The sequence below is a fragment of the Tiliqua scincoides genome, chromosome 5 (assembly GCF_035046505.1).
Source record: "Tiliqua scincoides isolate rTilSci1 chromosome 5, rTilSci1.hap2, whole genome shotgun sequence".
NCBI classification, from domain to species: Eukaryota; Metazoa; Chordata; class Lepidosauria; order Squamata; family Scincidae; genus Tiliqua; species Tiliqua scincoides.
Genome location: NC_089825.1, coordinates 48,742,979 through 48,863,507, shown reverse-complemented (window position 1 = coordinate 48,863,507; position 120,529 = coordinate 48,742,979). Strand labels below are relative to the sequence as shown.

The following is a 120,529-nucleotide window of genomic DNA, read 5'->3' as shown; positions in this document are numbered from 1 at the left end:
CTCCAAAAGATAAACTGTTTATGAAGGTCTTACATTGCAGCAGCTGCACAGTTCACTGGAAAGATTGTGTAAGCAAGCTTGGGTTAATGTATTTCAGGAGCTCCTTGGGTTTGACCTTCCAAAGCTATTTGATACTGATCTGCAGTACAATTTTCCTCCTGAAACCCAGACTAACAGTGAAATCTTAGTCGTGTCCACTCAGACGTAAGGCCTCTTCCATACTTAAAGCATACCCCAAATGCTTTTAGTCCTTGACTAATATTCCCACAAATCCCTTTTCAAAACTAGCCTGGCCACAATGCCTTATCAAAATTCTTGAAACACATTATGATTGTGGAAAACCAGATGCAAACAGCACGAAAGCTGTGCACAGACAGCCAATACCTAACTACGTAACTATGGATACACAGAAACACCAAACTATGTGGGTATTTAAAAAGGGATGGATTGTGGCAGGTACAGGAAGTATTGGGCACCAGAGTGAAATCTACATGGCATAGTCACCCTCGTCAATGCTATAGTCATGCCAGACTTTGGTTTTGAGAGTGACAAATTTGTGGGGCAATCCAGAACATCCCCTGACAGTGGTGGACCTTCATGCTATAAGGCAAATGCCGCAGGTGTGAAGTCTTGTGCACCTTTAAGACCCCATGGAAGCCTCTCCGAAGCTCCTGACAGGGTCAGCAACTATGCTTCTGGTTTTTCAGAAGCACAGTTTAAAGCATCAGGGAACCTCAGAGAGGCTTCCCCAATGTGTTCAGGAGTTGCGCAAGGCTCTGTGAGCTCCAGAAAGTGGGGGGAGGGGAAGATTTGCACACAAGGGGTGGAGACATCCCGGGGGGGGGTGCCATCACGGACCATTGCCCTGGGGCGTGGGGTTGGGGAGGTTCACCACTGTCCCCTGAACCTGGACAGGATCATTCCCACCTTCAGATCTGGGATCTCTGTAATTGTCTTGCACAGCCCCCAGTCTAAAATGACTCACTTAAAGATAGCCCCACATAGGACAATATAATTTCTCTGATTAAGCGGACTGGGTTCAGTCAACTCTGGGATCTGACAAGTCTTTGCTTCAGGAGGTAGCTCTTGGAGCAAGCCCAACTTGCCCGCTGCCCAACACTGCCCCTGACTTGTTACTGCTGCCTTTGACATGTGTGTATGCCCTTCTAAAAAAGCCAAAAACACTGCTCCTTATCTCCTCACATTGCTCAGGTTAAGGAGAAAAATATCCCCTTACCCTGACTTGCCCTCCAGCCACCTCCTAACCTGCACAGGCCAAGGCTAGGCCAAGGTTAGGATTAAGCTGCCCAAGTAGTAGAACTCACTTGTAATTCTAACTTGGTAGAAGGAAAAAAAGTTTTTTAATAAACTGGCATCAACATTTTATCATTACAAGACAAACACAAAGCCTCAATTTATTTAAGCCTTAAAACTGCATAGATATGAGGACATACTTCCGTTGTAACATATGCAGTCTTAACACAGCCAAAATGTGTCTTTTTCTAATTCCACTTTTTTCCAGTGGCTTGTTTCCAATCAGACAACCTACAGCAGTGAATTGCTTTTGATAAACATGGTATTTCTGGACAGCTTTCACTGAAAAAACATCAATAGTAGATCAACTAGTTTAGAAAAATAACTTGGGTTTGTAATTCTATTAATGTGGTTAGAATGCTCAGGACCACCCAAATGAGGGCATGTCAAATCAATGCATCATCCATCCTGATATGGAGAAAGGGTGAGACTGAAAGGAGAAGGCTTCATTAATCATGAAGATCACAAGATCACAAGTGGTGAAAGAGAACTCCTTTCTCCATTACAGGAGATTTCCACTTCCACTGGTTTTCACCAAGCTTTGTATCAAGATGGTTTCAGCTTCACTGAATGTGGATCTAAGACAAACATCAATAACAAATGGTATAGCTGCAGTTAAAAAGTATTAAAAAAAACATGGGGGAGAGAATGGACCTGGTATTCACAAACAGCAAATGGTCAGCAAAACTGTTAGTATGTAACAGTAGCTGTAACTGCAGTTATCATGACTGAATCCTCCCCCACATTTAAAAAAAATCCATGCATGTAGAAAACTAGATGCCAGAGAGAAGGGTCTAGAGCAAAGGTTCTCACTGACATGCTAGTTTTCTATGTGCAGAGATTTTTTTTACATGAAGAAGCAGGTGATTCCCCTGTGCAATCGAAAATGATGGAGTCTAGGAATAGTTTTGCTACATAATTTTTTCATGTTATGCAGGCTTCATGTTGTGCAGATACTGCCAACATTTTGCTGAAGGATCTAATCACTTCCCAGGATCACCCCATGTGGTACAATCATCCACCCCACCATGATGATCCCTGAGAATTAGGCAGTCATCCTGCTTGCTAGTAAATGATACATAAAAGCAATCAAATGTAAGTGTAGATCCCAAACCATTAGGAACACAAGGAAAAGGAAATACATGTCAGACACTTCTTTTTGGTTTACTGAATTTGGTTTTATATCTAGCTATTCTTCAGTGATCAACCATTCATATTCTAACTCACAAAGAAATCATCCTTACTTTTATTTCTGTAAGGTACTAGGGGAGCAGATCTTAAACTTTGGTCCCAGTGGTAAAGACCTGGCGTGTCCCATCCATGAGGCAAGCTAATGAGGGTGCATCAGCAGCGGACTGTGGAAAGGCTAGAGGGTGGTGGATCTGGGGTGTTCTTCACCCCAAGCTTGCCACTTCCTCCCTCCTGTCTGCTGTGGTTGTAAGACACATCAATCCACTTTCTACCTGCTAAAAGGGAAGGAGGCCACAAACCATCCACCCTCCTTACTGTGCTCCTCACGCGGTTTCTTCAAATATGAAAGCGTGGGACTTCTGTTTTTATACACAAGAACTGCCTGAATGAGCTCCTTCATTCATACATACCCTGTAAATCAGTTGTTCTCACACATTTAGCACCAGGACCCACTTTTTAGAATGAGAATCTGTCAGGGCCCACCAGAAGTGATGTCATGACCAGAAGTGACATCATCAAGCAGGAACATTTTTAAAATCCTAGGTTGCAATCCTACCCACACTTACCAGGAGTAAGTCCCATTTAGTATCATTGTTGAAAGAATTTATATAGTAGCTTGTATATTCCCCAAATGCAGTCACATAGTAGTCTAATATATTAAAAATAAAATATTGAAATGAATGGGGACCCACCTGAAATTGGCTCACGGCCCACAGTTTGAGAAACACTGCTGTAAATGAAACTGGAGTCTCACACTTCTGGGTTTGTGAAAACAGTTCAAGGAGCACGATAAGGGCTCTTTTTGAAGCACAGAGGCAGCAGTGGTGGATCTGAGGCAGCATCAGGTGGCGTTCCAAGACACACTGCCCTTATCAAAACTTATTGCCTTTCTAACTGTGCCACCACTGATTTGCTCCCTCCCTGCAAACCCAGAGGACCTTGTATTGTGGTGTAAGGGCACTATCTGACACCGCAGGCAAATATAGGCTCACCTGGGCCAAGAAAATAAGAGAGTCCTTCGCTAGGCAGAGCAATTAGCTAGTTGCACTGTGCTTTATCATTTGTGGAGGCCTTGTTTAAATCCAAGTGCCTGTATTTGTCTATTTGTTCTTTTCCCATTCCCCTTCTTGTAATAAACTCTTGTTATGTTATGCAAGTTACTTGCCTGTCTCTTTCTGACTAGAGCCAAGAGCTATTGGCCCCATCCCCTAATAGACTATTCAGGGTTAACACCACAAAGGGGGTGACGTATGGGTGCAGAAGTGTGTGGTCAGATAGATGAATGGCTTCCGGATTATTCTTCTAGCAGCTGGCTCCCAGGCTGAGGACCCCCAGCAGTTGGGCTTCCATCAAGTGGGAGGTGAGGTGAAAAACAGTGCCCCCTTTTTTATTTGTTCCCTTCCTACTTACAGCAATGACTCCTTTTGCTTTGTAGTAAGACATGAAAGGATGCTTGAGAGGTCACATGTATGTGCTATGTGCCTTGCTTCTTCTCCATATCACCACACAGTGGGCCTTGGTGGCCTCATCCAGGTCACCACAGACCCAAAGCAGTTTATACTCCTTCTGAAGAGATATATGTCTAATATATTATTATTTCCTAAACATGAACATAACCTAGTCAAAGTATGGGTGCATGTCCTTTCCTGAAAAGAAGCCTCATTGGACACAATGGGGTTTACTTTTGAGTAGACATGCATAGAATTGTGCTGCCTGTTTCAACAGGGCTAAGCACAGACTTAACTTTCCCACAGAAACAAGTGAGAACTGAAACCAGTGAGAATATTGCCATCCCTGGTGACCACAGGGTGGTAGAAAAGGAACATGAAAAAATAGACAAGTACCATGAACTGTGTCTAGAAACCACCCGATTGGGGATGCAACACACTAAAGTGCTGCCAATAATTGTAGGTGCACTAGGAACCATCTCCTCAAATTTTGACAACTATTTGCAACAACTGAACGCACCAGCAATTACACTCACTGAGCTGCAAAGAGCTGCTATTATTGGAACTGTGTCAATTATCCGTCAATACCTGCGATGATCCTAGGCCTCTTGTTGGGACCCGACCTTTGCTGGCAGTACCAGTGATAGTGTGATTTTTATTTGTGTGTTCTGCTTCCAGTTATCACTGTGATTATTCTTAACTTGAATAAAAATGTTATATATAACATTAAAATGTTACACACACACACACAGTATTTCCCAAGAAATACACAGCCCTTTCACCAGCTCCACATCCACACAAGTTTGCAAGTACCAGATCACATATTGTACTAAATTTTAAGCATTTCACAATCAAAGGAGGCAAAAAGCCATAATTCCCCAAACAGACAAAGCTCTATTAGACTATACCAGTCATGTATTAAAAAAACAAAAACACAACCTTTAGGTATCATCATTTCAGATGTATACAATTATGGTTGCCTTTTATAATTTAATTTTAAAACTAGGCAAAACAACACAAAACCCACATACACACGAAAAAGAAAAGTTATAAAATGATCTTTTAGAAGTTTTAACATGAAACATTTAAAAAATGCTTTAGGCCCTTACAAAAGGCCACCTTGCTCAGATGGCTTTTGACATCTGCAAAGACAGTTTTTATGTTTTACCTGGTAACTATTCAATGCTCAACTACAAAACCCAGTAATTATGAAACTGTGAAATCTAACAAAATATTAGGTTTGAAAAAGAGAACAGAAATTATACTCTGATCTTCCCAATATGGCTGAATAGGTCATCTAAAGCATGTATGACCACAGGTTAAGAGATAATACTCAACAATTATTTTATGCAATACTTCCATCTGCCAGAATACATGTGCATGGCACATATCAGCTGATAGAAACTGCAACCCAGCATGTTTTTGTCTACCTGGAAAAGAATATAAACATATAGAACAATTGTTAAAACAATTTGTATTTAGGCAGAACAATTTGTATTTAGGTTGGAATCTAAATTCTTTCAGCAGACAGACCATTAAAATCCCTTGTTTGCTCTGTTACTTTTTGCAAAAAAATTGCATTCTTTAATTCATCCCCTGCAAACCTATAGGACAAGGAGCATCAAGTCAAATTCAATTGCACTTGATTTAAATAAATGTGTGGAAGGGAGAAAAGGGTCTTCTTACCTCGATAAGTTCTCCTTTTGCACTCTTGCTTTTTTCTACACTGTTTTTCTTCCTCAGGAAGTCATAGACATAAACTTAAGTCCTGGAATATGAAGAGAAAAAAAATCATGCACACACAGCTTCAGCCCATATGTCTGAAGTTCCCTCTTTCCTTAGGTTCAGTATATTCAAAACTGGAATCCTGAAACTGATTTTGACTTGCATCATTTGGGAAACCTCTTATTTTCTCTTTATCACTCCCACTTCGAACAACGTTATCTTTTAATTCTATAGTAAATCATTATGAACTCAGAACAGTTAACCTACAATTCATCAGTTCTAAAACATTCCATAAGGCTAAATGCCTTCCAATCACCAATGTCTTTCTTATCTACATGGAGCACTACTGCGTGGGAAATACTAAGCTGTTACAAGAACATAAAAAATTATTCTTAGAATTAAAATGACTCTATTAAAAAAAAAAGTCAGTTCCTTCAGGGATAGTTTATTTTTCCCTGATGAAAGCACAAACAGAATGGTGATCAATGAATGGTGAACTGGAGATTCTAAACACTATACTAACCTAGCTTTGTGGAGGTCCATCCAGGCAATCTGTCCTCTCTCAGGATTCTCCACAAGCATCAGGCGTTCCAGCTGAGTGAGGCCAGCCACTCTAGTTGGAAATGAACTGAGAGTCACTCCTCCCAAGACATTCCCTGCATGGTATATTCTTGGAAGAATGCATTCTCCCAGACTGAAGTCTTGGACTCTTACGTAAACAGAATCAGAGCTCTGGATTTTCCTAAACAGACATCCAAGATTGATTTAAAAACGTGACTAGTAATGGAAGTCCTGGTTTTCATTTCAGATTCTACAGTATGTACTCAGCTGAGTAATTTCCAGGACTTTGAATCTGGAATCAAATGCCTTCTTGACCACAGATTCATTCAATCATATCAAATCTCAGTTTCCCAACTGCACAAGTGGATTATTATTGGCCAACAAGTCAGGTTTATGGGAAGGGTTCTTGAATTACGTAAAAGCTGCTAAATAGCATGATAACGGGGGGGGGGGAGTAAGAGATTGGAATTACAATCTGGGGCAGGAGGGAGGTGTAGCAGGGGAGGGAATGGGGCAGGAGGAGAGCAGCACCAGTGGAGCTCAGCTCCACCAGATCCAGAGCCCCATGTTGGGCTGCGCGGTCCGACACAGGACTCTCGATTCTGCGCTGGTTCCAGAGCTGCCGCAGAATTGAGTAGCCCCATTGCAGGGCTACTTCCCTTACTCGGGGGAAGGCGACAAAAGTCCCCTTCTCCAAAGGAGGTAGCAGCAACTGCCTGGGGCATGTTGGATGCTGTGGCAGCCATTTTGGCGCTGCGGCAGCCCTGCACTCCAGGCAGCTCAGGATTGGGCTGCCCATTATGCAGCTCATTTCATTCTAAATACTTGGAGTGGGCTGCAAAAGTTAAAAGCACATGTATAAAAATTGAAGAAATGAAATTTTTTAAACAGATTTCAAATAAATGTGCAAAGTAGAGTGGTAACTTGTGCATGCTTACTCAAAATTAATTCCCAATGTATCCAGTAGCCATAATGTAATATGAGCTACATACTGTTGCTTATACAGCCTTTGGGAAAGATGACATATTAGACCAGTGACTTTCAACCCTTTTTCATCTCCCGGCACACTGATAAGGTGCTAAAATTTTCAGAGACAACATCAGTTTTTTGACAATTGACAAGGCACACCACGCTGTCACTTACATCCCCAGTTGCCCTACTAATAAATTACCCTTCCCCAAACTCCCACAGCACACCTGTGGACCATTCACGGCACACCAATATGCCACGAAACACTGGTTGAAAAAATCACTGGAGACATCACTTTATGTCCCTAGGCAAATTTCTCAGTTTCCCTCTTCTTCTCAGTTAAGGTCCTTTGGAAAAGTTTCAAAGACAGGACCTGAACACTCCTGCTGATGATGTCACCTCTTCCGCTGTAGGAGAAATCCCAGCACTCTGCTCTCCAGCCCACTTACCCTCCATCCTAGTTGTTGCTTACTGTCGAAGGCAAAGGAAAAAAATCAGAGTTGGAAAATTTAGGGGAGGCAATCGTAACTACAGTATTTCACAAATGTATTGATTTAAATCCAAGAAAGTCAATTTTTTAGGCTGTAGCTCAGTGTTGAGGCACATGTCTTGCATACAAAGGGTTCTAGGTTCAATCTGTGGCATCTACAATTGAGTGGACCTTTGGTAGCTGGAAATAACATCCCTGAGACCTTGGAGAGCAGCTACCCATCATAGGACACATTGCCAGACTAGATAAACCAAATGTTCGAACTCAGTACTTGTAAAAGCTCTACAACTATATTTGGTGGACTGAACGCATGCAGGAAAGGTTTTGTCCGTTTTGTGTCTGAACAGTGCCTTGTTTTTTAAGAGCTTAAGAAATTGTAAGAACATAAGAAGAGCCCCACTGGATCAGGCCAAAGGCCCATCTAGTCCAGCTTCCTGTATCTCACAGTGGCCCACCAAATGCTCTAGGGAGCACCCAAGACAACAGACACAACCTACGTCCTGGTGCCCTCCCCTGCATCTGGCAATCAGAGGCAGCCTGCCTCTAAAACCAAGAACTTGCACATACCTACTATGACTTGTAAACTGTAATGAACTTCTCCAGAAATTTGTCCAATCCCCTCTTAAAGGCAACCAGGCAAGATGCCATCAGTACTTCTTGTAGCAAAGAGTTCCACAGACTAATTACACGCTAGACTAATTAGACTAATTTCTTCTGTCTGTCCTAACTCTCCCAACACCCAACTTTCGTGGATGTCCCCTGGCTCTGGGGACATTATTCATTATTATGAGGCCTAGAGTACAAAGCACTGACTTTACAACATGTTCTCTTTTGTGTGTTCTGTTTGAGACTTCAGTGTTGTTTTCACAAACAGCAAAATGAAGCAGAAAAAGTATGCCTGGAATATCTCACTTCAGACTGTAAACAGGAGCTCATGTGATTGAATGCTCCACCATACAAAATAATTCCTTTCTAATATAGAGAACTAGGAGCCTAGCCTTCTCCCTGATGCACTGATTTAGTATATGTGGGCATGCGCATTCCATCATATGAGCCCCCATGTCCAGTCTGAAGTGGTATAGTCCAAACAGAGGCTGACTACTTCATCTGATGTTCATGAGATCTAGTCCATAGATGTTATCTTGTGACAACAGATCTCTCCTATGTCTATCTAGGGCTGTAAGTTTTCATTAATATCATTCATTCTTTGAGGTTGGTCTTCAGGGTATCTTTATATCTAAAGATGGCTTGCTGTACAAGCTGTTGGCACTTAATACTGCCAATACAAATGTTTCTACTTGATAGTTGTGTTCCTATATTTCAAAACTTTATGCTTTTTATATCTGATGTTTAGAAAAGATATGAAACTAGAGGATGCTATGCAAACCAGACACTTGCCAAAATAATGTTGTTAGTATCAAAAAAGAAAGTTGGAAAGGTTTATATTCGCAATCAGATCTAGCTATAATAAACTGGACAGGAGCACTGGAAAACCTGGTAAGAGTAAATGAACACATTGAAAATGTTTGCTCCTAATGAATTGTGATTAAGTTGTTGGACATCTTCAGTTATTTTTCGATCCCAGAGATTTTCAACCTTTTTCATCTCATGGCACACTGACAAGGCACTAAAAAGTTCAAGGCACACCACCAGGTTTTTTACAAGGTTTTACAATTGAGGGCACACCATGCTGCCAGTGGGAGCTCACATCTCCCATTAACCCTATTAATAAATGACCTTCCCCCAAATTCCTGTGGCACACCTGTGGACCACTCACGGCACACCAGTGTGCCACGGCACAGTGGTTGAAAATGGCTGCTCTATCCTTTAGGTTTCCTTGTGTGCACAAAGAAGTGTAGCTTATATATTATGCAAGCTTGCCATGCTGTTGAACACACTTGGCAGAAGAAGACTGCCATTTATAAAACCTCACTTAAGAATGTAAGATCCCAGAGGTAATTTGAACCCAGAGGTGAACCCAGAGGTAATTTGTAGCCATTATAACCAAGCAGAAGTGGAAAAAACATTGCATGGAGAAAATGGCTAATTATTACATAGCTCTAGTTCTTCATTAACCCCTATTTCATATTCTGATTTGTTTTCAAATTCCAGTTAGAACATAACAGCAATCTCAGTTTGTTCCACACTAGGACCCGACCTTTAAAACATTCACATGAGGGACAAGCACATGAGCCCAAGGCTTGTGAACACCAAATAAAGTCACCATTGAGAGCCCAGTTCCATCCCCTGCCTGGCTATAGCATGCAGCAGCACCAAAAACGCTGCTGTTAGTATTGTGCTGTGAATTAAGCATTGAGGAGACGTCTAAGATCTTCAGGGCGCAATCCCAAAAAAAAGGGCATGGGCTGGTACAAGTCCCGTGTCAGCCCAGCAGTGTTGCGAAAGTGCTGTAATACACTTTCGCGCCACCAAAAGAGCAGGGAGGCTGGCCCAAGCCCCACTGCGCCAGCACAAAGATAAGACCACACTAGCCGAGTTAGGCTGGCACAGGAGTCTGGGGGGCATGGGGAGGGTTGTAAGGAGGTGTTTCAGGGGGGAGGGGGTGGGCAGGCCTGTGAGTGGGCTGCGGGTGAGTGGGGCCAGGATCCAGTACTTGTGCCAGATTCTATCCCCAGTCCTCTGCAGCCTGGAGCAGCTCTGGGCTGCTCAGATCTGTGCCACCTCCTGAAGTGGTGCAGATTTCAGTAACCCCATTGGGGCTCCTGCGGCTTTACCCAGGGTAAGGGGTAATTCCCAGGGCTGAATTCCCAATTCTCAGCTTTTGCCCTGGGCTGAGCCGCTGCCAGCCCCAACCCCATGTTGGATATGGGGTATGCCAGCCAGCCTCCCCGTTCCAGCATGGATTAGGACTGGGCTGTCAGCCTCTTAAAAAGGGCTAACTGCTGCACTTCTTTTGATACTCAAGGAAGCAAGGAAATTGAATTAGTATCAGACGTGGTGGAAGAATTTTGGAGGTTTGAGCAGATGGATCAAAACCCAACATTTATACAAATTCAGGAATTTCTTGAGTTTGGTTGTAAGGAAAATGGGTGAATAATGCGAGGACAAGGTTCCTAAGAAATAGGCTGCAAGAAATAATTATAGATCATTAAATGAGGAGTGAAGAGGAAAGCAAGAAAACAAGGAAGAAGGTTCTCTGTTACATTAATAATAAAGTGTTTGTTATTAGCTTACAGTAGTTGCAGTGGCGTCTGGTACCTGCATCTGGTACTATGGCAACTATGGCATCTGGTACCTGCAGGCACAAAACATTTTAACACACCCCATACTCTCCAAAATTTTAACGCCCCTACGTGACATCTTAAGAAGTGTGGCCTACATGGCCTCCAGAAGTGTCTTTCAGAAGCCTCTAAGACACCCCCTTAAGGACTGGTACCCAGAGCAATGTACCTCTTGCCCTTCTTAGGTATGCCACTCAATATTTGTATAATTCATCAATACAAAGAATAATATTTTTATTCAGTTCCTCAGTTTCCTCAATAATATCCCTCAGGCTGATATTTAAATTTCCCTTTAAGGATCACCTAACCCCTTTAAATTATGTTTAGCATTGAGAAGTTAAATGTTAGATTTTATTGATATTGATAGGGAAAGTATATTTAACCACACTCTTGCTTGCCTGCCTGCAGCCTCAGTCCTACTAAAGTTAGTCATCATAACTATATCCCATCAAAGTTGTCACAGCAAGTTAATTGCAAGTAACTTAAAAGACGTTGCTTTCAGTGGAGAATCACATCTAAATGTTGCTGGATGAGAGCCCATACATTTAGCCAAACTGAACTGTGCTATGCAGATGTTCCCTTGTGTGTTTCTGCCGCAAAGGGATGTAATAAATTATCCACACTGCTGTTTGAAATATCTGTACCTAATGGAGCACAAAGGCTAATATACCGTTTAAGCCATATGGAGCACAGATACTTTGTCTATTACATGAATTAAAATAACACAGGATGAGACATAAGTAAATACAGGACAGCCAACTGTGCTGCAGTTACACAGATGGGATAGATATTATAGTGCTAACAGTCGATATATGATTCAAGTCTTATCCCTGTCAAGAAAAAAGGGGCCAAACACAAGGCCGGCCCATCTATGAGGCCAACTGAAATGGCAATAGAATGGCATGGGGCATCCACCTCCACTCACTCATGTGCCTTCAGTGATTCACTTCCTAGAGTGGAAAAGGAAGGGAGGGACAGAGCAGAAGTGTGAAGGGTAGGGCAGTAGTGGGCAAGAGAGTTGGAGGATCAGACGCTGCACATCAGCAGGTAAAGGGGGGGCAGCACTTGGCACACCACATCAGGTGCCAGGAGGTCTTGGGCCAGCCCTAGCAAAACATAACGGTATATTCTTTGCTCCAGGCTTCCATGTTCTAGTGGAATAGTACTGACAAGGAATAACCAAAGGTGGGCCAATAGCTCCGTTCTGCACCAGGAGTTTCCATCAAACCTTTGTTTTGAACTCTGATCCCACCTGCATGCACGGACACCACTTTTTCACTTTGCACTGAGAACTCAAGAATTTCTTAAAACCCCTCTTCATCAGTGTACATGAATTAGAAGGTTTGGCTTCATTCTCCTCTTATTATCAGAGCCCAAACGTAATTTCTCAGTTCAAATTTATACCTTTGTTTCCACAAATTGATAAAATTAACTCTTTTGATGCAATAAAGCCATCTGGGTAGCAGAGTTTCCCCAACTTTCTGCAGGTTACTCAGGACGCAATCTTAACCAACTTTCCAACACTGGCATAGCTGTGCCAGCGGGGCATGTGCTGCATCCTGCAGCTGGGGGGCAGTCATGGAGGTCTGCTCAAGATAAGGCAATGTTTGTTCCCTTACCTCGGAGTTGCATTGCCCTTATTTCAGGGCTGGAAAGTTGGTTAGGATTGCAGCCTCAGTAATATAGAGGTGTTTGTTTCCAGTGAGTAAGATAGGATTGCAGCCTCACTGAACACAATGTACTTACTTCTAAGTAAAATCAATAACACCATTTTCAAACACCTCTATCAATGTATTAGTTATATATTGCCATCTGTGTACGTGGAGCTTCACACAAAAGGAGAGGACAGGTCCCCGCCACGAGGGGCTTACAATTAGACAGAAACAAAGGAATCAACAGAGGAAGGGGAGGGACATGGAGGCAGGAAGAAGCAGAGAAAGAATATGCAATTGTTTTGGTTTCATATCCTTTGGATGCAATACTGTAGGCATCTTTCTGGGAATAAGTCCCACTGATTTCTAAACCAGTGGCGTCGCTAGGGAGTGCGGACCACACCACATGATGCGCAAAGGGGAGGTGACTCACAAAGGGGGGGGTGATACTACAAGTGACCAAAAAGCTAAAATCGCGGTTTCTAGGAATAATACCATCATGTTGCATACCATTTGATACAGACTTTACAGGAAAATGCTATGAATGCAATGAAAAAAATTGGAATGAAATATCTGCATTCTATCAAAAGTTACGGCCAAAAAACCAGAAAACAAAAATGCATGTGTCTTATGTGACAAAAAAGTACATTTCCTTAATTCAGAACTGACCAATGAGACTGATTGTTCGAAGAGATATTATTGTGACACAGCATGAAACCAATAAGGTGTTAGCAAGGTGACACCCTAGTGGGGTGACAGCACTAGTGACCAAAATTGCTAAAATCATGGTTTGTAGGAATAATGCCATCATGTTATATATCAATTGATGCATAATTTCATGCAGAATGCTATGAAACAAACCACGTTGAAATACTTGTGTTCTATCAAAAGGTATAGCTAAAAAAACCAGCAGGGCTGGGGCAATGATTCATCACTACACCCACCACCTGGGTCGTTGCCCTGCCCACTGCATGGGAGGAGGTCGATCATGGGGTTACATGCTGGCCTCCACCGAGTGACACAAACCTTAGTGACGCCACTATGCATAGGACATGCATAGGACGGCACTGTTAAGCTTCCAGCTGCAATCCAGCACACACTCATATGGGATAAGTCCCATTGAACCTAATGGGACTTACTTTTGACTAGACATACAGAGGACTGCAGTGTCCGTTACAGAAGGAACAGAAGACTAGACCAGTGTTCCTCAAACTGTGGGTCGGGACCCATTAGGTGGGTTGTGAGCCAATTTCAGGTGGGTCCCCATTCATTTCAATATTTTATTTTTAATATATTAGTCTTGATGCTACCATGGTATGTGACTGCATTTGGAGAAACGTTACAGACCTATACTTTTAACAGGCTACTATGTATATACTTTTAACAATGATAGTCAATGGGACTTACTCCTGGACATGACATAAGGACATAAGAACAGCCCCACTGGATCAGGCCATAGGCCCATCTAGTCCAGGTTCCTGTATCTCACAGGGGCCCCACCAAATTTTCCAGGGAGCACACCTGATAACAAGAGACCTGCATTCTGGTGCCCTCCCTTGTATCTGACATAACCCATTCCTAAAATCAGGAGGTTGCACATACACATCATGGCTTGTAACCCATAATGGATTTTTCCTCCAGAAACTTGTCCAACCCCCTTTTAAAGGCATCCAGCCCAGATGCCGTCACCACATCCTGTGGCAAGGAGTTCCATAGACCAACCACACGCTGAGTAAAGAAATATTTTCTTTTGTCCTAACTCTCCCAACACTCAATTTTAGTGGCAAGATTGACTGTTTAAAACTCAGTTAAGGCCAGTACAGTATTCTCTCTCCTATGAAAAATATTGCATAGCAAAGCTCAAATTCTAGTGATACCACCTTATTGCTGTTGTGCTAACATCACTTACTTCCAGACATGACATCACTTCCAGTGGGTCCTGACAGATTCTCATTCTAAAAAGTGGGTCCCTGTGCTAAACATCTGAGAATCACTGGACTAGACCATTGTGCCAAAGGTATAATGGAATAGACAAGTTTTAAGAAGGGATCTGAAAGAAGAAAGGAGGATTCTAGTAATTATTGTCAGAAACACCTATAATGACCATATATGGAAAGATTGTTAACTCTCCAAAATTTACAGCATTGTAGAGTCCCATTCCAACATAAGCTTAACCCAAGCCTGAGTAAAAGTGTCTATTCCACGTTCTTAGACATATTGTTAAAACAGATCTAACTAGTTATTGATAAGGAATAATGACAAATGTCCTGTGTAGGAACACCACAACAGCAAAAGCCATGCAAAATAAGGGACATTTGGTTACCTTACATAAACAGTAGTTTTACCAGTCAAAGTCTTAAAAGGACCAGCTTGTTGTTGTTTCTAGATAAGTAATCTTTTCTATCTGCCTCATTCCCAAGTAATAACACCACTTTGGAACAGTTTCTTTATAACAGCTGCAATTCCTCCAAGAGAGTTGACCCAAGGGTAAGTGTAGAGAGTGGAGCTTTTGGACTTCATGTTTGCTTTGTCAGCTACCACATCCTAGAAAATCCAAACTGTTTATGAACATGGAGCACACATTCAAACACAGACCCCGGAAACATGCGGAAACACTTGTTTAAAATGCCAGTGCTTTCTGCTAACAGGGATTTGGAGTTTCCAATTTTCTCACAGTGATACTGTGGGATGCTATCCTAGGCTGATTTGATGAACAAGTTCACCTGGTTAGGAATGTAGGAAACTTCCTTCTACTTGAGTGAGATTGGTGGTTCATCTGGCTCCACATAGTCTACTACACAGACAGGCTGTGGCTCTTCAGTGTCTCAGGGCAGAGTCTGTCCCCAGCCCTACCAAGAGATAATAGAATCCCTGAGTTGGAAGGTACCTACAAGATTGTAATGAGACAGCATTCAAGACTTGTGGCATCTTACAAACCTGTGTTTTATTTACATGTGTACAAGGAGACGGTGTGGCACCAAAGACATTCCTAAAGGAGGCAGTAAGACCAAGGATGTTCAATCAATCTCCTCACAGCAAGAATGGCCCACCAGTACATCTTCCAGCCATGTTATAATATCAGCTAGGAATTGTAACAGTGCAATCCAAATCAATAGAAATGAGGGCCACTGTGTTCAAGAGGGCTTGCACCAGACCACAGGAATTAGTAACCTGAACTAGTCAGAGAGGAACAATTGGCTGGGGACATGAGAGGTGTGGACAGCACACCCATTTCCCCAATGGCAGATCACATTCTCCTGCGTCTGTGCATAAAATGGGGAAAGGTGGAAAAGACAGAACTCTATTGGGAGCTACAGGAGTCCTTTGTGAGCAAGTATATGCTGTGAAGGATTCATACAATCCTAGTAAAAGGAGAGAATACACAATCCTCATCCAGTTGCTTTTTCATAGCTCCAGATTACCCAGGAACTTCACTCTCCCTCCCTCTCCCACTGCCAAATGGGTGAGCAATGCAGAGTTAGACTACAGTAGTCAGTTCAAACTAGAAACTGACAGCTTTCATCTCTACCAATTTAAATGGTTTCTGCCTCACACTTCCTGCAGAGCCCTTGTCTCAGAATCCCACCCCCGAATTGCCAATTCAGGAAATCATTCAGTGATTCACACACACACACACACACACACACACACACACGACCTTTTCTTAAGACCTTGATTCACGAAGATCAAACTAGCCAAACTCATATGAACAAGGGAGCTATGGAAAGCAACAGCAGTTTTGTCCCCTATATAACACAGGCAACCAGTTTGCTGACACTTGGGAATACTAATTTCTAGCTGCATTATCCATGCAATTTCCATAATGCAAGAACAGCACCAGCTAGTGGTTCATCTGAATACTACCTGCTGGCAACTTGGTCCTAAACATACCAGGCCGGGGAGGGAGGGGGGTTAAGTTGCATTTAAAGTCAATAGAACCAACTTTCTTGCAATATGTTTAGGGTCAAGAAGACAGAGTAGCTCAGCATCTACTTTGCTTCAGCCTTTTACAGACAAGGCAGGCTGTGAGGAGTTAGCGAACAATAACAGTGAAACAAGAGGAGCATATAAAATATTATTTGGGTAATCTGAGTCAGTCAATATTCCCCTAAAGATGCCGGGTCACATTCAAACACATTCCTGACCACGCTGGAGGAATTGCTATGCTTGAAAACTTCTGGGAAAATGACATGGTCCCAGAAGACTGGATAAAAGCAAAGTGTGCAGTATCTTATGCAAGGAGAAAAGGGGGGGGGGAGTAAGAAATTTAAAAAGTTTGTGAGCATGATTTAACACTCAAGAAACCGAAGTCAGTCATGGAGTAATTCACTTGCATTTAAAGAAAAATGGGATTACTTTTAGCTCCCGTGGATTTGTTAAGAACAAAACATTGTTCTCTTCTTCCACAGCTAACCCAAGAACGAATTAGAGGATAGAGAATGCTAATTATTTTTATCTAAACCTCAGCTAACTGTTTTATGTTCAAAAGCCTGGGACATGTGGACACGCTTTACAGTAAAGAGGTCTGAGGAGTAAAAATGAAGTGGACAAACAGAGGGATGTTCTCACAAATCTACCTACTAAACTGGTGCAAATATCAGGAACCTAGACAAAAATTCTGCCTAGATATGAGACATAGCTAGCATACCAGTCCCCTCACACTAGTCGAACAATTTAATCATTTCTTGGACTCACAGCCACCTTGACAGCCACACGCTGGGCATAACCCCATGCTTAAATTAAATCAGCAATTTTCAACCAGTGTGCCGCTGCACATTGCTGTGCTACCAATAGTCCACAGGTGCGCCACGGGAATTTGGGGGACGGTCATTTATTAGTAGTGCCCCTATCAGGAGCATGGTGTGCCTTGCCAATTGACAAAAAATTGATGGTGTGCCTTGGCAATCGTACCACCTTGTCAGTGTGCCATGACATGAAAAGGGTTGAAAAACTGCTGAATTGGACCCTGTCACTCAACAACATAGGGTGCAATCCTAACCCCTTATGTTAGTGCTTTCGAGCACTGACATAAGGGCAATGAAGCCCTGAAGTAAGAGAACAAACATTCCCTTACTTTGAGGAGGCCTCCATGAGTGACACCCAACTGCAGGAAGCAGCACACGTCCCATTAGCATCGCTATGCCAGTGATGGAAAGCACTGGCATAAGGGGTTAGGATTACGACCATACTGTACAGCAGTGGTTCCCAGTTGGGACCTGATTTTTGGTGGGTGGCCAAAAGGTGATAGAAAGCTCAGATAACTAATTGCCTCAAGCCTTGAGGCTATTCAAAAATCAGAGCTACTAATTATCCTGCAAAGAGCTCACAGCCCAATCCTATCCCCACTTACCTGGGAGTAAGCCCCATTGACTCTAATGGAACTTACTTCTAAGTAGACAGGCATAGGATTGGGCTGTCAGCTCCTACAGTTTGCAAGTTAGCTGCTTACTGCCTTGAAAGGAGCTAAGCTCCTAGTTTGCAAGCTTGTGTAAATATAGGGGCATAAATGTTTGAGGGTCTTTTTGGGGGTTATTTATTTATTTATTTATTTGAAGGATGTTTATCTGCTTCTCTGATACCCAAAGCAGTGTACAACAAAATACCTCACATTAAAACAAAATACAATATTAAGACTTTAAAAAAAACAATTAAAACCATAAAACAATTTTAAAGTTACAACAATAAAAGAGCAGATAAAATGTATAACTAAATAAATAAATATTTATATATTAGAAAAAGATATATAAAATAAATAAATAAATAAATATTTATAAGTTGGTCCTGGTACTAAAAAGTTTGGGAACCACTGCTGCACAGTGTTCACACCCATGTTGGCAACCTTCAGTCTCGAAAGACTATGGTATCGCACTCAAAGGTGGTTCTGGAACAGCGTCTCATGTGGCTGAAAAGGCCAATTCGGGAGTGACAATCCCTTCCACACTGGGAACAAGTGCAGTCTGTCCCTGGTCTGTCTCCCTGGCTATGGGCCTTCCTTCTTTGCCTCTTAGCCTCAGACTGTTGGCCAAGTGTCTCTTCAAACTGGGAAAGGCCATGCTGCACAGCCTGCCTCCAAGCGGGCCGCTCAGAGTGTTCACATCATATTAATTACCATTTCCCATGGGACACAGAAAAAACTACCACTGGAAAAAGTCCTATTTTTTATTTGTTATTGTTGTTTTGTGTGTTGTTTTTGTTTTTTGCAAGAACAAACACTCAGCTTCTGCAACAACAACTCAGCACAGCAGCACCTAGCAAAGCCCAGTCACAGAACCCAAACCACTGAGCAGTTACAGGACGCCCATCTGCACTGCAAGGAAGCATGAGCGCCCTTAAGAAGACACCTGGCAGACTGGCTTCACTTGCACTGTCTGCGCAGGCGCCTGGGGAAGACGCGAAATGCGGCGCATGCGTGAAGAGGCAAGGTGACGCTCAGGTAGGGAAGTTTCCGCGCATGCGTGTTAGAATGTAAATATTCCAGAGGGGGCAGCGACCAGGAAGTCCCTTTTTTATTTCAGGGTGGCTGTGACGTCAGAGGGAGAGTAAGCGCGCGCTGAGAGCAGGTGGCTGCGGGCGCCCCTGTGGGTCTGCTGCAGCCATGGACGCCGCCACGCTGGAGCAGGACGCGGTGAAGTTCGCGCAGCTGGCGGTGCAGAGAGATCAGGGGGGGCGCTACCAGGAAGCGGTGTTCTATTACAAGGTACTGGAGAGCGGGGCTGCCTCCTCCTGTGGAACCCTGGGAGGGGAGACCCCTTAGCCAGGTGGCTGTCCTGCGCCCCAGCAGCAGGTGCAGAGGCTGGGCAGCGAGGGTGAATGAGTGAGCCAGCAGCTTGTGTTTTCTGGGTGGCTGCTTCCCCACAGTGGCTCTCACCCAGTGGTACTTGAGGGGGTACCACCCAGTGGTACTTCCAGGACGTCTGCCACCTGGCAGCAAGACCAAGAATATGTGGAACTCCTTGCCACAGGATGTGGTGCTGGCGTCTAGCCTAGACGCCTTTAAAAGGGGATTGGACGAGTTTCTGGAGGAAAAATCCATTATGGGGTACAAGCCATGATGTGTATGCGCAACTTCCTGATTTTAGGAATGGGTTAAGTCAGAATGCCAGATGTAGGGGAGAGCACCAGGATGAGGTCTCTTGTTATCTGGTGTGCTCCCTGGGGCATTTGGTGGGCCGCTGTGAGATACAGGAAGCTGGACTAGATGGGCCTATGGCCTGATCCAGTGGGGCTGTTCTTATGTTCTTATGTTCTTATGTAAGAATGCAACACAACGAACAGCATAGCACAGTGTTTCTCAAACTGTGGGTCTGGACCCACTAGGTGGATCGCGAGTCAATTTCAAGTGGGTCCCCACTCATTTCAGTATTTTACTTTTGGTATCTTAGACTTGATGCTCCCATGGTCTGTGACTGCATTTAGGGAAATGTTACAGACTTGTACTTTGAACAGGCTACTCTGGTAGTTGTCACACATTTAGCTCCGGGACCCACTTTTTAGAATGAGAATCTGTCAGGACCCACCAGCAGTGATGTCATGATGCAGAAGTGACATCAAGCAGGAAAATTTTTAACCATCCTAGGCTGCAGTCCTACCCACACCCAGGAGTAAGTCCCATTGACTATCATTGTTCCTTTTTAAGGAACATAGTAGCTTTTTAAGTAGTAGCTTTTCAGCCACACTAGACGCTGTGCCAGAGTAGCTTTTCAGCCACACTAGACGCTGTGCCAGAGTAGCTTTTCAGCCACACTAGACGCTGTGCCAGAACCACTATCCAGAGCGCGATTCCATAGTCTTCCAAGACTGAAGGTTGCCAACATAACAGTAGCTTTTTAAAAGTACAGGTCTGTAACATTTTCCCAAATGCAATCACATTCCATAGTAGCATCAAGGAAATGAATGGGGACTCACCTGAGATTAGCTTGCAACCCACCTAGTGGATCCTGACCCACAGTTTGAGAAACACTGAGCTTCTCTATATATGCTTTGAACAATGATAGTAAATGGGACTTATTATCCCATTGGTTGGTGGGTAGGTTTGCAGCCTAGGGTTGTTAAAAGTTTTCCTTCTTGATGATGTCACTTCTGGTCATGACATCACTTCCGGTGGGTCCTGACAGATTTGCATTCTAAAAAGGTCTCGGTGCTAACAGTTTGAGAACCACTGGCATAGAAGGCTCCAAAGCATGCTATTCTGCACTTGAAAAAGCCCTCCTGCCCACCCTGAGCCTCTTACTGGTGTTTGTTGTATCACATCTGACCTCCCAACCCAGAAGTAACTGGTGATGATGTCATCGCCAGTTTCTTCCAGTGATACTTTGAATGGGTGGACCATGTGAAGTGGTACAGTGGGCGCCACATGTGGAGAAACACTGCTTTAGATCCCTCGTTTCCCCACTGGAGATTTACCAAAGTTGGAGCCTGTGTGTCCCCTGAAACTGGCCTTAAGGTCAAAGAGAGGTTATTTTCTGTATTCACTGTACAGGTTGTCTCTGGGACTGACACAGACATCTGAACTAAGATACAGTTAAGAAAATGACATTTTCTTTTTAAGGAATATTGACAGATTAAAGGGGAGGGAGGTGAGGAAGAGAGCAAGATGCAGATGGCAGGACTAGATCAGTGTTTCTCAACCCCTCACTAAATCACTTCACATGGTCCACCTGTTGAAAGTATGACTGGAAGTAATTGATGATGATGTCAATTGCCAGTTACTTACTGGTTGGGAAACCAGACACAGCAAACACCAGTAAGAGGCTCAGGATGGATGGGAGGGCTCTTTTGAGCTCTCAAAAAGCAGACACTGGTGCTCGGAACCAAGCCTTCTCTTGCCGCTTATTATGTTGCATTGCCTGTCTTGCTGCCAGGCAGTGGGGGTCCAGGGGTCCCGCTTGTACTACCAGACACTTCCTCAGTCGGTTGAGAAACACTGGACTAGATCAAATGGGCATATGCTGCAGGAGGAAAGATTTTGGTTTATTGTTAGGGGAAAATAACTGTGAAACCAGATCAACTATAGAATGATTACCAACTTGTTACTCTATTGCTGGTCTCACAATTAAATAATAATGAAGGAAGTGGTTGGTTCCTCTTTGTTGGAGGGCTTCAGACAGAGGCTTGATGGGGCACCTTTTGGAGTTGCGCTCAAGAGGATTTTCTTGACTGGAGCAGGCAGTTAGACTAGATGGCCTTAAAGGTCCCCTTTAATGGATGGGCTATCATAATTAGATGTTACCTCTGCTCACATGTTGCCTCTTTCACCATAAAAATGTTAGCCTACTATTGTTACCTGTGCTGAATCTTTGGGATGGGGGGAGCTGATAAATCACCGAAACAAAAATAGACTGGACGCACACATGCAGCACAGTTAGATGGTAGAAGAGAAAGTAGTATGCTACTGAGCTGTGGCAAGCCATTTTGATAGTTTTTCCACATTAAAAGCATTCTGTAGTCTTTTCTTGTTGTGCTGATGTTCTCTTTTCAAGCAATGAAGCAAAGGGAATAGTAGAACATGATTACCTATATGCCGTCTGAAATGGTTGGGATTAGGGTTAGGATTGCAGCCTAGGATTGTTAAAAATTTTCCTGCTTGATGATGTCACTTCTGGTCATGACATCACTTCTGATGAGTCCTGCCAGATTCGCATTCTAAAAAGTGGGTCCTGGTGCTAAATGTGTGAGAACCACTGGTGTAGGGAATGCATCCTTCCTTCTGTCACATTGTGATCTCAAAGAAGAATAGATTCTTACCAGTACCATCTTCAAATGACAAGTCCAAGTTTGAGTGACAGTACCAAGTTTGAATGACAAGACATGGAAAAGGCAGTGTCTACTTGTTAGATTTTTAGTAGTAGTAGTAGTAGTAGTAGTAGTAGTAAACACATTATACTTGACCACCACCCAGAAGCCACGTAAAACCTTCTGTTGGTTGACCAGTGTTATGTGGACACAGGGAGCTATGCATATAAGTTTCCAAAAGTGGCTAGCCTCCAGAATTTCTGGCCAGATGTGACTGTTTTATGATCTGTTTGGAAAATAATGCATTGGATCAGTTCCAAATGAAATGGGCCTACTAATAGCAAAATGCCAGCTATAACATGCATGAATTTGGGAAAATGAAAAGACTGAATAAAGTTAGTGGCTGTGGATAGTGGCATGTGTAGGAAGTTTTGGAGGTTTTGTAAACTGTTTCTAACAGTACGGTCAGTAGGTATGTCTACTCAGAAGTAAGTCCCATGAATTCAGTTACTCCCAGATAAGTGTGAATGGATTGCAGAACATGTAATGTAGTTAGTCTGGTCAATTGTAAAGGAAACATATCCTTGCATGAGGCTGGATCCAAACCATGGTTTGTAGCCAAAGATGTGCTTGGTGGAGTTCTGTGACTTCCCCGCCCAGCCAAATTGCAAACTGCTTTTCAGACCTTAAGAAGAGTCACTTATATTTATTTTGGCTATTTATTCTAGTTGTTTGTCACCTAAAATAAAAACCAATCTCTTACTGAGTTTCCCTGACTGTTCATCTGGAGATAATTCTTAATCAGCCCCTGGTAGCCACAGGCAGGCAAGTATATACATGCAAGCCTGATAAAGGGAAATATGTACTATATTTTATACTTCATGTTGTTTTGTTCCCCGCCTTGAACTTTCATTACATAATAATATATAGATGACATATAGAGAAGTTGGTACATTTGTATGTAGTGAGTTACTTTGGTGCTGTCATACATTCCCATGTATCTCATAGGATAACATTTCCTTGAACTTGGCTTCAAGGCAGAACCAGGCAGTAACATACCTGGGCTGTACTGTCAGATATAGGCTCAAAAATAGCACTTGCTTTGGTTCTTAATAGATATAAACACATGCAATGAATGTTTTGGAAATGTGGTTTGACCTGTTGTCAGGAAGATACGTATGAAGGGTGTGGTGATCTTCTAAAAGTTTGATTCAGTTTCATGTGACTATACCTGTTGTGGTAGCATGTAGTGCCTTTGCAAACTGGATTGATCTACCTTCTCTTTTCATGTGCTTAGATTTTTCCTGGCTCATGGTTCAGTTGTAAGTTACTTGTTTCTACCCAATAAAAAAAATTGGACTGCACCTCTAACAGCACAATTTCACATTTACTTTATAGTTTCATTGTGTTTAGTTGGGTTTACCCCTTTAGTATGCGTGTTTGGGATTACAGCCTATTTTAGTTGTAGAACCTGGATATTCTGAATCTGGATTTTCAACCTTCTTTTTGACAAGGGAAAGTACCACTTTCCTAAGTCTTTTCTTGGTTATCCCCAGTAAGCGGGCATAGGATTACAACCTTGATTCTTTACAAGATTTCTATCTTACATTTCATAAGTTTGATACAATTGCACCAATTGCAATAAAAATGCTACTTGTTTTTATCCCATCCTTCCTCGAGGAACTTGGAATGCATGGTTCTACCCTCCTCCCCAACCCTGTGATGTAGATCAGGCTGAGAGATACCAACCAGCCCAAGAACACCCTGTGAGCATCATGGCTAAGTAGGAATTTGAACAAGTTTTTCTTGGTCGTATTCAAACTTCCTAAACACTATACCATGCTGGTTCTTGCATGTTGATGTTGGATTTTGGGAAGTTTTTGCATGGACTTGAATCAAGTGGGGGGAGCGGGTGATTTCAACAAGTTACAGATGCTCCCAATTGGCTCCAGTGGATGTTCACCCTTGTATAACATCTTAAATTTATCTCCTGCTTTGAAAAGTCAGGTCCATCTGCTTTTTTCCAGATCTCTAGCTTGGAAGGAACCTGCGTGTTTCAAATTTGTGCTGAAGACTTGTAGCACAATCCTATACACATTTCCTGGGAGTAAGCCCCATTGAACACAGTGGGACTTACATCTGAAAAGACATGCATAGGATTGTGCTGTTAGTTGCTTACAGTCTTTACATTTCAGAATATGCAGGGATTCAACTGTGTTTTGCTTACTTTCTTTGTCTAAGCCAGGGGTCTCCAAACTTTTTGGCCAGAGGGCCGCATCAAATATCTGGTGTGCAAGGCTGGAAAAAAAATTTAAATATAAAATTTAAATAAATAAATTAGAGATGGAACTTAGATGAGTGAATAAATGAATGAAGGGGCTCTTTCATTCAACCTCTCTTGCCCTCCGAACACCCTCCAGACACAATCAGAGCACAGTTCTGGTCTTGTTCAGTTGAGTGGGCCAGAGGCTTTCAGGGACAAGAGGTTGGCCAGGAGCCGGAAAGAGGCTTGCTGTGGGCTACATCTGGCCCCCGGGCCGGGTTTTGGAGACCCCTGGTCTAAGCAGCTGTGTGCCTATGTATTGAAACAATCTCATAGTTCAGACATGGATTCAAATCCACATGAAAACCAGAACTCCATCTTTTTATTTTATAAAGTGCAGACTGTTGAGTAACCTAGAGTGTGTCCTTAGTATTCCTCTCCTCTTGCATCAGGCCTGTTGAAGAATCCTGATGGATTCGAGAGCTTGCTCGTTGACATTCTGTTAGTTTTTGGTCCTGATAAAGTCATTATCCTAATTTGGATTGTGTATTTGCCTTCTAATGGACTAGCATGGCCACCTACAATGCTGTGTTTTCTTATTCTTCGTGTTATGTTTTCTCTCCCACCAGGAAGCTGCACAAGCTTTGATTTATGCTGCAATGGCAGGATCAACACTGGAAAACATTCCAGGGAAAATAAGCGAATACTTGGAAAGAGTTCAAGCCCTATACTCAGGTTAGTAAAAAAAGTCTATTTTGATTTGGAATCAGCCAAGTAGAAACTATAGCCTCTTCCATGTCCCTCCTAGTACACTCAAAACTCTCATAAGGAGATTGAAAGTGCTAAATGCAAAGTACACAGTATGAAAATGTTCATATTCTTCGCATAGGAAATGGATATGCTTCTCATCCGGAAGTATAAGTATTTTGTAACGTTTGAAGTGGTCTCTAAAATGAAGCACATTAGTGATGGGTATGTTTAACAAGCAGTGTTAAGTCACTCTCAAACAACGCAGGTGACTCCGCTACACATTTCTATGTGTAATGATTTCCTAGCTAATGATATCCTTCCTAATCTAGTCCAATCACAGAAAGCTGATCCCTTGAAGTCAAAGCAACACTTGGACTTGGAGCGTGCCCATTTCCTGGTCACCCAGGCTTTTGACGAAGACGAAAAAGGCAATGCGGAGGAAGCCATAGAACTGTACACGGAAGCAGTGGAACTCTGTTTGAAAACCGTATGTTACGCTCCAACTTAACTTGGTGGAATTACCTTATGGTAAGAAATTCTTCCATTTTTATGAAGAAGACTGACATGCAGGGGTGTGTGCCCACATCAGAGTTTTTAAACTTTAGCTGACAGATTCTCCTGAACAATTCACACTCGAGAAGTCTATAGAAGGAACTGTAGTGTTGTCTTGTGTGTGTGTGTGTGTTTTGTAAGAATGAGTACTCTTGTTGAACTTGCCTTCAGCTGTAATGCTGTCAGTTTCTCCTTGCACTGAGTCCCTGCCATTGTTAGTGGAAAACATGATGTGACTGCACACCCTTCGACTCTGGCTTAAAAAGTGGTACCTGTATACCTTGCTTCAAGTTTATTTGTATGTGTCCCGTATCTAAATATTCTCTGGAACATTTTAAAATACCGCTGCAGGAACTTCCCCTATGCAGATATGCTTTATGTGGTAAATTCTACTGGGATACATGGTATGGGATGGGGGAGTGATTTCAGAGTTATTTCATGGTCCTTGCTTTCTGAGATAAGCACCAATCTTTAGGGTGTTACTGGAAAAGGTACCACTTTTTTGTGCCAGTTAGACCAGTAGCCAAAACACATTGAAAGGAAGAGCTCGTCATCATGATGTAACTCCACCAAGTGCGTTATTTCTTTTCTTGACGATATTTTGGAAGGCCAATGTGAAAAGTTATTTTGTTCTCTGCTATGTATTTAATGTTACACTTCATTTCAAGCAAATTTTTGTGCTGTACATTAATCTCTGCTTTAGTACTGAATGATGCTTTTGTAGTGGTCTTGATTGGCTAAGCCTAGGAAGTTTTACTATACATATCTCTGAAGAATGTGATTCCATTGCATTTCTTCAATGATATCCTGCTTGGTGGTGGTGGGAAATGCTAAATACAGTGGGCCTGCTGTATTCACAGATTCGGGACCTGCTGATTTCAATATCTGCTGGTCCCCAAACCCACATGGACTCTCCAGAGACAAGGGAAGCACAGCTTCCCTCACCTCCAGAGGATTACAGGCCCCTCAAAACCCATTAAATTAAGGATTTAATTACCTTCAGGTTTCCTTGTCCATGGAAATGGAATATCCACGGATAATGTGGGAGGCCCCATATAAACACTTAATATTTGTGACAGGCATTCTAGTGGTTATACAGGTGTAGAAGAAGTTTTCCTCATGTATGCAACTAAATGGGTGGGGGACCCATGCATATAAATGGCTGCTGCAACTATTACTTTCCCCCTTTCTCTTTAACGAGCTGAGTTTAAAGGACTACATCAGTGCAACAAAACTGAAATCCCGCCTGTTGGGAGGGGAGTGGAAAAGATTTCATCTTCCCTGGCTCAGCTTTATTGACAACAGCATGATTTGCAGCCCTCACTGCCTATCTCTGTTGGATAGATGCTTTGTATACATGACCTCGGTGATCATTCCCACAGCCTTGGTAGGGTATGCCCATGTGGCAGATGGGAGACTGAAACTGAGAGAGAGTGTCTAAGAGCAACAGTTATGTAGTTGGAAGCCCAGCTTATGGGCCCACTGAGGCTGTCAATGGATTTGTAACCTGAACTTCCATGTTCATAGTGGCTCTCAGCAACTATCGTGCACCATCTTTCAAAAATTGGATGCTCTGGCTCAAATCCATTTTATCTTGCGTAGTTGCCGGAAAGTGTAAATAGGTTTTATGTTTCTCTAAACAGTGGCTGTAGTTAATGTGTATAAATGGATGGAGTGGAAATCTACTAACCACTGACATCTTAATTTTTAGTGTATATATAGTAGTAGATCAACAGTTAGGCATTTTGATCTTTTTTTAATACTAAAGGCGAATGAAACTTCAGATACAACTCTCCAAACAAAGCTGAACAAGTTGGCTCGGCAGGCATTGGACAGGTGAGTTTCTCTGCATGTTGTATAAGTGAGAAAGCTGTAAATCCTAAGCATTTCTCCATTGTCACAGAAGAAAAAAAAAACTTCTCCCTGAAGTGCTGAGCCAGCATGCAGCAGGCGCCTGCGTTCAGGATCCAGGGTGCTCGGGCAGGGCTGCTTGCCCTACACGAGCGCCTTCACTTTAGTGGTGACCAAACAGTCGCTGCTAAAGTGAGTAGCCCCATTGCTGGACTGCTTCCCTTACTTGGGAGAAGGGGACAAATGTCCCCTTCTCCCAAGGATCCTCCCGTGGTAGCACGGGAGGCTCTGGATCTGGCAGGAGCCCTTTGTGGAGCCGCCGGGTCCCATAGCTCCGGGCAGCTCAGGATTGGGCTGTTCGTAATTTTGTGGACTTGCTTACAAAGATGTTATATTCGAGGCCATTGCACTGGTGCTTGAGTTTGAGTTCAATTGAATGCTTGAGTGCTCGATGTCATTTTAAAGGAGGAAGTGAGAAAGCCAAATATGAAACTGCAGCTTATTTCACTTCTGTGTGCCATGTATTTAAAACCTTACAACAGCAGAGAGAGTGGCATGAGTTATGTTCCCTGATTGCACATAATTGTATCTCATGACCAGTTTCTTTAGCAAGAACAAAATACAGTAGTAGCCCTTTCAGGTGTTAATCTAGGAAAAGTGAATGTGCATAAGGAAGGGATGAACAAGTAACAGAATTGTTCAGTCATTCTTGCTGCAACTTAAAATGCAAACTTTGTTCAGAGCTGAAGCACTGAAAGACTCAAAGTCATCTCAGAAAGACAAGCCTGCTGCAGTGAAACCAACTCAGCCTGTGAGGACATTTTTTCCACTGGGGCCTGATTTTTCCTTGAACGATAAACCGCAGACTGTCAGAGCTGTGCATGCCAGTGAACCTCAAGGGCTACGATACACCGGAGAAGAAATTGAGGTGCTCCGGTAAGGAAAGGAATTGTAGGTCCGTTGTTTACTATAGATTGGTCTAGTATGGTTTGCCTAGTTTTAAAATATTAGATGATACGCTAGCTAAATGTTTTGCCAAATTGAAACTGCAGCAAGTCTCACATAGCTCTTTAAATCTATAAAATCTGATAAAAGTGTAGGAGTTTATCCAGATGATCAAGTGTCCCAACCACATTTTTCCCCAAAATGTTAGCAAATTGCTAACAGCATGATATGCAGGTGATAAATTACACAGATCTAGGGGAATAGCTTTTCTGCTAGAATAGGGACTGTCTTGCCTTTTTTTATTACTCTCCTTTAAAAAAAAAAAAGACTCAGAGAGAAGTAGGACTTTATAGACAGCTTTGAAGTAAGCAGAGGGAAGCTATCAGTGGCTGGCTGTTTGGCTTCAAAGAGATAAAACCACCTGGTGGATTGAGGAAGATGCTGTTGTTTTGCCATAACTTAGGCAGTGGTCATCCAGCAGAGATTTTGTTTATTTTTTTAAAAATCAGAATTTTGGTGTCATGTCTACTGGTTTGGTTACCATGGCATCACCATAACACACAGTTTACGAAGCAGCCATGCTGTAGGAGAGAATGCCATTCCTCTAGTCCAAAGGTCTCTAAACTTTTAGGCCAGAGGACCACATCAAATATCTGGCATGGTGTTGAGGGCCGGGAAAATAAATTTTAAATATAAAATTTAAATAAATACATTAGAAAGCCTAAGGCCTTCAGGAAAGCCCTGGTTTTCAGGAAAACAGGAAGTGATTTTTTTAGGCCTTTAGAAGACATTCTGAGGGGAGGCACATGGTCTCCGCAGCTGTCAGAACTTCCTCCAGATGCAACTGGAGCACAGCTCTGGTCACATTCAGTTCAGCAGGCCAGAGGCTTGCAGAGGACCACAGGCTTGTTGAGGGCTGCATCTGGCACTCAGGCTGGGGTCTGGAGACCCGTGCTCTAGTCCAGTGGTTCCCAAACTGTTTAGAGGCCCCAGACACTGCTATCAACCAGTTAGGATTACGTTCTCATTGTGATAGGCAGGCAGGTTTACTTTAGCTACACATGAATGGAATGGCATGATAAGAAGCAAATAGATTATGGGTAGGAGTGTTCTTCTAACACTTTGCATCTTGTTTTAATATTATGTTACGCAGGAAGACATCAAAGATAAATGGCATTGAGTATGTCCCTTTCATGAGTGTGGACCTGAGAGAGCGTTTTGCTTTTCCGTTGCCTTTCTCGTAAGTGAATATCTTTCTCTGTGTTCTTGCTGAAATGTTTTCTACATGACTTTTGGTTCTTGAAAGTTTTTGGTGTCGGGTAAAAACATTATAATTATAGTGACTTTAATCCTTAGTGTCAGAAGTGTGTGGAAAATGAAATGCATGGATAACCTCCCATCATAGCTGAATTAATTCAAAGTTTAAAAGCCAAATAAGCTTTGCCAGTACTAAATTGTCACTTGATACTACCATTGAGAGAAAATGCATCCAAATATGTTAATGGCTTACCACCCTGAATCAGATTAAGCGAATTTTGAAAACTGTTGGCAAATGTTAGGTGCTTGTTGTAGTCTAGTGAGCTCTCTATCGCCACATTTTAAAAAAAAGAAAATGAAAGTGTATCACAAATTTGTATATAGGGGTGGTATTTACCTGCTAAGAAACTAAAATGGACTTATGAAACCTACTCAGGTAAATGTTGACAGCATAATTCTGGAGGGGGAGCAGACATATTACACATTTTTGGAGTTGCCCAAAGATTGCTGGTTATTGGAAAGAAGTAGCAGGTGTAATGTCTTAGGTCAGTGGTTCCCAGACGTTTTAGCACTGGGACCCACTTTTTAAAATGACGCTCTATTGGGACCTACCTAGATTTAAGAGACTTTAAAAAAGAGAACTAGAAAAATATTACTTTTATTTACAAATCATAATAACTAGAAAAAGAGACTCTCAAACACTTTATCTCCCTATATTTACACAAGCTTGCAAACTGCAAGAGCTTAGCTACTTGCAAACTGCAGGAGCTGAGCCCTTGCAGGGCAATTAGAAGCTATCTGATTTTTTTAATAGCTTCTGGGCTTGAAGCAACTGGTTATCTGATCTTTCCATCACCAGTGTGTTCATTGGAAGCTCAACTCGGGGCTTCATGACTCACCAAAAATGAGGTTGTGACCCACAGATTGGGAACCACTGTTTGAACCAACAACAGATATTTTTGTTGGACAACTGTGGTTTTGGCTTTATCAATGGTATCTTATTAAAGGGTGATCTAGAATGGACTAAATATTATTTGACTGCAGCCCAGAAAAATAACTGAAGCACCAGCCACCAAGTAGATTGGTTAACAAGGTTATGGAGAGTAGCAGAGCTGGTAAAACTAACATATCTTAAGAGCAAAAGAGGAGGATACGATGGATCAATTTGTTGAAAAATAGGTTATATTTTTATCTGATTATAATTATCATGGCAGTGATTATTCATATGCATTGTTAAAAAGATGAGTTGTATAATATTCTGACTGGAATCTTAATCAAAGCAGTGAACAAAAACAAATTATTATAGTCAAAATATAGCTAATTACTGAGCATGAACTCCCTTGATTCCCCCACCCACCCATCACAGACATCTTAATGGAGGTTAAAGAACTTTTCTTTGAGTATATAAGAATGGGATTAAACAGTTGCTTTCTGCTGCAGAGTTAAATGTCTTGACATTGTCGGTTCATTGCCATGTACCAGCTGTCTTATTTGGGCTCATGACCTTGCAGTCATGAAGCAACTTTTGTTAGTCAGAGGCATGGAAAAGAAATGCTGCTTTCTAGAGAAATGATTCCCATTTATCACCTACACAACTGTAAATAGAAATGCCATGCTCAAACCAGAGAAAGAAAGATATTGTTGTTAACAACAAAACCCAGCTTTGATTATACTACCCTTGACTTATAACTGATAAACTTGTGCAGTTATGTTTGGGCAGAAGAGGTTGATATTGTTATCACATAACAGAGTTCTGCAACAAGAAAATCTTGTGTTTTCTGTAGCTGCCATTTCCTGCATCTGCCTTTAAATTTAAGAAAATCTCACTCTCTGTGTGTGTGCACACATGTGTCAATGTATACTTCACAGCTGTTGTCTACCAAAAAAATGTTTTGATTTCAGAGATAAATGTGGCAAGCTGCCGTTGTCTCCCAAGCAAAAGGCCATGTTTTCACGATGGGTACGACCGGATGAAATAGCAAATAATCCCACAATGATCTATACCGTGTCCAGTTTCAGCATAAAACAGGTTAGCAGCATTTCAGATTTGATCCTTTGTAGCATCCTAGAAATATGCTGGAACTTTTCAAATTTATATTATCCTTAAGAACCAGAGGGAGTTGATTTTTCCGTGTCTGTGTACTTTTCATAATTTTTGATACTGGGTGCTGTAGGCTTATACCATGATCTCGGAAGCTAAGCAGAGTCAGGCCTGGTTAGTACTTGGATGGGAGACCGCCTAAGAATACCGGGTGCTGTAGGCTTATACCATAGTCTTTCGAGACTGAAGGTTGTCAATCATCTCCCTATACTGAACATGATCTCCCAATCTTGTCTGATCTTGGAAGCTAAGCAGGGTCAGGCCTGGTTAGTACTTGGATGGGAGACCGCCTGGGAATACCAGGTGCTGTAGGCTTATACCAGCAGCAACTGTTACCCTGCACATGCCCAATCTCGTCTGATCTTGGAAACTAAGCCAAGTACTAAGGTTAGTACTTGGATGGGAGACTGCCTGGGAATACTGGGTGCTGTAGGCTTATACCATAGTCTTTCGAGACTGAAGGTTGTCAATCATCTCCCTATACTGAACATGATCTCCCAATCTTGTCTGATCTTGGAAGCTAAGCAGGGTCAGGCCTGGTTAGTACTTGGATGGGAGACCGCCTGGGAATACCAGGTGCTGTAGGCTTATACCAGCAGCAACTGTTACCCTGCACATGCCCAATCTCGTCTGATCTTGGAAGCTAAGCAGGGTCAGGCCTGGTTAGTACTTGGATGGGAGACTGCCTGGGAATACCGGGTGCTGTAGGCTTATACCATAGTCTTTCGAGACTGAAGGTTGCCAACCATGATACTTACTAACCTATTATAATAATGTTAGTTTGGAAATAAATCCTATTTAGTTGAATTAAAGTTGCTTCTTAGTAATCGTACAGTGGGTATCTGCGGGGGAACTGTTCCAGGACCCCCCCCCCATGGATACCAAATTCTACAAGTAATGAAATCTACAGGGGGCCCATGCAGTGCTGCAGTGCTTACCTAGAGGGGGGGTGCCTGGCCTCTGGAAGTGTATGTGGTCTCCTGAGAAACCTCCCAGATGCAACTGGAAAGCCCTTCCAGTTTCTCTGGCAAACTGGAAGTTCCTTCCAGGAGGTCTTCTGAGGTCCTCCAGGCATGGGCTTGACATCTGCAGATATTTAAATCGCGGATGCCAAGCCTGTGGATAAGGATGGTACCGTTTTGTGAAACAAAAGGGAATATTAACTCTGGCACAATAGTGAGCTTCAGGAAAGCAAAAGAGGACAGCAGGAAGGCTATCTGAAAAGAAGACTGGCTATTGTTTGTGCCTTTGATGCCCTTTCTTGCCTCTTCCCACCGAGTCGCATATTTGGCATCTCTCCTCCAGCTGCTCTAGCAAAATGGGTTATCTGGCGAGCTACTAGAATCCTGTAAATTCAGAAAATCTAAATTGTTGCTCTATATGCAGTTTCACATGTGGTGGAGCCAGTTGTGTTTTAAAAAAATTACTTACCTAAATTTAACAACTGCTGAAAATGATGAAAACTTCAGAAGAAAACCAGTCTTGTGACTCTGCCCCATCCTTTGAAGTGAATGCAGAATCTTTCCATCAGTGAGTCTTGTACCTAACACGTGCTTCTGTATCTCACTGCTAAACTGTTATTTAATCAAGAATGTTGTCTTCTGTATTGTGGACAGGACAACATGGAAGCATTTGAATCTGGTTATCAAAAAGGCAGTACTGTACAGGTGTGCCCTAGTATCCGCGGAGTTTCCATTCCGTTTCAGTACTCCCTTGCGTTTAAGTGAAACCACGGATACCAGGGAACATCTCCTCATCCTCTGGAGGCAAGCGGCTTTTTGAAAAACAGGAAATCCCTTTTTTGCTGTAAGCCTCAGTCTGTGCCCAGCAGAGGAAGCGGAGAGATGTGCGCAGCCTCTGCTGGACTCAGAAAGACCCTCTGGAGGCAAGCAGAGGGAATCTCCCCTCACCTCCGGAAGGAGTATGCACAGGGGGGACGGGACCTGCAGACCCAATCCATGGATAAGTGAAATCTGATCAGCAATTGCAGGGACATCCCCCCGTATAGCTTTTCAAATTGCATTAATTCATGTGAAATAAGAGGGGGGGGGAATTATTGTTTGTGTTGAACTGCTATTCATTTTGCTCCCATTCCTCCTTTTTGTTCTCAGACCATTGTGTCAGATTGTTCCTTTGTGGCATCACTTGCTATCAGTGCAGCATATGAGAGGCGATATAACAAAAAATTGATTACCAGGTATGTCCTCCTGTAGCATTTTTCCCCTATGTATTTTTCTTGAATTGAGTTGGAAGTAAAGCTGCGGTGTGTGTCTTGTATTGTGGTTATTACAGTAGGTCAGCACTTTAAAAGTGCATATCTGTCTAAATGTAAAAACTGCATATGTCAAGATGTAGTGTTTGGTGCTGAAGTGTTCACAGGTGAGTGCTTACAGCTTTGCTCCTCAATCTCACTGTGGCATGTATATGCCCTTAAAGCATCTGAGGAACCATTTTTCCTCATGTTCGTGATGGAATCTGAAGCATAAAGCCTTAAAATTGCCCTTTAATAGCAACATTGATCCCTGTCTGTCTGTCTTCCTCCACCGGCTCTAAGGAGCCGGTGGAGGAAGAAGAGCAATTTGTTAGTACAGACAGTTGCCCTAGAAACAGAAGAGTCACAGAACCCACAAGAGTCTCCTGGAAGTGACATTACAAGAAGCAAAGACCATAGAGGTCAGTGTGCCATTAAAAAAAAAAACACTGAAAATTGCTGGTCTGTAGAACTGTAACCTAAATCCCATTAATTCTGACTAAACTTAAGATCCCTCCATTGCTCTGAGGCTTATACTGAACATAAATAGTGAGGGCGTGAATGTATGAAATGTTAGAACAGCAATTTAAACAATAGCACAATGGTGTGCCGTGAATGGTCTGCAGGTATGCCACAAGTGTTTGAGGGAGGACCATATATTAGTAGGCACACTGGGAGATGTGTTTACCCAACGAGTAATTAGTTTGTGGAACTCTTTGCCACAGGAAGTAGTGATGGCATCTTGCCTGGATGCCTTTAAGAGGGGATTGGACAAATTTCTGGAGGAAAAGGAAAAAGGACCAGGAAAATTGCTGGTCTGTAGAACTGTAACCTAAATCCCATTAATTCTGACTAAACTTAAGATCCTGCTCATGCATTTTAGAGCTGAGCTCTAAAATGCTCCAAAGAAAGTGAATCATGGCTAATCACCAGTGAAATCAGGTAGACAACCTTAGTAGTAAGTTTTATTGATTTGAGTCAGGATTCACTATCTTTGGATATAATCCAGTGTTTTAGTTTTAATGTTTAATAGTGCATTACTGCTCCCATCCTTGATTCATGGCTTGTTTAATTTGGCACTGCATCATATGGTACATATTTGCTTTATGCTTTGGCACTGCATCATATGGTACATACTGCTTTAACTCCAGATACCTTTGCTACACCACTCGTATCTGAGCTCTGATGTAAAACAGCCTTGGATTGAAATGGATTTAACTGAGTACAAAATGTATATGCAGAATATATTGTAATCTTTTTTTCTTACTACTTTTCTTCCAAACAGCATCATTTACCCTCAGAATAAAAAGGGAGAACCAGAGTATAATCCATGTGGAAAGTACATGGTCAAGCTGCACATCAATGGTGTCCCCAGGAAGGTGAGGAACTGATCACTTATTGGCTGTAGTGAAGCCCTGTGCAGGTGTATCCACGTTAGGTGTCCATAAAGATGCATCCCAAAGACTCCGCTCATTCTGTTGTCAAAATACCCACTGTACGTTGCCTGATGTTCTGATGCCCACTATATTGTTGTTGTTGTTGTTGTTGTTATTATTAACAGTATTTATATACCGCTTTATATATATACTGCTTTATATATATACCGCTTTATAGAACGCTTTTTTAATATACTGCTTTATATACCGCTTTTATATTCCGCTTTTTTCACAAAGCGGTTTACAGAGAAAAATCAAATAACTAAATGGCACAAATAACTAAATATTTACAGTGTTTGTTTGAAAAGACAAATACTTAACATGGGGAGAGATCCACTATGTACTGTATCTTGCCTCTTCAGCATACAGGCAAGGAAGTGGCTTCAGGGCATTCATCCGTGGATGCTGTACCTAGGTACAGCATTCACAATGGCTAAAGTCTGCAAGCAGGATTTATGAGTTACCCTAATTACAAGGCTATAAACGGAGTCTGAGAGTTGCTGCATTGTGGAGCTGGTTTAAATTGTGGGATGGAGAATAGTTTTTGGAATGAGGGCTTAGAAACTAAACCCAATCAGTTTGGAAAATCTCTGAGCCATTGCAAACTAAGCCCAGCCACCACACTCCTGAATTTCATCTCTGCTTATAATTGCTTGGCACCAGTTTTCTAATATATTAGTTTCTCTCCTTCCTACGCCTATTTCTAGACTTTTACAAACTTGCCATACATGAAGATTGGCAAAGAGAAGAAGAAAAAATTGTAGCCAAGGCTAGACCTAATGAGTGCTTCTAGCATTTTCTGTCAGCTTGAATTGTGGGAAGTATAACCATCTATCAGTTCTTCCTAACTCATTGGCCAGGAAAAATTAAAACAAAGTTCTTAAAGTTCTGTTGATGATGGAAGGTTCACACATGCCTGAAAATCTTCAGAGAGCTAGGCACTTGGGGGCAGCCTTCATCTTTAGCAGGCCTCCTCATCTGCTGTTTTTCCTCTCTTCCTCCTCTCCTTCTCCATGGGGAGAAGGGAAATTAGCACATGAGAGCACTAGTGATGGTGAAGGAGTTCCCTCTGTGCTGGGTCTTTATGAACCTTAAAGAATTCTTTGGAAAAGCCTGACTTTTTTCCAATACAGGTAGGTTACCCCTTATCCGGACATCCAAAATCCAAACTATTCTGAAATCCAGGCTGTAAGTTATGTTCTCTGCTCTGTGATGTGTACAGACATTGTTGAAAAATGTCAAAGAGGCCAGCAGACACCCTTATGGATAACAGGGAAAAGAGCAAGCATTTCTCATTATATTTATGCAATTATTCCACGATCCAGACAAATCCGAAATCCAGACACCTTCCTGTCCCAACCAGTCCAGATAAGGGATAATCTACCTGTAATTCTTCAAAAAGTCTTGGAAAGATCCAGTCCCTTCCAAATCAAGATGGATGGAATTCACCCATTATTATACAGTTGGTTAATAATAAAGCATAAGCTGGATCCATTACTCTTGGTAGCCTGCTGCTAGCTTTGATGCCAAGCATAGCTTCTCTACCTTCCTTGTTTGTGCTCTCAGTCTGATTTTGTCTTGTCCAGGTGATAATTGATGACTTCTTACCAGTAGATCACAGTGGAGAGCTACTCTGTTCCTACTCAAACAACAAAAATGAACTCTGGGTGTCATTGATAGAAAAAGCCTACATGAAGGTCATGGGAGGTTATGATTTTCCAGGATCAAATTCTGTGAGTACTGGTTGGTCCTTGGCAAGGCATAAATATCTATGCGGGCAGATATATTGTGGTAAATAAGTGTTCTTTTAACCTAGCGTAGGGAAAGTGAAATAGATTGATACCAGTAAAAAAAAAATAAAGTTAGGAACAATATGGTATGTATGTGTTTCAACATGGCAAATAACCTAAACTAGAAAAAGCAATATTTTGAAGTTATCTTATTGAAGAAGCAAGACTTTTTGCCTAAGATTCAATAGTAGGTGTTAAGGATGACTTTCTAGAAGCATAATATATTCTGGTACCATATAACTCAGTCATTTTTGTTACTGATGAAATCTGTTTCAGAATATTGATCTCCATGCATTGACTGGTTGGATACCTGAAAGGATTGCTATGCATTCAGACAATCAATCCTTTAACAAAGACAGTTCATTTAAGATGCTCTACCAAAGGTAACATTTTTGATTTTCTTTCAAAGAGGCTCTAGGGTATGGAATACAAAATAGTCTGATGATGAGGTTTGTTGCGCCCACTTGCTGGTGGTAGTTTTGGAAAAAATGGATGAGTGGGGTTTTGGCTTATCTATATTGGAAAGAGTTGAGATTGATATAGGTCAGGGTTGTCAAACGCATTTCATATAGAGGGCCGAAGTTAGCATTCATGGTGCCTGCTGAAGGCTGAAATGAGACCATTATTAAGGAGAAAGTGACACCATTAAGCAGATGATGGCCAGAAAATAAGCACTTTGTTGTCACATAGAAATTCATTAGCTGCAAATGACAGAAGAGAAAATGTACAAATCATGTTCATATTTTCAACATATGAGAGAGCCCAGTTATCAAGCTGGGAGAGCCCATTCATAGTGGGGACCAGATAAATTGCTTCTGGGGACTTCATTTGGCCCACAGGCATCGTGTTTGTCACCCCTGATATAGATGATGGTATGTTTACTTTTACCCAACCATCTTTACTTTATAACCTGTTTAAAAGGAAATATGCAAATTGTTGAAAAGTGAACAAGTTTTGGTTTGTATGTTATTGGGACTAACGTAGGAGTAGCAATTCTTAGGATATACAAATAGTTGTATCATATTTTTTGAGTATGGAAAGCACTTCACATATATTACCTTGATGTTGACAGCCCTGTATTAAGTAATCTCATCTTGCATCTGGTCAGTTGAATGGCTTATCTAAGACCACCTAGTTCATTCATGGCAGAGGCGAGATTCAAACTGGAGAAGTCCTTAGTCAGAGCTCAGTTTCTTGACCGTTGCAGTACACGAGTCTCTAAGTCATTCTTTCCCAAAGTGTGGGTCGCGTGCCCATGTGAGGTGGGTGGTGGGCTGGCCCTTGCATCTGAATGGCTCCAAATCATAGCCATTCTGGAAGCATGGGTCAACTCTAAAAGCTTCTTCTGGGTCACTCCTAGCTGGGGACCCACTCTACTGGCCGTTGCAGGCTTCAGAATGACCCACAGAAGCCTCCAAAAGCCATTTCTGGTTTTTAGAGGCAACTTCTGGTTTACCTCGAAAACCAGAAGTGTCTCTTGGAGGCTTCTGCAGGCCGTTCTGGGACCTGCAGGAGCCAGCAGAATGGCCGGCACTACACAAGCCAGAAGAAACCTCCTCAGCACCACCAGGAGTTTTGCAACCCACTGCAGAGGACAGGGTATGTTGTGGTACTATTAATATTGGGAACCGCTGCTTTAAGTAATATATTCAAGGAAGAATATACAGGTTGAGCATCATTATTTGCGTGGGTTCCGTTCCAAACACTCATGTGGATGGCAAAAAACACACTATAGCAAATCAATTTAAAAAACGTTTCTTTGCTCTGGTGATTTAAAAACAGCCTTACTGACCTTTGTGATGTAAGATAAAAGTAATTAAGAAGACAATCCATCAATCAGTCTTCCTCCAAGCGCTTCACTCAGTCCCTCCCTTCACCAATGCAAAGTGTTCACCTTTCTTTCAAGTGCTCAGGGGGAAGGGAGGGGTCTCCTGGAGAGAAAAGGATTGATGGATTGTTAGCCAGCTACCCTCCCTCCCCCACCTCATTAACCAGGCTATTGTTAAAACAACTGTTCAGTTTTTAAGACTGATTTTAAAGGGATGCATTTTTCCCCTTCTCCAGGGATCAGCACATTTCTTCTCATTTGTAGTGACCATTCGTGTTGAGTCAAATCTGTGTATAAAAAGTCAGTGTATAACAAGCCTGGACCTGCATTTCAAAGCGCTTCTCTTCCCTCCCTCCCCCCCCCCCAAAAGGCCAAGGCGTGGAGATGCGACTGGCATTGTTTCTTTTAAGCTGTGCAACCACACTACCCTCAACTCAGCCAAACTGAGTTCCATGCATCTCATAGCTTAGCATTCCCAGTTGTTTGGCAATGACATATGTCATCACCATGTGCCTGCAAACCTCGCTGAGCTGCCATGCAGCTGGTGAAGGGGTCTGTGCATCAATGTGGACCCCTTAAGGGGAATATTGGTGGCTATGGTATTTTTGGTATTGGAGCTTCTCAATAATTCAGATGCCCCAACTGGCATGGAAAGCTTTAGGAAAAGTTTGTGTTTTAAAAAAAAACAACTGGTTTAATTAGAAATAAACATTCTGTGGAGTTTGTACAAGATAATACCCCGTAAGGTGGTATTTTGTAGTTTCTCAGCCCTTCCAATCCCCACTCTGGAGCCTCGCTAGAGCACCAGTTGTGCCATCACTCTGTCAAAATGTGCATGATGCCATCTGCCCTGACTTTGAGGTTTGTCTTCAGAGCTGTCAATGAGCAAGCATAGAATGCAAGTCGGTCTGCCTGCAAGCAAATGCCTGTAGTAAACTTTCTTGTTCTTGGTGGCCAGATTTCACAGAGGGGATGTCCTTATTACAACAGCAACAGGAGTGATGACTGAAGAGGAAGGAGAAAGATGGGGTTTAGTGCCAACCCATGCCTATGCTGTTTTGGATATTAGAGAATTCAAGGTACCTGGGAGACAATTACTTTCCTCGTAGCGTCTTGGAACATATTCTTTAAAGAGAAGCAACCCTAGTAACTGGGGATTCTGCTCACAGAAGGGAGTGGGGAAGCCCAGAAATCTTGTTAAAGATATAGCAAATCAGCTTGGCCTAGAAGTTCCAAGAATGTTATGACCTTTTGGGTTTCCTCTGTTCTTGGAAAGAAACACTCTGAGAAAGTAATTGAGGCATCTTGTGTTTCCTGTTTCCCCAGGGACTTCGATTCTTACAGTTGAAAAACCCCTGGAGCCACCTACGCTGGAAAGGAAGATATAGTGAAAACGATATGAAAAACTGGACCCCAGACCTTCAGAAATATTTAAACTTTGATCCCAGAACAGCCCAGAAAATAGACAATGGTAAACAAAAGCAATTAGATATACAGAAAGGTCTGAACAAATGTCAGTGCAAATGGCTTGCCTTGTTCCTGCTCAATGTGGAACAAGGAGCAGAGGGTGGGAGGGGGAATCCCAGCTTGACAAGTCCCCACCGGGAACCAAAACAGTTCCATCCAGCATAAGCAATGGAAAATGGGAAGCTGCCAGTATCCCTGGCTGAATCCTGCAAACAGTGACCTGTGTGCATCCTTTGAGCCCTGCCCACATTTGCTTGATGGTGCAGCTGGAAGTTTGTAAATACCAAATCTTTATCGCCTTAAATCATTGATTTTTTTTAACCACTGTGCCATGGCACATTGGTATGCCACAAGTGTGTTGTGAGAGATGGGGTAGGGTCATTTACTAGTAGGGCCATTGAGGGCTGTGAGTACCCCCCACCTCAGCATGGTGTACCTTGTCAAGGCTCACCAAGAGTTTTTCAACAATTGACCATGTTAGTACTTTGTCAGTTTGCTATGCTATGAGATGAGAAAGATTGAAAATCACTGCCTCAGTTCTTGGTGCTTTCTTCTCAACTGAACTAGATTGTAAATTGTGTGGATGAGTCTGTCACTTCCACTACTATTTAATGTGCAGAAAACAGGGAGGAGAAACCTGCTTTAGAGCCACAGACTATAATATGATTTGTAAACCATGGTAACAACACTTGTAATTTTAAACACATCTAGATGAAATTTTGTGGCATGTGAGCCCCATCTCCCGTCTAGAGAAGCTCCAAAATCTGTTTGGGCTTTTGGAGCATTCCTGTTGAATGCTCAAAAACTCTTGAGAGTTTTTTCTGTTTTCAAGTGCTCGGTAGGAATATCTAAAAGCCTGCCTGGGTGAAGCAAAGAATATCTTCCCTATAAGCTTTTCCTTTCATTTTCCCTAATCTAATGAAGAAGAAACATTGCCATATGGAAGGGAGAGGAGTAACAGACTGTGGCCAACAGCCTTGGCCATTTTTGTATGGTAGCATGACCTCCTTGTCTTCTACTACATCTTTCAAGAATAAGGCTTTGAAGCAGTTGAAGAACCTGTAGGAGAACTCAAAGAAAGGACTGGGTAGTAGCAGGTGCAAAAGGGTCTGCCCAACTCAAAATGCAGCCACTCTTGGTCAATAGGAGGAGTTTCATTTTGGGCTCTTTGAAATCATGCCCCCTCTCTAGAGGAAATCAACTTCTTTAGGGCGTTATCTTTTCATCTCTAAAAAGCTAAGCAAAAGAGCATGAGAAGAGCCATAGAATGGTTTCCTGTTAATGTTTTAGACCAGGGGTCTCCAAACCCGGGCCCAGAGGCCAGATGCGACCCGTGACAGCCTTTATCTGGCCCACGGCCAGCCTCTTGTCCCCTGAAAGCTCCTGGCCCACTTTGCCAAACATGACTGGAACTGTGCTCTGGTTGCATCTGGAGGGTGTTCTAAAGGCCAGAGAGGTTGAATGAATGAACCCATTCATTCATTTATTCACTCATCTAAGTTCCACCTCTAATTTATTTTTATAAATTTTATATTTAAATTTTTTTCCAGCCCTCAAAACTGTGCCAGACATGTGATGCAGCCCTCTGGCCAAAAGGTTTGGAGACCCCTGTTTTAGACAAATGTGATATGTTGGCATATGGCCATATGACTCAGGCTCCCCTTATGTACATGCTTTCCTGGGAGTTTCCCAAAGTTTCCCATTGAACTTAATGGAACTTATTTCTGAATACACTGGCTCTATTCAGGGTGTGGTGTTTTTCCTACCACTTGTTTGTACAAATTCATCCAAAATTGTTGCACGGTTTGATTGTACTATAAACATACAAAAATTTCTAGGGGGATATTCTTTATGGCTATTTTGCTTTTATTATTATTGACTTTGTCCCATGATGATTAATGAGTTAATGTACTATAGATTTTGTTTTCTCAGCAATGATTTAAATTTTGACTTGCATATTTTTTTCTTGCACAGGGATTTTCTGGATTGCCTGGGAAGATCTGTGCAAGTATTATGATGTTATTTATTTGAGCTGGAATCCAGGTCTTTTTAAAGAATCGACATGTATTCACAGGTTTGTCCAACCTAAAAGACAGTCAAATTCTAAGCCTCTGAGCTCATCTGAGACTTGTAACTTCAAGGTTGCTTTGCCAACTGTCAGGGCCTCTTATTCTCACTCTCAGAAGTCTGTTTGCATGAGCAATGCATCATCCGAGCTGGGAGCTTGCAGATCCCAGTTGTGATGGGTTCTGCCAGCACTATAATTTTGATACTGTGAAAGTTGCTAAGGTCTGTGATAGCATTCCTGTTGCAGTAGATTACTTCTGGAGATGGAGATTCAAAGCAATATCTGAATCCATCCTTTGCTTGTTTCAAATTATCATGATGTTGTGACAGTCTTCTTTCCTTCCAACCCTGACATCACAAGCCCAGAGTTCCTTTGCTTATTTGCTTAGCTGTATTTATATTGCATTTCTGCCAGTACACACAAAACAGTTTACAATTTGGAATGACAATAAAATAAGGCAAAACAGAATATACAGGCTGTATGTGGGTTGTACAGCAACTGATGTATCAGCTTCTTGACCTGGGTTCTGGTCCTCTGCCCTCTCCTCAAGTCACACAGGTCTTTGAGTAGCCCTGGGAAGGTGGAAATTCACTGTATCATTGGTTCAGGTTCATTTGCTGTCAATGAAAGATCACTCTGCTGATTTGGGTAAGGCACACTAAAAATAGACTCGTACACTAAAGGTCTAAGATGGGGAAATTGGAAAAACTGTCAAGTAAACGTGCAAGAATATCTTGGGCTAATCCAAATTTTTAAAACCTACCTCTTCTGATAGATCCACAGAAGTTATAGAATCTGAAATGATATTCCCATTATTTTGGCTGATTTCCTGTACCTTTATTTGCTTTTTTCATTTCTGTGTTTGGAAGTTTAACATCTTCCCTTTATTTTTTTTCTCTCCCTTCTCCCAATTGCCAGTCATGGCCTCTGCTCACATATCCCCTAGACTGTAGGGGATATCTCCTAGACTCTAGGGGACCTAGAGGCTCACTGAGCCTTACTATGAAACCCTTCCTTGCATTCTGGGAACTAAGTTCCTGGAATAAATGTCATTAGCTTCCTAGCTCAAATATTTGATAGTGTGCATGTTCTAGATTTTGCTTGTTGGGGCATTGCATTTCCTTCTGAGCACTCCTGAATTTCAGACTTTTCTTTCTGTAGCAAATTGTTTTATTCCTTGTAAGAAACAGCATTCCTTCCCAGATAAGAGTACTACCCCTCAAAATTAGCAATGACCTTGGCAAAATAACATTGCTCAGTAAGAATGATTGCATCTGAGTGCAGAACTTTATATACAAAAGCTTCCATTTGTTTTTTCCTCTCTTTTTGTTTAAGCACCTGGGATGCAAAACAGGGTCCGGTGAAAGATGCTTACAGCCTAGCCAATAACCCACAGTACAAACTGGAGGTTCAGTGCCCCCAAGGTGGTGCAGCTGTGTGGGTTCTGCTCAGTAGACACATTACTGACAAGGTATTTGCTTTGTTTTTGGAATTTAACTTGGAATTAATGTGCAGTCAGCTTGTGGAATTCCAGTGTTTGTTGTGTTGATTTTTAAAGCAGAGACCTAGTTAGAGGAGGATAAGGAGTATACATTTCATAGCATTCTTTCTGGTCCACAAAGAGCAGTGTGCTTGACGCCCCATATCCCACCCAGACTGCTGGCACGTTTCCTGCTCTGTTGAGTCAAACCAAATAAAGTTTATTTCATTTGGTGTAGAAGGGCACACTGATGTGCTGTGGGAAACCTGCTAGTGTGATTCACTGCCCTGGGTTTGCTTCCAGCCAGGAGGCATGACCTATGGTGAAGTACAAAGATGAGCTGCTCTGGACAGTAGGTGTTTCTCAACCTTATACATGTACACATGGAAAAACTTCATTTTTGGAAAGAATAAAGTGTGCATGTTGGAAGTTTTCAGAGATACAATCATGTCGTGTTTTGGGATAGTGAAAAAACTTGAATGAATCTGAATCCTCACTACAGGTTGCCAGGTTGCTTGCTTGTTTGCATCATCACTTATAAGCAGTTGTACTTTATTTGGAGATATTTTTAGTAATCTTTCTTTTATAGGATGACTTTGCATGCAACCGGGAGTTCATCACAATGGTTGTATATAAAACAGATGGGAAGAAAGTCTACTACCCTGGTAAGAGTGCTGTCAGCAATCCTTCTTTCATGCTAATTTTAAAATACTTCTAAAATAATTTTATTTCCCTTGTTCTTGAAAGACATCTGGTAGGGAAGCTCATTGCTGGGGAGACGGAGCAATGAGTTGTATGTAAAAAAGGGAGAGGGTTGTATGTAAATCTTTTCTGATCATATTCTTGCTGACTGAATTCTGTAGAAATCTGAATTATTGCTGACTGAATAAATTGACAACTTCAAAAGGCATTAAGAAAGGCATTAAGAAAGTGGAACTCTGTGACTGACTGTTGGATCAGACTCATAGACATATAAGGTCCAGGTGTTGGTATTTTTGTTTCTGCAAGGGATTTGTTGTTAAAAAAACAGACCTGTTTGCAGACCTGTTTCTATCTAGCTTTTATCACTAGCATCATCTAGTCGTACTACATTTGCACAAAAGAACTTCATCTGCTCTTAAAGAATTTTCAAAAACGAGTATATAAATCTTTTCAGCTGATCCTGCACCATACATAGATGGAATTCGAATCAACAGCCCCCACTATCTGACCAAGATAAAGTTGACTTCTCCAGGAACGCATACGTTTACGCTGGTGGTTTCTCAATATGAGAAGCAGAACACAATCCACTATACCCTCAGGGTAGGTACTTGTAGTCAGCCTTTGCAAGTAAAATTTTAGGGGGTGGCCACCCACACCACCAATGAGCTCTTTAAGGCTGCAATCCTATACACACTTACCTGGGAGTCAGTTCCACTGAAATCATTTGCTTCTGAATAGACATGCATAGAAGTGTGCTATAAGTCTTGAAAGGGAGAATGAGCTTGCCCTGAGCCATCCTTATTACAGGTGATCTGGCCAATAACCTTCTAAACAGGGATGTAAAGAGCTATGTTGTAGAGTTCTTTTGATTTCGTCCATGGCAGTGGAACTGTGGGGAGCTTGGTATCAATGGCGCACCTGGAGGGAGGTCATCAGGTGTAAGTGCTCCCTGGCAGGATGGCTGGGCAGGCGTCACCAACCCACCAGCCATGCCATCCCGAAGTCTACTTGCACCTTCTACCTCCCCATCTGGAGGCATTCTGAGGGCCATAGAGGCCTCGCTGGCACTGAGAATGCCTTCTAAGGGCCTTAAAACGTCACTTCTGGAAAAACTGGGTGACGTTTTCAAGGTGGAGGGGCAGCAGTTCTAAGCTCACCCCAGGGCAGGCTAGTGTCCAGTGATGCCACTGATTGATATACAGCAGCGGCGTGACCCAGAATGCCACCCAATGCTGTCTCAGGTCTGCCAGCTCTGGACAATAAAAAAGGGATGTCAACTGCTTACTACACTCTTTGCATTGCTTCTTCAGTTGCAGAAGTGCAAAGCTTCCATGTTTGATTTGAAGAGATCACATAAATGAAGGAGCTCCTTCATTTGTGTTGTCCCTGAAACCAAACCAGAAGTCCTGCACTTCTGTGTTTGAAGAAACTGCTCTAGGAGCAAAGTAAGGAGACGGATGATTCTGATTCAAAGTAAGTGGGAAATGATCAGTGCAGATTGCATTTATGGTAGGCTGGAGGGATGTGGCAACAGTGACTGAGAGGGGGAACCCTGACTCTGCTACCCTCTTGCTCCCCCTGCAGGCTGACTCTGATGCAGCCTGTATCACCATGCCTGTTGGTATATCAATGTCAACCTAAATGGCTGTAATAGAAAAATATTGTCAATTCTGTCTCACTCCAGTTTAGTTTAGCAGTTCAGTCACTTGTAATGGCATGGAGAAAATCAGCATAATTATATGACAGCCATGGTAGCTTCAGCTTCCATTTGGTGGACTTCATATGTGTATCAACTAGCCTTTAGTCTGCTTTGGATCAGGTTGGAATTTCACTGAGGCAAAATCCAAAGAAAATTTTGTGGGTTCCCCCACTGGTCCTACATCTGAAGAACTTTGAGAGAAGCCCGAAGTTGGACTGGAGTGTGAATTTTCAGGGGTGCATCAGATAGTTGCCACATTATGTAGAGCCCTTTCTCTGAATGCTCTGTACCAGCAAAGATTTTCCTCAAGGACAAGACAGACCCTCATTTCTTCCCTTTGGTCCCCTGAGGCAACAATGTTACTTTCAGGTCCTCACATCTTGCACTAGTTATGTAAATACATGTGCCAAAGTTACCATGTCAAAAAATCTGTAGGTATGTGAAAGTTCTTGACAAGAAAGAACAAGACTGTCTACTTTTTGCTCAGTTTCAGCACTGTATTAAGGGAAGAAGCAAGCTCCCTTTTACAGGTATGATGTACTATTAAGTATTTTTAATTTTTTCTTTAAATTAGGTATATTCTGTGTGCAAGTTTAACTTCTCCAAGATACCAACACCATATAATACATCCAAACGGGTAAGAAATAATTAAATCTGCTGTGCTCATCAGTGAATGTTTGCAGAAACACGCATGCACTCATTAAGATGCAGGTTTCTCACTATATTTGCATTAGCTTTGTTTATGTAGCACCAAAACCCCAGCAGTGCTAAATATCCTTCGTTATGAATGGAGCTGAAATTCTATCTTTTTTCTTCAGGGAACCTGGATGGTTCAGGATAATTTTTAGCTACAGAACTTTTCTTTGTTGGTTCAGGTTCTAACAGCATAAAAGTGACTTATTTGCAAAAGGAACAATCTGCTTTTCTCTAATCCTATTGGAGATATAGGACAACAGAGGCAATATAGAAGTGGTTTATAGGTGACAGGGGCTATCCGAGTTTGGATTTTAAACTTAACTATTTTATTCTCGATTGGTTATATTTCTAATGTTACAACTATGCTGACTTTATTTTTGGGCTGGTCTGTGACCCTATCACAGTCTGTGAATCTGAATCTGCTTTTTCTCTATGTCCAGTGCTACTGTAGCCACTAAAATGACTTGAAAGCATAGTCTCTTTTTAACATGTTTACTTGGCTGCCCAAATTTAATAGATCCCGGGCAACCTCTCTTGGCTTATAATTAGTATAAGATTTTATAGCATTGCAGGCCTAAAACGGACCTGACAACTTGGCGTGAATCCTGCACCAAAGCAATAATACACTGGACATTAGCTTGCATCAGCTTCCTTGGTGTTCCTTGAGAATTGTTCATTCTCACTTTCCACAACCAAGTGTGCTATAGAAAAGCGTCCCTAAACTTGTGAAGCTTGTGGGTGCCAAAGAAATTTTGATATGGCTGTCAGCCACTATTGCAGAGGGACAGAGCAGAGTGGCCAAGAATAAAATGAGATGTTGCACACATGCCCGCTCCTTTTATCCACCCACCCATGGAGAAGTAGACAGGACTGAGGTTATGTGGCAGGCAGGCACCATTGAACTCCTCCATGGGCAGCATTTGCAACTGCAAGCACTAAATTGGAGGTTCTTGCAGCATCTCTCTCAGAAAGTTGAATCATTTATTCTAGTGCACATATAAGAGACTTTGCAATGAATATTCTAGTGGAGGATGGGCATTTCAGAAGCAGAACGTTCTATAAGCAGCCTTTTTGAATTTCTTTCCCTTAGATAAATGGACAGTGGAAAGGCCACAGTGCAGGGGGATGTGGGAATTTCAGAGACACTGCCAAGAACAATCCTATTTACCAGTTCCAGCTGGACAAGACTGGGCCACTCCTAATTGAGCTAAGAGGACCAAGGTTAGTACGGAAATTAAAGCAGTGAAGCAGGAAAGTTAGTGTAGTGTGATGTAAATTGGATCTGTTGGGTCTGAAGGGTAAAGGCTATTCATACATTGAATTGTCTGTGATTATATGGTGTGTGCGCAAGCATGCTACTTGGACATAATCTGTTGATTTGTATGTGTCTGGGCAATCTGTATGGACTATATATAGTATACTATGTGAATAACCCTATAATAAACCTTCCGATTTGATTTACAGGCAGTACAGTGTTGGGTTTGAAATTGTGACAGTCTCTACAGTAGGTGACCCAGGTCCTTCAGGCTTTCAGAAAAAGAACAGTGGTGATTACAGGTAACTTCTTATCCAATTGTATATACAGTGCTTCATGACTGGATTACACTGCAACTTGCTTATGCTTCTCCCTTTTTTCCCCCCCTTCCACTCCTCAGGTGTGGATTTTGTTACCTGGAAATTGAGAGTATACCTGCTGGTGTTTACAACATTGTTCCAAGTACCTTCCTCCCTCAACAAGAAGGACCCTTTTTCTTGGATTTCAATAGCACTACCCCTCTTAAGACATCGCAGCTGCAATGAGGGGGCCTGATTCTGTGTGTTTTGGCCAAGTACAGTGGAACTGGCAACTCAGCTGGTTCACAGAAGAGCAATCGGAGAACCTACCTAAGGAAAAAGTGTTTATGTGGGATGCAGAAAAGGAATCTGGATTCTCTTCAAATGAATTGCACCCCAGTGTTGGCACCTACAAATTGCCATCACAGAGCAGGACCATTCTGGGTCTTAGCTCTCCCCATGCTATCATTCTTGAATTGTGGCAGGCTTGAGAGCAAATGAAGGAAAATGCTTGTCTGAGGGCTTGATTTTTTTTTTTTTAGCTGCCCTGTTCATTTAATTGTGGCTTTTGGGGAGTTGCTTTTGGCATGGTTCAGCTTGTAAGAGTTTAGCACTTTATCTTTTTACCAAATGTTGGTTTTTAAAATATTTTTCACTCTCATCTCTTTTCCCAATCTGCCTCCCTAAACTTTGTTTCTCCAAATATATGATATTGCTCCAGTTGTGTCTGTCTTATGATGGGATAGTGATGCTTGTGGAAATACTTGTTCTCTCCTACTGCAGAGGTAGCACATAGTGTATGGTACCCTTGGAAAAAATACAGGAAGGCTATTTATATTGCCTGCAATATACATCTCGGTAAATGTAAACACCGTTTTCAAGTGGGGTGGGAGGGAAGCAAGCTATAAAGGCAGACTAGAGTAAATGGAGTGGCATTCATCTCCTATTTTGGACTGGACACCCTTGTCAAAAAGGTGTCCACCACTGATAGGAATGCATTGATTAATCTAGTCTAATCTGTGCTGCATGTTCCCTCTATCTCTGCTGTACAGTCTGGACCTCTGGTATATTCCTTAAGTCCTGTGTACCTGTTGCCCATTGTGGGATACAGAGGGCCCCCAGTATTGTGCCGTGATGCGCATTGTGTGTTCAGTGGCAATCAAGGGTAAAACTTCACATGTTCTGTGTCACAAACAAAATGTTGAGGTTAAGCATATGTAGTAATAAGACTGAGCTAGCGCAGTACACCCCTGCCCCCCTCTACACTTTCTTGTAGTGGCAATAGGTAACATCTGCACTAGATTCTTGTTTCACATCCCTTAAGGGTGAAGAGTCAGAACTGATCTTGTGGCATTTTAAAGACCAACACATTTATGGTAGTATAGGCTTTTAGTTAAATTTAATGACGAACAAATATAGATTTATAGGTTACCACCCAAGTCTACTTGTTCTATTTATAGTGTTCCATATATATGTATACATAGAGAGAGAGGGAGGGAGAGTGTATACATATAAAATTTTGCTAGGATTGTATTAATCAAGTTTCCATAGGGTGGTACCTCACTGTGTACCTTGAGCGCGTGCCTGTCCTTGCTATGCTTCAGTGATTTGTTCGAGTGGTGCCTGGATTAATTTCATTTTTACTGTGGAAAAAGTACCTCCCTGCCCCCAAAGTACAGCTGGTCTTAGGCCAGTTTATTTATGTGGTAAAGAGAGAGCGCTCCTGCAATAACAGGACACACTGTTAGCCATATGAAATGCTAGTACTTCTAGAAAGATTAAGGCAGCTCAGCAAAAGGCAGGGAAGAAATTGCAGCTCTATTTTATAAAGAATCCTGCATGATCAGGATTTTATTCCTGGTGAAAAAAATGGACCTTACCACTGTGGCCCCTTAGTAGCTTTTTAAAAGATAATTTTAGAGTTGCAGCTGGAATTTAAGGAGCTGATAACATTAATCTTTAAAGTGGACTAAAACCATATTAGAGAAACAAGAATGTAAAGCAAAAAGCATACATAGCTACAGTGGTTTTGAGACCAGTTCTCCCCCTCCTCCACTATGTAGCTTTATAGTTTCACCTACTGAATTAGCACTTTTTCAGACTGGGAAAAACTAAGCCTTACTTTACATACAAGGAGATGATGTAGTGGTGCTAGCAGATTCTACTTTAATTCATAATTCCTGTAACTAGTTTGCTTCCCTTGCCTCAAAAAATGCCATTTTTAAAGTCTTGGTGTTACTTTTGAGCTAATGCAGTTTGTATACATGCATAACCCATGCTGTAATTGCAACTACTAAGCAGCTCCACAGACAAAGATGGCTTTTGATAAAATTTCAAGGGAGAGCTACCATTTGGGAAGCTTATTCAATAACTAGCCTTGTAACTGCTGTTCTGTGATGGGCTGTGGGAATTAAGTCATGCTGCGTTATTTGCCAGCAACTTCCGTTTTATCTACCTTGCAGAATAATTAGTAGACTGAAATTGTTATCTGCAGTTCAGCCTGAAGCTATAATGCAGCAGTACCCAAAAAATGATTTTAATATATTTTAAAGGGCCAGTTCATAAAAGATTAACTTTCTACAGTGTGAGTCCCACATACTTGGTTTTCTGCAATAGTGTGTCTGCTGGATGAACATACATAGGAAGCCTTAGGGGTGGGGTGAGTTTCTGTGGCACGAACATGATGTATATTTAATCCTTAGCTTAGTGAATATGCTTGAACTCTTACATATGTACCGCTGACTTATAATCATCCATTATAAGGGACATGGGAAAGTCTGTGCCAGTATGCAACCAGGGCCCTGTGCCACTCAGGTGAGCCCTCAAGTGTTTGGGTACACAGGGCACCAGTCCATTTTTAAGTAAACATTGGCAAAGCCTAGCTGTAAGTGGTTGAGTACATCTCCCATTTATCATTGTGTGACCATTTCAGGCACAGGTCCAAACCTTAGTTTTAATTAGCCCATTGCAACAATATTGATAGTGTACTGAACTACTGCCAGCCATGTCCCATTCTAACAAATACTCAGACAGGCAGACTAAGGAAGAAGTTTAGAGTCAAACTTTCAGTAATCTTTTTAAAGTGAATGCAAATGCATTCACCTAATGCAAATCTCAGGACATGCTGGCAGAGGGGACTGGAGGTGAGTAGTTAGTAAAGGTCCAGCATTACAAAAAATGTCAGACATCTACAACTTAAGATGGGGTACAGGAAGTTTTATATAGTTGGGCAGCCTAATCTTATACTGCCCTAGTGCCCAGAGGAGCAGTGGTGCAAAAATGGCTGCTGCAGCTGCATCCTGTGGGGCACAGAGCAGCCACTGGAGTTTCTGTGGGGGAAGAGACAAATGTGTGCTTTCCCTGGGTAATGCCACTGCAGCCCCAATGGGCTGTCTCAGAGTTGTGCCAGCTATTTTGCTGGCACACAACTGAGGCCTAGCACCAGCAGTAAAGTGCCTTATGGCACTTTTATACCACCTGGCACCAGCAGTGTACTTATAAAGGCTTGAGAAGATTGGGCCCCTAGCACTAGCTAAGCTAGGTACCTTGATTTGTCTAATGGACCAATAGTTAACCCATAGCATAGCCATAACCCATAGCATCTAGTCCCAGTTGTTTAGAGCTCTACAATTTATCTTCCTGCAGAGCCAAGACTGACCACAGCTTTAGATGCAAAATGAGGTTTGAGTTGGAGGATCCCTTTTCAATAACGAGCTCTAGGCCTCCTGCCACACTCTGCACTGTGGCTCATCCCAAAACATGTTGTGCCCTACACACAATGAACTTACACAAAAACCACACCAGAACCACTCATTTTCACTTTATTAACCATTCCATTTGGCACTTGCAAAATTCATTTCCTCAGATAAAATGTATGCCAAACCAGCAAAATGGAAAGCATGTATGTGTATATGGGGGAACGATGACAAATTTATATGCTTTTCTAAAAGCGGTTTTAAACACTTTCAATATATAACTGCACTGCACATGAAAATTAAAAAAGATGGAACAAACATTGAGTGCAGTGTGGATGATTTTTCAGGTCACAACAGATTACAACCTATAGGAAGGGAGAAAATACAACAGGAGTGTAGGGAAAAGAACTGATCTGTGGGCGAGTGGGGTGTACAATGCTAAACACCTAAAAATAAATAATCTATAAGGGATGGCATAGGACACTTTTAGAAATGCTAACTAGCGAAAAAGTCCTATGATGATTTTGTTTTAACTACCTCTTATTAGTATAACTACCAGACACTTCTACTGTCTAACAGCTGTTAAGCATGCCCCCAACTCCCTTTCCAATCTTACTTAACTGTTTTTCTCAAGGGATGCTAAGTTTATAAATCCCTTTAGTTACTCTAAAAGCCTTATACATGACAATCTACAGAGATATTAAGGAATACTCAGTCACCCCCTTCCACCCCAGTTGGCAGATTTGCCTTCCGTTCATGCACACCTCTCCTCTTTTTACTTAGCAGGTCAAGATGTCAAAACACTATTTTCCTATCCATGCCTAGTGCTCAATGTCCATGGTAGAGTCACAACACTTATGGGTTGAAAAAGGTGTTAGAAATGGTTGAAGGGAAAAAAATGTTCCAACATACATTGTTTCATTTTGGTCACCAGGTTTAGAATTGAAATCCCTCTCCCAAAAATGTGAAAAGGTAGAAAGCTATCAAATATTAACATATTTATGTTACCCTTGAGGTATAAATTTTATCACGCATGAGCTCTGGGGGCTGCCAGGGCAAAGGGTTTTTTTGTTTGACACAATACATGCAACGGTTTTATTGTATAATCCAAAATATAACAGTTATACAATTCTCAGCATAATGGATATTTAAAGTAGAAGGTAATTTTTTTTAAAAAAAAAACTGCCATTGGCATCTCAGAATGCCACTGTTATCCAGACTGCGGCTCAGCTCACAAAATGGATGCCGGCTGGGCCTTCCATTCCCGAGTGGTACAGCACTCTATACTAGGGATGGTACTAGTTATTGCTTCTGCTAAACTGCTACACAACATCTTACAACGGCTGTGAAGTGCAACAAGCACACAGCTGATGGTTGTGACAAACGTCTGTCACAACCCAGATTTCACTTTTTTAATTAAAAAAAAAAACCAAAAACCAAACAGCTTCAGCCCTCAACACTGGTGTAACACTTAGTGCAGTTTCAAGGAGTAAACGCTTAAAAGATTTGGCATCTATCAAACAGTTATTGGCACAAGGTTCTTCTCGCATTCAGAAGTAGTTTTGTGTATAAATAATTTTCCTTCCTCCTTCACTCCAACAGGACAGAACCTCAGCCAATTTGCACGGTTTTTCTGTCTGCGCAAATCCCATCTTTCATTTTCAGACGCTGTAGAGAGAGCTGCTTCATTCTATTATCCAGCACTGTGCCATTGGAAGATGGGTCGCTACTGCTGCTTCTGTTCTTGTTCACTTTGTCAAGTGCCTTGTTCTCTGCTCCTTCTGCACGATCTCCTGCAGGGAGGGGATGGAAAGCTTATTCAGTCTTGAAGCTACAGAACATAATGTGGAATTCAATGGTGCCTTCCATGTCAACACCTTAACACCACAGCATGGGCCCACCACCAATTGATCATAAATTTCCTAAGATCAGCCCCATACCAACTACTTAAAGGCCAAATCATATCCCATAGGAATGTCCTTAAAAGGCTTCTTAGAAAACAAATCAATTATCATTCCCCAGCCAGGTACGATGGCAAACTTCTTCAGTTTATCTCCAGTGTGTGGTCAGAGACATAGGACCTACAGAGGCTCCATTTTTGTCAGCTATGGCTAATGTGCATTCTTTGATCCATATTCCATAAACATGGACATTTTTTTTAACTCGCCTGCACTAGCATCCATTCATCATACCTTGTGCCAGTGAATTCCATCGATTAATTAATACCAAATGAAATGTGTGTTGATAAGATCAGGACAAACATCACCTGATTTAACTCAAAGCTCAAAGGTATCAGAGACTAACTTCTCTATGCTGTTGTTTATGATACAAATCTATCTAGACCCGCCTCAATCTTTTTCTCTAAAGCACTGGTGTTCAAAGTGGTGGGTCATGACCCACCATAGGATGTAAAAAGGGCCATTCCTCCTTAAGGGGAGTGGCCCAGGAACAGGTGTCCCGGCAGCACCGCTGGCACCCAGAGGCTTGTCTCCCAACCTGAGGGGGGTTCTGCAAACCTTGGAAAGGGTCTGGAAGGCCCACAGCCCCCTCTGGGGGTCTCCCCCAAGTGTCTTATCGCTCCAATCTGCAGACAGGAGTGCACTTACTGTAAACAAGAAGTCACTCTGACCTGCAGTCTGGAGCGATAAATCACTTGGGGGAGACTTGCAGAGGGGGCTGCAGGATTCCTGGACCCTCTCCGAGGCTTGCAGACCCTCCCCAGATAGGGTGACAAGCCTGTGGGTGTCCACAGCGCCATGATCACTGCTACACCACATTCCACCCCTCCCAGTCCCTGTCCCCCCACCAGCACTTACCAGCGGTTCTCAAACTCCCAAAGAGTTTGAGAACCACTGCTCTAAAGTAAAAAACCAGAACATGACATATGATTGTCTTTATAAGGAAAAAGCTATAGTCCAGTGGTTCTCAAACTTACCTGGGTCACAACTTCCCTGCAGCCTCTTCTTCCTGGCTGATCCGGGTGCCACCATCTTGGATCTCACAAATCTTGTGAGATTTTGTGAAATTCAAGTTGGTGACACCCAAAATCTTGTAAGATTTGGATACTGCCATCTTGGATCTTGCAAGATTTCATGAGATTCAGTATGGTGGCAGCTCAGGGGAATAGGTAGGAGGGTATGACCAGGGACACCCTTAGCACCTCTATGAGACTGCCTGTGAAAGTTGTGTTCTTTTCTATTACAGAGCTCAGTCTGAGCCCAGCAGAGGCTCAGGGATCTATGCGGTACTCAAGGCTCTGTACTGGTTGCTGGTGCCATTCTGAAGGTCCCTGTAGCCTCTGGAAGGTGTGTACAGCATTCAGATATATTTTGGCACTTTCTGCTGGCTTCCTGAGGGTCTATGCTGGATTCTTCAGATAGCAGAGAAGGTAGCCGTTCCCCCAATATGGTATCCCTTGTACCCAACCCCACCGATCCCATAGGTTTGTTATCTGCAAATTTGCTATCCACAAGGGTTTCCAGGAACGTAACCCTAGCAGATAATAAGAACTGACTGTATCAGACTATACTGTGAATCAGGCTTCCCCATTCCATCTTACCCCTTTCAATTTCACATTCTGGAGAGGAAGCTCCACTGCATTCACTTCGAGGTCCTAGTAGAGGAAATATCCCAAATTCAGACAGCGAGATGGGGCTGGACAGATCCAGACTTCTAGGCCGCGTCACTGGGAGAAACTGAGCTGGCATATCAAGAGGGCTTGTTGCCCCAGAGGTGCAGCTGGAGATGGACTGGGTTTCTGAGTCTTCTTCAGACACAAAGCTGCTGCAGTTGTCATCCTCAAATACTTCTGACGCCACTATGAGAAGATTCGGAGAAAAGTTCAGCAAAGAGACTTACCCCAAGTGAGTGTTTATCTACATCTCCCAAAGGTTGCAAACACAAAATGGTATACTAACTCTGCAATATACCAAACTGTAACATCAGAAAGATCCTCTCAAAGGTCAGTGCTCAACGAACCTCCAACAGCATTGAAACCCACAAGACAACCTCCCTAAAAACTCTTACAGGATGGACAGATCCTCTTACAAGACAAAAGGTCCTTCAGACTATCTTGGTCCTAAGCCATTTAGGGCTTTAAAGGCACTAACCAGCACTTTGAATTATGCCCAGAAACCAACAGGCAGTCAATACAACTGAGACGCAACATGATTGTAAAGCCTCAACCCCTGAAGGGTCAATAGCCACAACCCTACTCCTTCCCAGAAGCACGTGCAGACAAATATCTGAATCATGCTAGTAGTTTGGTGTTCACCACTGTTTCCAGCTTAGCCCCAGAGAATTAATGCTAGTTTTCATTTTTATTTCAAATATGTATATGCTGCCATTCAGCTGCTATCCCAGGGTATAAGCTCCTTAGGTTCCACCATCTTACTCCCTCCCGTCAACCCATTCAGGCACAGAGAACAATATCCACCTTTGGATGTGGCAAAATGTTGCCACATGTTGCCCAAAGTGATCTGGGCTCATGAAACCATTTCCTCTTAGTCAACCCATTCTTTTGACTTACTGGAGATATTGTCTGACTCTAATTTGCACACTGAAAGGTCCTCTGCTGAAGTGTTGCTGCCTTCAGCTCCCACACCGCAGCCTCTAGGCCCCATGGAAGAGGCCCGCCTCCTCTCATGGATCTCATCCGAAATCATCTCCAAGTTCTTCAAGGCAGTTTTGTATTCTCCCTTCGCCAAAGACAGCTTTGCTTGCAGGTCATCCACTGTCTTCTTTAATTGCTAATAAAGAAATCAGAAAGGACTTTACTAAGCAAAGAAAATGCCCTTTTGACTAAAATATTAATGCCTTTTTTCCAAACTACGAGAAAACAGCACCAGAAGTCACTAAAAAAAAGACACCAGACGTGATCCAGTCTGTGGAGGTCTCATGGTTCCTGACTTGGGACCCCAAGGCACTAAAGCTGACCTGTCTAGTCATCTTTATGTTGCCACAAGTACACAGCTTGTCAGGGCCTCATTCTCTGCAAGGTTGAGCAGGTTTAGGAATAGAGCACGCTATTGTTAGCAAACGTCCCCTTCTGGTGCCACCTGTGGATGGACAAGGAAGATAAGTGGCTCATCCCTCTGCCTCCTCACTTTGCTGAGATATAAAAGCTTGTTCCCCATGGGTTCACTTCAGTTTACATTTAAGATGAGAGCATTAATGTGAAATATGTCATTTTTCTTCTTTCAGACACCTAACACATGGGACAAAAGTGGACTCTGCCCCTTCTGGGCCTTCCTCACCCCAGCATTTATTTTCTAGTACTGACAGTGCAAAGCCCCAGATTATTTGCTGATGGACTACAGAGGCATTATAGATGCACACCACACAACTACAGAGTTTATCCACTTGTTTGACAGTGGCACCCTCATCAGCTCTATTCAGATGCTGTGAGAACACGGGGACTCAAAACAGCAAGTCCTCACTTAAAGTTGTCAGTAAGTTCTTGGAAACAGCAACTTTAAGCAAAACAAAACCAGTTCTACTATAGGCAGGCTCAATAACACTATAAAGTGGCATACTCGTTGAGCTGTTTCCAATCATGCCACAATGCATGGTCGTGACCCAGAATACCTTGTGGAAGCTACCTGCAAGGCATTCTGGAGTTTGACAAGGCCAAGAAAGTGGGTTGCAGGTTCTGAGCAACCCAGAAGTGGCTTCCGGTAGCCCTAAAATGTGCAGCCATGGAGGACACAAAGGTCAGAAGATTGAGAACTGATGAGCACTTTAAAATCAAACAATATTGAATGAAACAACTTTAAGTGAGGACTAAAGTGAGGACTCTTGATGAACAATCCACAGATAAAAATGGAAAAGGATTCAAACTCAGAGCCTGGCCCCAATTTGCATGAATTGTTTGCAATTCAAACCTACATATGTACATAATATATCCAACATGCCTTAGAAGTCAGCAGCCACCACAACAGCTGGGCTGGGGGGAGGACTGCTGATATCACATCCCCCCATCCTTTACTGCCACTCACAGCCGCTGTGCAAGGAAGACAAGGTGGCAGCCAGGAACCGCACTGGCTCCAAAGGGGAGGAAAAACAGATTATTTTTGTGGCTGTTTTTAATTGCACATAAACTGCTTCAAAAGGCTTCAGCCTAAAAGATGATATACAAATAAATCATGTAACAACTCTGTGTGTATAGATCAATGAATGCACAATGGGGGCATGGAAGGACTGCAATACTCTCTTTGTGAGCTGGAGTCTCAATATTTGAAAAAGGGACTGAAAAGAAAGAAAAATGACCACATTAATTCAGAGATGACAAGGGCCTGGTGTCAGTTTATGACATTTGTCATAATTCATCTTCCTGCTGCTGTTCAGGAAACATGAGTCTGCTGCTGGAAGAGGAACTTTTCATGTGTGCAGAAGGCCCTTTTTGTTTTTGGCAACCACTAAGAATCTTTATGTGGTCACAAAGCCGCTTTTCAAGCTTCAGAACCAAGCTGAAGATAGATAAAACTCCGTTAACAGGAACCCACAGATTTCACCCTTGATGAAAACCTCATCAGCTGAACACTTGGGAGCATATGCTGTTTTGTGGAAACTTCTCCATTGCAGTGGAAATCTTCCTATTCTCTGCTTTCTCTCTTTCTCTCTAGCACAGAGAAATCCTTATATACTTCCATACAAGTGGGGGTTTCCTATCTCCAGACAGAACCGCAGTTCCACATTCAGCAAGCAGCTACAAACCGTCTACTGCTATAAGGGGTGGTAAACACATTGCCCATATTTTCGTCCAAATCTGGACAACCCAGCCCTTGGAGCAGGGGATCCCAAACCTGCAGGTGCCAGGGCTACATCTATCAGCCTTGCACTTATGGTGGGCAAAAGCAAGTCAATTATGTACCAAAGTTTTATTTCTATAACTCTTAAGAATTTTCACAATTGGAGAAAAATATTGTCAAGATTTATAGCTACAGGTCTGCATTCTGTCTCTCTTTTTTTAGCTGGTCTCTCAGCCAGAGTAATTCAGCAGTCATTTGCCCAAGTTGCGATGCGGTGGCAGGTGAGAGCAGAAGAGGAAGGCAAGAAGGGGGTCTGCATGCAGTTAGATGGTCAATGGGGTCAGCAGTTCAGTCAAAATGCGTTGATGGGTCAGATGTGGCTTGTGAACATCAGTGCGGAGACTGTTGCCATTGTTACACATCACCATGGCACACAGGGACAAATCCTGCGCCATTTGCAACATTCCTTACATGGCGAAAACCAAAACTGCGCAGATGATTCTTACAATGAAGCCATTAGCACAAAAAACAAAAGAGTCACAGACAGACCATGTTTTCAAACTATAATTATGATTTGCAGCGTATCAACTACAGATGATCAGTTATTCCTGGAAAATTTATTTGATACCTACCTCTAATTGTACATAATATTTTGCCTTGAGCTCAAAATAAGGCCTGTAGGGGAGGAAGAACACAGGATAAAAGTGGGGTTACTCTTGATGAACAATCCCCAGATAAAAATGAAAAGAAAAATGGTGCTCTGAACAGAACTTGGGGGGTTCCCTCCAGGTATACGTAATATGTCATAAACAATATTGTTACAAACATGTATGTATCATAGGCATGGCAGCAGAAAAATAATCACAACATTTACAGAGCAAACAAAGGACAAGATGGGTTCAGGTCATCCCAAACAGGCTCACAACCAAAACAAAGACACAAAGGAGACACTAGCAAACAGCTTTGAAAAAACCCTGTGCTAGAGTGAACAGCGACAGCTGCTTTCTGCCTGCTCAATATAAAAGAGAGCCACTGTTTCAAGCAACCTCTTTACTCATGAGGGACAGGAATTCCTCACTGGCATCTTCTGCTCCAGCCAGTCCCAACAGTTCCATGCTGTAGCAGGATCAGTGTCACACGGCTCTCACACACAGAACATAGGGCTACCACCATGGTGCTGAGAGAAGAGTCCTCACTGCTCTCCTCGGGCACTGGCTTACAGTACTGAAGCACTATGAAAGGTACCTCTAGGGAGGGAAGGGCTCTTGGTTAAAATTTTAAGGATATTGTTCAGATATTAAGAACTTCAAGGGTGGGGCTCTTTCTCAAAAGGCAGAACTACATTTTGCCTGCAGAAGGTCCCAGGTTCCATCCCCAACAGCATCTCCAGACAGGGAATGTTTTTCTTCCTTACCTGAAATCCCTGGGGAACTGCTAATAGTCTGTATTGGTTGAGCCATGGTCAGGCACGTGTTCTTCGAACCAGCTACTTCTACTGAGTGGCCAACCAATCTAGATCAGGGGTGCCCAAGACCCTGGCCCAGGGGCCATTTGAAGCCCTCGGGGACACCCAATCTGGCCCACTGGGAGTCTCTAGTCTCCAATGAGCCTCTGGCCCACCAAAGACCTGCTGGAGCCCACACTGGTCCAATGCAACTGCTCTCACTGTTAGGGTTAACTGTTCAGCCTCTCATGTGAGTTGTGGCCCAAGGGCTCCCTCTGCTGCTTGCTGTTTCATGTTTTTGTAGGCCTTGAGCTATTTGTCTTTGTATTTGTAGGCCTTGAGCTGTTTCATGTCTTTGTAGGCCTTGAGCTATCGTGAGACCTTCATTCATACATATAAGTTCCATCTCTAATATATTCATTTATGTAAATTTATTCACATTTTAAATGTAAATTAATTCTTTTTTCCCCCCCGGCCCCTGACATAGCGTCAGAGAGATGTGGCCCTCCTGCCAAAAACTTTGGACACACCTAGTCTAGATGATATTGAACAACATGGACCAATGGTTTGATTCAACTGAAGGTAGTTCCATCTATTCAGGTATATATACATTCATAGCCATCATCACTCCCAGTGACATCACTAGGGTTGTGTCTCCCGTTGCAAGAGCTCACTGCATCACCCCTATGACGAACCTCCTCCCATACCAGACCAGACAGAATAAACTACAATATCATAAACACGTGGCAGACACACATCTGTGAATCAAGACCATGATGCCAACCAAACAGGAACACGTACTTGGATTTATTTATGGCCCTTTTCAGCTTCTTCTCCAACTGCTTCATCCTGCCCATGGCAGCATTATATTTGGCTGCCGTCTCCTTGTGGACCAGCTCGCTTCTGGTTTTGGTCTGCTCTGCTTCCATGACCTTTACAGAAGAAGAAATTAAAAGAGAGAGGTTTGAGCTGAAACAGCTGCAGACCCATGCTTAAGCTGGGTGTATTTTTAAACACCACTATTTCTGTAAGCTCTCAACCCAGACAACTGGCAGGTAGCAAACAACGTGGAAAAAGATGACAATTGTCACCAAAACATGTACATGGAAATGACAGTGACTTCGTTGGTGTACACTCACTTTTAAGAAAATATACTATTATGACCACCTGATGGTGAAACAATGGGTGTCTTCGTTCATGAATCTGGATAACAGAGACACAATAATTATGCCTTGGGACACTTATTGGTTATAACTCTAGTAAGGGAAGAGAAAAACCTCCACTTAGACCTAGCAATGCCCTGAATCTGGTTAAGGATTACCAAGTTGCTCAGATATACTTTGCTTACCTCCACAGAAGCCCTCAGGCTGCCTTATGGAGCCTCTTGGGACATATGCCACCCATTTTGGTGGCATATGCCCTAGGAGAGAAAATGGGCAGGGAGGTTTTCAAAAGAGGTGGTATGATCCGGAGTGTGCAACTGCTGCCAGATCCACACCCTCCCTTCCCCCAGTTCTTCCGTGGGAATGTCCCATTCCTCCCGCTCCCCACCCACAAACCTCCCCTGCTGCCGACTTACCAGTGCCAGAGGATCCAGGAAGGCTGATGCTGTGTGGCAGGTAGTGGCTTGGCAGCATATTATAGTGTGTCACATTTTACCATGTAACAGTTGGGTTGTGCTTCTAGAAAGCAAATTTCGGCAACGCAGCCCAATGATAGGATTGCGCCAACAGCTGCTTCTTTATTCACTGGTATGTACTACAAGTTCCTGAAGCAACATGCATGAGCCACAAAATTCTACTAGGTGGCAGACTCCATCCATCCTCCTGCCTGAGTGTCCAAGAATTTTAGAGACCTGTTTTCCAGGAAAAGGTGGCTCAGAAAGAAGCAGATTTCCCAAGGACATTCAACATCAGCTCTTACCCTCTGGGTGGCATGGTTGAGCATCTCTTGCCAGGCAGAATCAAACTGACGTTTGTCATCTTCCAGCAGCCTTTGTTCTGCCAGGGAAATGGTCTCTTTTGCTGCTCGTAGTACCTCTGTCGCTCTCTGAAAGTCCTGGGTTGCTTTCTGTGCTTCTAACTGTGCCTAAAGCGAAATATGCATTCAATTTAACGCAAATGGATTACAACACCAGGATAGTGTAGTGGTTTGGAACTCAGGCTTAGACCTGGAAGAGCTAAGTTCAAATTCCTGCTCAGCCATAAAGCTTCCTGGGTGATGGAGGGCCAGTCACTATCTCTCAGCCTCACCTATCTCACAGGGTGGTTGTTGTGCAGGTAAGAGAGAAAGAACTATGTAGTCCACCCTGAGTTCTTTGGAGGAAGGACGATATGAACGTATTTTATTTTTCACATATTAAGATGACAAATCTAGATTTCATTTAAGAGAGAGAAATTGAGAGTCACCAATTTTAAGTTCAACTTGACACTCTCCCCCCCCCCCCCCGCCGGTTCTTTCCTGGCCTCCTCTTCGGTTAACTGTATCCTTAAATCACTATCAATAGGCAATGCCTACACATCATATACTAACAATAGTCTAATCAACTTCTCTAGTAGTTTTGCAGGGTATAGAAAATGGTATACAATTCTCATTTACATTTGTCGTGGGTTGGTTTTTAAAAAGCCTTAGAAACACTGAAAATGTTCATTCTGTTCAAATGGTCTCTCTGGCCTTAAAGCATATACTTCTGCGGTCAAATATTATATATCACACCAGTCAAGATAGTTTCTTTTCCCACTGCCCACTCTGGGAAAAACCGTTTTGGTTTTTTTCCTGTTTTTTTTTGCTCAGAGAACTCTCATTCAGTATCCGATCTGAGCAGTCGATCCCTGCATTGCCTTTGGTTGGTATTTGACTCTGTACTCCCAAGATCGTAGAAACTGGCAGAAGCCCTAAAGCATTAAAAACCCTTTGTAAGGAGGGCCTATTAGTAGATAACACACCGCCTTGCCAGTCCCCAGTGCAAATTCACTGCTAAAGAGGGATGAAGGAGCAGACGGGCTTGGAACAGCTTAGAGCTGCCTTGCCGTGCATAAGCTTCTCTGCCAGCTTCTCTTGCTTTCGATGAATAAATGTATTTTATGCCTCCCAGACGCCTTTGGCGAGATAACACATTTTAAATGGCCCATCAGCACAGTCTTGAATTACAATTATCATATAATCCTTAAACAAGCATTGGTTATGCTATAGTACTTAAGAGCTGGTATAACATAGGAACCAGGCTAGTCTATTGACTGGTGGGGAAAACAGCCTGGTCAATTATTAATTTTTGCTTCCCGGACGAGCAGTGGGCAAGGCCAGTTTCCTGCCCTCCCCTCCACCCTCCCTGTTTTATAGCAGCATCTGTAGCTAGAGGCAATTGTGGCTGTTTTTTAGCTCCCTTGAAATGACTGGCTTAGCAATACGGAGCCTGAACATTTTGTAAAGAGATCTTCCATGTTCCAATGGCTGAGAGGTTGCATTCAAGGCAGAACTGGGCCTTCAGCGAGTTTTTTTTTGCTCTGTACTGTATTCAAGGTTATTGGGATTTGGGGTTAGGAAGATGCAACGTCCTATTGCAGGACCCACTTGTGGGGTAATATTATTAGCCTACCTTACAGGGCTACTGGAAAGATTGCTAAGATAATTATTATGTATTGTTTTAGTCTGTCGAAAGGGGTCTTGGAGGCTATTTTGATCAATAGATGGCACATAAATACGTAAAAATAAATAATTGTATATTTAAAGTACTTTGAACATTTGGAAACCTACTTTTCGATATTACTATCCCTCGAAGAAGAAATTCCCCTGAACTGCACAACAGCATCATAATTACATTCCTCTGCTCCTACCCACGCCATTAAAAAAAAAGAAGAATATATTGAATGTGGAGTGAAATTCCAAAACAGAAAACACTGCAGATGCATTTTCATTGGCTTTTCAATCCTGATCCGGGGAAAATTCTGTTTTCCATGGAGAACAAGGGATATCTTAAGATTTTTTAAAAAGTAACATTTTAAACAGCAGCATCCCATCAATGTTTTACTCTGATGTAAAAGAAAAAATAGATCATTTATTACATAAGCCAATGATTTATCTACACCATGTTCACGACCCCTTACAGGACCAGTCCAGCACAGGCACTGAAATCTTGGCATCTACAAGATGTTGCTGGACTGAGGTTCAAAAATTACTATGCAATGAACAAAACTGCATACATTTGCCACTGACTCTGTGGCACGTTCCTGAAATGATGACTTGTCAGCACATCAGAGGCTTCTATAATTAATTTCTGGCCCAGTTCTGCCTTGAATGCAACCTCTCAGCCATCTGAACATGGAAGATCTCTTTACAAAATGTTCAGGCTCCGTATTGCTAATCCAGTCATTTCAAGGGAGCTAAAAAAACAGCCACAATTGCCTCTAGCTACAGAGGCTGAACAAACATCTCTTGTTGCTGTGGCAGACAGAAGGAGATTCAAGCTAAGGGTGGAGATCATTAAAGAGGGCAAGATAAAAATAAAATCAATGAGCGAGTCGTGACTATTTGGAGTCAAAGAGATAGAGAAAGATCTCAATCCATTAACAGGATTACATACTTTGCAGTTGACTTGTATCATCTACTGTGGAAAAGTAACATCCCAGATGTTGAGTTCAGGTTTTTTTCTGCAGTGATTTTGCTTGTTTTTATGCCTTAGAGCAATTCTTCCACTCCAGATACAATTCTATTCTTAGTTGAATATTGTCTTCCTTGCTTTATTCTGAATTTTGTGTTCCCTGTTATTTATCCAGCTCGGATAAGTCCTACTTTCTGAAATACCAAGTCTCCTGTCTACTCTTCTACGGTGAACACTCCATGATCCTGTCTAACAGATGCAAGTTTGTCCCAAATGGGAATCATAATAGGTGTTACCCTTTCCAATAGATCTTATAATATCCAGGTGTTGCATAACATCTGTGCCAAGGAAAAGAAATATAATCCAGATTTGAAACAAAGAAAAAAAAATCATTCCACTTTCTCTTTTGACTTCTAAACCAGGCACACCAGTAAGCCAGCCTTTCAGGAAGTGTCAAGTCAGGATGGACAAAACAGGCAGCTTTAAGCATAAGTAACCATTACTAATATATTATGACACTTTTCTCACAGCAAGCATCAGGCTTTCAGTTCCACGTCAGTGTAAATGATGGCAACAATTAAGCTTCTGACTTCTTAACAGGCAACACATTTTCCAGCGTTTACTTTTATTAGTCAAAGGTTTTGTCTTGCTCACAAGAGTGACTTTAATCGTCTAGGAAGGCATTGAACTCTTGAACCAATACTTGCCTGAGCAAGATTCAAATGTTGTAACTGCTCAGGGACAATATGTCCAATAGATGGACTGGTCCAGGGCAGGACCATGCAGATGCCATGGGGTGGGCCTATAAGGTCCAGCCTCTACTCATATTTTGGCTTTGGTCGCAAACATTTGAAAAAAAGACTTCCAACAATAAGAAACCCTGAAGCCATTGCTAGTACCCCAAGTCAATTGTTCTAAACTGCTTCATTAATCAAAAATAAGATTAAGACATAGCAACCTAGGTATCTCTTCCTTATTAGTTTTGAAGTGATTGTTTTACAAACTATAGATACAACCCAAGAAAATAACTGCCCCTGACTAGACTCACAAAGGAGAAGGCATTCATCTTGAATCTCATTAAGATCACTTCTTTTGTTAAGCCTTGTTGCTATGAAACCAAGAAGAGGAGAATAATTTATTTTAGGATCTTCCCATATGAGTGATTAGAGAATTCAAGCAGGCTTCTTACCCAGCAGAGCTCCCCTCCCCCATAATTTTCCTCGAAACAGGTCACTGATTTCAACAATAAGGGAGCTGGTAGTAGAACTGTTGGTTAGCATTTAAAAATCTCTCACAATGCAGCCCAGAGTGTCACCCACCCTTCTACATCTTTTCAGCTACAATCCCTTCACCAGTATTTCTGCTACCTTCTTTCACCAGCACCCCTCGGCACCCAACTGTCTATGACCCAAGTGCCCTACCCTTGGCCTACTGCTGGACTTTCGAAATCTACCTAAAACTATATCCTCCAAGCCCACTTCCCTGCTGACCAAAGGCTAATCACGCTTTCCACACACTTTCCCCAGGGCAACAGAGGCAAGGAAATTCTACACTCTCCATATGCTTTTGTATCTGTCAATTTTAACTGAGTGATTGACAGGTGGATGTTGAGGCATGCAGCATCAGCCATCAGTTTACCAAGGCTTTCCAGTCCTGAAGATAGGTTTTTTAAATTGGTGTGAATATGGTAAGGGTGTCGTGAAGCAGACAAAGTGAAGGTCAGATGGCAGGTGCAAGCCCAAGTCCCCTTCACGAATTGATTCTACTGCTGTTAAGGTTTTGAGCCTTTCACAAGGGACAGTCAGACAGAACTTCCTATTTAAGAAAGGAAAGGAGCTGAAACGAAGAACTGGTCAAGGCCCCTTTGCAAACTTATGGAAGACTCACATTTGGAACTAAACGTTCTTCCAGGTCATAATTCTTAACAACTTTGGCCAAAGTCGCAATCCATATTGTGAGTCCTTAGGATACAAACCCCAATAAATGCATTAATATAACCTTGCGTGCTACAGGCCCAAATCCCAACCAATTTTCCAGCACTGGCATAGCTGTGCCAATAGAATGTGGGCTGCACCCTGCAGTTGGGTGGCACTCACTGAGGCCTCTTCAAAATAAGGGAATGTTTGTTCCCTTACCTCGAAGCTGCATTCCCCTTATGTCAGTGCTGGAAAGTGAACATAAGAACATAAGAACATAAGAACAGCCCCACTGGATCAGGCCATAGGCCCATCTAGTCCAGCTTCCTGTATCTCACAGCGGCCCACCAAATGCCCCAGGGAGCACACCAGATAACAAGAGACCTCATCCTGGTGCTCTCCCCTACATCTGGCATTCTGACTTAACCCATTTCTAAAATCAGGAGGTTGCGCATACACATCATGGCTTGTACCCCATAATGGATTTTTCCTCCAGAAACTCGTCCAATCCCCTTTTAAAGGCGTCTAGGGTAGACGCCAGCACCACATCCTGTGGCAAGGAGTTCCACAGACCGACCACGCGCTGAGTAAAGAAATATTTTCTTTTGTCTGTCCTAACCCGCCCAACACTCAATTTTAGTGGATGTCCCCTGGTTCTGGTATTATGTGAGAGTGTAAAGAGCATCTCCCTATCCACTCTGTCCATCCCCTGCATAATTTTGTATGTCTCAATCATGTCCCCCCTCAAGCGTCTCTTCTCTAGGCTGAAGAGGCCCAAACGCCGTAGCCTTTCCTCATAAGGAAGGTGCCCCAGCCCCGTAATCATCTTAGTCGCTCTCTTTTGCACCTTTTCCATTTCCACTATGTCTTTTTTGAGATGCGGCGACCAGAACTGGACACAATACTCCAGGTGTGGCCTTACCATCAATTTGTACAACGGCATTATAATACTAACCGTTTTGTTCTCAATACCCTTCCTAATGATCCCAAGCATAGAATTGGCCTTCTTCACTGCCGCCGCACATTGGGTCGACACTTTCATCGACCTGTCCACCACCACCCCAAGATCTCTCTCCTGATCTGTCACAGACAGCTCAGAACCCATCAGCCTATATCTAAAGTTTTGATTTTTTGCCCCAATGTGCATGACTTTACACTTACTGACATTGAAGCGCATCTGCCATTTTGCTGCCCATTCTGCCAGTCTGGAGAGATCCTTCTGGAGCTCCTCACAATCACTTCTGGTCTTTACCACTCGGAAAAGTTTGGTGTCGTCTGCAAACTTAGCCACTTCACTGCTCAACCCTGTCTCCAGGTCATTTATGAAGAGGTTGAAAAGCACCGGTCCCAGGACAGATCCTTGGGGCACACCGCTTTTCACCTCTCTCCATTGTGAAAATTGCCCATTGACACCCACTCTCTGCTTCCTGGCCTCCAACCAGTTCTCAATCCACGAGAGGACCTGTCCTCTAATTCCCTGACTGTGGAGTTTTTTCAGTAGCCTTTGGTGAGGGACCGTGTCAAACGCCTTCTGAAAGTCCAGATATATAATGTCCACAGGTTCTCCAGCATCCACATGCCTGTTGACCTTTTCAAAGAATTCTATAAGGTTTGTGAGGCAAGACTTACCCTTACAGAAGCCATGCTGACTCTCCCTCAGCAAGGCCTGTTCGTCTATGTGTTTTGAGATCCTATCTTTGATGAGGCATTCCACCATCTTACCCGGTATAGATGTTAGGCTGACCAGCCTATAGTTTCCCGGGTCCCCCCTCTTTCCCTTTTTAAAAATAGGCGTGACATTTGCTATCCTCCAATCTTCTGGTACCGTGGCCGTTTTGAGGGACAAGTTGCATACCTTAGTCAAGAGATCTGCAACTTCATTCTTCAATTCCTTAATAACCCTTGGGTGTATGCCATCAGGGCCTGGTGACTTATTGATCTTTAATTTATCAATGAGGTCTGAAACATCTTCTCTTTTAACCTCTATCTGACTTAACTCCTCGGTCAGGAGGGGCCGTTCGGGCAGCGGTATCTGCCCGAGGTCTTCTGCCGTGAAGACAGATGCAAAGAACTCATTTAATTTCTCTGCCATCTCTAAGTCTCCTTTTATCTCCCCTTTCCCTCCCTCACCATCCAGAGGGCCAACCGCTTCTCTGGCGGGTTTCCTGCTTCTAACATATTTGAAGAAGCTTTTATTATTCCCCTTAATGTTGCTGGCCATGCGTTCCTCATAGTCTCGCTATGTGGGTTAGGATTGCACCCACAGTGACTTTTCTACAGATGGTAGCAGCTAATCAATTACAGGTGCAGCCTATTTATCCAGGATTTTTTATCTGCGAATTTGTCTCAACGAGAATGGGGTGGGGGTACTGAAAGTCACACACACCTTTGCCTCCTTTGCCCTGCGCTGGTATCTCACTCCGTTTCCAGGCAGCCCAAAACACTGCAAAAAGGCTCCTCCTGGCACAGACAGGGAAATAGTCCTGAAGCCCTGAAAGAGGCTCCCCTTGCAAGGAACAGCAACATTTCTGGAGCCCCTGAGCCAGCAAAGAGGCTGAAGAAGGGGGTAGAAAACCCTGTGTAACCAGAACACGTGCAGCGAGGTGGAGCTCTCTCTCTCTCTCTCTCACTCACACACACACACAGGGGCAGGTGTGGTCGTAACAGAGGGGATTGCTTTAAAAAACCCAGTGTTTGCCGAATTCCCCCCCCATGGTGCAGGCAATTACCGACACAAGCAACACTACCCCCCATGGTGCAGGCAATCAGGACACAAGCAAGCCTTCCCACCAAGCAAAGCATGAGATTTAGCCTACAATCCTCTCCACACTTTCCTAGGAGTAAGCCCCATTAACTGGAATGGGGCTTACTTCTGAGTAGAAATGCATAGGGCTGGACTCTTAAAAGCTCAGCATCCCACCTGTGAAAGAAGCAGGACAGCTGGCAACAGGAGGGCTGAGTACGGAGGGGAGGGGATTGATAACAGCTGCCTTAGTTTCCTTCCATCTGGAAGTGTCAGGCTGCAGCGTGTTTGCGTAACTCTATGGAATTTAGCACAACGCATTTTTTGTTAATCGCTCCGAGTCACAGAATGGAACTAACGCGGATAAATAGGCTCCACCTATACACACATGCTTACTGGTTGCCACAGTTGTTAACTAGTCATACAAACCTACTGATTTGTACCATTGTCTGCTCTCTGAGTGCTCCAAAAAATACCTCAAATGGGAGGTAAAAAAATAAATGGTGCATTGAGTTCCCCCATTTACAACATGGCAGAACCATCTAAAGTTACCCTTTCTAAGTGCTTTTTCATGTCAAGTCATTTGAAATCATCTGCTTGAACTCCCACCACAAACTACTCCTTTCCTATAGCATAAATATTAAATACCTATAAGCCGTACAAGGTCCTGATATCCTCCGTTAGGACAGTGTTTTTCTTCTTATGACGAATTGCCTCAAGGATGTTATTGTTCAAGAACTCAAAAATGCCACAGTGCTTATTTGACCTCTATCAAATGAAACAGTGCAACGAAATGCAGGACATTACGTTGAACTGACTTCTGACCCTGTTCTTAAAAGTACGACCGGCAAGGGCGAAGGATTTACAAGTTCTCCTGCGTAACCAACATCAGAAAGATGATTCAGCAGCGTGAGACCTTGGCACAAAATGCTCAAAGATTTTTTTGCCATCACCATTATGAGAACAAGCCAGTTACGTTCCTGACATCTGCACAGAGATGCTCAGGGGTCAAAGAGATCCGCAGAGGCTGGACAATAAGGATAATTAAACCATTCCCAAACACAGATTCATCAACAATAAGAATAAATAAATTTGGGGGGGGGGAATGAACACTGAGATCCCATTTCACCAGAGAAGTGGTTTTCTTGGGAGAACTCATCAAGCAACCAGTTAATGATTACTCAAACCTTTGAAGAAAAGAACACCAGCACAACATTCAGAAGCACAGGGCAAACAGCAGACTGTTGGGAAAGAATTGCGGTTTATAATTGGAGAGTGCAGAAAGAAGGCAAGCCAGGTCAAACAGCATGAGGAAAGGTAGAAGAACTACTTAAAGCACAACCATGTGCCTGCTAAAACAGGGAATGTTTTCCACCCATGGAACTCACTTGGGATTGTAAGGAAGTGTTCAGGACCAAGTTTAGGATATGACGGGTCAGTCATCACAGTGCAAGGTGGCAGACAAGAGGCTATCTCAGGGGAGAGCCCAGATCTCATTGGCAGCTAGGGCTCTTGAGGTTGGATTCCTTGAAGCCTAAAACCTAGAATTTCCAAATGCTGGGTCTGCAAAGTCATAAGATTGCCAACCCTTGAAAAAATGTGGAAGAAAAAACCTGGGGCACAGCCCTGAGATAAAAGAGGGAAGCCCATCACCCTCAACATGGGGCATTTGGTGAGCCGCTGTGAGATACAAGAAGCTGGACTAGATGGGCCTATGGCCTGATCCAGTGGGAGACAGCAGCAAACTTGCGGTGAAGAGCTTCCTGAATCCACCACCCCCTCACTTCCCACACATTCTGGGGCTAATGCAAGCCACATTAGGTGGCTTCATGGCTGGGCTGGTTGTGATGCTTTTCAATGTAGCAGGCCCATGGTTCAATGCCAAATCCTTTTAAAAAAAATCAATATCCTGCAATATCCCACATGACTTTCAGAGGTGTGTGTGTGAAGGTTTGATCTTCAGGTTTTTACTTTAGCCTATTGTTCCCACCCCATGGCAGCTTCTCTCTAATCAATATTCATGTACTAACTTCTTCCTCAACTGCTCCTATTGCACTGATCACCAGAGGAATTTTTTTTTTTACACTGAGATTTGAAATTTCATCCTAACTCAACCTTTCCCACAAAAACTAGGAACAGGAAGGGTCATGGGTTACTTATGCTAGCCTTATCACAACTGATAGCAGGCAGAGGTTCTCTATTCAAAGCCATAAGCAAGAACTAAGTGACTTTCTTTTCAAGTGCCAGCAACCATAAAATGAATATTCATCATTTCCATGGGTCAGCTCTACCTTATCAGCACAATTCCAGATGCAAGAATAAGTTTTTAACTCTTCCCATACACAAGAGACAGAAACACTTGTGCCTTTTCTTAACAATGATCTTTATACACACTACACAGAGCAGGAATATACTACATTCTTGTTAGTCTCACTAACAGAAAGTTCCCATTGTGACAGTTGCCAGACTTTACAACATACCTTGTGTATCCTACCAGCAAAGCATACTAACAACCAAGGCTCAAACTGGGCATAAAGAGAAAACAGACATGCCCTGCCTCCGACCCATGAGCCAATCAAAGCATTTCTAATAGGGAAAAGAAGCAGAAGTGCACTGGAAAATGGCGCAGAGCGCCCACGTTATTCTATTCTTGGACACGTGTTCAAGATGAAGCTTGTCCTTTACACTAAACCAAAATACCTCCTATGCGCTCTAGTCGGTCTCCAGCACCTGGCAGCCCACTTTTTCCATACACGTCATGCCACTTGGCTATTTTCATCACACATGGCTGGTGATCCTGGACACAGCAAATAACTAGAGTACTCAACAGCCATTCAGACTAACTGCGCATTATTTAGTGTCTAAATACACACACACTAAATACATACACACTAAAGTAAATCCATTTAAGAAACAAGGTTCCTTTGCTAGGTGATTTTAAAACAGCCTTGCTGACCTTCGTGATGTAAGACAGTGTCATTAAGCAGACAATCCATCAATCAGTCACTCTCCAGGCGCTTAGAAAGACTTCAGTTCAAGCCAGTGACCCCTCCCTTCACCAATGCAAAGTGATTACCTTTCTTTCATGTGCTCAGGGGGAAGGGAGGTGTCGCTTGCCTTGGAGTGAAGCTGTTCTAAGCGCCTGGAGAGAGAATGATTGATGGATTGTCAGCCGGCTGCCCTCTCTTGCATTAATGAGGCTATTGTTAAATGACTTTTTTCCTTTAGTTTAAAGGGCTGTTCTCATCTCGTTGAGATAAAACCACAGGTAAAAAAATCCGTGGATAATTACTTTATACCTGTAGTTACAACAACCATGTAAGGTAGACCTGAAGAACATCTATATTTACAGATGGTTCACACCTCAGTTTGCCAATACCTGCCTGTTAGTTTGCTATCTCCTAGGTATGGTTGGTAATATACTCTCCTGTGCTTCTGTTCTGCATTCTTTGATCTTATTTTTGACAATTCTATCATAAGCTACCTTGAACACTCAAATCCGGTGGAAAGATGGGATATAAATTATATACATTCAGTTCTTAATGAAGAACCCTAAGCATACTTTTTGGAACTAAGTTTCTCTGAAATCGGTAGGATACAGATAAATTTGTATAAGATGGTGATGCCAAAAAACAAAACAATTATTGAAGCCAATTCCATTCCAGCATTGGTTCCCCAGGCATAGCAGGTCTCATGGCTATACCCCACAACATTTAATCAGAATGCATCATCCATGCAGTTTGGATCTAGATCCAACAACAATGCAGGATCTAGCTTGGGAAATCAAGTTGTTAGTTATCTCTAGATTCCCACTTTTACTTCAAAGTAGGATTTTACTGACATCAGATAGACTGAGATTAACTGGAAATTCTGTGACTTGTCTGAAGCCACTATTTCAGCAAAACATGAATCATTCAAGGGAATCATTACAAAAACCATACAACAGATTCAAAATGTAACGCTGGATCTCAGTCAACATCATCTGCAAGTGTTGAAAACATGAACCCTTGAATTTTAGCTTCACTTACTAGCCCAGGGATGTCAAACACAAGGCCCATGGGTTGAATGCAGCCCCCAGAAGCTCTTTATTCAGCCCTCGGGTTCTCCCAGCACCACTATCAGTGGTTCTCAGCTGCTGAGCTGTGCTGAGGTGCCACTCCTAAAAGGGCAACATACATGTTAATTAGGCTCTTGAAAATATGATCAAGATTTGAGTATTTTCTCTTCTGCCATGTGCAACTTAAAAAAATGCAATAAGACTAAGAAAAAAATAAATAATTATTTCTGGTCATGACCTGCTTCCTATAGACAACACTTCCGGCCCTCAGCCGGCATCATGAATGCTATTTGGCCTGCTGTATGAAATGAGTTTGATGCACCTGTACTAGCCAGTCATTATTTCTGACTGCCACTTCCTTTGCCACCAAGTTCTCTGACAAGCACCAAAGACTCAGTGTAGAAGCAAGGGTCTTCTCTCATTGCAGTGGATGAAGTTTCTTCTCTAAATCTCAGGGCAAACAAAGGTATCTTGCTTCTCCCTCAAACACAGTCAATGCAAAGCGGACCACTTTTGTTCCAGACAATGGATGCATACATTGCATGGCAAGTTGCCTTTCAAGTTCAGGAGAATGTCAAACATACTTCGAGAAGCCTTGTGTTGAAGCCACAACATACTTGTGTTGAAGCCACAACATACTTCGTTGTGGTTCAAAAAAAATTTACTCCCAAGTAAAGGCCCAATCCTATCCAATTTTCCAGCCCCGATGCAGCTGCAATGCAGCCCCAAGGTAAGGGAACAAATGTTTCCTTATCTCAAGGAGGCCTCTGTGACAACTGCCCCACCACAAGATGCAGTGCATGCCCCATTGGCACAGCTGCACCGGTACTAGAAAATTGGATAGGATTTGGCCCTAAGTGTACACAAGACTGTAACATTATGCTGCAATCTTAAGCTTACTGTATTTGCCTGGAATCAAGTCCTACTGAATCGAATGGCACATACTCTCAAATAAACCCATGTAGGAATGAGTGACAAAATATCCCCAAGTACTGTTAGGCCTCTGTAAGCTTGTTGACATGTCTAAAAGAGCCTGGTAGATAAAGGTCCTAATCAGCTGAATGCATTAAATAACACACAGGCAGAAAGAAAGGACCTAATTTTGATTAATGGAAAGAAGACACGCATTCAACAGAGCTCAAAGCTTGAGAATTCCAACTGGTTGATGTCGAAACAAGATATAGAGCAGTCAGTCACCCTGCAACAACTCTGCAAATAACTCAAGAGGCAGGCATGAAATATTTCCTTTCCCAACCCAAGGGAACATCCTGTCTCCAAAATCAACACCGCTTCTCCAATTACAAGATTCCACAGTTTTGAAAGCAGGAAGCCATTTCTCCCCTTCAGCAATTTTTAAATCGGGTCAAGTTTCCGTTCTTCCTAGAATTCAACACTGCTCCGGACCTGGATTGACATGCGGTTCCCCAAAGGACAAGCCTTTCAAAACAAGGAGAGAAGGGAACTCCAAGGGAACCCAGGAGTCGAGGGAGCGCCAAAATGTCACGCTCACGCAGTTTCCCCGAGATGACTGACAGAGGCGAGCACCCCGGGTTTAATGAGGTTTCTTAATGAAAATGAAAAAAGCTCTGAGGAGAACAGTCCCCGACAAAGTGCAGGCCCACAAGGAATAATAAATTATGAAAGGGCATGAGAGCAAAAGGGTTCTAAGGCTAGGAGGCACTCACAGCTTACGGTGGATATTCTGCATCCGTCGCTGCCTACGCTAGCAGCAGGATCTAAAAAACACAACACAGTGCCCTTTCTCACACAAGCACATACCCTGGGGCAGGGCACCGCTAGCTTTTAAAAACTATTCAGCCTTTTAATAAGCCTGGGCCAAGTTAACCTCTATTCCAGCAATTTGCAACCGTTTTCACCTCACGGCACACTGACAAGGCACTAAAATTGTCAAGGCACACCATCAGGTTTTTGACAATTGACAAGGCACACCATGCTGTCAGTGGGGACTCACATCCCCCACTGGCCCTACTAATAAATGACTTTCACCCAAATTCCTGTGACACACCTGTGGACTATTCACGGCACACCAATGTGCCACGGTACAGTGGTTGAAAATGGCTGCTTCTATTCTTTGCTTTCACAGAGGGCTCTTGTAAAATGGGGAGTTCTCTTGTAGCACGACCTAACAGGGCAGTTCCTGTGCCTGGCTTCTTCAGGAGCTGGCTGTGGCTCCAAACATATTTATTTTACTACAGTTCCATCTCTTGCTTTAGGAATCACTGCTGTTTGGCTGCTGCCAGGAAGAGGGCTTTTTCTGGTTGGGTTATACCCACTGGTGGATACTTCCCAAAGGAATATTTGTCAGATTTGCTCCAAAGACATTTTTAGGCAACTAATAGATATCATTTAACATTTGATGCTGTATTGTAAGTTTCACTGAGGGCCACAGAGTGGGGAAGCATGAGACACATTTCTACATCTCACACTTCCCTGGAAAGCTGCCTACAGTAGGCAAGCTTTGGCAATGCTTCAGCCTCCACTGTTGCCAGACTCTTCAAAGGCATTTGTACCTTTCGGATGCAGCAGATAAACATTGAGCTGAAAATTGTGTATGTTTAAAATATGATAGCTCAAAAAACCAAGGTCAACAACACAGAGATGTAGGATCAGCAGGACAGAAGATGCCGGAGTCCTCAGTTGTTGCCCTCAATGCATAAGCAAGCAGAGGAAGGAAAACAGCCTATAAATCAGTGGGGCCTCAGAACAGGATTCTGCATAATCGCCTTTCAGCCTAATTTCTCCTTTCAATCCAGTGCTGAAGGGTGTGGAAATTTCTTCTTCATATTGTACAGTAGCTTGCTTTTCAAGCACTTTCAAGCACTATTTCTTCATTTAAAAAAATGTTCCTGTGCCCCAGATTCTCTCTTTCGAAAAAGCATACCCAGAAGGTAACTTCAACTGCTTGAATAACAAACCAATGGGTCAGAAGTGCTTAGCCATTTATTGTGTTGAATCTGGGCCTGCTCTTTTGCTTTTTCACCATGGCAGGCAGCTGCGTATGAAGACAAGTGTGTCCCATTTTCCACTGACATGAAACCTTTGTTTTTCAAAGTAATCTTCTTTCCCAGCCCTTGCCAAGAAACTGTCTGCCAAGCAACAGGGATGTAACCTCCCTCTGTGGTGTTTCACAATACAAAGACAATGCTTCATTAATCTGAAGGTCACACTGGTATATCATTCAATCAATCAATATAATTCAGGGTTAGTTTTAAAATGAGGCTTTAGTTGTTTTTTTAATGGGGGAGGATGGTGTGTTAAAAACTAGAACGGTTATGATTAAGAAGGGTGTGCGCAATTCCATGTGTCCTACTGCAAAACATTCATAATAAAATGGAAAGATCCCCCATGAATACTACTACATGTACCCAGGACTTCTCAGCATGATTGGGGCCTCTGTTTTTAAAGTCGATATGTGAGAGCTCTTTTCAGTCTTCACTATTCTTAGTTGATTTAAGATAGGGAGACTTAAATTTCCCATTCCCTGACTTCTCCCTGTTTTAGCTAAATCATGCTGCGGTGTGCCCCACAGCAATCAAACACAACAGCTAAAGAACCTGTCACAAAAGAAAGAAGACAGCCTCTTCCCTGTAATTCTGGCAAGGTTTATTATTAATGTGGGGCAGTCAGGCATACAATTCTACACTCTCACACATATAATATCTGAAAGGGGCTACGAAGTCTCTAAGAGCAGAGTTGATTTTGCAAGGGTGCAGAAACATTCTGTCTAGCATAAAGCCCACAACACACACACCCTCCTGCTTAAAAATCATGCTGTCTTTATTAGCGGGAGCACAGCCTGACAAAACATCACACCAGCACCAGTGACAAACAGGAAAGTAGCAAGTGAACAACTTATAAATATGTTTTGGCTGGTTGCCTGCCTAGTGGATTTTGGAGTCGATCCTTTAAACTAGGTCGACAAACACAGGTTCAAAGTGATTTATAAGCCAGTAACAGGTCTACTTTGAGGGCTCAAATTCAATATGTGGCAGATTAGTTTTGCAAGCTCAGCTGGATCTACAAGAAAAGATGCAGTTATCCCAGATGCAACTCCACCACAAACCCAGATTCCCATCCACCTTCCTGTTACTAAGACTGCAATCCTATGCACACTTACTGAGGAGTAAGGCAGATTGATATACTGGAACTTACTTCTGAGTAAACTTGCATAAGATTGCAATGACAAACCTTCCCCAATATTTCTGCGGGTGCAATCAATCAAGAATTGGTTTCACTGCAGAAAGGTCACTCAACTGCTTCATCATATCTGCTGCATTCATTTCAATTCCTAAGATACGTCAGCACAAATTGAAAATAAGACCCAATGCATAGTCATAAGAATCAGCCCCAAGTCTAATAAGCTGGAAAGCCCAGGAAAAGAGAAAGCCATTCTTTCCTTACAGCAATGTTGATGATAAAATCAAATACAATTATGTGAGTTTTTCCATTGGGTTTAGCCATATTGTCTGCAAAACACAAGATCTGCGCTGGAACAATTCAATCAGAGTTGAAGGTGGGAAGCGAAGGAATCATTTGGGCCACAAATAGGACACTAAACAAGGAAGTAAACGCAGGACAAGAATGGTCACAGAGAAGATGAGCATTTTCTCTCACAATAGGGTCAGTTCAACCTATGAAAGATTGCAGACATTAACACCATTACCTCTTTCTTCCTTTTTTGACTGTATTAAAAAAACATGTAAGGAGAGTGGAAAAAAAGGGGGGGGGAGATAAACTAGATTATGCTTATACCAGTGGGTCCCAAACTATGGGTCAGAACCTGATTTTTAGTGGGTCACCAAAGGGTGATGGAAAGATCAGATAACCAATTACTTCAAGCCCTGAGGCTGTTCAAAAATCAGATACTGTAGCTACTCATTATCCTGCAAAGAGCTCAGCTCCTGCAGTTTGCAAGCATGTGTAAATCTAGGGAGATAAATGTTTGAGGATCTTTTTCTGGTTATTATTGCTTAAAAATAAATATTTATTTTATTTATTTATTTTATCTAAATAATCTAAATATTAGATTATTAGATCTCCTTTTATTAAAGTCTGGTTAACCAAGGTAGGTACCAATAGAGTACTGTTTTAAAAAGTGGGTCCCGGTGCTCAAAAGTTTGGGAACCACTGACCTATACCATAACTCAGCACTCCCACCAGTTGTGGAAATAGCCTGATATTCCATGAATCAGCAAGCATTTTCACATTATGAGAAATTCCCATGCTTTTTCTACTTAGCAACTTAAGCTTCTTAACATTTAGGGGATTTTACAATTTCAAATGAAGAGGCAGAAATTCCAAGACAAGGCACCGGTTCTGCTCTGACAGTGTTACAGCTGCCGGGAAGGAGGAACATGAGTAGGTTGCTGAAGGGATCTGAAAGCCCATTATTTGTATGGATTGCGAAGGGGAATGGAACAAGTCCTTTGATATCTTAACAGCTCTGTGGGCAGTACGCACACGCAGTTCTGGGGTAGGGAACGGAACAACAAATGTGCGTCACCAGTCCCACGGCAAGTACACCACTGAGACATCCATCAGACACTGTAAATGGTACCATTGTGCTTTCAGCATAACCAGAGTTGCACTCCAAACCAATTGACAGTCTAGGCTCTTACCTGCCTGGCGACCCTTCGAGCTTCCCAGTAAGGTTTAGATTCTTCTACAGCTTTGCCGATCTTCTTCACTAGTTCATCTAGCTTTATTGTCGCTTCAACCAGAACAGAGCGAAATTTTTGTCGTGCGTCCTACAAAAGAAAAGGCAACAAGAGGCATTACTAAAATGGTATGCTTAGCATTGCCAACCCTCTGACATTGGTCTGAAGTCTCCAGGAATCGGCATCAATGTCCAGGTGAATAGCGGAAGCAATTCTGGAGATTTTCATAGGGCATCCAGTAATTTCCAACATTCCATCAGGTGGTAAAAACCAAAAATCTCCAAGAATGGTTTCAGTAAGCACGGGAAACTCTACATATGCCTAGACCTTTGGAGCTACTGAAAATCAGCCCATTATCACCCACCAACACTGCTGGCCATCAGACTTTCCTGGTGAGGCCAAGCAGATGTGAACAGACATTCATTTGAGTAACCTTTACAAAAACACGACTATAAAAAAATATATATTAATTCCTCATTTAATCATGTAATTTTCCACTGAGCCACAGTCTTGGTTAGCGGTTGACTGCAGTAGCATGTGTCCCAAACTTCTGACAGCCAAAGTGCATGGGCTCTTTTTTGGAATTAAAACTGGAGACAGAGCAAGTCTTACTCGAGAAGTAAGAGTTACTGTTTGAGATAAAGGACTTTTGCATTAGAAGTACCCGAATTATACTTGGATCCCCACTCTTCATCCACAATGGAGTCCTGACAACGTATCTAGGGTTCCCAGGAAGTTATCCATTCAGGCACTGATAGGACTCTGATCAGCTGAGCTTTAGCCAGATTCTTGCATCATGCACTGTCCACAAGCCACGAATGACCCTAGTCACACTCACTACACAGGCATGACTGAATTGCTCATGCTCCCAGTGAAGACCCATTAGAAAAATTATTCCATTACATTGCATTACACTCAGCTGCCTTGGGGACTGGAGTGCTAATTATTATTATTTGCCTTGGACAGCCAACAACCAGCAATAGCGCAGGTATATGAGAAACCTCTGGGCCTGCACCAGGCACCTACTTTCCCTTCTTCTCCCCCACCTCCCCATGACAAGAAGGGAGAGACAAAGTCCAAATTTGGGGGAGAAGGAAAGAGGGAGAAAGACAAAACACTAATTCCAAAATGGTGCCTAAATGATTAGGCACTTATGGTCATAAATTAATACAATTAAATATGGAAACCCTAATTTGTGTATCATCACAGACACCAAACACAGATAAAAATATGAACAAGATTATTACAGATTTAAAGGGGAACTTTTATCTATCCCATCTTTCCAGAATCTATGCTGTAATACAAGAAGCTTATCAGCTTTTTAAAACTCATACTAGATAATTAACACTGTCATTTATATTAGTCCTCTGGTTTCCCCCACCATCACCCCCCAAAATTAGGGCTTTCAACCTAAACACTTTTGGCACCAGGCCAAACACACCTTTTCAAGAATGTTTCGCAGAGACTAATTTGTTACTACTGTTCTAACATTATTTTTTACTTATGGACGTTAGTCTTGGTTTTACTGAATGATTCACTTATGTTTTCCTATATCTATCACTTTGGTCTCTTAAACAGAAAAGCAGGATACAAATGTTTTAATTTTACTTTAATTCTAATTGAATGAACAATGAAAATAAATTAACAGACAAATAATTGACTTGGAACTGCCGTGTAGCCAGCTCCAGTTCCAAGAAGCATTTCCTTGTTGAAAGGATTAAAAACAAGATACACTGAAATCTAAAAAGAAAGTGAGAAAGATAACGTCAACACAATGTTTCATTTACCAGCAAAACAAACATTTTAATTGCAGTCTAACATTGAAAGTCTAGCATTTCTTTGTGTGACTTCTTTGTCTTAAGATGGTCTGATTCACATTAAGACCTGCCTGCATGGATGACATCAGTTTTTCTAATGCAACATCTTGTGTGAAAATAGGTCAGGATTATAAAAACAGAAGAGGACCAAAATATGCACTTTCTTGGAGGGCGGAATAGCGCACTGCCTATTGGAGTGCTATTGCCTATTGGAGGCTCCTGCTAAATTAGCTGAAGCTGGCTGTGTAATTAAGGACTTGGGTACATTCTTAATGCTTTAAATGTTTCCAACAATCTCCCAATAATGTCCTCTAATATCTGTCATCAGACAAGGACAGATGAAACTTATCAACCTTCAGTGTTGCACAGATGAAAATAGAGACAGCCTTGGGAATTCCTAATACCCCTAGTCTCACACACCAGAGATAACTGTCTGCATTTGCATGGATGCAGAACATTCAATTACACATTGTTGAATATTTAGCATATGCTATATTTGTTTACTGTGAAACAGCCTGTCCTACACTAAGCTTCTGAATCAAGTATGGCAGTAATTTGGTATCAAGTGGAAAGACAACCTTCCTACACAGAGATCTACCCATCCCTTAAGATCTGAGATGGCCCCATAGCCTTTTGAGACTAGGCTGCAGAGATGTGCAAAATAACCTTCTTGGTGGTGGCTCCCACCTTGTGGAATTCCCTGCCATTCAGTGTACATCTTGTACCCTTTCTATCAGTATTTCACTGGAAAACTGGCATTTTCATCAGACGTTTCTTGGCAGGGCTGGCCCTAGGAGTGATGGGGCCCTCTATCTTCCCTTGTGGAGAATAAAAGGAAAGATAGTGAACTCTTCTGCATATGTATGCACAATACATACAATGTGGTTCCCAAAGTGTGCGCCATACAGTCCTGGGGTACCAGGACACACTTGCAGGGGTGCCACACGGGCCTCTTCTTCCCGGCTGGGATTGCATGAAATTTTGTGAGAGCGCACAAGAATAGCACAAGATCTTGCACTATCCCAGTCCAGCAACCTGGAAAGAAAAGGGCCATCCACACAGTGCCCCTGTGAATGCGACAGGTGCCACAGGCCTGCTGAGTTTGGGAACCACTGCATTATATTCTCAAGAATTCAAAAAATCCCCCCCAGGACAAATTATGGAAATGGTTTACTAGGGAGGGGAGGGCTGTAGCTCAGTTAAAGAGCATCACTTTGCATGCCAGAGATTCCAGGTTCAGTTCCCAGCATCTCCAGGTAAGATAGAGAAAAATTCTGGACTGAAATCTGGAAGAGTTACCATCAGATATTGGCCCATCTAGCTCACAGCTCTTGACAAGAGTCTGATCCAAAATAAGGCAGCTTCCTATAAAGGACAGCATGAGGATAAGGCACTCCCCTTTCCTCGAAATGGCTGGGTATAATTCCATGACAAGTAGCAACGTCCACCTAGGTTTCAGGGCCTAAAAAAGCATGCAATATCTTTTTTTTTTAAGCGAGAAAGAAGCAAAAACATGCACACATAATCACAAATATCATCTATCACAGTGGTTCAAGACCCATCGGTGGGTCACAACTTGATTTTTGGTGAGTCCCCAAAGGGTGATAGAAAGATCAGATAACTACTTGCCTCAAGCCCTGAGACTATTCAAAAATCAGTTATGGTAGCTGCTAATTACCCTGTAAAGAGCTCGGCTCCTTCAGTTTGCAAGTATGCGTAAATTTAGGGCAGTGATTTTCAACCTTTTTCATCTCATGGCACACTAACAAGGCACAAAAATGGTCAATACACACCATCAGGTTTCTGACAATTGACAAGACACACCATGCTGCCAGTGGGAGGGGGGGAGGCGCACATCTCCTATTGGCCCTACTAATAAATGACCTTTCCCAAAATTCCTATGGCACACCTGTGAACCACTCATGGCACACCAGTGTGCCATGGCTATCCTTTTTTTTTTTTTTTAAGTCTGGTAAATGTAGGGGGTTCCCAATAGTGTGTCGTTTTTTAAATGGGTCCCAGTGCTAAAAAGTTTGGAAATCACTGATCTATCAAATTTGGAATTCAAGCCCTGAAAGACAGACATAGCCAAGCCTTCTATTCTTCAGGGATGATGGGTTTTTAGCTAGCTCTGGTTATAGGTGGAGGCATTAAATCTTCCATTCCACAGCAGGGGAACAGCCACATGCTACAGACAAGCAGAGAGGGAAATGTATTCTCGTCTGAAGCTTCAGATAATGGAGAGGTTGTGTTATTCTCCTGACAGTCCACTATGCCGGAATTGGTATTCTATTGACAGCCCATTACCCAGTAGAAAGGAATGCATTACTGACCTGTAGATATATTTGCTTTGAAGCTGTGCACATTTTAAATTACCATTAGATTTATTAATCCAGCATTAAGAACTTGAATATTCAGAGTAAGGTCAATATTCCCATGTTTTAAGACTCTTCATTTACAAAACAACCACATATAGGCTAGGATTTATTTAAAGAGCCCATTCACCATGACAAAATGCAGGCTACTATGATCAACAGTGAACACACACTTGTGGAAAAGGAGTCTTGTAGTATTTTAAATACTAATTAACAGCAATTTCTTGCAGAACAAGCATCCCCTGGTATCCACGGGGGATACGTTACTGCCCTCCACAGATACAAAGAACCACGGATAACTGGATCCGCAAATATTGCATCCACGGATATGCCTTTATCAACAATACCATGGTATATGCCAGGGTTGGCCAAACTGTGGCTTACAAGTCACGTTCGGCTCTTTTACATTTAATGTGCAGTTTGCAGAAATATGTTGGCTGACCTCCTTTTTGCATCATAATTCATATTAAAGGTAAATAAATTTTCAATCTTTATTTACTGAATATAAAATGGAGAGTCCACTGGACATACGTCTAATATTCATGGTGAGTACAGGTGTGCGTCACTTAATGACGGGGATACGTTCACTTATCCCCATTGTTATGCGGTTATGTCATTAAGTGAACATTCAGCCCAATCTAGTGCCTTTGTTGTGTAAACAGACACTCCCTGCCAGACACTAGCTGCTGCACAGGCTACTGGAGACAGATGGCCTCTTCTTTGCGTTAAGAGCCACTTAGTGGTGTAAACAGACACTCTGCTGCAGGCTACGGGAGACCTGACTGTCTCATTAGGAGCCTCTTTGTTGTACTTTGATCACCGATTCAGTCTGTCCTTAAGCAGCACACACCTGTAAATATATTTAAGAATTTAAATACTTCTTAAATATTGCGGCTCTCAAACATCTCTTTAGCAGCTTTCAAACATCTGACGTGTAGTGTATGTCACTCTTATATTTGGCCACTCCTGGTATATGCAATGCTTGGCCAAGCCAGTTTGGCCACTCCTGGCATATGCAATGCTTGCATTGAGAGCCGGAGTGATTTTGTGGACAGACTGTCAGACAATGATTAGAAGAAACAAGTTCCAACCTCCATTTAGCCATGAGGTTCACTAGGTGGCTTTGAGTCAATCACCACCTCTCTAATATATCCCATAGGGTTGTTGTGAGGATGAAATGAGAGTGGGAAGGACCACATATACTGCTACCCTGAGCTTCCTGGGGGCAGGAAGGTAGAATTGAAATGTCATGAAAAACTAAAAGCTTCTGCTAGCTAAGGCTCACTGCAACCGATGCATGAAGAAACTGAGCTGCACATCATGACTTCCCTAGTTTAATCTCGTCTCTGCCATGAATTCTAACTTGATGGCCTTAGGTAAGCCATGCCCTCAGCTCCCTAACTACAATATGGGGATAATAATACTCATTTATTACTCAAGGACAACCTCAAGATTATTGTTAAGCGTTTGGAACACTCAAAGCACTGTAGGGAATCATAGGGAATTAGAGTTGAAAGGAACCTTGGAGCTCATCTGCTCCAACCACATACTCAGTGCAGGCAACTGCTACGGTATCTCTGACAGGTAAACATCCAGCCTCTGTTTGAAAACTTCTAATGAGGGAGAGTCCACAACCTCATGAGGCAGACTGTTCCGGTGCCAGATAGCTCTTAGGAAATTCTTCCATGTTCCTAGACTAAATCTACTTCCCTTCCAAATTTATCAGTTCCAGTCCTGTTCTCAGAAGCCCCAGAGGGCAAGCTGCCGCCCCCCGCCCCCAATTCCATATGACAGCTCTTTGGATACTTGTTGACAGCTATAGCATGTCCCCTTGGTCTTCACTCCTCCAAGCTAAACATACCGACCTCATAATTGTTCCTTAGAGGATGTGGCTTCCAGAACCCTCAGCTGTACTACCTTCCTCAGAACCTACTCTAGCTAAATATTATACATTCCTACATACACATGTGCACCTACTCACTCATCATGAGCAGGGGAGTAGGAGTAAGGGAGAGGGAAATGTTTTTGCAAAGCAAGGCTAAATCATGAAAGAGATAAGAGCACAAATGTAACCAAGATCCAAGCAAAAGAAGAGATCCAAACAGATAACAAACTGGCAAAGCATAGTGGGAAGCCTACACAAACACCAAACAAAGGACAGTTACTTTCCATGCTGATCTAGCCATTTCCAGTCCAAGGCCGATTGTGCCAAATCTGCCCATGAATTCCAACTCAGCAACTTAGCGCCGGAATCTTCCCTTGAAAGTATTTCAAAGAGAGGGGAGGGGCCAGCCAGCAGCCGAACAGACATGCCTTTCTCAAGCTCTTGAAAGGCACTCTGTTTTTCCCCAAAAACTACGGATCCAAGGAGACCCGGGGATATTTGTCAGGAGAGACAAATTCCTCCATGTGATGGCACGATTCCTGAGGAGATAAGCCCTGCCAGGGGGGCTTTCTCAGGAGATTTCGCCGTCTGGCAGCAATGGTGAAGAATTCATGCTGAATCAAGCTGAAGGCCCCAGCAGGGAGAGACTTTGAAAGACTTAAGAAAGTGTTATTCCACACCGTGTATGCCTGGTGTGGACTGAGTAATTGATTGCCTGATCTGGTTTTTTTTTTGCCATGTAAAGAAGAGGAGGGGGGAGGCTTCCCCCCTCGGCTGTTTATCGGTGTGAGGAGAAATCGTAGAAGAGATTTGCCAAGCTCATTATGGATATATGAAAGTATAATTACAACTTTATAACTGTGAACTTCAGTGGATTATAAATTAAATGTCCTTGGATAGTTTGTGCATTGGAGCGTTTATTGCCTTGGTTTGATACTATTGTTTGGGATTGCCGGAAAGAGCAATTGGATGTTCTGAGATTCTTGTGAACAGAGGAATGTGGTTGCCAAGGCTACAACTATAAATAAGATAAGAGAACAGAAACAAAAACAATGCACCAGTGACATCTAGTGACATCTAGTGGATTTAAAAAGACATTGCAAGAACTAGATTTGTGTCTATAAGTGGAGCAAGGAAGATAATACACTGAGGACATCTAGTGGTCTTAAAGAGCATTGCAAACAAAATATTTGAGTTTCAAAGGAAGGAAGAACGAAGATGGCGGATAAGAAAGTTCAAAGTTTGCCAGCCTTGGAGATGGGATTTGGAAAATTAGTACAAGAGGAAGTGAAAGGGAAAGACTGAAAACAGACTATGCAAGACAACATGGAAAAACTGTTGGCAATGGTACAGCAACAAATAAATCAATCTGCACAGACCCAAGACAGCGTGGATGCTTTAATTAAACGATTAGATGAACTTAGTGAACACCTGATACATGTGAAAATTACATCAGAAAAAGACAAACAAGAGATTGAGAGATTGGGAAAAAAGATAAGAAAAGACCAAGCTAAAATATCAGAGACAGAAGAAAATCTGCATGACACAGAGACAATGTTAATGGAAACTCAGATGGATAGTGCAGCTTGAGAGGTGAGGATACAAAATATTCCAGAAGAGAAGGAGTAGATATGTCGCGACAGATTGTCAAATTAATATTAGAATGGATTGATACACTGATGATACCTAAAGATACCTAAGATACCTAAAGAGCTGGATTCAGTGAGAAGAGTGAGCACTTTTTATCTGAGAAAATATGAATTACCAAGAGAAATTCATGTGAAATCCATCAGAACCTTTTACAGAGATAAATTACTGAAGGTTTCACAGGAAAAGAAATGGACAGTAGATGATAATAAAGCTAGAATTTTGAGACATGTTCCATGGAGAGTGAGAAAGAAGAGAAAAAAGAAGAATTGTCAAGGCAAGGTGTGGAGATGGCCTGGTGAACACACGTATAATTAGATTCAAGATTTGGGGAAGACAAATAAGATTTTTATATGGAACAGACGCCATTTGATAGACTATTGCTAGAAACAAAAGAAATATACTTTAAAAATGTATGTACTGTATATTGGATTTTGAAATGCAAGAAGAAATAGTAAAACAATGTATGATAAAATGGGCACAAAATATAGGCCATAATATCATAATAGATCAATGGGAACAGATCTGGAAGCATAATATAAAACTTATTAGAGCAGCACATTTTTTTAAAAAAGTATATTTTTAGATGTTATAGATAAAGAAAAAGATGTGTATTTAGTTATTAAGATTTTAATTGTAGCAAGGATTTTATATGTTAGATATTGGAAGGATTGTAAAATACCAGTGAAAGATGAATTAATAGAGAAAATAATGAATGTGGCGGAAATGGACAGGTTTTCAGAAAGTTTGGATCAACAACGAAAACCAACACCAAATTGAGCAATGGAAATTATTTTATGCTTGGCTGAAAATGAAGTTTTAGAAATATATGATAGGGCATTTAGATGATTGTATTACATATATACTATGATATGATATAATAGATGAATGCTGAATGAAAAATGATATTAAGAGGTAAATTTAGAAGAGGAAACTGATTAAGATATGTAATGATTTATTAGTTTTAGTGATATATGATAATGATATATTATTTCCTGCACCCTCCCTTTTTTTGTGTAGTGAAGTCTGTCATGTTTTTTGTGTTATGTATGTTCGTTTATATTTGTTTTTGGAAAATAAAAAAAATTAAAAAAAAGAAATTATTTCAAAGTACCATAACTTTCAAGTCTGTAACAGATTGACCAGGGAGACACAAATGCTCCCTTGCTAATTTCCAAGGATGAACTGAGACAATCGACTTCCAGCTGAGAGATGCTGTCACTGGATATACTTCACTTGATTTCTAAAAGGCACAGGACAGTAAAGAACATTCCTGATTCACACAACTCTTCACTCTTCCAATTCACAACGCAGACGTAACCCGTTTTTGCTCGGCCCACAGGTGTACACATTTGGTCCCTGTTGCATATATGCAGCGTTGGACAGAAATGGTTTAAGATAAGGGGAATAAGAGAAGTTTGTGGTTACATTTAAAATCCTGTCTTGTGCTGAGTTGTCAAAAAGAGGAACCAGATCGCAACGGACAGTCGTTAAGTGACATCCTCACAACCACAAAAGCTTTGGTACATTCTGGGTGTAGGAGTGCCTTGTTCCATCAGCTCGGTGCTTCTGCATTATTTGTAGTTGCTCACAGCTATTCCACAGCAACCCTATCTGCACTTGCACCAGCTGTCCATCACTTGGCAATCGGACATTTTATTCTTCATTTCTAGTCTGCTAAGCCATTTCTGCCTAATGTTGCATATACGCAACAGGGATCAAATGTGTACTGTTGATTTCTGCGGTGGCCTTCCCTGAAGCAACTCCTGGTGCAAACATTCTATTATCCAGAATTTAGCAGCCTAATCAACAAAAACAATCAAGTCAGAATGTGTGGCCTTAAGCCTGCTTAATTCAGAAGGGAGAACATCCATTGAAAAGTACTGCATTGTAAAATGGTTTGTTCACAGCTTAAAACACTGAATGGGAATTTCTTTTGTTTCAGCCCTTTAAAGCCAAACTATGTGCTGGGGACAGTTCCATTAAACTAGGTGAGAGTTCCATTAAACTAGGTGTCATTTGGGATGAGAGAATCTCAGGTCAGTGCCACACTGTGACACCTGGATATTGTAACCTATGCCAGGCATGCTTCCCTTGGTACCCTTCAGTGATGGAGATTTGCCCGGCATCCACAACCTGAGGTCAGTATCCAGAAATATTGTCGCAAAGACAGGAAGAACTGAGCACCCCCAAAAAGGGCTGTTTCACCAGGAGCTAGGATACAGAAATATTTTGCCTGAAGCAGACAAGTTCCATAGCTGTTGCTTTGTGAAGACAAGGCATTTTCTCAATGCGTGCTTCTCAGAGCACTGGGGCTCACCAACATCATCGTTAGGAGCGGAAAGGGCTCCAGAAAGGGCCCATGAAAGGGGGGTGCAGGCAGTACATTGTACCTCATCCTAGGGACAAACACTGGGCTTAGGAGCCAAAGGAGGGGAGCCGAAAATTTCTTAGGATCTCAGAAAATGTCTGCATTTATTGAGTGAAGACAAGCATTCATATTCTGTGTGAGCCTATATAGTTTCATATATTATAATTTGTAGAGAATTTGTAGAGAATTTGTAATTCTCATCTAAGAGAAGGAAAACTCTGATCGCAAACCTCTGCTGCCTTGTGACTACATCCAGTTGTGGAAAAGGCTTCAGGAGTCAACCTCGAGGCAAAATCTGGAGCCGGAGTCCCTGAGGCAGTTCGTGGCTGTACACAGTCATGCTCTGGCAACTCCTGCGATGCCACTGGAACCAACAGTATTGGCTTCTGCCTTTCCATTGGACCATTCCAGCGACGTGGAGAGAGGGGATTTGCTGCATGGGTAACCTTCTTACCTCCATACCTTCTTTACCCAGGCTTCGCGCACTGGAGAGGACACTCCAACTTCGCCATGCCAGAACCACCTTTCAGAGCGCAATACCATAGTCTTTCGAGACTGAAGGTTGCCAATACAAAATTTGTAGAGATTGGGATCATATTAAATTATGATCCAATATGGCTAAAGAAACCTTGTACGCCCGATAACATTTTTCTCCAAAGACCTGACTCCAAAGACCAAAAAGTTTGAGAATGGGTGCCTTGGACTACTTTCAGACATCTACCAGAAGCTGGAATATAGTTGATTTGGACATGGATCACAGAGTGGCAAAGGAAGAGTGAAACATGGCTCTCTCCCAATTAGAGCTGCCAACGTCTTGAGGAATCAGCATCAATCTCCAGGAGATTTACCAAAAGCCATCCCAGCGATCTGAATAGGCCCTCCAAGAATTTCCAAGGTTACATGTTGGGAGAAAAAATTTCCAGGAATACCTTCAGTCAGAGTTGACAATCCTGCACCTAACACATCAGCTAAGTGCAATTCATACATGCACCCTCTGGGCTGCTTCTCAAGCATTAGGAGTCACTCATGAGACACTCTGCTTTACTGATGTGAAACAGGCCAGCTAGTTTCTCTCACACACCTTTTTGGTCAACTACCACCACAAAAATCACAGAGGCTCCAAACGCCTCCGAATCAGATGAATAAGAAACTCACATCTGTACCTTTGCAAAAAAGTCAAAGGCTTCCTATTGCAGACAGAGGGTAATAAACCAGAATTTCGGCGTTGGCTAAAATACTGTTGAGAGGCAGACATGATCAGAATTTGTATTCCATTGACAGGAAGCAAATGAAACCCAGAAAACATGGCAGAACGCATAACTCGAGAAGCAAGCAGCAAAGCAATTTCCAGAAACATCAACAACTATGGCTTGGGATCTTTTGGTATACTGGAAGGGTATGGTCTTAGGGTTGTTGCTGCCAGGAACTGTGGGGTGTATCCTTCCCATGCTGGTGGATGCAGTTGGACAGGCATAGTTCTATCCAGGTTATAAATCAAGAGGTCTACAGTTTTCACAAGTCCTCCCTGCTGCTCCCCGCCCTTTGATAGAACTGAGAAAAGGGGAAGCAGGAAGAATACGACAGGGATAGGCAAAAAGAGACCTACTCTGAATTCAAGATTCAGAGAAACCAGAACCCAATTCAGAATGAGTTTGGGGAACAGAGCCATGAACTTGTTCTCTCTCACACACACACAACCACTTCAGTAGTAGTCCCCAAACCTGATTTCAAAGCCTGATAAACAATGAGTCATGTATTACACTAATTGCAAATCTCATATGTCAGACCCATGTTCCAACCCTGAATGACTTTCAGTGACAGAGTGATTGAAAAACCACTCTGCTTTGCAACTCTAGTTTCAATGAACTAGACACTGACATTTTTCTCCAAGACAAACACACCAGCAGCACGTTCAAAGATATTGATGAAGGCTTAAAAGGTTAAGCATATGAGACAAAATATCAAATGTATTTGAAATGACAAAGAAACATGTGGGTTTGTGAATACACACTCTTCCCTACATCCACTAATTCTCCATGCATATGTTTGAGACCCATTTTTCTTCCACACAGCTTCATTACTAGAGATCAGAGATCATCGTACTCTAATCATGAACTTCATGCCCCAAGCCAAGCAAAGTGATACTCAAACATGAGTTGTGTTGTGAGGTGTGTCCTTAAATGCTTACCACAGAAGCTGGCAAGAACACCATGTGCTGAAATTAGCTCTTCTACGCCTGGGTGCTCTCATAGGTCAGCCATCCTTCCCCAAGGGCTTTTCAGGACTGCTCCAATTCAAAAAAAGAAATTGCAAGGCACCTGGCTTCCATTTCCAACCAAGTCTCCAACTCCTTTTAACCCCCTCCCCCCAAGCATACATTAATGGCAATGTCAGTGCATCTAATCTTTCCCTACCGTTCCCTGCTAAGGACAACCCACATGGGCTTCAGATACCTCCCTCTTTTTAATGCAAAAGTGAATCTAGAGCCAGCAGGCCAAATGCACATCCTCACCCTGCAACATGACAGTGGTAGTTGCAGAAACATCACTAGCATCTATTGGACACTGTCAGTGTCATCAACACAGAGGTGTGCCACAGAACCTTCCCCCTGTTATTGGTGCTTTTCCAGTTCTCCCCTTTACACACCCCCCCCGGCGACTATATGCCTATTTTCTTCTGTGCTTGAACGCACACCTCCTACAATTAAAAAAGAAAACTAGTGTGTGCCAAGCAAAGCTAGCCTTTTCCCATTTTTATTACATGAAGCTGGGTGATATCATTTCATTCGACTGGTGCTTCTCTAATAAGCATTATTCCCTAAATAAAGGAGTCTGGAAAGGCCCTCAAGCAACCTGAGATGACTCCTCAAATGAAACTTGCAGGTATACACCCAAGCCTTACTCACATCTGAACCAGAGCCATCTTGGGCCCATACTATTATTATCAATATCAGGACAGCTAGCATAGTAACCGAAATACTATAAAGGAAGTTTACAATTTCCCTTAGGATTGAGTGACCACAGGGTTGTTCTTCCACGCTGGAAGTCGTCATGCTACATCCACGCACAAATAAAAGCAACACCACCACTAGAGTAATAAAGCGTATGTACTACTCTAGAGCCTTCTTTACAAGAGGGGTTTACAATGCTTCAGCCATAAAAAGGAACATTAGATGAGCCAAGTATGAAAACCCCTCCGAGGACCCCCATAAACTTGGGCTGTAGCATTAGCGCTCAGTCCTGTCCTTTGCACCAACAGAGTTATAGATTTTAAGCAAGCCTCATCAAAGGCTCATTAAGCAGCAATCGATCAGTTTATATGCTCAGCCCAGTGCCTTTCACATTCATTTTCTCTCTGCCTCATTGAGCAATCCACAGAGCACTTCCAAGTTACCCACCAAGCTATGACTGCTTCAGGGCTCATCACAGAGCTGGGTGGAGAGCATCAAGGATGTTTATTATTATCTTAAAACAATGAGGAAGCCAAAGAAAGGGACTTTGCAGTCTGTCCGCCAATCATTGTTTTGTTGTTGTTCTTCGATCACTATGGAAATTGTCTTTATGGAATGAAGACTCCAGTCATTTGTCTGAGGTAAATGTTTGGGACCGCCAAACATGCACAGCCATCACCAGACCCTGGGAGGCATCCAAAGACAGTGAATTCTGACTAAGCATTCTTGAAATGAAGAGGATGTCAGCTTGCCACAACTAATTTTGCTCCACTGATTTCAATGGTGCTTAGCCAGAATGCTCTTTTTTTTTTTTTTTTAACATTTAGCGCATACCATGCCCTGGATTCAAACTTTAAGGCTGCAATCCCATACATGGGACTGTATTTAAAATGGGAGTAAGTCTAATCAAATCAGTGGGAGTTGCTTCCAAATAGACATGCATAGGATTGCCCTGTGAAACACCCTAAATATGTGATGTCATGCAAAAAGCTCCATTTAACATGCAGCCAGGGGTGGCCATAGGCCGATTTGCCAAAATTGGGCCAAAACTACACTTTGAGGGGCCATGCACCAGCACGGCAAGCAGACTACCCACTGCCACAGCTGGGATCTTGACATTTTGGGCCACCCACCCCTTCGTCCACTTGGACTGAAATGAGTCACCCATAAGCAGTTGGCAGTGACATCATCATGTCACCGCCAACTATTTCTGGGTGCTGCGCTTCACGCACAGCATCACTGGGGCTTGTCTTGCCACAGCTGTAGTCACCGTGGCTGTATGGCGAGTGCGGAGACCCGTGGGGAGGGTAGGAGGCCCTGCGAAATACTCCGCATTGAGTCCCATCGCTCCTGGAGCCAGTCCCACACACAGCACTGGATGTTCACAGCTGCTTGGCAGGTTCTGGGAATGGTTGGGAGTCAGTACAGGATACCCTTGAAGACAGGAGGCTGCCTTCTACTGAACTGAACTATTAGTCCATCCAGGTTAGTATTGACTACAGCATTTAAGCTCAGCATTAGGTCTACTGACTGGCCATGGCTTTACCTCTTAGCAAAAGTTAGTTTACTGTACGAAGGATAGGCCCCTAGACGGAGGAAGAGGAGCAGGAAGTGGAGGGACCAGTCCCCCTTTTTCCAGGGTCTCTTGTGCCACTGACAACGATGCAAGTGATACAGTTTCTGGGTATGCCTACAATAAGAGGCAAGGTAGTATGAGGGTCATCTCATCTAGTAGTTCCATCTTCCTGTGGATGTGCTACTGACCAGGCTATTGGCACACATTCATGCCAGGTAGATTAGCGAGTCAACTAAAAATAAAAAAACCTGACATGGCCAGATTACAGATGGGCCTGTCCTCAACTGCTCTTCGCTTGATAAGATCCCAGATGAACCCAGATGACACAGGGTCTTTAACCTCAAATTGCGGCAGTGCCCCAAAATAGATACCTCTGCTCTGCCAAGACCCTGAATTTGGATCCAACAACACTGGTTACCGTCAGCAGAAGGTGGGGAACCAACGTTTAAATTAAAAGGGACAGGAAGCACACTTCAAAGGAAACATCACTGTAGCTCATCATTCAATATGGCCAGGAGAACAACACATATTGTTTTAGACAAAAGGGACCAGTATAGTCATGAGGCAGAACTACAGGGAGGATGTCACAAAGTGGGCTCAGAGAATGATTTAATATATTGTACTTAGACCGAATGGATCATTAGGATATTTCAGCCCAATACTATACAGACATTTTGTGATATGCCTTCATACACTGACAGCAGGTCACCGATATTTTGTCAGTGCTATATTTCTAAACAGCAGAGAAAAAAGTTGCCTACTATCGCATATGTTGCTGCAAGCTATTAGATCAACCAGACAAACATGGATTTGCACCAATAAATATGATTATATTTCTACTGACGTAGTTACACAAGGATTGATAAGATACATAAGCAGAAAATTCCATATCCCTTCATATCTAACTCGTGTCACTTTTTTTGGATTTATGTTCCTAGCTGCCATGGCAATTACTCCCCCCATCAATGAATCAGGAATTCCCACAGTCCAGCATTCCATCCAAACTCTGTCTTGGTTTACAAACCTCCTAATCTGAATGTGACTGAAGATCTGACACCGACTTATAACAAATCAGACCACTGGTCCATCCAGGCTGATACCGTCTACACCACTAGTTCCCAACCTGTGGTCCATGGACCACAGGTAGTCTGTGAGATCCTGAGAAGTGGTCCCTGAGGTCTCAGGAAAAAAAGAATCACCTTTGATCACTTACAGTATTTCGCCGAGCAAGCAATTTCCCACAGACCACCAAAGAGGAAGGAGAATGCCCACAGCCAATGGAGTGTCAGCTGTGGCTGGTCCATTCTCTCTGATAACTCATGGGGGAGTGCTTGAAGGACACACCACCAGAGAGGGCAGAGACCAGACCACCCACAGCCACAATGTGGTCCACAACAATTCCAATTTCTACCTCAGTGGTCCACAGGCCCATAAATGGTTGGGAACCACTGGTCTACTACAGCAACTGGCCACAGCTCTCCAGGAGCTCAGGTAGGATTGTTTCCCAGCCCTACCTGAAAATGTCAGGGGTCAAACCTGGGATCTTTGGCATACAAGCCAAGTGCTCTACCACAGAACAATGACCTCTCCTCTCTATGCCAGGGTGCTGGCGGCTGCTATGAAACAAAGATTATGTTTCAGGATAGCAAGCATCCCTCTTTCAGATCTTCCAGAAGCCAGAAAGCATTTGAACTACATGCATACCAACTTACTGGTTGCAAAAGTACCTTCAAGTTGAAAAGCAGTAGGTGTTAAATCCAAGCATCTATGTGTCTGGGCACCTCATGTTTTGAGGTGCTGTTCTGTAAACAAAAAATGCAATAGAAGACCTTCCAGCAACACTGGGGCTCAACGGCAGAGCACATGCCTTGCATACAGAAGGTCCCAAGATCAATCCCTGGCATCTCCAGGAAGGGCAGAAAGTCCTGGTTGAGACCTTGGAGAACAGCTGCCAGTATGCATTGACAATTGCTGTACAAAGGCTGCAACCCTATCCACTCTTACCCAGGAGTAAGCCATATTGACTATAATGGGACATACTTCTGAGTAGACATGGGTAGGATTGGGCTCTAAGCTAGACAGACCAAAAGATCTAACCCAGTAGATAAGGCTCGACCACCCCTAAGGCGAATGAAACAGTCGCCTTAGGTAGCATATTGACAGGGGGTGCCCACTCACTTCTACTGCTGCTGTTCCTCTCACTCCCTGTAGCGGGGGGGGGGGAAGGGGATTAAGTTTACACTTTCTCTTCCACTCTCCCTCTCTCTTCTTCCCTTATTCAATCCTGGCAGTGGGAGGAACAGAGGCTGACACATCACCAGGTAAGAGAGTACAATGTTTGGCCTGCCTCCTCCTATCTTGGGCCAGCCCTGTAGACAGCTAGCTATCTATGAAGCAGGAGGAGAGTTCTACCCAATTCAAAAGTGGCATTTGCATTTCTAAGCACAGGATTAATTACCATTTCGACATTATCCCTTGGTGTAGGATCTCAGAAGGTTAATGCAATTCAGAGCACTACATGGTAACGTCATTCAATTTCACTGTCTGAGCAGGAAACATTTGACCTACTTTTGTTTCATCCACTGGCTTCATTTGTGCATGTGCATATAAATCTATATTATATTTTTTTAATGTAATGATTTCTTTCAGGCATTTAGCAATCAATGCAATGAGCCAAGTATACACCATTTTCTTTTCCAAAAAAAAAAAAAAAAGATAGAAATACACAGCAAGATATCTCGGAAGACTGTGTTTAGACAAAATAGAAGACCTCTGTACCTCCAGCTCGGTCTCTCTCCGGTTGATATCATCTGTGGACTGATTCAACTTCTCGAGCTCCCCCTGAAAGAAGGCCAAGAAACATGTTGAGAAATGAGAACCTGACACACAACTGGAAAGGAGTCAGGCAGTCGAGTTATTAAATGTCATCTGGCATTTCACACACAGAGGCCCCAGCTGGAATGTTAAATGGAAACAGAAAGAGGGAAGGCATTTCATAGCCAGGCAGAATTTTGCTGCCTTAAGGCCTATGTGGTCAGGCACAGAAGGGGGGGAGAGAGGGAGGGCCTTGGAACAAATTTGAAGGTTTCATTTGAAAGTCATTCTTCCTTCAGTTTGTTCCTGATTATTGCTGAACCGTGTGCGCACATTTCAGTTTGGAGCCTCAATGACCCTACAAATAGGATTACAAACAGATTTGAGTGATAGCAGCTTGCCCCAAGCCAACCACCTCAGAAGAGGTGCAAGAGGCCGACCTGTTCGGGGTCGGGACCCTCTAGATCAGTAGGCACCCCGCCGCTGATAGAAACAGTAACCCATTTCGTCCAAGAGTGTATGCTGGGGAAGGAGTTGTGGAGGGGTGTAGCAAGGGCCTTTAAGTGGCCCAAACTGGCCCAACAGGCCTGGGAGACTATCATCTCTGGGAAGGAGCTGGCGGGAGGTATGAGGGGACCCAAGAGGATGAGTAATGTGGGACAACAGAGGGGAGGAGAAGATAGGTGGGAGGTGCCGTGGTCTACGGTAAGACTGATAAATCTGTATGCCCTTTTTGTGCTGGGCATCCAAAGGGGCAAAGAAATAAAGGAGAAAAAGTCCACCAACACGCAGGGATGGGTCCGCTTTGTGGTCTCCAGAGTATATGGCGTCGCGGCTTACGAAAGGGTGAGAACCAGTAGAGACAGGTGTAAAAAATGGTGGTAGTGGTTAGATGGGGTGAATCCACCTATAACGTGATATATCTGTGTTCTAGTTAAACAGTTGATGTAATGTGACTGTAGCTGATAATGTAAAATGTGATTTCTTTCCTTTGTATTATTTATTGTAGTATGAAACTTTTTAAATAAAAATCTATGTTTCCCAAGCCAGCCGAGGTCATAGCCAAGATGCCATATGAACCCAGCAGTCCCTGGCTCCTAGCTCACACTTCGAAGACTGATTTCACACTTGCCATTTAAAGCACTTCTAAGCATCATTCATCCTGGCTTGGATGCAGGTATGAAACACAGTCTAAATGCCTTTTCTAAGTGCACTTCTATCCGGTTTTCAGATCCATGGACTGCCATGAAGGAAGGTGGATTTACAACCATTTCTCAGCTTCTCTACATTGTTTGTGCTGCCTGTGAACAGATGCTTTCCGCGAGAAGCACATTTTGCCTTCCGTTCTCCACCATTTATCCCACTAGATTGAACACGTTTAAGAATGGCTTCCCCTGCACACTTTAAACTCTCCGCCACGTCCCGGTAGAGTCATGTCTATTAGATCGCTGCTAACAGGTGCAGCGATCTTACCCAATTCCTCCACCTCCTCCTCCATGAGGAGGGTACTGGCCATTCACTTAGCTGGCTTCAAAAGGCAATTAAACTTGTCTTCCATTAATTCATCTATTAATGGCTATTAGTCATGACAGCTACATGCTTCCTCCAGGTTCAAGGCAGTCCAGTCCTGAATCCCAGCTGTAAGGAAGCAATGGTGGGAGAGAAGGCCATCTCTATCTACTGCTTGGAGGGTTCTCAGAGGCATGTGGTTGGCCAATATGGGAAACAGGATGCAGTTCTAGATGGGCCTTGGGCCTGATCCAGAAGGTTTCTTCTCATCTGTAGCATTGCTATTCCCTTCACAGCCCCCCCCCCCCGCAAAAATGACAAGGTGATGGGAACCCATTAATTTCACCAGCATGGTTCTCTCCCCCCTCTAAAGGACATGCATGCACACAAGCATTAATGCGGACAATAATGTTTCATTTATTAGAACAGCGATTTTCAACTGCTGTACTGTACATTGGCATGCTGCAGATGGCTCATAGGTGTGCTGCAAGAGTTGGGGAGGGTCATTTATTAGTAGGGCCATTGAGGGATGCGAACCCCCCACTGGCACTGTGGTGTACCTTGTCAATTGTGTCTCCCCCCCCCCCCCAAAAAACCTGATGGTGTGTCTTGACAATTTTAGCACCTTGTCAGTGTACCGAAGATGAAATAAATTGAAAATTGCTGTAATAAAAGGAGCAAACACTGGCCAATGAAATTGACAAGGCTGACTCCTGTCTTTGTCAGTTTTAGGTGAAACCAGGCAAAGGGGATTTTGATAGAAATGGTGGTGGGATGGGCAGGCCATGCAGAAAAGGGAGTAAGTGGACTGCAAGGCAGGGCCGCAGGGCCACCATCTGAGGTGGCCAGGTGGGCGGGGATGTGCCTTCTCCTGCAGCATGGACATTTAAAGACGGAAAGCATAATTTGTGAGCAGTGATTTAGTAATGAACATGCACTGAAGCGAGAAGGAAAAAAATAAAAGACTCCCCAGCGATCCTGACTGAAGATGCACTTTTGCCCTTCGAGATTACACTGAACCACCTCTTCAGTAGGTCTGCACCGAGCAATGATTTTCAACCCTTTTCATATCATGGCACACTGAAAAGGTGCTAAAAATGTCTAGGCATCAGTTTTTGACAATTGGCAAGGCACACCACATGGCCGGTGAGGGGCTCACATCCCCCGGTGGCCCTACTAATAGGTGACCCTCCCCCAAACTCCCATGGCTCATCTGCAGATCATTTGGGGCACATCAATGTGCCTTTGCATAGTGGTTGAAAATCACTGGTGTGGTGTCCACACACACACACACACTCCACCTTGAAGTCTGCTAAAGACCCTGGTCCACACAAGCCCTTCTAGCCCCAATTCCAGTTCCCAGTCCTGGGAGAAGGAGGGGGGGGGCTCTCCCTCCAGGCAGGCCAGCTGCAGCTCAAGGGGAAGCCTGGTGATCCGCAGACAACAACGGGAGAGCAGAGCCTGCCTGCAGCCAGGGAGAAGATGAGCGGATTATGGGATGCAGCCTGCAAAAAGGGGGAGGGGGTTGCTTCTATTTCAGGCGCTCCCCTTGCAAAGAGAGAGGCGGGGGGGCACGATGGCTTTGCAAGAGGTCTCTGCAGAAGGATCTGGGCAGAAACCTAATGAGGCAGAACACGGTGCGCGGTGGGGCTACGCCCCCCTCCCCTCCGCGGTGCAACTACACCCGGTTGCAAAGTGGACGGTGGGAGGGGGGGCATCTACCAGAGGACGCCCCCTCCCCGTCCTCATCAAAGGCATCCAAGGCGCATCACACCCCCCCACCCCGTTCTTCGCTGGGCATGCTGCAATCGCGCTCCCCCCCAAACCACCCCACGCTGGGCTCCTCCGAGGGGCGTGAGCCTGGTGGGCTGCAACAGATCTCCTCCTGCAAAGGGCACAGGCACGATCCCTGCAAGGCCTGGGTCTCTCTGAACCCAATCCTAGGCATGTCTACTCAGAAGTCAGTCCCATTATAGACAATGAGGCTTACCCCCAGGTAAACATGGACAGGCCTGCAGCCACAGAACCCAATCCTAGGCATGTCTACTCAGAAGTCAGTCCCATTATAGACAATGGAGTTTACTCCCAGGTAAGTGTGGCTAGGACTGCAGCCTCCCAAGCCTATGCATAAGTAAGTCCCATTGTAGTCAATAGGGTTTACTCCCAGGTAAGCATGAGAGCCCAAGCCTATGCGTGTCTACTCAGAAGTCAGTCCCATTACAGTCAATGGAGCTTACTCCCAGGTAAGTGTGGCTAGGACTGCACCTTCTACCCCCCACCTACCTGGATTCTGGGGTCCACTTCTTCCTCTTCCTCCGGCTGCAGCTGGCCTTCCTCCACCCTGCTCTTCCTCGTTCCCACCTCCATAGTGGCTGCGTGGGGAGGGGGGCTCCGGCAAACCAAGGCTCTCGGGTTGGAGCCGCGCCGCCTCCTCGCTGGCAGAAGCGAGCGCTGACCTTCACTGCGCGCCTGGGAGTGGAGAGATCCCCGCGCTGCAGCTGGGCGAGGGGGACGAGCCGCTGCTCAGCTGCAGGAAGCGCGCCCTCTGCAGGTGCTGTCGCGGAGCAGTCGGCTCTGCCTCTGACACCCAGGCATGTTCCACCCACTGCCTCCTTCCCAGCCTGCCCGCCTGCCTTTTCTCAAAGCAATTCACACTCACACAGCCTCCCTCTTGCGATTTCTGTGAGATGCTTCATCTCCCTGCCTCCTTTCCATGTGGCTCCTTCTCTCCCAACACTTCACTGCATAAGAAGGGAGGAAAAAAAAAATAGGTCAAGCATCATAAAGTGTTTTGTGGGTTTTTGTGGTTCTTTGTGTGTGTGTGTGTGTGTGTGTGTGTGTGTGTGTGTGTGTGTGTGTTCAGGCAGCTAAGAACCACACAAGGCTTTCGTGCTGCAGCTTACAACCCAGGGATTTTCAACCCCCATGCCGTGGCACACTGGCGTGCCGTGGATGGTCCACGGGTGTGCCACCAGACTTTGGGGAGAGTCATTTATTAGTAGGGCCATTGGGGGGTTTGATCCCCCCCAACAGCAGCATGTCAATGGTAAAAAAAAAAAAGAAGCTGATGGTGTGCCTTGACAATTTTAGCACCTTGTCAGTGTGCTGTGAGATGAAAAAGTTTGAAAGTGGCTGTTATAACCTGATCCTAGGCATGTTTGCTTGGAAGTAAGTCCCCTTGAATTGAAGGGGCTTTATTTATTATTTATTTTTTACATTTTGATACTGTCCTTCCTCCGAGGAGCTCAGGGCGGCATATATGGTTCTTTCCCTCCTTTGGTCCTCACAACAACCATGTGAGGTAGGTGAGGCTGAGAGAGATTGACTGGCCCAAGGTCACCCAGAAAGCTTCATGGCTGAGTGGGGATTTACACCTGGATCTTCCAGGTCTCAGTCCAACTCTCAACCACGACAACATCCCACCACTATCTTGCATCCTTTAGGCGGCAATCTTCTATGTACTTGCTTGGGAGTAAGCTCCATTTAACTCACTGGGGCTTACTTCTGTGTAGACGTGCATAGGGTTGCACTGTGAGTTACCTAGAAAGGTGTAATCCAGGAGCATCAAACATAAGGCCCAGGGGCCGGATGCGGCCCGCAGAAGCTTTTCATTCGGCCCGCAGGCTCTCAGCTGCTGAGGTGTTACTGCTATAAGGGCAGCCCACATGAAAATTGGGTTCTCCCATATCTTGAAATATGATCAAGATTTGTGTATTTTCTCTTCTGTTATTTGCAGCTAATGAATTCCTAAGTGAAAAAGTGCTTATTTTTGGTTATGACCTGTTTAATGACATCATTTCCTGCCTAATGACATCACTTCTGGCCCTCAGCAGGCTGCATGGATGCTGTTCGGCCCTTGGTATGAAATGAGATTGACAACCCTGGTGTAATCCTATGCATGTTTGTTTATTGACTTACAGGGTGTATACCTTGCTTTTCATGGTATAGTATTTACCAAAGCTGCTTTACAGCAACCCCTGGGGGCTGGGAGATAAGAATAGGCCCTCAGTTTGGCTGTACTTGTCGTAAGCGGTGACTAAACAGCCACCGGGTGGATGGGACTCCTTAGCCTGGGAAGGCAGCTCATCTGAGAGAAGGAAAACTCTGATCCCAAACCTCCACTGCCTTGTGGCTGCATCCAGTTATGGGAAAGGCTTCAGGAGTCAACCTCGAGGCAAAATCCAGAGCTGGAGTCCCTGAGGCAGTTCATGGCTGAACACAGTCACGTTCTGGCAACTCCTGCGACGCCACAGGAACCAACCGTATTGGCTTCTGCCTTTCCATTGGACCATTTCAGCGACGTGGAGAGGGGGGATTTGCTGCATGGGTAACAGTCTATCCTCCATATCTACTTTACCCAGGCTTCGCGCACTGGAGAGGACACTCTGTTCCTGAACAACAATTCAGAGCGCGATACCATAGTCTTCCAAGACTGAAGGATGCCAACAAGGTTTACAGCAAAAGAAATTTTAAAACACACACACAAGCAACAAAGCAATTATATTGTGTGAAAGCAGCAGGAAAAAATGTACAGGCACAACAATTCTGAAAGGCTGCAATTCTAAGAATGCTTACCTAGGAGTAAGTCCCATAGATCCTGCCTACCTTAGAGCCCAGTCCTATCCAACTTTCCAGCACTGGTGCAGCTGCAATGCAGCCCCAAGATAAGGGAACGAATGTTCCCATACCTTGAGGAGGCCTCTGTGACTGCCTCCCCACCACAGGATACAGTGCACACCCCATTGGCACAGCTGCACCGGCACTGGAAAATTTGATAGGATTGGGCCCTTAGTGGGGTGGGTTCACACATGCATGTTCAGATCACTTGCTGATTCTTCATCAAGTGGCAAGTTTCATGAGTAAAGGAGCCTTCAAAAGACAAATGCCACCATAAGAATTTCCACAGCCCTGCAAACCCAGCACGTTGCAATGGAGTCAGGTCACAGATGAAGCTACAATTTGAGTGATCAAATGCTTTATGTGCAAATATGAATTAGCAGTTTGAATGTGAGAAATTCCACTTAATCAAGCTATACACACTATATACACACTTTCCTAGGCGTAAGCACTGTTGCACACAATGGGTGTTACTTTTAAACAGACATGCATAGGCTTGCACTGTATGCAATGATACCATGATACCACCACAGGGAGAAATCATACATATACTGTGAATTGTATCTATGGAACTACATTCTGTTTTAGATCGCCATAAAAAACCTATAGATCTTTGGGGCAATTCATGTGACCACTATGGACAATTTGGAATGAGGATTGAGTGTATCCATGCCAAGGTCAGTACGGCCCTGCTGGATCAGGCTAAAGGCCCATCTAGTCCAGCTTGCTGTATCTTACAGGGGCCCACCAGATACCTCAGGGAGAAGACAAGACCACATCTGGATCCTGTAGCCACTCCCTTGCATCTGGCATTTCTAACAGAAACAGCCTACTTCTCAAACCAGACTAAAGTAGCCCAGTAGTAGAACATGTGCTACATACGGAAGATTGCAGATTCAATCCCTGGCACCCAATCTAGGTAGTCAAAAGACCTGTCAACAGTCCATGCAGACAATACTCAGCAAGATATACTTGACTCAGTATTTAGCAACATCCTGTAGTCACCATTGCTTCCAGGAAGAGTGAGGCATTCAACACCCACCTCCAGAAGCAACTCAGAGCACAACCCTCTGCATGTTTACTCAGAAGTAAGTCCCACTGTGCCCAATAGGGCTTATTCCCAGGAAAGTGTGTATAGGATTGCAGCTTCAATGTATTTTCTGCAGATCACATCCCATAGCAGCACACTGGGAATACAGAAACCAGTCGCCTGCATATTTCCTCCATACTGGGCTATGTGTTACAAAACCCCTTATTCAGACACAGAAATCACTTCCTTACCCATGAAGTACAATGCGGACTGCAATCATTACAGTTTTTTCCCCTGACGACTAAGGCAGCATGACAAATGCTGCTCCCCCTTAGCCAATGACATGCCAGCCAGTGACATACAAAGATCATTTGGCACCCAGGGCCCATAAATCTTTGGCACCCTCCCCATGACAAAATTATTCTCAGTAATAGTCAAGATATGAAATGAATGATAATAATAATAATAGCCAGAGAAGAAGTGCAGACAGTGAACATTTTCTTTTCTATTATATATAATAGGTTTCACATATATAGTGAACATTAGAGATCATAACCCAAAACAAAACAGGGAAGGAATGCCCATCAAGATAATATGCAGTGGGCTTGTGGTCTTATCATACATACAAAAGCAGTTTTGTTGTAATATAGAAGAAAGGCAAAACATACATACATTTATGAAGAATACATTTGGTTTTCTGAAATGCTTGTAACAAGCTATTTATTCCCAGTAGTAATCCCAGCATAATCCACATTTTATTACAGTGTACACCTTTGGTTACAGGAGTCCCAGTGTAATCCACTTTTTGTTACAGAAGGCAGTTGTCTTTTCCTTTTCTGGTTTTTTGGTTATAACGTTTGACAGAATAGAGATATTTCAGCATGGTTTGTTTCATTGCATTCTGCATGAAATTACACATCAAATTATATATAAAATGATGGTATTATTCGAAAATACCAAGATTTAAAAAATTGAGAGGCAGCCTTTGTCAGCTCCCTGCAGCTTGGCACCCGGGGCTCACAGCCCCCTGGGCCCCCCATTTGTACACCACTGGTGTCAGCCTCTGCTGCTCTCACTCTCCAATGTTCTAGCTCTGCACTCCCCTCCACATTTCCTCTTCCCCTCTGCCCCCCTCTTTCTTTCCAATCCAAGGAGCAGAAGGAGAGGTAGGAGTAGTGGAGGCAAATAGGGGGGCAGAGATGGGCACCCTCCACCAATCTTCTGCTTGAGGCAACAGCTTCAGTTGGCCTTGTGGATGGGCCAGCTCTGGGAAGGCCTAAGCATATCACTCAATAAGAGGCTTCCCGGAGACAGGTTGTAATCCGTGCCATTGCAGAAAAACAGCATGCCCAAGCAGAAAGTCAGTTTCTATATTCCATGTCCTTCTCATCTGGATTCTGCAAGAACAGTATCCCTGAGCCAGTCCACTTGCTGTGTTTGGCATGCACCAGCCAATTGGGCATCCACCTGACCAGATCAGAAGGCAAGTGGGGGTGCCCAAGTGGCTGTAAAACAACCAGTTGGATGGGCAATGACATCAACAGACCTAGGTTTCATAAAGTCAAACCCAAGGATACTTGTGTGTGTTCTGGCTTGGCTCTTCAGAGAACACACGTATGTGTGGTCAAATTCTCACATACCCTTTTGGGGATCAGAAGGGTGTAATGAACACTGCAAGCTGATACTAAAGTAAGTGTCATGAGAGGTAGATGTGCGAGGGAACTACAATATTTTGATTGTAGGTTTGCCTGCAATTGCCTGTTTGCATTTCTGTTAAAATCCACACCTGGACACTTTCAATATCTAAGCCATGTTCCAGGCTGCTTGTTCTTTCCTTCCTGTATTGACCCCACACACACACCTTTTGTGTTTTAACTCTTTGCTTGCCTATGGTTGGTTGTCAGAGATTTGACCTAGTTCTACTGGTCCATCTACACGTTACTGGGTATGTTTGGGGGAGGGGGAGGAATTCCCCACATAATTGGGTGGGAGGCTTTTGAGGACAGTCTCTCTTTGCCTGGCTTTGTCCTCAGAGTGGCAGTGGAATCTGCTAGTTTTAGCCCTGGCATAATGCAGATTAGGAAGACGGAGACACTGACTTCAGGGCACCCCTCTCCCCAGATCACATGAGCCCAAGTTGTTCCTGATGGACAGGATATTTGTGTATATATAGGGAAGAAGTTTCCATCCATGGGGGGGGGGGGGCTTGCAGGTTGCCTTCTGTGCCTTTTGATCAAATGTGGCTTGCCAACTGTTGAACTGGTCACTGTAGCTATCTTCTTATCAGTGGTACAAAATGGACTTGCAGCAATCAGCAGGCAATCCTGTTCAGCACTATGCCATCAGATACTTTACTAGCTGATTTTTTAACATAAAAGCACATGCCATATTTTCTCATCAGTTGGCAACCGTCTTGCCAGCCTGTGTCTTTTTTTGTTCATTCCGCCTCAGAGACTCAAGACACAAACAGATCTGTACTTTGAAAGCATCCCAGCCACACAAATCTGATTATAAAGTCAGGAGCTTCAGGGATATGATTGTGGCTTCAGGTAATGAGACAGTTTCAGGGCTGTAGAAGCACATGTGCAAAAACACCTTGAGCGACCTTGAAAATTCCGTCAAGAATAGGCCTCTGCTGTGGTGCAGCAAAAGCAATAGCAGCAGCACTTAGATTGCTCTGTATCCTACAAAGGTGCATCATGTATATTCAAAGCATCTTGGATATACTGTGAGTGTGCAGGAAGAAAGCCATTCGCTGATGCAGCAATAATAGGCAGCAATACAGTGAGTTAACCTTGATATTTCACCAGTTCCTCCCTAATCCTTTTATCAGCATCTCAACCTCAGCACAAAGGAAACCCAGCCACTTTTGACCAACTCTGTTGGTCAAATAGCTCAAATAGCTCAAATAGAGATCAGCTGATCTGAGAGAGAATGGCTTGAAACAGCAGAGCCATTCTGTGGGGGTGGTGTTACGTGAAAATCCCCTTTTTTCCTTCCAAGTTGTGTTTTTATATCTAGTTATGTATTTTGGACTATACAGACCAAGCAAGCAGGCCACTCCTCCCCCAGCACATGTTTCTAAGGGGCCATGGCCAAGCTACAAACACATGAATTACACAAACTCCCAATTCCTTGCAGGTCAATGTATAACCTAATCACTGTGTCTCCTGATTATGCAAAACAAGCATGCACCTATGGAGGAGGAAGTCTATTGTTCTTTTGTTGTAGCTTTAACACTCTTAAGCACCTTATGCAAATTGTCTCCCTCCCCCAGAGCCAAGCTTTTGCTGATAACTGAGTTCTGGACCCTTCCACCTTTTCTTTACATACTCCACGTGTACCATTGTGTGTTACTGAGCATGCCCACAGCTCTGGGATACTTCCGGTCAGTTTAGATCAACTTCCAGGTCCAAGACAACTCTTAAGAGAGAACTCAGAGCACATGCGCTCTCTCTCTGACTGCCCACCGGCCGGAGTGGCCAGACTCTTCCTCCAACTCTCCCCCCCCCCCCGGACAGGTAAATATATCATTGCGTCTAAACTTCCCCCCCTTCTTCCCTACCTATTCCTCCCTGCTCCCCCATCTTTAGTCAGCAACTGGGTTTAGCAGATTAAGGAACCCCTATAATACCTCCCTACTTCCTGTCCATTTCTGATTCTTTTTCGGATGCACCCAAAATACATAGCACACGCATCCACCACTAGTTAGGTACACCAGACCAGTACTAGAAATCTATACTTATCGATTCTCCATGTGTATTATGTTTTACCTTTGTGTATTTTTGCAATAAAAATATAATCCTTTGATTGAAAGTTACCTTTCTCCCAGTCTCATTAAGCTAAACAAGAGATTTCTTTGCTCTACGCTGTCTTGTATCCAGCCTATGGTCCTGAAAGTTTCCAAAAGGCTAATATAACTAATTCCCCTAAACAAAACAGCCTTTTTGGTAACATTATTATTGGTGGAGAATGCGGGCAGGCATGTGTTGGTGATGCCAGTGTGTCAGAGCTAACACAGGATCAGACAGTAGTTCTGCAAAGATCCTTTTGGAGATGCTAGGAAAAACCTTGCTGAATGTTAAAGGAAAAAGCATAGGGAGTAGGAACATAGACTTGAGAAACGCTAGACTCACAGATTTGTGATTTTTGGAGTTGGGTGCAGTACCTGCATGCAGACCAGGGAAAATTTTACACCCGTGGCTCTGGTTAACAGTCTGTAAGAAGCAGACCCTCCAGTACTCACTTTTTGCTCTTGATCCTGCTAAAAGGAGTCAGCTGTTTGCTCCTTATGAGTAAGCAAGCCTCAATAAAAATTCCTTCCCAGTGTGCTTTTAACTGAAGCAATTAGCAAGCACAATATATGAGAGGGAAAAACAAAACCATGAAAATGAATGAAGCAGAATCTAAAGAAACCCAGAACTTGTACACAAGTTCAGGAGTTAATTGTATAGAGAAATGGTTAGGAAAAAAAGGACAGAGTCCATGGAAATTGGGCTGCTTTGAAAACAATGATATTTGTGGAAAAATAGTTGATCTTTGTGAAGAATTCAAAAAGAAATACAGACCAAGAGGGGCTAAGAAGGATGCAGTTTTTGCTCATGCTTTGTGGAATGGTATTTTGACCTTCCAGAAAAGCATAGAAATAAAAGATGCCCAGATAGCAGAATTTAAAAGAGATCAAGAGATTCAGTTAGAGAAGATAGCAGAGAAAGAGGCTAGGATAACTGATCTGAACAGGCAGTTACAACATTACACAAATGAACTTGCCATTTACACCTTAGAAAGGAAAAAGTCAATAGAAGAGTATGATCAGGTTCTTAAATATGAACAAGAAAACAGAAAACTAAAGGAGGATCTAGAACAAACCAGAAATTTAGTGTTAAAACTCATGACCCAGGCCCAACAAAACAAACAGTCTGTAAGCCACGTGAGTTGCCAGAAGGAAATACAGCAATTAAAAGAGGCTCTAAACTCACACAAAGCTGCAATAGCCTCAGTCTATGGGAATGAAGAAATTTTCAAATCAGAGCAAATTTGGCCCTCTGATCCAAGGGCTGAGTCTCCATTTAACCCTCAATGGGAAGGAGAGACACAGTACCCAGTTAATCCCTTTATCCAAGGGGAAGAAACCTTTGAATCAGAGCCAGAGTCTCCATTTAACCCTCAATGGGAAAGAGAGACAGAAGAAATTTTTGAATCAGAGCAAAAGTCTCCATTTAACCCTCAATGGGAAGGAGAGACACAGTGCTCAGTTAATCCCTTTATCCAAGAAGAACCAATCCAGGCAGTAACTTACTCTAATTATAGCTCTCACTCTCCATATGAAAATGATAATCAAAATTGGGAGAGCAATGGGAACCAGGATTTCAATCCATTTTACAGTCAGAATCAGAGCAGAGAAAGAAATAACTCCCCCGAAAGGAACAAAGAACAAGAAGAGCTTAAAGCTTACCTCAGGAAAGACCTGGCAGAGAGGAAAGTTCCAAAAGAGTTATGGGACAGAGCTACTCTGGGAGAGTTAAGAGATTTAGCCACAAAATACAGTCCCAGAGCTCCTGAGCCTGTGGCAGCTGTCCAACAGGTAGAGCCATCTGCCTCAGAACCAGTTTTCCCCATGATGTTCTTCAGTGCTTGCACTTCCAAGCCCCCTCCTAGCAAAAATCAAGTTTTTTTGACTATTAATGGGAAAAAGATACGGGGACACATAGATTCTGGAGCCAGACTAACCTCAATTCATAGAAACTTAGTGAAAGAATGGCAGATTTTACCTGGAGAAACATATAAGGTAAAGCCTTATGAAAGTCCAGAGATTTTTGTACCTAAAGCAAAGGTGCATTTAGAATTTAAAGGATGGAAAGGTACACGTGTTGTGGCTGTACATTCAGACACACCTACATCATTTCTTTTAGGACAAGATTTTTCTGATGTTTTGAACAGGCAGAAGTATAATAGGAAAGCTCCAGTAGGCAGAAGTCCATATGGACACATGGCTGCTAAAGCAGGAAGAGAGTACTCTTCAGTTATCTCTTCCATCAGCCAAGAAGAAATAACTTTCAAACCTAGAATTAGGGAAAAAGGAACCATAGGAAGTGGGAGATTTCTTGCAGCACCCCCACGAAGACATTATCGTTGGAGAAAAGACTGAACCATGTGTGTGTAAAGTGCATTTTAAAACCTATTAACATTTTTTTTTCTTCTTTGATGCTAAAAGTTTAGATTATAGTGGCCATTGGAACTCCCTGCCACTGTGCCAGCAACAAAAGTTTTACTAATAACTTTATGTTTCCTTGAAACTTTCTAGATCTTATGTAAGCAATGCAAGAAGTCAATGCATTTTTCCTAATGAAAAGAAAAGCAGGGGGAACCCTCCTAATCTTGGTGCCTCAGGGCATGCACAGAGTGCAAATGAGTAGCAATCTTTTGTGTTTTTAATTTTTTTGTTTCAGCAACTTAATGCAAGAAGCAAACAAAGCAAAACCTCTAATGCCTAATTTAGCAAAGGCTATCTTTTAGTTTTAACCCTTTTTTTTGCTTCAACAGCAAGTAAGGACAAAGGAAAAGGAACGAGGACATGTCCTCCAAAGGACAAATGTCCTCCAAAGAACAAAAATTTACTTGAATCTCAAATTCCTTCACAGGAGCTGAGCAATGAGCCTATATGAAGTGATTTCCTTTTATAGTACAAGTATTCTCAGGACAATTTATGTCGTTTATTTACAAATAATACCTCACTTTGCCTGTTGTATGTCACCCACAACAGACATTTTAACTGATGGACAGTGCGAGCCTCAGAATGTTTATCAGCCCTTCTGTTTCTCAGTCAAGTCCAGTTTATAGAGAAATTGGCTATCCAATGCTAATCTGGTTCGAAGCACAAATTGGGTGAATATAAATTTCAAAATCAGTTTTTTTTCTCTTCTCTCTCTCTCTCTTCACAATCTCTATACACCTTATGCATGTAACCTGTATTCATGTAAATGTAATCCCAACAAGTCTACCTCATGTATTCTGTTCCAAGCAAGGCAACCTGAGATGCAGTGAGCAGGAGAAGTTTTTGCATCAAGAAACATTTCTCTATGAACTCTATAGCTAAAACCAACAGATCTCCAAGCAAGACAGAGTTATGGTTTTTCTTAAAGTTGTTTTTTTTTAATGTGTTTAACTCTTGGTACCCTCAGAAATCATGAATGCTCAGCATTATCTGGTGTACTTGATGTCTTATTAGCTAGGCGGGGAAAGAAAAAGACACCTCAAGCATCCATCTGTGGACACAAGTTGAGCAACCTAGCATCCCTGGAAACTCTGGCGTGGACTGCAAGACAAGCTGAACCCGTGCTCTGTTGGACTGTACCTCTCTTGGAAGCAGCATGGCTGTCAGAACAATCTGACTTTTCACTCAGCCTGTGGACTCTCTCTCAGCGAGACAGCAAGGCAACAAGGTGACTGCACGCCATGGCGATCGCTCCAGATGAATAGGTCCAAGGTATGCAACGGGATCCACAACCTTCTTGAGTTTCAGCTGTGCCAGACGACACCCCTTCGAGGAAGACCACAACTTCGCCACCCTGATGCTGGTGACAAGCTGCTCTGTACCGCCCCATACACAAGGCACCATACTAATGAGCTGTGTTTGTAGGCATACATGATTTCTCAAGTACAAGAGATTTTATTATGTTCACAAGATATTTTTATTATTGATGTTGTTGTTTTTTTGCAATAATCTTGTCTCAATGTGTTTTACTTAGTTTGATTTGGTGTGGGGCCATGAGACCACTCACGTGATCTCAGCCCCAAGGCGGGGAATCCTGTTACGTGAAAATCCCCTTTTTTCCTTCCAAGTTGTGTTTTTATATCTAGTTATGTATTTTGGACTATACAGACCAAGCAAGCAGGCCACTCCTCCCCCAGCACATGTTTCTAAGGGGCCATGGCCAAGCTACAAACACATGAATTACACAAACTCCCAATTCCTTGCAGGTCAATGTATAACCTAATCACTGTGTCTCCTGATTATGCAAAACAAGCATGCACCTATGGAGGAGGAAGTCTATTGTTCTTTTGTTGTAGCTTTAACACTCTTAAGCACCTTATGCAAATTGTCTCCCTCCCCCAGAGCCAAGCTTTTGCTGATAACTGAGTTCTGGACCCTTCCACCTTTTCTTTACATACTCCACGTGTACCATTGTGTGTTACTGAGCATGCCCACAGCTCTGGGATACTTCCGGTCAGTTTAGATCAACTTCCAGGTCCAAGACAACTCTTAAGAGAGAACTCAGAGCACATGCGCTCTCTCTCTGACTGCCCACCGGCCGGAGTGGCCAGACTCTTCCTCCAACTCTCCCCCCCCCCCCGGACAGGTAAATATATCATTGCGTCTAAACTTCCCCCCCTTCTTCCCTACCTATTCCTCCCTGCTCCCCCATCTTTAGTCAGCAACTGGGTTTAGCAGATTAAGGAACCCCTATAATACCTCCCTACTTCCTGTCCATTTCTGATTCTTTTTCGGATGCACCCAAAATACATAGCACACGCATCCACCACTAGTTAGGTACACCAGACCAGTACTAGAAATCTATACTTATCGATTCTCCATGTGTATTATGTTTTACCTTTGTGTATTTTTGCAATAAAAATATAATCCTTTGATTGAAAGTTACCTTTCTCCCAGTCTCATTAAGCTAAACAAGAGATTTCTTTGCTCTACGCTGTCTTGTATCCGGCCTATGGTCCCGAAAGTTTCCAAAAGGCTAATATAACTAATTCCCCTAAACAAAACAGCCTTTTTGGTAACAGTGGGGGGTGGCACACATCATAAAGTCCATGTCTCCAGTAAAATTACAACAGCTGCAATCTGCAAACCAGTTTAGCTGGGGATACTTGCTGTGATCTAGTATTTCCAAAGAGAGCAGTATGTTCTGATGTCAGCCTGAACAGTGCTATGGGTTTTTTTATCTGTGGTGGGTAAGAAAGGGGCATTTGGCACATGCTCAGTGGCATATTCTTCCCTACTATTATTGTATCATTTCCAAAGTTAAGTTCCAGCAACAAGTGAAGGGCATGGCTCATATGGTGTATTGGCTACTCCCAGTATTAAGCCATTTCTGCCCAACTTTGCATATATGCAACAGGGATCATATGTGAACACATGTGGGCTGGCCAAAAATGGGTTAAATCTTTCTTGTTCCCACATTGGACTAAATGAGAACTCCCAAGTGGAATCTGGTTTGCAGTCAGGCCAACTAGCCTTAAATACTGAAGAAAGTTTTGTCTGAAGAAAGTTTTTGAAGGTTGTTTGAGCACAGATGGACTAACAGTAACCTGAGAATATTATTCCTCTCTTTTGGATAGTTGTCAGGAATTGTTTTGACAGAGAACTCCTATCACCCGTCTAGAAAGGAGGAAGCCTCAGGAGGAATCTATGTTCATGAGTAATGTTTAGGCAGGCTTTAAACTTGGCTTAAAACAACATAGCACTATTATCGCATTGGGAGATGGTTGCATCCAAGTGTTACCTTCTTCACCACTTTTCCAAGCAATGTCATCATAGCATATCTCCTCCCTGTAAGCCATTAATAGCCAGAGCCAAATACAATGAATTGGATGCACTAATGTTTCAGAGCTGACTAGATTTCACAATGAAGCTGCTATTGTTCCTGTATAGAATTGCATCATGTTTTTAAACAGAAGAACGCTTAAGGCTGAAGTCCTTTGGGAAAAAATCCTATTTAACTTTGTGGGACTTACTTCCAAGAAACTATCAATCGGATCAAGCTGAATGTGTTTCCTCTCCCTCTGTACGCTACTTTAAGCTAACTGGTGAAATAATCAACCCCTTTGACTTTGAGGAATGATAATGAGGAATACTCTTGGAAGTAGTGTTGAAATAACCTGCACCTTTGCACGCATGGCTAACAGTTAAGGAGGTAAACACAAAAAGCAATTTCATTACAAACGGCTCAAATCCTTTAATTCTCCTCAGTTATGAATAGCATATGTTGTCCACATAGCCTCCCTGAAAAGCTACTTTGTATTTGTTTCAGAAAATAAGGTTGTCTTTTTTTACTGATTTTTGTTCCATTAATTATTAGTAGACACAAAGAAATTTGGCAAGTTAAGCTTCTTCTGTTGTCTGTGAGCCCAATCCTATGCATGTCTACTAAGAAGTAAATCCCACTGTAGTCAATGGGGCTTGCTCCCAGGAAAGTGTGGATAAGATTGTAGCCTATGTCAATGTAATGAAAAGTATCATCTGCTAATTGGCTATGTATCTGGGTGCAGGGCCCAGTAAAAGTGACACTGGCCATGGCTCAGTGAATGAACACTTGCTTTGTATGCAAAAGGTCCCAGGTTCTATCCTTGGCATCACCAGGTCTGGTTGGGGGAAAAAACCTTGTCTGAAACCCTGGAGAGCCATGGTCATTCAGTGTAGATCAGGGGTGTCCAAACTTTTTGGCAGGAGGGCCACATCATCTCTCTGACACTGTGTTGGGGCTGGGGAACAAAAGAATTAATTTACATTTAAAATTTGAATAAATTTACATAGAATATATTAGAGATGGAACTTACATGGATGAATGAATGAATGAAGGTCTTGCAATAACTCAAGGCCTATAAAAAGGCCTTGCACAAAGTAAGGCCAGCCTTTCCTTTGCTGCTGAATCACAGACATGAAACAGCAAGCAGTGGAGGGAGCCCTCATCCCACAGCTCATGCAAGAGGTCAAAAGGTTGGCCGACACACAGAGAGCAGTTGCATCGGGCCAGCACGGGCTCAAGCAAGTCTCCGGAGGGCCAGAGGCTCATTGGAGACTGGGGGCTCCCCACGGGCTGGACTGGGAGTCCTCGAGGGCCACAAGTGGCCCCAGGGCCGGGGTTTGGGCACCCCTGGTGTAGATGATGCTGACCTGGATGGACCAATGATCTGAGTCAGTATAAAGCAGTGTAATATGTAACCTACACAGTATATGTAAAAGCAGCAATCTATGCACACTGTTTCCCTAAATGGAACAGTACATTTACCCCTGGCCTCTCTAGAGAGGATAAGTGAGAAAGTGTTTGCTGAATGGGGATCATAGTTGGTGCTTCTTGATCAACACAAATTCACAGTAAGTATATGTGTGGCATATTAAATTTGCTTTCTTTTTTATTGGTCCCACCCCTATGGCTTTAAGAGCAGCCTGAGTGCAGAAGTGAAGCATAGGAAACCTTCTGCAGCATGCAGATAAGCTATTGGCAAGGTGTCATCTTCTTAATTTATGTATAATAGGCTTCAGTTAAAGCCATAGGCACCTGGAGCAGAAAGCAAAGATAGGTTGATCAGAAGATGAAATTGACGAGCTGGTCCATTCAACCTCCTATCTAGTAGGATGGGAATGACCCCAGAGTCAGAGATCTGAGTCCTGGGAAGAGGATGAAAACACTAGTGTGTATATAAGAAAAATACTGTTTCCTACAGAAAAGTGCTTTCCAGGTAGGAAAAACAGACCCCACGTTTGCTCCCTTGACATTCCACTGTCAGTAACCATTCAGGTGTTTGTTAAAGATAAGAGAATGTGTAGAGGAAAGAATAGTTTCCTTATTTGATTTTGTTGAAAGGTAAATGACCCCTGATTAAAAGTTCTGTATAACTCAGGAAAACTATTTTGTAACCTTTCACCAATTTTTTTAAAAGTAGACACTATTTCATGTATTTTTCTATTTCCTGTACAGTAAGTATCATTTGGCTGTAGAGGCAAAAGGCAACTAACAAATAGATCTGATGCATAATTAGTCAGAAGTAAAAACCCAGCAGTAAAAAAAAGGTTGGTGGGGTTTCCTCCTGAGTAACATGTATAAGATTGCAGCCTGAGGTGGTTAAATTTCCTTGAATTGGATAACTGACTTTTTATGAGTTACCTTGTTAAGGCTGTGATCCTACACATACGTCCTTGGCAGTATGTTCCATTGACCACAATGGGGCTTACTTCTGAGAAAACCTGCCTAGGATTGCACTGTAAGGTTGTTACTGGCCTACTTTCAGACAGTTGTGTTTTCATAAATCTGAGAAAAGGGGGAAGTGAAAACATGTAAATACACACATCTTACATAACTGCTGCTACTGTTATTTCAAGAAAACGGCCTGGTTAGACCATAGTCAGTGAGCCCTTTTGGGACAGGAAACCATCTTTTCATCTGTTTTGCTGTGTTACCTGCTTTGTGAATTTTTGTTGAAAAGCAGTATATAAAGATTTGTGATTATACAGTTAGGATGTCTTCATACTTGGGGCTTAAATGTGGTTATTCTTAAATAGGCCTGCAATCCAAATAAAGCATAAACAGCTAGAACGTAGAATTGCTTTCTCTTCTGCATGCTATCCTGCACGAACTACATTCAGTAGCATAGGTAGAGGGGGTGCAAAGCACAAAGTTTTGGAGAGATCCTCACTGCAGCATGTAAGCGGCCCTTCCCCTTTGGAGCCATTCCAGGCTGGAGGAGCAAAATGGAGCTGAATGCCTGGAATGGCTCTGAAGGGAGGGGCCACTTGCATGCTGCAGTGAGGCTCCCTTCAAAACTTTGTGCATTGCACCTCCTCTGACTATGCCTCTGACCACATTAACATCTGGCATGAGTCACAGAAGAGAAACTCAAATGCATGATTGAGCATCATGAGTGAAAGGCAACTTTGTGTAAGTTGCCACCAACAAACACAAGCCCCTGTGATGGGTGGGATTTTATTTTGTGGGCCAAATGGATAGTTGAAGCCCAGCTCTATCAACTCTCTTCTTATTTAAATTAGTTATATGGTAACATTTGGTTTCACTTCTTTCCCCCTCAAGCAGTATTTGCAAAGGTGACTTTAAATAGACACCTTGGTGTGTGTTTGTTTTTTAAAGCAAAGGAACTGGGTGGCTTTCAGAAATACTATGCTGATTGCTCATGCACTGTCCCTTGCATTTGTCAGATACAGACCCAAACGTGCAGACTAAGGGGGCGCATTGTGTCAGTGGCAAAATGTGGTTGAAGAACAATCCAGTGGTTGCACATCTGAATGCATTCAAAGAGATGTCCTAAAAATGCAGCATCTACTGTCACATGTATACAGTGGTGAAGTGATGCATTTTGAAATGCAGGGGCTCATCATGACCCACACCTCACAAAGATTACAGATGGGACCTCAGCATCCACTGATTTGACTCATCATTGATACCAAGGTCCACCTTTAAATGCCTTGTAACAAGGAGAAAAAGCACCAAAATTCAATTTCCTACTTTCATGCTGTTAAACGGCACTGGTTTCAAGCTTTCCAGGGTTAAAGAGAGCTTTAAAGATCCACTTCCAGGTTTCTTGCTCCTCTATTGTCACTCTAGAATACATCAATATAGACACTATTCCGCATTCAGCCACTAGATGGGTGAATAATGGAATCTAATTTCGTTCCAAACTTTTGGAGTGACTTGCAATGGTTTTAAAATAAAAGTACAGAAATTGAAAAGTAGAATTTAAAAATTCCAGATAAATATACAAGGTATATTAGAGTACCATCCTGTGCATGTTTACTCAGAGGTAAGTCTCATTATGTTCAATAGGACTTATTTTCAGGTATATTTGCATAGGACTGTAGCCTTAACAGGTACTTTACTTTACTTACTTTCAGGTATATTTGCATAGGATTGTAGCCTTAATGAAATGTGAGCTAGAGACTGTCTTTCAGTATGGGAGAAAGACTGGGAAAGATGATGACCTAAACATTGATATATGCCCTTAGGCAAAATTCTTTGTTCCCCTCCTGCCAAACTGGATCCAATGCTTTGAAACAGGTTTCAAGGGCAGCACCTAAGTACGCCTAAAGATGACATCACCACTCCTGCAGTAGGAGAAGTCCTGCTGTAGGAGAAGTCTTAAATATATATGACACAAGAGGTGGATTAGTTATGTCATCTGTTTATTCCATTGTCTCTCTATTTTGAAACACAGCTTGATTTTTATTACAGGTTGAGTCATTCTATGGAATAGCTCTCACAGCTTCCTTCATCAAGGAAAAAACTATTTTAGATATTTATTCCAGGAGTGGTTATAAATTTTAGAACTTCAACATGTTTTGATGAAAGTTTATACTCATTGATCCTTTCCCCTCTTAACTACTTCTAAGTAGCAGGCATTATTTGGGGAGAGGGTAGATTTTGAGACTGGAAAGCTTTGGTGTTAAATGCTTATAGCATCAAAGATGCTTATGCAGATTATTGATTTATTCATATAGAAATAATCAATAAGATGCATGATGCAACCACCTTGCTGAAGCTAAGCATGTCTGGGGCTGCACAATGGCTAGATAAAGACCATCTGAAAACTCCAGGTATTCTACATCACCTTGAGTTCAGATATGAATGAAAAGTGGGCCATAAACATAGGAAAAAATGCATGCTCAGGAGAAGAAGGAGGGGCTTTCATTCATCTGTGCATGCCAGGCCAGCCAAATGAGGTGAGAAAGATGAAAAAGTCAAGTGAGGGACATATTTTGCTTCTCTTGCCTTGATGGAGTAAAATTGAGTAGGACAGCTCAGCTCAGTGAGTCCCTCTCTCTTCCCTACTGCCCACCTGCTGTTCCTTGTTCACTGCCCTGTCTGGGCCTTTGTAGCAGGTGGTTGTCTTGTATAGCTACCAATTTGCATTACAACTTTCTTCTGAGACTTGGCTGTGCAAAGCCTTCCTTTTCTGTCTCTCACTTCTGGTCTAGTCTCACATGATGCTTTTATAGCTCTCTGATTCTTTCAATACTCAGTGCAACTAAGCTTAAGTGCATGTAAATGAAACAGTCACATAGATCCTTCTCCTGTTGATCCCTGCCTCCATTTACCTCCCCTGTAGACTGTAAGCCCCTCAGGGCAAGGATCTATACTCTCATTCTTTGTAAAGCTGAACATTATGTACATGGAGAGCACTCTAGATATAATTGACTCCTACTGCACATTTCTTATGCCCCTTTCTTCTGTCCTCCCCTCCTCCATTTTCCTTGTAGATCTCATGTAGGGCCTTGGGACCTTCATCTGAAGAACTATATATTGCTGTTGTGTTTTAGTAATCCAAATTAGTAGATGAATAATGTGGGTATAAACAGCTGTTGGGCAGCCCAATCTTAAGCTTTCCGGTGCCTGCTAGAGCAGCACCAAAGCAGCAACTGCTGTATCCAGCGGGCATCAGAAAGCCGCTGGGAGTCTCCTTGGAGGAAGGGTACGTTCATCCATTCCCCCCAGGGAAAGCCCCATCCCCCACAATGGGGCTTCTCAAGTCAGCACCGGCTATTTTGCCAGCACAGACTTGAGAGGCTCCGTGTTGGGCTTTTCAGCCCGACACAAAGTACAGGATATGGCAGAGCAGAGCAAATGTTGGCCACCAATAATCTAGGGCAGTACAGTCCTCCCTGACCAGCAGCGTCTCTCCAAATTCCCTCTTGGTGGACGTGCCCAGCCCTGCTATGTCTCTTTCTTCCTCTAGGCCCCATGAGCCCACATCCATGAGCTATTTGAATTGGTCCTTGATGATTGTTGCATATCACCTTGTAGCAAACTTGGTTTAACAAATTGCTCTTCCCCACTCCTACTGCATTCCTCAAAGTAGCCTTTACAGATAAATATTTAAGAGCTGCTTGTTAGTTCTAGCTCTTGGAATTAACCATTGGCAGAATGTTCTTGTTTCTAACAATGCAAACAGATGTTGGGAGAGCCATCATGTTTTCATTAACTTGTAGAAACTGATGAAAGGTCCTAATTCCACAAACAGTGGTGAGTATTATCTACCTATTTACCATACTCAGGAACTGTGCCAAGAGGGTTAAAAAATTCCCAAACACAAGAAGGGTGCTGTCAGATTTCAGACTGGCACCAAAAATGGGTTTATAGATGCCACATCTCAACCATTGCTTTACATCCGGGGGGGGGGGGGGCTGGAAAAACACAGCTGTCAGGCGTAAAATTGATACAGGCGTATGTGTACCTTTCTTACCTGAGCCCTGTGTAAACATCATAACTAGAAGTAATAATGTCTGAGGGAAGTGAGATTGTACCCC

The 120,529-nt window shown here is 43.0% G+C and overlaps 2 protein-coding genes and 1 pseudogene across 5 annotated transcripts; 2 read left to right on the top strand and 1 right to left on the bottom strand.

Annotated features, from left to right (window-relative positions):
- Nucleotides 1–19,077: 19,077 nt before the first annotated feature.
- CAPN7 (calpain 7) lies at nt 19,078–49,734 on the top strand. Of its 4 annotated transcripts, none has more exons than XM_066627306.1 (21): nt 19,078–19,289; nt 25,217–25,322; nt 25,667–25,824; nt 27,658–27,725; nt 28,482–28,676; nt 29,839–29,925; nt 31,845–31,971; nt 34,155–34,240; nt 35,580–35,673; nt 37,317–37,463; nt 37,797–37,903; nt 40,307–40,427; nt 40,675–40,819; nt 42,790–42,889; nt 44,219–44,354; nt 44,953–45,028; nt 45,520–45,665; nt 47,339–47,401; nt 48,551–48,681; nt 48,925–49,017; nt 49,116–49,734. In XM_066627306.1, the coding sequence occupies exons 1-21, from the start codon at nt 19,188–19,190 to the stop codon at nt 49,258–49,260; spliced, it is 2,433 nt and encodes an 810-aa protein (XP_066483403.1). In that variant the 5' UTR covers nt 19,078–19,187; the 3' UTR covers nt 49,261–49,734. The 4 variants fall into 4 exon arrangements, with proteins under 4 accessions (XP_066483403.1, XP_066483406.1, XP_066483404.1 ...); XM_066627307.1 differs by lacking the exon at nt 19,078–19,289 and adding an exon at nt 24,046–24,090; XM_066627309.1 differs by lacking the exons at nt 44,219–44,354; nt 45,520–45,665.
- On the top strand, nt 32,635–32,754 carry LOC136654710 (5S ribosomal RNA; annotated as a pseudogene).
- Nucleotides 49,735–52,821: 3,087 nt separating the features above from the next.
- On the bottom strand, nt 52,822–101,319 carry SH3BP5 (SH3 domain binding protein 5). The gene is made up of 9 exons (XM_066627310.1): nt 101,121–101,319; nt 97,293–97,355; nt 79,855–79,983; nt 62,826–62,990; nt 61,704–61,834; nt 60,091–60,133; nt 57,238–57,457; nt 56,269–56,526; nt 52,822–54,502 (listed from the first exon to the last, which is right to left on the bottom strand). Exons 1-9 carry the CDS (start codon nt 101,202–101,204, stop codon nt 54,321–54,323), a joined length of 1,275 nt encoding a protein of 424 aa, XP_066483407.1. The 5' UTR covers nt 101,205–101,319; the 3' UTR covers nt 52,822–54,320.
- Between the last annotated feature and the right edge of the window lie 19,210 nt (nt 101,320–120,529).

Excerpts from the sequence above, each read along its gene's own strand:
- SH3BP5 (XM_066627310.1), bottom strand. The coding sequence starts at position 101,204 with ATGGAGGTGGGAACGAGGAAGAGCAGGGTGGAGGAAGGCCAGCTGCAG. Across the intron at positions 62,991-79,854 it reads CTCGAAGGGTCGCCAGGCAG|GCACAGTTAGAAGCACAGAA; the intron begins GTAAGAGCCTAG and ends ATTTCGCTTTAG. Across the intron at positions 56,527-57,237 it reads AGAGTCAGACAATATCTCCA|TGGCGTCAGAAGTATTTGAG; the intron begins GTAAGTCAAAAG and ends ATCTTCTCATAG.
- CAPN7 (XM_066627306.1), top strand. The coding sequence starts at position 19,188 with ATGGACGCCGCCACGCTGGAGCAGGACGCGGTGAAGTTCGCGCAGCTG. Across the intron at positions 29,926-31,844 it reads GCTTTTCCGTTGCCTTTCTC|AGATAAATGTGGCAAGCTGC; the intron begins GTAAGTGAATAT and ends TTTTGATTTCAG. Across the intron at positions 45,666-47,338 it reads CAATCCACTATACCCTCAGG|GTATATTCTGTGTGCAAGTT; the intron begins GTAGGTACTTGT and ends TCTTTAAATTAG.